Source organism: Scyliorhinus canicula, chromosome 21 (assembly GCF_902713615.1).
Source record: "Scyliorhinus canicula chromosome 21, sScyCan1.1, whole genome shotgun sequence".
NCBI lineage: Eukaryota > Metazoa > Chordata > Chondrichthyes > Carcharhiniformes > Scyliorhinidae > Scyliorhinus > Scyliorhinus canicula.
This window is the reverse complement of record NC_052166.1, coordinates 63,477,980-63,622,158: the sequence shown is the minus strand read 5'-3', so window position 1 is coordinate 63,622,158 and position 144,179 is coordinate 63,477,980. Positions and strand designations below refer to the sequence as shown.

At 45.9% G+C, this 144,179-nt stretch overlaps 3 protein-coding genes across 4 annotated transcripts in view; 2 read left to right on the top strand and 1 right to left on the bottom strand.

The window, feature by feature from the left end:
- LOC119955610 (torsin-1A-like) overlaps positions 1–15,990 on the top strand; it is a 16,814-nt gene extending 824 nt beyond the window's left edge. The window contains 5 exon segments of the mRNA XM_038782007.1: positions 3,667–3,932; positions 11,045–11,203; positions 11,205–11,221; positions 13,173–13,300; positions 14,791–15,990. Of these exon segments, the coding sequence (XP_038637935.1) occupies positions 3,667–3,932; positions 11,045–11,203; positions 11,205–11,221; positions 13,173–13,300; positions 14,791–15,035 (815 nt within the window). The 3' untranslated portion in view covers positions 15,036–15,990.
- Positions 15,991–31,585: 15,595 nt separating this feature from the next.
- c21h9orf78 (chromosome 21 C9orf78 homolog) lies at positions 31,586–49,814 on the bottom strand. Its single transcript, XM_038781988.1, has 9 exons — positions 49,595–49,814; positions 47,588–47,647; positions 46,116–46,167; positions 43,492–43,562; positions 42,924–43,004; positions 41,259–41,456; positions 39,198–39,334; positions 36,543–36,641; positions 31,586–32,547 (listed from the first exon to the last, which is right to left on the bottom strand). The coding sequence occupies exons 1-9, from the start codon at positions 49,678–49,680 to the stop codon at positions 32,456–32,458; spliced, it is 876 nt and encodes a 291-aa protein (XP_038637916.1). The 5' UTR covers positions 49,681–49,814; the 3' UTR covers positions 31,586–32,455.
- A 2,058-nt stretch (positions 49,815–51,872) lies between these two features.
- usp20 (ubiquitin specific peptidase 20) lies at positions 51,873–123,293 on the top strand. Of its 2 annotated transcripts, XM_038781492.1 has the most exons (25): positions 51,876–52,070; positions 58,739–58,836; positions 70,241–70,294; positions 72,913–72,975; positions 75,558–75,689; positions 75,948–76,050; positions 76,858–76,927; positions 78,117–78,230; positions 80,230–80,308; positions 89,833–90,268; positions 92,634–92,771; positions 93,496–93,608; positions 94,379–94,551; positions 95,574–95,668; positions 97,507–97,540; positions 98,273–98,318; positions 101,375–101,555; positions 102,691–102,817; positions 106,956–107,125; positions 107,470–107,551; positions 109,239–109,347; positions 111,261–111,363; positions 112,603–112,671; positions 112,884–113,075; positions 117,731–123,293. In XM_038781492.1, exons 2-24 carry the CDS (start codon positions 58,756–58,758, stop codon positions 113,039–113,041), a joined length of 2,730 nt encoding a protein of 909 aa, XP_038637420.1. In that variant the 5' UTR covers positions 51,876–52,070; positions 58,739–58,755; the 3' UTR covers positions 113,042–113,075; positions 117,731–123,293. The 2 variants fall into 2 exon arrangements, 1 of the variants encoding a protein (XP_038637420.1); XR_005458460.1 differs by lacking the exons at positions 112,884–113,075; positions 117,731–123,293 and having other exon boundaries at positions 51,873–52,070; positions 109,239–109,376; positions 112,603–112,623.
- The last annotated feature ends 20,886 nt before the right edge of the window (positions 123,294–144,179 follow it).

Below are 144,179 nucleotides of genomic sequence, written 5' to 3'. Positions count from 1 at the left end.
GGGTTAGTGTCCAGGCTGGGGGGGGGGGGGGGTTGGGGTTAGTGTCCAGGCTGGGGGGGGGGGGGGGGTTGGGGTTAGTGTCCAGGCTTGGGGGGGGGGGGGGGTTGGGGTTAGTGTCCAGGCTGGGGTGGGGGGGGGGGGGGGTTGGGGTTAGTGTCCAGGCTGGGGGGGGGGGGGTTGGGGTTAGTGTCCAGGCTGGGGGGGGGGGGGGTTGGGGTTAGTGTCCAGGCTGGGGGGGGGGGGGGGGGGTTGGGGTTAGTGTCCAGGCTTGGGGGGGGGGGGGGGGTTGGGGTTAGTGTCCAGGCTGGGGTGGGGGGGGGGGGGGTTGGGGTTAGTGTCCAGGCTGGGGGGGGGGGGGGGGGGGGGTTGGGGTTAGTGTCCAGGCTGGGGGGGGGGGGGGTTGGGGTTAGTGTCCAGGCTGGGGGGGGGGGGGGGGGGGTTGGGGTTAGTGTCCAGGCTGGGGGGGGGGGGTTGGGGTTAGTGTCCAGGCTGGGGGGGGGGGGGGGGGTTGGGGTTAGTGTCCAGGCTGGGGGGGGGGGGGGGGGGGTTGGGGTTAGTGTCCAGGCTGGGGGGGGGGGGGGTTGGGGTTAGTGTCCAGGCTGGGGGGGGGGGGGGGTTGGGGTTAGTGTCCAGGCTGGGGGGGGGGTTGGGGTTAGTGTCCAGGCTGGGTGGGGGTTGGGGGGTGGGGGGGGTTGGGGTTAGTGTCCAGGCTGGGGGGGGGGGGGTTGGGGTTAGTGTCCAGGCTGGGGGGGGGGGGGGGTTGGGGTTAGTGTCCAGGCTGGGGGGGGGGGGGGTTGGGGTTAGTGTCCAGGGTGGGGGGGGGGGGGGTTGGGGTTAGTGTCCAGGCTGGGGGGGGGGGGGGTTGGGGTTAGTGTCCAGGCTGGGGGGGGGGGGGGGGGGGGGTTGGGGTTAGTGTCCAGGCTGGGGGGGGGGGGGGGTTGGGGTTAGTGTCCAGGCTGGGGGGGGGGGGGGGTTGGGGTTAGTGTCCAGGCTGGGGGGGGTTGGGGTTAGTGTCCAGGCTGGGGGGGGGGGGGGGGGTTGGGGTTAGTGTCCAGGCTGGGGGGGGGGGGGGGGTTGGGGTTAGTGTCCAGGCTTGGGGGGGGGGTGGGGGGGGGGGGTTGGGGTTAGTGTCCAGGCTGGGGGGGGGGTTGGGGTTAGTGTCCAGGCTGGGGGGGGTTGGGGTTAGTGTTCAGGCTGGGGGGGGGGTTGGGGTTAGTGTCCAGGCTGGGGGGGGGGGGGGGGTTGGGGTTAGTGTCCAGGCTTGGGGGGGGGGGGGGGGGGGTTGGTGTTAGTGTCCAGGCTGGGGGGGGGTTGGGGTTAGTGTCCAGGCTGGGGGGGGGGGGGGGGGGGTGGGGTTGGGGATAGTGTCCAGGCTTGGGGGGGGGGGGGGGGTTGGGGATAGTGTCCAGGCTGGGGGGGTTGGGGATAGTGTCCAGGCTGGGGGGGGGGGGGGGGGGTGGGTGGGTGTTGGGGTTAATGTCCAGGCTTGGGGGGGGGGGGGGGGGGTGTTGGGGTTAGTGTCCAGGCTGGGTGGGGTGGCGGTTCACTGACCAGCTTGATTTGGGAGGGGGGCTCACTCTCTGGGCTGGGGTGTCCACTGTCCAGGCTGGGAGTCACTGTCCGGGCTGTGGGGGTTCACTGTCCTGGTTGGGGTGTCCACTGTCCTGCCTGGTGGTGGGGGGGGGGGGGGGGGCGCACTGGCCGGGCTGGGGGTCACTATCTGGGCTGGGGGGGGTCACTGTTGAGACGGGGAGGGGCTTAGGGGGTTCCTTCTCTGCGCTGAATGGTGGGGGTGGAGAGTCCCTCTCTGGGCTGAGTGGCGGGGGTTCCCTCTCTGGGCTGAGTGGTGGGGGTGGGGGTTCCCTCTCTGGGCTGAGTCGTGGTGGCGGGGGAGTCTCTGGGCTGAGTGGTGGGGATGGAGGAGTCCCTCTCTCGGCTGAGTGGTGGTGGGGGGAGTCCCTCTCTGGGCTGAGTCATGGGGGCAGGGGAGTCTCTGGGCTGTGGTGGGAGGGGGGTTCCCTCTCTGGGCTGAGTGGTGGGAGGGGGGTTCCCTCTCTGGGCTGAGTGGTGGGAGGGGGGTTCCCTCTCTGGGCTGAGTGGTGGGAGGGGGGTTCCCTCTCTGGGCTGAGTGGTGGGAGGGGGGTTCCCTCTCTGGGCTGAGTGGTGGGAGGGGGGTTCCCTCTCTGGGCTGAGTGGTGGGAGGGGGGTTCCCTCTCTGGGCTGAGTGGTGGGAGGGGGGTTCCCTCTCTGGGCTGAGTGGTGGGAGGGGGGTTCCCTCTCTGGGCTGAGTGGTGGGAGGGGGGTTCCCTCTCTGGGCTGAGTGGTGGGAGGGGGGTTCCCTCTCTGGGCTGAGTGGTGGGAGGGGGGTTCCCTCTCTGGGCTGAGTGGTGGGGGGGGGGTCCCTCTCTGGGCTGAGGGGGGGGGGGTTCCCTCTCTGGGCTGAGTGGTGGGAGGGGGTTCCCTCTCTGGGCTGAGTGGTGGGAGGGGGGTTCCCTCTCTGGGCTGGGTGGTGGGAGGGGGGTTCCCTCTCTGGGCTGAGTGGTGGGAGGGGGGTTCCCTCTCTGGGCTGAGTGGTGGGAGGGGGGTTCCCTCTCTGGGCTGAGTGGTGGGAGGGGGGTTCCTTCTCTGGGCTGAGTGGTGGGGGCAGGGGAGTCTCTGGGCTGTGGTGGGGGGGGGGGGTGTTCCCTCTCTGGGCAGGTGGGGGTAGGGGAGTCCCTCTCTGGGCTGTGGTGGAGGAGTTCCCTCTCTGGGCTGAGTGGTGGGGGCGTGTTCCCTCTCTGGGCTGATGGTGGGGGTAGGGGAGTCCCTCTGTGGGCTGAGTGGTGGAGGGGTTCCCTCTCTGGGCTGAGTGGTGGGGGTTCCCTCTCTGGACTGATGGTGGGGGTAGGGGAGTCCCTCTGTGGGCTGAGTGGTGGAGGGGTTCCCTCTCTGGGCTGAGTGGTGGGGGCTGGGGAGTTCCCTCTCTGGGCTGTGTCGTGGGGATGGGGGAGTCCCTCTCTGGGCTGTGTCGTGGGGATGGGGGAGTCCTTCTCTGGGCTGTGTCGTGGGGATGGGGGAGTCCCTCTCTGGGCTGAGGGAGGAGGTCACTTTCCAGGCTGAAGAGAGTGTTGTCCATATATTGCAAGGTTATGGTGATAGCCCACATTCTTTACTGCTCTCAGCTTTCTGGAGCAGAGATGCTAAAGGGAAGATTTAATCCAAGTGTTAAATATTATGAAGGTTTTTGATATGGTACAAATGGAGAAGCTTTTTCCACTGACGGGATGGAAGGCAACCCCAGGGGACAGGGACACGTATTTAAGGCAATTGGCAGAAGAAGTAGGGGACGTGAGAATCTTTAACCCAGTGAGTTGTTATGATTTGGAATGCAGTGCCAGAAAGGGTGGTAGAAGCAGATTCAATAGTAACTTTCAAAAGGGATTTGGATCAATATTTGAACTGGGGATAAATTGCGGGGTTGTGGGGAAACCCCAAGAGAGTAAAGACTAATTGGATTGCTCTTTCAAGAGCAGACACAGGGACGACGGCCGAAGGAACTTCGGTGCTGTATGATTCTATTAACAGTTAAAATAGTTCCACTGATATGAATAATGATGGTGACACTGCCTTTAAAAGAATGCATTCGTTTGTGTGATGATCTGAATTTTGTTTCCTTTTTTTAACCAGGGTTGAACGTGGACTTGGAAGACAAACTGTTCGGACAACATATTGCCAAGCAAGTTGTTTTGAAGGCTGTCCGAGGTTTCTTGATGAATCCAAATCCCAAAAAGCCCCTAGCTTTGTCACTACACGGTTGGACTGGGACAGGCAAAAACCTAATTAGTAAAATAATCGCAGAAAGCATTTATCGAAAAGGACTGGAGAGTGACTATGTCCATCAGTTTGTCTCCACTTTGCATTTCCCACATCCCGAGTACCTCAGCCAATATAAGGTAATTTGCAGTTTGATTAAACTGATTAGTTTGTTTTATTTCAGCAGGATATGTTTTTCCTGCACTCTTGTTGAACACTTTAAAGTTTGCCATTGTTCTACATTGTTTGATAATATTGTTGCCTATTTTATTTTCGCAAGTTCTATTTCAAGCCCTCAAAATCCGCTTTTTTTCTAATCTATTAACATTTTCTTGGTTATACTTGTGTTCTTTGCTGTCATCATCTTAAAGCATATTGTATTATGGTCACTATTGCCCAGATGCTCCCCTACTTTTTCTTCTCTTATCTGCCCTGGCTCATTCCCATTGCTTGATCCAGTAGCAAATCTACGCTAGCACAGTGGTTAGCACTGTTGCTTCACAGCACCAAGGTCCCAGGTTCGATTCCCGGCTTGGGTCATGCGGAGTCTGCATGTTCTCTCTGTGTCTGCATGGGTCTCCTCCGGGTACTTCGGTTTCCTCCCATAAGTCCCAAAAGAATTGCTGTTAGGTAATTTGGACATTCTGAATTCTCCCTCCGTGTACCCAAACAGGCGCCAGAATCTGGCGACTAGGGGATTTTCACAGTAACTTCATTGCAGCGTTAATGCAAGTCTACTTGCGACAATAAATATTATTATTAAAATCTTTCCTTAAACCTCTTAGTATTCAATGGGACATGTTCAGTTGTGTGTTGCCCACTCTTAAAACACACAAATGGAATCAGTTAAGTGTTATGGGTATGTAGGAATGAGCCACAAGCTGAATTTTAATTGAAGGATTTGAGTGGGTTCTATATACTCACCCAGAGCTGTGGTGATAATCTAATTATGGGGGCTCCGATGATGCTGTATTCTGGAAAAGTGAAATGAAATGCTACCTAAACACCTGCTGAGCCCTGAGATAAATCAGTCCCATGATTTTTTTTTTACAATGGACAGTGTAAAGTTGACAACATTCTCATTGAAGAGTCAATGATCATGACATCATTATCGTATTTGTCACGTGAAGAGAATTAATCAAAAAGAACGTACAGTGCCAACACTTACCTGACCTACAAGCCACCGAATTCTATGGCGTTAGTCTTTTTAGGTGTAAAAGTTGCTCTGATCACGAGGAACTAATTAAGTGCTGTAAAGTGAGTCATCTTTATGCTGAAAAGAATGGTGTTTATTACGGTTATAGAATCATAAAATCTTAAAACACAGGCGATGGTCATACAGCCCATTCTGCCTGTGCCAGCTCCTTGGACTATCCAGTCGGTCTGGGTTCCTCTGTTTTTCTTCCCCCAAAAACCCTACAATTTGCTCCCCTCCTAATGTGTATCCAGCCTCGGTAATGCGAGTTAATATCCCACCATGGCAGTTTTAAGTATTTTATTTCAGTATTTAAAAATCTGGAAATAAATAACTGGGATCAGTAAAAGTGGCCATGAAGCAGCACGGTAGCACAAGTGGATAGCACTGTGGCTTCACAGCGCCAGGGTCCCAGGTTCGATTCCCCGCTGGGTCACTGTCTGTGCGGGAGTCTGCACGTTCTCCCCGTGTGTGCGTGGGTTTCCTCCGGGTGCTCCGGTTTCCTCCCACAGTCCAAAGACGTGCAGGTTAGGTGGATTGGCCATGATAAATTGCCCTTAGTGACCAAAAAGGTTAGGAGGGGTTATTGGGTTACGGGGGTAGGGTGGAAGTGAGGGCTTAAGTGGGCCAGTGCAGACTCGATGGGCCGAATGGCCTCCTTCTGCACTGTATGTTCTCTGGATACAAGCTGCCAGACTGATGTAAAAACCCAGCAGTCCCTTTAGCGGAGGAAACCTTCTCTACTTCCTGGTCCACACCACCAAGATTACTCTTAATGGCGCTTTCAATTTGCTGTGCAAGTTACTCTGCTTTATTTCCCAACCCCTCCGACTAGAGTGCTGGAATGAATAAACCGCCACTGATATTTCCAAATGACAGCATGAAATTTCTATTTCCGATTATGACGCTGATGTAGAATTATCCTGGGCTTGCGCCATATTAACTTACCTTTGGTACTGTTTGTAGACCCTAGAATTGCTTCCTTGATAAATGTGTGATCCAGCAGGTTGAGTCACTCATTCTAATTTGTCGCCATAGAAATGGCAGCAATAATAATGGGCACTGGGGCAGGAAGTAATGACACACAAAACACTAGTGGTATTCCACATGCAGTGTGCATTTGAGGTCCTACTTCTGTGGGAGTGGAAGCTTTGTATGCTGTTAATGCCTCTTTTCAGCAAAGCATTGAAATTCATCACTGTTGACTTCTGAAGCCGATTGAATTACATTTAGTAAGGTATCAGACATCATCCAGGACAAAGCAACCCACTTGCCTGATAGCCCCCCCCCCCACCTCCCACTAAGCATTCACTCCCTCCACCACCAGCACACTGGTAACAGTGTGTGCCATCTACAAAATGTGTGCTAAATCTGTATCGAGCCTTGGTTCAAGCATATTTAGAGCACTGCCTGCAGTTCTGGTTGACATATTATGAAAAGGGTGTGGAGGCATTGGAGAAGGTGCAGAGAATATTGACAAGGTTGATTCCAGAAATGTGCAGGTTTACATAGCAGAAAAGGAGCCAGAGGCTGGGTCTCTTCTCGCTTGATAAAAGGGGTGACCTAACGGAGGTCTCTAAAATTCTGAGAGGTTTTGATCAAGTGGATGCGGAGAGAATGTTTCCTCTTGTGGGGTAGATCAGAACAAGAAGGCGTCAATATAAGACAGTTGCCAAGAAATCCGACAGGGAATTCAGAACATATTTCTTTACTCAGAGAGTGGTGCATATGTGGAACTCGCTACAACAGGGAGTGGCTGAAGAGAATAGCGTTTAGGGAAGCTAAGAAAGCAAGTGAGAGAATTGATTTAGACGAGGAAAGACGGGAGGGGTGGAAATGGGTGGGGCATAAAGACTGGTTTGGACTGGTTGGGTAATGGTCTGTTTCTGTGCCCATATGCTATATAATCCTGTATAAAATGCACTGCAGCAACTGACCAAGGCTGTTGCAACAACACCATAATAGTCTGCCACCTTTAATGCCTCAAACGTGGGAACACCTCCACCTTCATGTTCTGCTCCAAATCACACATACGGACATGCAAAAGTGGGCCAAGCAGCCCCTGCATTCCGCATTCCCATCTACCTCTAGTAACCTTAAGGCTCTTGTTAGGCAAAAGAATCAATCTTCAGCAAGAACAGAGGATGCTGGCCGAACTCAGCAGGCCTGGCAGCATCTGCAAGGAGAGAAACAGAGTCCTTTTGGCTCTTCATCAGAACTGAAGGGAGGGAGCATGTGTCAGTTTTTTTTAAGTGTGGCTGTGAGAGATTGCAACAGAATGAAAAGACAAGTGGCCTGGAGAGGGAGGGGAGTTGCATTGAGGCAATACATGCATGGGATTTTTTTTTAAGGGGTTTAGGATGGAGGAGAAGGTACAAAATCTAAAGCTGCCGAACTCAACATTAGTCCCAAGGGCTGCAAGCTGCCCATCCGGAAGATCAGATGTTACAGCTTCTGTTGGGTTTCACTGGAGCCTTGCAGCAGGCCGAGGATGGACATGTGGGCTGCGTGTCAGGACCCCGAATTTACTTCCTGAACCTACCACTATATTCCAATTAAGCAAACTGATGTATATTAACTACCACTCATGAATGAAGTTAACAACCAGGATTTTACACGCTTTTATCTGGAGAGAATACCTTTCATGACCAAACAGCAACACCTCTGTACAGACTAGAGTTCTAGGACCGACTGACTCTTCAGAAATACCTGGCTCCTCCCATTAACCTCATCATCTGTACCCAAAGCATAAGGCATTATTTTGTCTTTTCTATTAGATGTCCCTTGACTTGATCAGCCAGGACCAAACACAATACCCGTCATAAAATATCTATACCCCATGGGTGCTTCAAACCCAACCAATAGTCCATTAGCTAGTTATCTGTAAACAATTAAATGGTTCTCAAAATCTATTAGCAGATCACTTCACCTGCAAATCAATAATTACCACAATTTTACGACTCCTTAATCACTTTTCTAGCAGTCCTATTGTTTGTATGCATCTTAATCCATGTTTTAATAAAATTAGTGCAAAACATTTAAAATATGACAGTTTCTTACAGTGGCAAGCAACAGGAAGGTTAGGGCCTTGCTTGTGGACAGAGCGAAGGTGCTCCGCAAAGTAGTCACCCTGTCTGCATTTAGTCTCCCCTGTCTGCATTTAGTCTCCCCTGTCTGCATTTAGTCTCCCCTGTCTGCATTTAGTCTCCCCTGTCTGCATTTAGTCTCCCCTGTCTGCATTTAGTCTCCCCTATGTAGACGAGACTCCATTGGGAGCAGTGAATACAATAAATCAAATTGAAGGAAGTGCAAGTGAAACATGGCTTATCCTGAAAGGAGTGTTTGAGGGTTTGCCTGCTGAGGAGGAAGGAGGTGAAGGGGCAGTAGTTACAAGGGAAGACGCCGTGGGGTCGAGAGTTAGGCATGAGGCAGGAATGTACCAGGGTGTCATGGAGGAAGTGGTCCCTGCGGAATGTTAACGGGTTTGAGGGGAAGATGTGTTTCATGGGAGCTTTGTGCTAGAGCTGGAAGAAATGGTGGAGGATTATCCTTTGAATGTGGAGGGTAGTGGGGTTGAACCCAGTTGTCACGACACCCTGGGGGGGGGGGGGGGGGGGGCAATTCCAGCCACACTTCACACTGAGTCGCAAAGCAATTGAAATCGACAATTAATTCTTGGAAAACACCTGAAGTCTTTGGCTGCTCAGTAACTAGTCACCAGGATTGTAAATTTAAACAATTTTTATTAATGACAATAACTATACTTAAATATGCAGCAAAAACAACTGATTAGCTATTATCTAATTCCTACCCCCTCCTCTTTAACTCACCCCACCCATTACACAAGCACAAGAAAGACATTCACAGGGGAAAGAGGGGTGTAAAGGAAAAATAATATGAAAAGTAAACCGATGAAAGTTTATGTTTCAGATGGACTTTTTTCAGTGCATCTTTTAGTCTAGGCCTTCAGATTTGACGCCTGGCTCGATTTTCCTGGTCATCCACTCTGGCTGTCAACATTTGTGGGCCTCTGCCAGCAATGTTACCTCTGCCTCCAGAGACGGGATCCGGTCGCTGCGGTCCGAGACCACACTATCCCCCTCCCGAACCGTCATGCTCTGCGACTCCATTCACTTATCTGCCCTCTTCAAGGCCCCACAAAGTGGAGCTAGTGCTGCCTCGATCGCCCAGGACAGGCTCTCTTGCCGTAGCTTCTTAAATTCTCCATTAACTGCTCCCCATAGGCAGTGGGGAGAGCGACGACACGGCAAACTCCACTATACGTTCCTTCACTGCGCCACAAGGGTCATCCAACTCTTGAGCAGGGGCTTTACTCCATTTCTGTTTGGTATTGTTACCCACCGACATTCCACCTCGGAGGAGAAACCAACAAGCTTCAATTTCTTTGAACTGTTTCCCACCAAAACACCTGCTAACCGGCCAAAACCTAAGCCTCCAAAGTGATGTGCAACCAATCTGCTCATGGCCACCACTGGAAGCCCTTCACCACTTTCTGAGGTAGAGTTCCAATGTCTCTCAAACCTCAGTGAAAAAAACTTTTCATCTCTGTCCTAAAAGGTTCACCCCTATTTTAAAACAATGTCCCCTAACTTTGGACTGGCCCACAGGAGGAAACATCCTTTCCACATTCACCTGGTCAAGACCATTCAGGATCTTATACACTTCAATCAAATCACCCACTCACTCTTCTAAACTCCAGTGGAAACAATCCCAGTCTGTCGAACGTGTCCCCATAAGACAACCTACCCATTCCAGGTATTAATCGAGTAAACCTCCTCTGAGCTGCCTCCGCTGCATTTAATAATAATCTGTATTAGTGTCACAAGTAGGCTTACATTAACACTGCAATGAGGGCAGCACGGTGGCCTAGTGGTTAGCACAGCGCTGAGGTCCCAAGTTCGATCCCGGCTCTGGGTCACTGTCCGTGTGGAGTTTGCACATTCTCCCTGTGTCTGCGTGGGTTTCGCTCCCACAACCCAAAGATGTGCAGAGTAGGTGGATTGGCCAGGTTAAATTGCCCCTTAATTGGAAAAAAAATAATTGGGTACTCTAAATTTATTTTAAAAAACACTGCAATGAAGTTACTGTGAAAATCCCCTAGTTGCCACATTCCGGCGCCTGTTCGGGTACACTGAAGGAGAATTCAGAATGTCCAATTCACCTAACAGCGCGTCTTTCAGGACTTGTGGGAGGAAACCGGAGCACCCGGAGGAAACCCACGCAGACACGAGGAGAACGTGCAGACTCCGCACAGGCAGTGAACCAAGATGGGAATCGAACCCAGTTCCCTGGCACGGTGAAACAACAGTGCTAAGCACTGAATTGCCATGCTGCCCTATTTACCCACTTTCTTTAATAAGGAGACCAAAACTGTACAGACTATTCAAGATGTGTTCTCCCAATGCCCTGGACAACTGAAGCATAACATCCACATCACCCTGATTTGGAACTACATCGTCATTCCTTCACTGCTCTTCAATGTTGGTCAAAGTCCTACATTGTGGGTGTACCTCCGGCAGACGGACTGTAGCATTTCAAGGAGGTGGCTCACCACCACCTTCTCAAGGGCAGTGACATCCACATCCCCTGAATGAATGGGAGAGTAAAATTAAACACCCAAAATAGCAATATGTTAAAGAATATAGGGATGTCTATATCTGTGCTGTGGAGCTAGAAGTAACACAAGCAAATGGACCAAACGGGTGGCCTCTTATGCTCATATTTCACTGTTGAATGTCAACTGTAACAATCACATGGTACCCTGTGTATGTTAGGAAATAGGTGTTGCACCCATAACTGCGCTCACCATAGCTGCCACTGATATTTTGTTTGTGCCACCCTGGGGCAACAGTGCTGTAATATCAATCGACCATGACTGGAGCCAACATGCTATCATGCCCGTGACACTGCGAGAAACAGAGTTGGGACTACGAATCGTCCGTGTTGGTCCAGGGGAAAATGGGATGGCGTGTAGGGAAGAGGAATGTAATTTCTGTGAATATGTATCTTTATACAGAAATAAATGCTTCCCCACAGGAACAGCTACAGAAATGGATTCGGGGTAATGTTACCCTGTGTGGCAGGTCCATGTTCATTTTTGATGAAATGGACAAAATGCAGGCAGGCCTTATTGACGCCATCAAGCCTTACTTGGACTACTATGATAACATTGATGGCGTGGTGTACCGGAAAGCCCCTATTCATCTTCCTGAGGTACATCTAGATTCATTGTGTCTATTTATTGTTCATCGTATGGACGCAGTCGGCCATAGATTTACAAAGAAAATGTAAGTGGGTAAGCCAGCCCACTTTAATGCAACAAGTATTACATGTCTTAAGGAAAGATTTGTTGGTGCACTCATGGTGCACTCATGCTGCAGAGGTTGCTACAGATGAAATTGAAAATAATCTGGGTGCGAAACACCCGCACAGCCATTTGTTGAGCACCAACCGACAAAGCAAATAAAAGGTCCAAGAATTGAACACCAAATTGAATTATAATTGTTCAAACCACACCTTGAGAGCTCTAACCTTTCGGCAGCCACATTTATATTGTGCTTTTTATAGTGTCGATGCCCCAGAGTGCTGTTTAGCCAATGAAGTATTTTTGATGTATAATTGCTGTTCTAATGTAAGAAACACAGCAGCCAATCTGCACACAGCAGCTTCCCACGAACAGCAATGCAATGATGGACTTGGTAATCTGTTTCATTGATGTTGATTGAGGGATGAATATTGAGCAGGACACTGGGGACAACTCCCCTTCTCTACGAGTGTCATGCGGTACTTTAGTCCCATAGAACCATAGGAAATAGAAGCAGGAGGAAGCCATGCGGCCCTTCGAGCCTGCTCCGCCATTCATTAGCATCATGGCTGATCATCAAATTCAATACGCTGATCCCGCCTTCCTCCCATATCCCTTGCTCCCTTTAGCCCCAAAAGCAATATATTTTTATAAAATTTAGAGTACCCAATTCATTTTTCCAATTAGGGGGCAATTTAGTGTGGCCAGGAGGCAGCACGGTGGCGCAGTGGGTTAGCCCTGCTGCCTCACGGCGCCGAGGTCCCAGGTTCGATCCCGGCCCTGGGTCGCGGTCCGTGTGGAGTTTGCACATTCTCCCCGTGCTTGCGTCGGTTTCGCCCCCACAACCCAGGGATGTGCAGGCTAGGTGGATTGGCCACGCTGAGTTGCCCCTTAATTGGAAAGGATGAATTGGGCACTGTAAATTTATTAAAAAAAAAAAAATTTAGTGTGGCCAATCCACCTACCACGTACATCTTTGGGTTGTGGGGGTGAGACCCACGCCGACACGAGGAGAATGTGCAAACTCCACATAAACAGTGACCCCGGGCTGGGATCGAACCCGGCGTTGTGAGGCAGCAGTGCTAACCATTACACCACCGTGCTGCCCCTCAAAACAAACATCTTAATTCCTTCTTGAGATTACACAACATTTTGGCCTGAAATACCTTTGTGGTGGTGAATTTCACAGTTTCACCATTCTCTGGGTGAAGAAATTTCTCCTCATCTCAGTCCTAAAAGGTTTACCCCTTATCCCCAAACTATGACCCCCTAGATCTGGACTCCCCCCACCAGTGGGAACATTGTTTCTGAACCTACCCTGTCTAATCCTGTTAGAATTTTATACATTTCTATGAGATCCTCTCTCACTCTTCCAAACTCCAATGAACATAAGCATAACCGATTTTGTCTCCTCATATGACAGTCCCGCCATCCCAGGAATCAGCCTAGTAAACCTTTGCTGTACTCTGTCCATAGCAAGAGCACCCTTCCTCAGATAAGGACACCAAAACTGCACACAATACTCCAGGTATGGCCTCACCAATGCCCGTGGAAAGGGCAGAGCAAGCTTGGGTTTAATGCCTCATCCAAAAGATGGCATCTCCGACAGTGCAGCGCTCCCTCAGTACCCTGCTGAAGCACTGGCCTAGTTGTTTGTGCTCATGTCTCTGGGGTCCAGTTGATGCGAACAATGGAGGAGAGATGCTAGGTGGTGTGTTTAACGCAAGACTGTATTGGGGGTGAGGAGGGGAAATGCACCATGGATGTAAACCACAAGAGGGTGTCATTTGCAACTTTGGTTCGTTACCTCCCCACAGTTTTGTGTTCGTCTTAAACTTTTTTTTTCCCCATCACGAACAGCAATGCAGGGGGAGAGAGAATAACTGAGATAACGCTGGACTTTTGGAAGAAAGGAAGCAAAAGGGAAGATATTCACTTAAAAGACCTTGAGAGCAAAGTATCCATTGGAGTCTTCAACAACAAAAAGAGTGAGTGTGTGTTTGCCACATTTTAGTTGGGTTAGAAATGGGCTGAGCTGGTTCATCATATCTCCTCCGCGCAATCTGATTATCAGGCACGTTTTGCTTACGTATGGCAAATGTGCTGTAACAAAAACAATTGTTGGAAATCTCAGTGTTAGAAAGAGTGCGTTGGATATTTCCAGAGTGCAAACTGTGCCAGCGTTCATCAGTTCACAGAACATTTTTGCCACTCTCTCCCGAATGCGCTGATGCTGTTCCACTGGGGCCAGTAGACGTTCAGTGTTTTGTTCAAGTGGCCTTTCCTCACGTAGGAATTTAGAGGGTGATAGTGAGGAGCTCCCTCAGCAAAGCCGGGTCCTCCCCCTGCATTGGGTACTGACCACTTGAGGGCGATTGGAAGTTGGCAAAATGGCCAATACCCTTATTCTCTTACGAACCTGGGCTCACTGAGACTGATCGCCAAGCTTGCGATGCTGTTTGGCTGACGACTAATTCAATGCAGGTTGCAAATGGAGTTTGGAAACTTTGTGATTTGCAAGGCCTATCAGATTGATCCAGGTAACTGATGCATTTATTTTTTTGAATAGGTGGATTCTGATGCATGAACCCCATTGCCATGTATCCACTGATCTCCATGACGAGGGTCTGTTTAAAAGATAGAGCTTCCCATTCCTCCCTTCAGATGGAGACTGGGGTGGGCACGATTTGTTGGTATCACCATGAACTTGAATCCACCCTGGCCAATTGGCCTCCCTTCTACCTCTTGACTGAGCAGAGACAGGCTGTCACTGTCAAGATTGTGTCGCCCTGGTGCATTATTAGTGAGGTGGGGTGATGTGGATTGACTTCCCCTCTCCTCCTTTGGAACATGTCTTAATAGTTGAGTTTGCGAGCTCCCTGCATCAACAAGAACTCGCATTTATATAGCATCTTTCATGTAACAAACTGTCCTGAGGCACTTCACTAGAACATCATTAATAAAATTTTACACCTAGCCAAGTAAAAATTATTAGTTCAGGTGACCAAAGGCTTATTACTGATCCAACTGTGGCCTTAAGTCCACTTTCCTACTGGCTGCCCATAACCCTTGTAAATCAAAATTCTTTTTAAGATTTTAAAATGAGCCTTAAAGCAGTTTAGGGATGAATTTCCAGAGCTTGGGTTTCTGAAGACGTAGTCTCCACTAGTGGAGCAATGAAAATCGAGGCGGGGGAGTGCGCAAGAGGATCGCGGAGATCACGGAGGGTTGTGGAGCTCGAGGAGGTTACTAAGATGGAGAGGAATGAGGCTATGGAGGCATTTAGAAAAATAAAATGCTGAGAATTTTAGAATTGAATCTTTGCCAGACCGAGAGCAGGGGTTGTAGCTGGAAGGTTGTAGGGGTGAGGATGAATGAAATTCGGTACAAAACTATAAGACTGAGTACTTTGCCTGCTGACAATCGGTGAATATTAAATCTAGGTAACCAATATTTGTCTGTTTTGTTTTTGGGATAGGTGGATTCTGGCACACCAGCCTCATTGACAAAAACCTGATCGACTACTTTGTCCCTTTCCTTCCCCTGGAGTACAAACACGTGAAGCTGTGCGTTAGGGAAGAACTGAAAATGCGGGGTTACGAGGATGACGAGCAGATCATGACCGAAATAGCTGACGAAATGACGTACTTTCCAGAGAATGAAAAGATCTATTCAGACAAAGGCTGTAAAACGGTGGCCACCAAATTGGACTTTTACTTGTAGTGTGCATGTGTGTGGTTTTTTTTTTAAATTGGAAAATACTTTGCTTTTCTACACTGGACACTTTTTTTTATATGTAGATATATAAAAGTAATTAAAATTGAAGGGGGCCACTGGGGGCTGCGTTTGATGAAATTTACAATCTGCTTGGCTCGACGGAGCAGATGAAGCCTGCAGCCATTTCCACCCAATCCAGGTTTGCCACAGGTTGTTCTTGGGATGATATCAAGCTGCTATTTACGAATCGGGAATGCCACAATTTGTTTACACAGTGGTGAAGTAATTGGTTGAAAATTATAATGAGGCATCGTTGATCAAGCCGGTGCAAAATCAGACACTCTGCTGTTGTGAAAATGTAACCTCTTGAGTAAATTTCCTTATTTTGTGCACCTTGCTCTTTAAATCTGTTAGCGTATTGTGACTTTGTACCTGAATTCCCCAGGACCGACGGTGCGCCGAGGTAGATTTTATTTTCTGTCATTGCCCTAATGTCCCAGCTGGGCCTTGGATATGCAGTTTCTCACTCTTTGCAGTGGACAATGCAGATCCAGGGAAAAGCTTGTTCAAAACTAACAGTTCCTGAATGACATTTTCCGATTTTCCTTTTTGCCTTCCACAAAACATCCGAGGGAGCCTTTGTCTGAACACTTTTACAGATCGAAACGTAAATATAGAATTTTATGTGTTTTTTAATCGGATCTAATTAAAATGGTGGCACTCCTCATGAAAAGGGTGAATCTTGTGTCTTTTCAACAGTTGCCTTTTGCTGTACAAAATATCTCGGGCAGAGGCCAGGGCGGCCTCAGTGCTATGTTGTAGTGTCCCCGCTATGTGAATAACAATAGGAAGTGAAATACATATTATGTATTAAAACTTTTTATACATGTGACCTTTTTAACAAAACTTTTCACTGTTAACAGGATTTTATTTTTTTAAATTAAATTCTAAGATGTGAAAACGGGTTCTTTCTCCTGATTAGTTTTAACTCTGGAAATTTTTGAGATTTGTATTCAGGAGGGGGCAAATGTTAAAGATGAAATTCAGTAGGTCAGTTAAAGGACCCCCATATCAGCTGAAAGATAAACCAGGCGTAGGTATTAAAGCCCATTCACATTCCAGATCAGCTGGTGTATTCATAGAATCCCTACAGTGCAGAAGGAGAATCGAGACTGCACCGACCGTTTGAAACACCACCCTGCCCTATCCCTGCAACCCCAACTAATCTTTCAACACTTGGGGGCAATTTAGCACGGTCAATCCACCTAACTTGTACATCTTTGGACTGTGGGAGGAAACCGGAGCACCCGGAGGAAACCCACGCAGACACGGGGAGAACGTGCAGACTCCACGCAGTCAGCATTATCTCCTCTGATTCAGAAAGTCGGGGGCTCAAGATCCCGCTCCAGAAAGAAGGGATATAAAGGTCTCAGGATCACAGAAGAGGCCCTTTGGCCCATCAAGTTTTTACCGATGCATGAAAAACACCTTTCCCACCTACCTAATCCTATTTGCCAGCACTTGACCCATACCTTGAATGTTATGATGTGCCAGGTACAGGGCAGCACGGCGGCGCAGTGGTTAGCACCCAAAAACAACTTAAAAGAGGGTGGGGTGGGGGCGGCATGTGGTGCAGTGATTAGCACTGGGTCTGCGGCGCTGAGGACCCGGGTTCGAATCCCGGCCGCGGGTCACTGTCTGGAGTTTGCACGTTCCCCCTGTGTCTGGGTGGGTTTCACCCCCGCAACCCAAAGATGTGCAGGTTAGGTGGATTGGCCACGCTAAATTGCCCCTTAATTGGAAAAAACAATAATTGGGTACTCTAAATTTATATTTTAAAAAATAATGATGTGCCAAGTACTTTTTAAAGGTTATGAGGCAACCTGCCTCTACCACCCTCCCAGGCACTGCAGTCCAGACCATCACCACCCTCTGGGTAAAAAGGTTTTTCCTCAAATTCCCCCTAAACCTCCTGTCCCTCAGCTTGAACTCGTGTCCCCCCTCGTAACTGAACCTTCAACTAAGGGGAACAGCTGCTCCCTATCCCCCCTATTCATGCCCCTCATAATCTTGTACATCTCAATCAGGTCATCCCTCAGTCTTTGCTCCAGCGAAAACAACCCAAGCCTATCCAGCCTCTCTTCATAACTTAAATGTTCCATCCCAGGCAACATCCTGGTGAATCGCCTCTGCAGCCCCTCCAGTGCAATCACATCCTTCCTACAATGTGGCGACCAGAATTCGCACAGTACTCCAGCTGTCACCTCACCAAAGTTCTATACAACTCCAACATGACCTCCCTGCTTTTTAATCTGCCTCGATTGATAAAGGCCGTGTCCTATATGCCTTTTTGGTATATACCATCTGGAGTCACAAAAGCTGAAATTTCCTTCGCCCTTTCAGATAAAGGTACCTGCTAGTAACCTTTCAGTAAATCCAATTTGGAAATAAAAGCGGATTGTCCCACTTTCTCAATGTAATCCTCTAAATGTGGGATAGGATAAGAGTCCGTTCTTGTAACACCTTTCGATAGTCCACACACAACCGTTGGGTACCGTCTGGTTTAGGTACCATCACTATGGGTGAGCTCCATTGGCTGCAACCCACTTCAATTATGCCATTTTTAAGCATGCTCTCAATCTCTCCGTTAACCTGTGCCAATTTTAAAGGATTAAGTCTATATGGATGTTGTTTGATAGGAACAGCATTTCCCACATCTACATCATGTTTAGCCATTTTTGTACTTTCCAATTTATTTCTACAAACGTGCCCATGTGATATCAATAACTCTTTCAGGTCAGTTCGTTTTTCCTCTGGAAGGTAACTTAACGATTCATCCCAATTTTTAAGAGCATCCTCATTTTCCAATTTAATTTGAGGTATGTCAAATTCACAGTCATCTGAATTTGATTCGTCAATTTGAGTTAGAATCATTAAAACATCCTTTTTCTCTCCTTCCCTTTCAAAGTACCTTTTAAGCATATTCACATGACACACCCGGTGAGTCTTCCTTCTATCTGCTGTTTTTACCACATAATTCACCTCACTTAATTTCCTTTCAAATGGTCCACAAAACCTAGCTTTTAAAGGCTCACCTACCATTGTTAACAACACTAAAACTTTATCCCCACTGGCAAAACAACGAACTTTGGATTTCTTGTCCGCTACCCGTTTCATCACATTTTGTGCAACTTTCAAATGTTGTCCAACCAATTCACCTGCTCTATTTAATCGTTCCCTAAAATTTGACACGTAATCCAATAATGTAATTTCCGATTTCTCACCCACCAATTTTTCCTTAATCAATTTAAGTGGCCCTCTTACCTCATGACCAAACATAAGTTCGAAAGGACTAAATTTGGGCGGCTCATTAGGTGCATCCCTAATTGCAAACAATACGAATGGAATTCCTTTATCCCAATCCTCTGGATAATCTTGACAATTCACCCTCAACATTCTCTTTAATGTCTGATGCCACCTTTCTAATGCTCCCTGCGATTCCGGATGGTACGCAGTTGATTTAAATTGTTTTATTCCTAAGCTATCGATAACTTCTTTGAATAACTTTGAAGTAATATTTGATCCTTGATCCGATTGAATTTCTGTGGGTAGTCCATATCTAGTAAATGATTTAAGTAACTCCTCCACAATCCTTTTAGCTGTAGTATTACATACTGGAATGGCCTCTGGAAACCTAGTAGACACATCCATTATAGTCAAAAGATATTGATTCCCACTTTTTGTTTTAGGAAGCAGTTCTACACAATCAATAAGGACCCTCGTAAAAAGTTCCTCAAATGCAAGAATGGGTATTAATGGTGCTAGTTTTATCAGTGCTTGAGGTTTCCCTATCACTTGACATGTGTGACATGATTGACAAAATTTAACTACATCTTTATGTAGTCCAGGCCAATAAAAATGTTTCTGGGTTTTAGCTTGAGTTTTACTTATTCCCAAATGACCTCCCACTGGTACCTCATGTGCAACTCACAACACTTCCTTTCTATACCCTACCGGCAATACTACTTGATGAACCTCTGCCCACTTTTCATCCACCTGCATATGTACAGGTCTCCATTTTCTCATCAAGACATCACGTTTACGGTAATAACACTCTGGTATACTCTCAGATTCCTCTTCCGTATATGCTTTCTGATATATCCGTTTTATTTCTACATCTTTCTGTTGTAACTCCGCCAATTTTCCTGAACTAAAAATATCCGCCTCATCCTCCACCTGTTCTTGTTCTTTCTCAACCAACTGATCAAAAATCGTTTTTGATAATTGCACTTCAACTTCATCTTCACTCTTTGATTTCTTCTCTTGTCTTAACCTGTGACTTTGCCACCTTGTTACTACACAATCCGGAAAAATCCCAGGATATTCGTCCTTCAACCCTTCAGTTGTCTGATTTTCCACTGGCTGATCAATCACAGTAGGCATCACTCCCACCTGCGATCCAGCTATATCATTACCCAAAATAAACTGTATTCCTGGACAAGATAGATTATCTATTACTCCTACTACCACTTCATCACTCTTCACTGGACTTTCCAACCTTACCTTATATAATGGAACGCTACTCCTCTCACCCTGAATTCCACATATTACCACCTTTTCTGGCAACATTTTTCCCAAACTACATAATTCCTCATCTCTTACCATTAAAGATTGATTAGCCCCTGTATCTCTTAAAATGGTGACTTCTTTGCCTGCTCCTCCTGATACACATGAGTAAACTTTACCTACACAAGTAAATTCTTTAAAGACATCTGACATCTTCTTAACAATTACTTCTTGAACAGGCTGTACAATCATTTGCACCTCCTTCGCTTCCCTTGGCCTTTCCTTTACCACTTTAACAAATCCCACTGTCTTATGTCGTTTTGCCACATCAGCCTTCCCAGTGCTTTTCTTCAACCACAAACACTGTGACTTTATATGGCCTAGTTTATGACACTGAAAACATTTGAAACTTTTCATTTCTTTTCCACCCTCCTGGATTTCTTCTTTAATCTGAGGTACACTCTCTTTATTGTCTCCCATCAGATCACCTTTACCTTTACCACTTGAGTATTTCTCATGTCCCCAGTTTCTATCCCTCACCGGCAAAACTGATGTCGGAAACCAATCGTTGATTTATGAACTAATTCATAATCATCTGCCATTTCTGCTGCTAATTTTGCAGTTTTAACCCTCTGTTCTTCCACATGAGTTCTCACTACATCAGGAATTGAATTTTTAAACTCCTCCAAAAGTATAATTTCTCTGAGGGCTTCATACATTTGGTCTATTTCCAAAGCCCTTATCCACCTATCAAAATTACTCTGTTTGAGCTTTTCAAACTTCATGTATGTTTGACCAAATTCTTTCCTTAAATTTCTAAACCTTTGTCTGTAAGCTTCAGGCACTAGCTCATATGCACTTAAGATGGATTTCTTCACCTCCTCATACGTTCCAGATACCTCCTCCGGTAGTGATGCAAACACTTCACTAGCCCTACCTACCAGCTTTGTATCAGTATCAGTAATCGTATCAGTAATACCCACATGTCCTATGGCCATTGCATTTATTTAGCTACCTTCTCAAATGAAATGAAAAAGGCGTCTAACTCCTTCTCGTCAAACCTTGGCAATGCGTGGACATATTTAAATAGATCCCCACCACGTCTTCGACTATGACGCTCAGTCTCATTATCCTCATCCATCTCCTCCAACTGTACGTGTCCCTTTGCGTCTGCCAATTTTAACTGATTTTCATGTTTCAGAGCCATTTTCTGAAGTTCAAACTCTCTCTCTTTTTCCCTTTCCTCTCTATCTCGTTCTTTGTTTCTTTCTTCTCTCTCCTTTTATTTTTCCTCTCTATCTCTTTCTTTTTCTATCATTGCATATTCAAGCCGCTTTAATTCTTTTTCATGTTCAAGTTGCTTTAATTCTTTTTCATGTTCAAATTGCTTAATCTGCAACTGGAGCTTTGCCATATCTAATGAGTCAGAATGTATCACAGGCAAACGTAAAGCGCAGATACCGCGTTAAGTACCTCATCTTTTTGTATTTTGGTAGGCAGTGTTAACTGCAATGCTTTTGCCAAACCTAACAGTCTGTTTTTAGTCTCTGTCAGTAAGGTATCACATGTTACTGTGTCCACCCCCAAAAACATCTGAGCCTCCGAAAGAGCCATTGTTCACAACACTCTCCCCACTTAAACTAAAATACCACACCGGAAAAGCAACAATCCTTCACTGTCTTTAAGTTCACAAAAGCCAATCCAATAGATAGACTTTTATCCCCCTCGAGCCCCCAATTGTTATGGGAAAGGTGTTTTCAGAACCCCAAAATGTATCATGGAGTTCAATCAACCCTCACCTTTAATGGATTGTTGCTTTTGAAGCACACGGCTTGATCCCCAGGTGTAGTATTACAATTATGGACACGTGGTTTTTAAAACAAAACAATGTTTATTCCATGAACTCAAATTAACCTTTTAAATAAACATTGGATCTTTTAACAACCCTTACTTCAATGATAACCCCAAAAATAATACAATGACTACCCAATCCTGCAAACTGTTCCTTTACACAACACCCCACCAATGTCCTCTGGCTCCACCCACAGATTGCCCCCTTGGTTCCTAATAGGCCCTACACTTTGGTTATCCTCTTCCCATTGATATCCTTATTGAATATCTTGGGATTTTCCCAACTTTTATCCTCTTTGCTCTCCTAATTGCTTTCTTAAGCTCCATCCTGTACTTTCTGTACTCCATTGATACCTTCGCTGATTTGTTCCCCTTGTACATGCAAAAAGCCTCTCTTTTTCTTCTCATTGTATCCTGAATATCTCTCGTCATCCATGGTCCTCTGGGCTATTACTCTTTCCTATTACCCGAGAGGGAACATGTTGGGCCTGTACCCGCCCCATTTCCTCTTTGAACCCCCCCCCCCCCCCCCCCCACCCTCCCAACCCACACTATTCTTCTGCAGATCTCCGCACAAGTAACTCTTTCCAGTCTACCTTGGCCAGATCCTGCCTTATTTTATTAAAATCCATTATCTCCCAATCCAAAACCTTTTTTTTTGCAACTCGTCTATTTGCCTATAACAAGCTTAAATTGTGCCGTATTCTGGTTGCTGTCACTAAAATGCTCCCAACCATCTGTCTGGCTTCATTCCCCAGAATTAGGTCCAGCGCTGCACCATCCTTTGTTGGACGCTCTACATGCTCATTTAAAAAATTCTCCTGCATACATTTTAAGAATGCCACTCTATCTGAGCCCTTAAACACCATGACGATCCCAATTAATATCGGGAAAGTTGAAATTACCTAATATAGTTAGCCTAATATTATTTTTACACACCTCTGCGAATTGCGCACATATTTGCTCCTCTGACTATCGAGGGATCTATAATAAAAACCCGTAATGTGGCTGTCCGATTTTTATTCCTAAACTCTATTCACAAAGCTTAATTTGATGCCCCTGCAAGATATAATCTCTCCTTACTGCAGTAAAACTGACTTCTTAAGTATTAATGCCTTGCCTCCTCGTCTTTTAACCCCTCCCTCTGTCTTACCTGAAGATTCTATATCCCAGGATGTTGAGCTGTCAATCCTGCCCCTCCCTCAACTATGTCTCTGTGAGACATACTATATCACAATTCGACATGGCAATCTCATCCTTAACTCATCCGTTTTACCTGTAATACTCCTGACATTGAAGTAGATGCCATCCAGCCTTGTCTTTCTCCCTTTAAATTTATTAGCGCTGATTCCCTCTGATTGATTTTCTGTGTTCTGCTGTGTCCCTAATCTGCTAACGGTCTGTTTCCCCTCCCCTGCCGAATTAGTTTAAACTCCTCCCAACAGTTCGAGTAAAACCACTGGCAAGGATGTTAATCCTGCTGTGGTTCAGATGTGGACCCTCCCACTTGTGCAGGTCGCACTTTCCCCTGAAACGGTCTTAGTGGTCCATAAATTTGAAACCCTCCCTCCTGCACCTCTTAAGTCACACATTCATCTGCGCTATTCTCCTATTTCTGTACTCGCCAGCACATGGTACTGGGCGTAATACAGAGATTGCAACCTGAGAGGTCCTGATTTTTAGTCTGCTGCCCAACTCCCTGAATTCTTGATGCAAGACCTCATTCCTCTTTCTACCTATGTCATTGGTACTAACGTGTACCATGATCTCTGCCTTATCACCCTCCCCCTTCAGGATGCCCTGCAGCTGGTCAGTGACATCCCGGGCTCTGACACCATCCTGGAGTCACATTGATGGCTACGGTAGTGCCTATCTGTTCCCTTGACTATAGAATATCCTATTAGTATTGCTCTTCCGCTCTTTCCTGCCTCCTGTACAGACAGGCTGCTTGTGGCTCTGTCCGCACTCACTGGAGGAACCAGCCTCCAAAATGGAATCCCAATTTATGAGCGGGACCCCAGGGGACTCCTGAACTACTTGCCTGTTTCTCTTGGATTACCTGGTGATCACCCACTTCCTTTCTTCCTCGAGCCCCTTCAGCTGTGATGTGGCCAACTCTCTGAACGTGCTATCCACAATGTTCTCAGATTCGCAGCTGCCCCACAGTGTCTCCAGTCACCGTTCCAGCTCTGAAACCCGAGTTTCTAGGACCTGCACCTGGACACGCTTCCTGCACACGTGCTGGTCCCAGGGGCTGCAAATGTTCCCGGATTCCCACGTAGAGCAAGAGGAGCAAACCACGGCTTTAATTGAAACTTTAATTGAAAAAGTTAAACTGGAAACCCGACAAAGAAAACTATAGAACATTATTTGCCACTGCCTGGTCAGCTGGGGGCTGGTGGGGAGATTTAACAGACGATGACTGCTTTTCAAGTTCTGGTGAGTGAGAGTGGGTTGGCTCAGTTGGCTAGATTGCTCGAGTGTGATGCAGAATGACGCCAACGGCGTCTGGTTCAATGCCTACACCGGCTGAGATAGTTCATGGAGGCCTTCCTCCTCGCCTTGCCCTGTGCTTGTGGAGTAGTGTCGCTCAACGCCAGAATTGTGTTCCGTAATTGGCCGGAGAATCGGGGGCAACAGCGCTTTCTCGATGTTCTGCCCCGTCCAAAGCGGTATACCTGGAGAGTATGCTGCGCATCGTATCGATGGCCTCAGAGGCCCCCTCCCCCCCGATGCTCCGTCCCCGATCGGCTGTGTTCCTGACGGTGTCGGTCGCCTGTGTTCTCATCCGTTGTGAACTCAGCATGACGGCTGCGGGCTCAGTCCATCGGCGCCAGTCAGGGGAAGGCCGATACGTGGGCAGGGGGGACTTTGCCAGGGCCTGGGGACACTGTTGGGGGGTGGTCTCCCCCAATGTCTTACCCCAGAGAGCGGTCGGCCTGTGGAATTCATTACCAACAGGAAGTAGTTGAAGACCAAACTTGTATGTTTTCAAGAAGCAGTTAGATATAGCACTTGGGGAGAAGGGGATCAAAGGATATGGGGGGTAAGTGGGATTAGACTATTAAGTTGGATGATCAGGCATGATCATAATGAATGGCAGAGTCGTCTCAAAGAGGCGAATGACCTCCTCCTGTTCCTATTTTCTATGTTTCAATGTAATGCTGACCATGTAACTATTAGCTTGTCATAAAAACCTATCTGTTTCACAAATGTCCTTTAGGGAAGGAAATATTCCACCCTTATTGAGTCTGGCCTACAGACTCTTAGCTGCCCTTTGAAATGGTCGAGCAAGGCACTGAGTGAGAAGAAGGTGGCAAAGTGAGCGACGGCCATTAATTATAATATATTAATAATAATCTTTACTGTCACAAGCAGGTTTCCATTAACGCTGCAATGACGTTACTGTGAAAATCCTCTAGTCGCCACATTCCGGGGCCTGTTCGGGTACACAGAGGGAGAATTCAGAATATCCCATTCAACTAACCGCACGTCTTTCAGGGCCTGTGGGAGGAAACTGGAGCACCCGGAGGAAACCCAGGCAGACATGGGGAGAACGTGCAGATTCGGCACAGACAAGTGACCCAAGCCGGGAATCGAACCTGGGACCCTGGAGCTGTGAAGCAACAGTGCTAACCACCGTGCTACATCATTGCCGGCTTTGTCAGAGATATCCACATTCCACAAATGAATAAAGGATAAGGTATAGCAGAATTTTAGGACAGTAGTTGGTTAGCGCACTTTCTGAAGTCTGGGAGCAAAGCATTGAATGACATATGTGGGTGCCTAAAATCTGTATTTCTTTGTCTTTTTTTTAGCTCCCTTATAAAAGTAAGTTGGCCAATTTTTCAGTGGTGCTGATGGTTATCCCTTGTGATGATAGCTGGGTTCGTTGCGCGATTTACTGAACTCATGACCTGGGATAACCTGTTGGCACCACACATGCTTTCCCTCTCATAGTCATACAATGCTCCTACGCACCTTGTGAGGCAGCGCCCTGGGAGCAAAGGACCACCCAGCTGTTTTGGCTAGCTGAAATGTTTCAGGACATTAAATGAGGGAACACAACGTGGCCCCCAACCAAGATTTTTATTTTCTGTTTTAAATTGTGTTTTGCTGAGCTGTTGTGGATTGTCCTGTGGTGCAACGCTTTGGTTTCTTGAAGGAATCTTCCACCCTGTTCTCCACCTCAAGTATTTCTGCACAAAATACACTTCTTTGTCCAAGGAAGGAGGGGTGGGGACGTTCCCATGAGGTGCCTGTGGCTTCTTTATGGGGTTTGGCTTTCCTAGGTTAATTATGGAAAGGAAAAATGAAATTTTCTTGCCTCGCCTTGGCATCATAACTGTCTCCCCTGCTAGTCAATGCTGTCAATTCAACTTGTGTCTTTTTTCCTGTTTATGTACGTTTCTGCAGTCTCTTGTAAAATCAAAAAAAATGACTTGCGTTTATATAACTTCTTTCACAACCTCAAGATGGCTCAAAGTGCTTTGCAGCCAATGAAATACTTTTGATGTGTAGTCACTGTTGTAGGAAACATGGCAGGCAGTACCAGCACAGCAAGTTTCCCATCATAGAATCCCTACAGTGCAGAAAGAGGCCATTCGGCCCATCAAGTCTGCACCAACCCTTTGAAAGGTCACCCTACTTAGGCTCCAACCCCCTTGTAACCTCACCCTAAGGGCAATTTAGCATGCCCAATCCACCTAACCTGCACATCTTTGGACTGTGGGATGAAACCGGAGCAAACCCACGCAGAACATGCAAACTCCGCACAGTCACCGGAGGTGGGAATCGAACCCAGGACCCTGGTGTTGTGAGGCAGCAGTGTTAACCACTGTGCCACCTGTGATAGCGAGCAGATAATCCTTTTTCGTGATGTTGACCAAGGGATGGCGATGGGGATTACACCCCCTTCAAAATAGGGGTCTTGGGATCTTTTACATCCATCTGAGGGGGCAGATGTGGCCCCAGTTTTACACCTCATCCAAAAGAAATAGCACCATTGCTAGTCCAGCTCTTCCTTAGAACTGCACTGGAGTGTGTGTTCTCAAATCCTGCAGTGAACCGTGAGCACACAATCTTCTGTCTCTTGAGGTAAAAGTGCTCCCTATTGAGCTGATGACCTAGAACGACTTAAACATTTGATGTCTCCAATTAATTTTTTAAAATTAACTTGGGTTCAAAAGGGGTCCGATCATCATTTTGCTTCAGATAAGAGCCCTTGCCTTGTGTGCATTTTTAAAAAATGTTGTCACTTGTAAAAACAATTACAGAGTTTTACCATTCATTTATAATCCCATCCGGTAAATGGTAGGTAGCCAAAAACCCCAGGCAGCAGCATCTATGCAATGTTAATAACAATACCATTCTTAACAACTGGTGTACGGCCACTTTTGGAGGTTTTATAACATCTGCCAAAATGGTATGAAATTTACTGGATAATTTGAGTAACAGTCATGCAAGTTAAAATTAACCTCTAAAGGAAGACATTTTAAACATAACACATGTTTAAAATATAATTTAGGAACTTGTTTGTTTTAACACTGGAAGGAGAGACTTGGAAAAATAGCTGTGGTGCCCAGACCACACTGGCTGTGAGCATGGCGATTTGTTTTGAAGACACACAATGTTTCAAGAATTATACTTAGCTGTTTATTGAAAAGGCGGGGGAAAATAATAATCGTAATCTTTATTATTGTCACAAGTGGGCTTACATTAACACTGCAATGAAGTTACTGTGAAAATCCCCTAGTCGCCACATTCTGGCGCCTGTTCGGGTACATGGAGGGAGAATTCAGAATGTCCAATTCGCCCAACAAGCACGGTAGCATAGTGGTTGGCACAGTTGCTTCACAGCTCCAGTGTCCCAGGTTCGATTACCGACTTGAGTCACTGTCTGTGCGGAGTCTGCACAATCTTCCCGTGGATGCGTGGGTTTCCTCCGGGTCGTACCTGGGTCCCTGGCGCAGTGAAGCAACAGTGCTAACCACTGTGCTTTAAAAAAAACCCAGGGCTACATTTGGCATAGTGGTTAGCACTGGACTAAGGCGCTGAGGACCCGGGTTCGAATCCCGGCCCTGGGTCACTGTCCGTGTGGAGTATACACATTCTCCCCACGTCTGCGTGGGTCTCACCCCCACAACCCAAAGATGTGCTGGTTAGGTGGATTGGCCACGCTAAATTGCCCCTTAATTTAAAAAAACACCTAACAATGGAATTAAGTAGTCATGTTGAAGGTCATTTTGTACCAGCTTTTAAAAAAAAAAAAATTTGTTCAGAAGATGTGAGCCAAGGATAAAAGCAGTATTTGTTTTTCTTCAATCTTCCGTGGGATGTGGGCGACACTGGCAAAGCCAACATTTGATGCCCATCCCGAAATGCCCTTGAACTGAACATTTCAGAGGACAGTTACGAGAGAACCAGCGAGTCCAGAGTCACAGCAGGCTGGTCAGGGAAGGAATGGCAAGGTTTCCTTTCCTTAAAGGATACCAGTGAACCAGGCGGGTCTTTACGACGAGCAATGACAATTTCACACTCTCCATTACGGAGACTAGCTTTGTAGTCCAGATTTTTCAATTGAATTCAAATTCCACCAGCTGCTGTGGTGGGTTTTGGGAAGTAAAACATATTCCCCCAGAGCGTTAGCCTGGGCTTCTGGATTACTAGTCCAGTGACATTGTGACTGTGTCACCATCTCCCTCTTGTTGCCCATCCCTGATCACTGTCTATAAGATGGCGGTGAGCTGCTTTCTTGAGCCACTCCAATCCACACGATGCAACTGTAAGAGTTCTCCAGGTTTTTGATCCAGCAATGTGTGATGCGTAGCTGAAAAGCTGCCACATGCGTTAGGAAGACCTACTTGCCACACTAATCGATCTTGCGGACAATGTACCCTTTATACCATGGGCTAAGCCAAAATATTTTCCTGTTAAATCCCTGGACCCAACAACTAAATTCTCAACGGGTTTAAAAAAATATATATAATTGTTCATGAGATGCGGGCGTCGCAGGCAAGGCCGACCGTTATTGTCCATCCCGGAATGCCCCCTTAAAGCAGGGGTGTCAAACTCAAATACACCGTGGGCCAAAATTAAAAAATCGGGACAAGTCGAGGGCCGGACTGGTTCAATGTTTTTTTGAAAAACTTATTGAAATGAACTTATTGAACCTGGAACTAATAAAGCTTAGGTTATTGCCTATAAAAACAACATTAAATATTAAATAAATAAAAAAATTAGTTGCATTTATTTCTTATTGCTTTATCTGGAGCTTTTCCAGAGTAATTTCTAATGAAAACATTTTTCCACAGGCCAACACTTTGTGATTCACACTATACCTGAATAAACTCGGCATCAGCCATTATCTTTGGCCCGCGAGATAATATCTAATTACTTTTTTAAAAATTTACTCTGCACATTTTTGGGTTGTGGGGCGAAACCCACGCAGACACGGGGAGATGTGCAAACTCCACACGGACAGTGACCCAGAGCCGGGATCGAACCTGGGACCTCAGCGCCGTGAGGCGGTTGTGCTAACCACTAGGCCACCGTGCTGCCCTGCTGGGGCCAGCTTTAATAGTAATGAGATATTATTAGGGCAGCACGGTGGCCTAGTGGTTAGCACAACCGCGCTGGCGCTGAGGTCCTCGAGTTTGACATATATGCCTTAAGGTGACGGTGAGCTGCTTTCATGAACTGCTGCAGTGCACGTGGCAAGGGAACACCCGTGTGCTGTTACAAAGGGAGTACTTACAGCGACAGTGAAGGAATGATGCTCTAGTTCCAAGTCAGGATGGTGAGCGACTTGGGAGGGAAACCTGCAGATGGCGACTCCCCCATACTCCTCCTTCCAAGTGGTAGAGGTCGCTGGTTTGGAAGGGGCTGATGAGGTGGGTGACGCTAAGGTTACTTAGTTTTGATAATCCAAAGTGTTTCAGATGCAAATATTAAAAATGCGGATTATCAGTATTTGGTCCATTAAGTCCGTCCCACCAGAGTTGGCATTGTGTGCACATTGTTTGAATTGTCAGCATTGGCCATCCAATTAAACGTTCGAAACCTTCCACAGTAATGAGTTTTGAAACACCTTGGTTTACTAATCTGCCAACGCAGGCTGCATCATTAACCGAACTGTTAATGAACCTCACTGAGGCATTCCTCCTGACCCCAAAATCTTTGGTCTTCTGTTTGCTGGGAGTCAATGCAGCTTCGCTGGTTCATAACGAAAGCAGATACTTCAGCTCCATTTTGAAGACATTAAACAACACAGCATTATCCACGTTTGATGGGAAACAAATGTATTTATGGCTATAGTGGCTTTGGAAGTAATGTTAATTAGTTTTCAAATACAGACCGTTGCTCCGTTTACTTGCCATCTGTTACCTGTCTGCCTCTGTGAAACTTTGCAGGGAGAAAACCATCTGAGCTTAACTTACAAATTGTACAAACTATGAGAGGATAGGAATAGATTGGATGTTAGGCAGTTCTTTCGCCCAGAGAGTAGTTTGCCTCCAGAATATACGACTGGCTGGGCATGGAACATAGAACATAACAGCGCAGTACAGGCCCTTCGGCCCACGATGTTGCACCGTCCTGTGAAACCCTTCTAAAGTCCCTCTACACCAGTGCATCTCAAACTATCTGATGTGGCGTACCGGCAGTTTTTTTTTTCAATGTGCCAGGGACCGGTGAGCGAAAGAAGCCAATCCAGGATTACTGTCTCTTTCTTTTCTGGAAACACTCCAAGTACCGGCAGACGATGGCTCGCGTACCGGCACCGGTACACGTACCACACTTTGAGAAGCACTGCTCTACACTATTCCCTTATCGTCCATATGCCTATCCAATGACCATTTGAATGCATTTAGTGTTGGCGAGTCCACTATTGTTGCAGGCAGGGTATTCCATGCCCTTACTACTCTGAGTAAAGAACCTACCTCTGACATCTGTCCTATATCTATCTCCCCTCAATTTAAAGCTATGTCCCCTCGTGCTGGACGACATCATCCGAGGAAAAAGGCTCTCGATGTCCACCCTATCTAATCCTCTGATCATCTTGTATGCCTCAATTAAGTCCCCTCTTAACCTTCTTCCCTCTAACGAAAACAGCCTCAAGTCCTTCAGCCTTTCCTCATATGATCTTCCCTCCATACCAGGCAACATTCTTGTAAATCTCCTCTGTACCCTTTCCAATGCTTCCACATCTTTCCTATAATGTGGCGACCAGAACTGCACACAATACTCCAAATGCGGCCGCACCAGAGTTTTGTACAACTGCAACATGACCTCATGGCTCCGAAACTCAATTCCTCTACCAATAAAAGCTAACACACCGTACGCCTTCTTAACAACCCTCTCAACCTGGGTGGCAACTTTCAGGGATCTATGGACATGGACACCAAGATCTCTCTGCTCGTCCACGCTACCAAGAATCTTACCATTAGCCCAGTACTTGGACCTGGTCCTTACTGTGACAGAGATTACATCATGTCTGAAGGTGGTAATAGATAACACTTGGTTTGTGTAATCTCCTGGACAGGTTTCAGTTGTCTGGGATTGGGCGGGAGTGGGGGAAGAGGGTTTGGGGGTGAAAGTGGTGGTCAGAGAGGAATGTTAGAATGTTACTGAACATTTCATCCTGCACTGGCCCAGAGCTTTTATCGCCTGCCTTTTGTCACTCCCAGTAGATTGAATGTGTGATATAGCAAAGAGGGGGAAGAAGCTTTTATTCGTGATGGCCCAGCCATCTTGGTGTGGGGCATGCTTGGTGAGCCAACTAATCTTCCCCTGTGCCAGTTTCTTTAGTTCGCAAGCCAGAACACAACAAACCTTTTACTAGACTTATCTTGCAATCGACTGTCAGCTTTAAGCTTCCCATAAATACCTTCCTTCCTCTATATGCTAGATGAAGTCGTAAATAGCAGAGGATCTAACGTCATAGTTGGTTTTGCTCTGTGATCGCAATGTCAGGGTTCTTGAACTCTCTGCTGATGCAAGTGTAATGTGTGAGGCTCAGCCTCACACTTACTGATTTACCTTGCCCACTTTAAGCACCCTAGTGGAGTTTGAGAACTCTCCTATGGCACAGTACCAGCACCAATTAGACTGTCATGCAAAATAAACCAGGAAAACATTTATATTAAATCATTAAACAAGGATAAGAAATTTATTTTAGATACATTTACAGCACAAAGACATTTTTACACGTAAAACAAAATAATTATTTTGTTACATCAATCTATCTCTCTATCCTGAAATTAATTTACAGACAGAAATTGTAGCAAGTTGAGAGATTGCACGTCTTATTGAGCCAGTTTGGTAGATGAGTGAGCGAGTTAAAAGATTCAAGCCCAATTTCGGAAGATGAGATTACTTGCTTCTAGAACAGCAGTGTGTCGCTGTGCTTCATAACACTATACTGTATGAGACACAATGCGGTTTTTAAAATACCGTCACTGTCAGATTGACAAATTGGAGGATTAAAGCTACCTCAGCTCTGCAGTGGTGACAGTGGCCCTGGTTAATATTGTCATGAGCCACTGTCCTTTCCTCCAATTCAGCTATTTTTTTGCAGGATTCAGAAATGGAAATTCATATAAAGCACCACACCAGATGAACCAGAGTAGGACAGCTAGGATAAATTCACACCTCGCTTCCACGGTTCCCTCTTGCATAAAGATCTTTATGTTAAAATTAACAGTTGTAAATATCCGTGGCAGTCCGTGATCTGCCACAAAGCAATGGAAACAGTTGGAAGGCAGTGTGAAGCAGCGAACTTTTCTTTGGGTTTACACTGCGGTATAATATTAGACCAACCTTTTTGATCCTGCTCTGGCCGAACATTAGATAGAATGGTGTTAGTTCAGTTCGCAAAGTCTAATCGCTGTTCATTTCTACCTTTCCCATCCCCCGGAACAGTTTAAAAGTGATCAGTCTTTGTTTTTACATAGGGCGTTCAAGGTGCCGATATTCACATTGGGAAAAATACAAGGTAATCAAGCTGCCCGTCAGTACCTTCTGCTCATTTTCTTAAACTTTTCGTAATGGTAATCATCTGTGGCCTTTTCATTGGAAGGACGTTTGCGATTTGGAGGAGATTCTGCACAAAAGTAGAAAGAAAATTTATTTCTCAATAGGTTTGTTGCAGTAGCCCCTTTTAAAAGTAGAAAATAATTAGAATTTAAACAGAAAATACAGCTAGCCCCAGGATGGATCTTAAACGAAATGGAGTAGAACACTGACTTTTGAAGGAACCCCTCTCGACTTACTTCCCTGCGGCAAACCAACGTGTGTAGGAAAGCAATGAAGAGCACAGACGCCTGTATTAGAAAATGGTGGATGGGGTGTAGAACAGCAAAGAACTTATATTTCCACTGGTAAGTGTTATACAAAGTTAATATTTAGCTATAATGATACCACCGCCTGTTTAACACGGAAACAGCTCAGTTTAGAATTACTCAATGGTTTACTCTTCTCGACATTTCAACTGATAATTCTCCTCTCTAATTGTCAGGTGGGGTCGGGGAAGAGGGAGGTGGATGAGAGGATTGATGAAATTGCAAAACGATCTTAAACAGCGAAGGAGAAAGGAGGGCCTGGGTCGATATGATAGTAACCTGAAGGAGGGGTACGGGCAGAGGTCAGCATACCAACAAGTCTTAAAGATAACAAAATGCCTTGGGATCAGAAAAGATTTAGTTAGTGATAAAATACCTACTAAAAATAAAACATACGCGATGAAAAAAAATAACATTAAATTGCCTATGTTGGCATGTACAGAGGATTAGCAATAAGGTGTGCGAGAAAGAAATACCATTAGGTCATAAAAGGCAGGATGGGCACATTATCCAAATTTTCTGTACACAAAAACAAGAAATATCACCATTTCAGCTCTGGGGGAATGATGTGTTGGTCATTAGAGACCCGGTTACAAGTTGTGAACAAAATATTTCAGGCTAGAGGATCTTTCGACACAGCAGGGAAATTGGGAAAGAAGAACAGTACATCAGTACAGTACAGGAAGAAGCATTTCAGTAAGAATGATCAGGCAGCGGGAACATCTCGGGTAGAAGGAACAGTGAAGGTTGACAGGAGATTGCCTGCAGATGTTTTTGAAGCCTAGAAAGGGACATTGCACCAGAGATTTAGTGATCACTAACAAATCGCAATTAATTAACAATCTGGTGGTAAGGGAATATGTTACAAAATGACCCTTGTGTGATTAAATTTGATTTTAAGATTTGAAAGTGAGAAGGGGAAGTCACTAACAATGTTTTTTAAAATTCTTTTCCTATTCAGCGGCAATTCAGGGTGGCCAATCTACCTACCCTGCACATCTTTTGGGTTGTGGGGATGAAACCCAGGCAGACACAGGGAGAATGTGCAAACTCCACATGGGCAGTGACCCAGGACTGGGATCAAACCTGGGTCCTCGGCGGTGTGAGGCAGCAGTGCTAACAACTGCATCACCGTGCTGCCCTGGGCATGTCACTAACAAAGCTTCAAATTCACTTAAAGAAAACGTCAAAGACATGAAAAATAAATTGACTGCATTACACTGGGCTGAGTCATGAATTGGTAAGCCACCAGTCAAACAGTGGGAAGTATGCAAAATGTTAGGAATTATACAGAACCTCCGCTTACACCGAAAAATGCAAACGATCCACTCCCGATGGTTAAGCAACCACGGTGAACATAAAAGGTAAGAGGCTGCATCAAGCTATAAGAAAAGGCTTCCTCGATCACTACAAGAAATGCAATGGACTGAGACAGTAATAAAAACCAACAAGGAAAGCATCAAGAGGTGCTAAAATGGAATATAAAAGGGATTGCAAAGCTGCAGAGAAATGTGGATCAAGTAAAGACAGATGTTGGTGAGATCATTTTTAATAATTTTTCAAAAGTTTGTTCGATTCAGGAATGGTACATTGGGGTCGCAAAACTGCAACGATCACTCAATTTATTTAAGGCAGGAAAGCACAGACCATCAGTTCAACAGCAAGTGGAGAGGTGACTGGAATCTATCTTCATAGGGACAGAGGACTGAATACCAGAGTTAACATCGATCTGTGACACACAGCATGTCGGACTAAACTAGTTAAATTTTCCAAGATCATTAGCATGGATAGGAGCGGACGATGGATGTCGTCCATGTGGGCTTATAGAAAGCCTTTGATAAGATTAACAGAAAAAGTGAATTGGAGCTGACCTCAACATGTGTTGAGAGGCAGCAGGCAGAGTAGGGATATAGGTAGTGATAAATGGTGTTCCCAGGAATCTGGTGGGATATTGACTTTTCACCATATAAATGACATGGGTGAAGGAATAGTGTTATATGTCCAAGTTAAAGGCACCATAAGTTATGCTGATGGAGTAGCAAGTTTCAAAGGGGCATTGGCAGATAAAATGAGTAGGCAAAACTGTGGCAAATGGAGGTTAATCCTGAACTGAGAGGTTGTCCACTTTGGATTCAAGAATTACAAATAGGTTTTTTCCCCCCTTAATAGTGAGTAATGAGGAACAATAATAATAATCTTTATTAGTGTCACAAGTAGGGTACATTAACACTGCAATGAAGTTGCGGAGCAGCAAAGGGGTTTAGGTGTTGAGGAACACAAATTGCTGAAAGTTAATGCACAGGTACAAGCATTCAAAAAGGCTGATGGTATGTTGGATTTCACCTGGAAAAGGTTGGAATATAAAGGGAAAGAAAAGTGATACTTCTGTTGTAACGATTTGGGCAGATCCCATCTGGATTACGATGTTTAGTTTTTGGCACGGTACATTGGGAAGGATGAATTACCCTCGGAGGAGTACAGCCCAAATGATACAGTATTCAAAGGATTAAGTTATGAAGACGGGTCGCATTTGGCTTGCTTTCAGAAAATTGAGGGGTGATGTAATGGAGTTGTTTAAATTGATAAAGGAGTTCAATATGGAGAAGCTATTTCCTTTGGTGGGGAGAATCTGGAACAAAGGGGTATAATCTTAAACAAGAGCTCAACCATTTAGGAGTGAAATCAGGAACTACTTTTTCCACACAAAAGGATTGTCAGAAATCTGATCAGCAGTTGCTGGGTTAATTGAAACTTTCACAATCGAGATTGATATCTGTGGAACTCGGCCGCAGAAATCTGTGGCGGCCAAATCACTGAGTGCCTTTAAGACAGAGATAGATAGGTTCTTGATTAATAAGGGGATCAGGGGAGAAGGCAGGAGAATGGGGATGAGAAACATATCAGCGGAGCAGACTCAATGGGCCGAGTGGCCTAATTCTGCTCCTATGTCTTATGGACTCCTTCTGTCCTTCGCTGCTAACGCTACTCTATACACAGCTGCGGGAAGGTGCGCAAGGCCGGAGTCGGCCACCATGTGCTCAGAGTTTTCTTCTGTAGAAGCAACTGCACTTTCCGTGTGGCTTGGCCTGGACATTCAGGCTCAGATTTAGAACAAAAACAGAAAATACTAGACAATCTCAGCAGGTCTGACAGCATCCGTGGAGAGAGGAGACAGCTAATGTTTCCAGTCTGGATGACTCTTTATCAAAGCTCAGATTTGTGATGAATTATCAATGGTTTGGATAACCACTACCCTCCGAATGAACAACTTACACTTATATCGCACCTTTAAAGTAATGAAACGTCCCACAATGCTTCTCAGGAGCGTTATGAAGCAAAATTAGGCATCGTACCACATAAAGCGATATTAGAACAGATGGGCAAAAACATTGTTCATGGGGAAGGCTTTGAGGGCATCTTAAAGAAACAAAGAGAGGTTGAGAGTCAGAGGTTAGGGAGTGAATTCCAGAGCTTATGACCTTGGCAGCTGAAGGGAGGGCTACCAATAGTGCAATTAATGTTCGAGGATGTTCAAATTAAGATTAGTTTAACACAGACATCCTGGAGAGTTCAAGGGCTGGAGGGGATCGCAGAGATAGTGGAGAAGTTGCTTGACCGGGTACAGTGAATTAAGTGGAAGCGAAATTAAAATGCCACACATTTTAATCTGCAAACAGCAGTTTGAGTTTGTAAATCACTGTTACTGGTCCATTACATTCTCAGGGTTGGCAATAAAATGCTGACATTATGTACTTACGTTCAGGTTCTGGTTTATCGGTGTCTCCCACTCTCAGGGGCCGTGGTTTGGGTTCCTCTTTGTTGCGTTTTGCTGGTGCGTGCAATTCCTCCCGGTAAACTGCAACAGAGAACACGAGGCAATGGGAAAAGCATACCAAAGATCCTGCGGGAAAGGAGCTCAAACCCGTCTGAACTATTTCAAATCATATCTTTAAAAACAACCTCACTTTATGAGAAAAGGTACGCAGGATAAATAATTAAGGACAATTTTTTTTTCAGTAAAGAAAATCATCTCACAGCCCAAGTTGTGCTCCCTGACTAGCAAGCCCCGCACAGTTAAAGGTTGTATCTCGAGAGTCATTCATATTAGAAAGGAGGATTGTTGCATAGATACAAGACATGAACCGCAAGCCAAAATGGATTGTCTCAGCATTTAAAATAAGCGTAGTGGCACGATCTGGTCAGAAGGATTCCCCCCCCCACCCCGCCGATACATTCATGGGTCCCGAGCACCATCATTTATTGCCCTTGAACTGAGTGGCTTTCTATGCCATTTCAGAGGGCATTTAAGAGTCACCTACATTGCTGTGGGTCTGGAGACACGTACAGGCCAGATCAGGTAAGGATGAAGGATTTCCCTGGCATTTATGAACCTGATGGATTTTTACAACAGTCAACAATGGTTTCATGGTCATCATTAGACTTTAATGGGATTTAATTAGATTTGTATTGGGTCCAAATTTCACCACCTCCTGTGCTGGGATTCAAACCTGGAGCTTTACCCTGGGTCTCAGAATTATTAGTCCTGTGATAATACTTCTACACCTCCCCCAAAGTATAGCAGCACCAAGTGATTGGTTCTGAAGTGCAGCAGCCATTATAGATACAAGACAGCAGCCATTTTAAAGTTGGATCCCACACATCGTAATAAATGACCAGTTGAATTATTTATTTATTTACATTTTAGTATTGAGAGAGGAATGTTGACGAGGACAATCAATGGCTTCCTTGCCTTATAAGTGGTACAATGAGTTATTTGGCATCCTGTGGAACCTTGCTGCCTCCCATCTTTCTGGAAAAAAGGCGAAGGGGTGAACTAATAGAGGTCTTTAAAATTCTGAAAGGTTTTGGTAGAAAGGATAGACAGAGAATGTTTCATCTTGTGGGGGAAGAGCAGAACCAGAGGCCGTCAATATAGTCACCAAGAAACCCAATAGGGAATTCAGAAGGATCTTCTTCACGTAAAGAGTGGTAAGAATGTGGAACTCACTACCACTGGGAGTGGTTGAAGAGAATAATTAGAAGAGGAATCTAGATAAGGATGAGGGAGGACAGAATGGTTTGGAGGGTAGGTCTTATGAGGAAAGGTTGAGGGAACAAGGGCTTTTCTCTTTGGAACGGAGGAGGATGAGAGGCGACTTAATAGAGGTTTATAAGATGATGAGGGGGATAGATAGAGTGGATGTTCAGGGACTATTTCCTCAGGTGGATGTAGCTGTTACAAGGGGGCATAATTATAAGGTTCAGGGTGGGAGATATAGGAGGGATGTCCGAGGTAGGTTCTTTACTCAGAGTGATTAGGGTGTGGAATGGACTGCCTGCTGTGATAGTGGAGTCAGACACTTTAGGAATTTTCAAGCGGTTATTGGATAGGCACATGGAGCACACCAGAATGACAGGGAGTGGGATAGCTTGATCTTGGTTTCGGACAAAGCTCGGCACAACATTGAGGGCCAAAGGGCCTGTTCTGTGCTGTTCTATGCAATAGAGGGTTACAATATAGTTAAATGAGAAATGACGTGAGGAGGCTTCAGTGCAGGATAAATACTATCATGAACTGGTTGGGATGAATGGCCTGTTTCTGTGCTATGTAATTCTATGCAGTGTCTCATTTGACGAACTATGCCTCTGATAATGCAGCACTACTCCGCACTGGAGTGCCAAACTAAGAATGTGGAGGTAAATTCTGCAGCATGGATTGAGCGCATAGCACTCCCACTGCTGAGACAGAAAATCCAACAACTGCAACTTGACAGCACTGAGCAATAAATCTGCAATTTACTTTTAGTTACATGTCATAGCCAACCATTAATGAATTGAATTCCCAATGTCGTCCCTTCCGTCGTGCGCATCAAACCAGCGAACACGGCAATGGCGATTAGCAGAGGCTTGGAGCACATATCTGGATTTGGCTCCTTTCAATGGAGCTCCACAATAAATTCATCAATATATACCCTCTTCGCCCCCTTCTCAAGACTCCCGTTTCTTTGAGATGCGAATGACAATATGTCTCCTTGTTCTTGGAAAGGAAAAAGCTTGTTCCCGAAGGAATGCTACCGAGTGCTGGAAGCCGTGGTACAAACCTGCCGTTGGTTATCACCACCTGCTTCACACTGCCCCCGCCGTGCCACTTTTGTCACCCTGCCACGCCGCAGAAGTTTTGCCACCCTGCCGCTGCGCCACTTGTGCCACCCTGCCAGCCACACCATCAGAGGACCTATCCATCACTCTTTTCCTTCCACTTCCTGTGATTCCGCACTTTATTCAAAACTGCTGTTTTTGTTTTGTTTTAGATCCAAATTGAAACTGCCTTGGCCAGCCATACACAAGGAAAACCAGGCCATCAAACTGCAGCCTTGATAAAGATCAATCGCAGAGATGCGTCAATACTTACACCGGTTGTGTTGAACATAATTGACCGCGATGTTGGTGGGTACGAAAGAAGTACCATTGTCTTTCTTTTTGTTGCGCTGTTCTGCCAGCAGCAGGGCTTTTGCTTCTTCAGTGCTGATAATATTCTTTATTTTTGCACTTAAAGTTAAAAAAATAAGCGCAGTTAGTATGAGGAAAAATAACAAGTTGTGGTCAGTGGAAGCAAATTGAGTGGTTAGTTTCAATTGGGAACTTGATGATTACTTGAAGTGGAAACACCTGTGGAGCTTTGGTCAAATTGAACAATTGGCTATATGGCCTTTCTGTGCCATTCTACACTATAAAGTTGACGTAGGCAGAAACAAACTTTTTTGGTTACTTGATGTCCTTTCTCTCTTGAAAATAGAAGACTGGAGGACGATTTGATATTCATGTTGAAGATTACAGGAGGAAGCAAATTCAATTTCTTTTCTCCGCAGAATACAAAATTCAGGACTGTGGGCTCGCATTTTCAAATTGAGGGTGACAAAAAACAAGTGGGAAATTCAGCCACACATGTTTCTGTGAAACGGTGATAAATGCATGGAATCAGACAATCAACAAGGGTGCTAGAAAAGGAACTGCATGACAGGTTCCTGTAGAAAAACAGAATTCAGAGTTATTAAGATGTGGACAATGCCAAGATGATCATGTGGGCAGTTGGATGGACAGGGTAGCTGAACCAGGCACCTAACCTTGTCCGAGAACAGGGCTTTGTTACTATGGAACCGAAAGTGGATAAAGAGTTTCAATGATCTAATGGCAGTCTATTGGAATACCAATAGCAGTGAAGTCTGAATGCTAAATCCAGAATAAGTATTGACTCCCGCTAGGTAGGCACTTACAGCAAAGACCGTCTATTTACTCAACCTCAACAAAACAGAACTCACGACCCAAACTACGACAACGTCTCTCGTTCACATCTCCAGTAAAATGCAGCGATGGCTATACAGTAGTCCCCCGTTATACCGCGCTCCGCAATACCGCGGTTCGCGATATACCGCGGGGGGGCTTATGGACCCCAACTGTCAGTTGTGTCAATTTCAGCGGCTGGCTCACTTTGATCCGGAGAGGGAAGCTGCTCTCTCACTGAAACAATCAGCCGGCCGCTGGAATTGACACTGCCAGCTGCTCTCTCCCTCCAATCCAACTTTTAAATTTTAATGTTTCTGATTGGAGGGAGAGAGCAGCCGGCAGTGTCAATTTCAGCGGCCGGCTGATTGTTTCAGTGAGAGAGCAGCTTCCCTCTCCGGATCAAAGTGAGCCGGCCGCTGAAATTGACACTGCCGGCTGCTCTCTCCCTCCAATCCAAGTTGTTAAAAATGCAGCAGTGCTTGTTTTAATTAGATCCACGATGGGGGTTTTAAATTTATTTAAAAATCTATGCATGCGATTCCCATTGTGAGTCTATGGGGGTCCGACCTCTCCCCTCGCCCCCCGTAGACTCACAATGGGAAGCGCATGCATAGATTTTAAAATAAATTTAAAACCCCCATCGTGGATATCCGCGGCTCGGATGCAACGCGGGTGGCTGTCTTGGACCCCAACACCCGCGTTATAAAGGGGGACTACTGTATTAAACAAGGTAGTTGCCGTACACAAATTCTGGGTCTGGATCAAAATCACGGAACGCTCTTCCTAACAGCGCTGTGGAAAGTATCCGCATCAGATGGACTTTCAGCAGTTCAAAAAGGTGGCAGATTAACACCTTCTCAAAAGGCAATTGGAGATGGGCAATAAATAATGATGTTGCCATTGGCACCCACATCCCATTAACAAATTATTTTTTAAAATTGCAGTCACTTACAGCAGGTGTGATGGGAATCAGCTCCGCACTCGCCACGCTTTGAGGAGTCACCATATACAGCCTATTAAATTTTTACTAATACACAATAAACAAATTCTGTAGCGAGTGATATGGACCCTGCAGATAAAATGTGTTCTAAAACTGGAAGCATAAGTAGATTTTTCAGTGGTGCAGTCCCGCATATACTTCAGTTTCTTCAACTGGTCTTACAGTAGATTTAAAAGAATAAACACTTACTCAATGCCCAGATCCACCTCCGGAATGCCACTGAGCATCTGATTGGATAACATTTCCTCTGTGCGCTTGGCAGACGAAACATTGATATTGTCGGGCAGCTCGTAGAGTTGGTCCTCTGGGTTTTTAACCTTTGCCTTCTGCTCCTCGTTCTCCAGGATTCCTTTCCTCCTCTTCAGTTCTGTCTCGATGTACTTCATCCTGACACAGAACAATGGGTTACTCTCCAATACAGAGGTGAATGCAGGCACTTACTAAACAGAGTAACGCGTCATAATAGGTCAACAGCTTGCAGGTTCCTCAATGCCTTATGTTACAGGTTCTGATGGGACGCAAGGAGGAAATTAGTTTCCTCCATCTGCCATAGACCTTCCATAAACGCAAGGAGACAAAAATATCTGCCCATCTTATTTTTAATGCGGTGTAGGATGGCAAGGCTTTGGAGAACATACAGATATTTACTAGAGCAGTACCAGGGATGAAAGATATCAGTGATACTGGGAGATAGAGGGAAGCTGGAATTTGGCGAAAAATGGATAACGGGAGATTTAATAGAGGCGTTCAAAATTACAATAGACTTCACCGAGTAAATAAAAATAAACTGTCAGTAACCAGAGGACACAAAGGGGAGTTGAGAATTTTTATAACGTAACAAATTGAGAGCTAGGGTGCCCTGGCTAAAAAGAGTGTTGGAAGCAGATTCCATAGCAACTTTCAAACAGGAACTGGATAAATAATTGGGAAAGATGTGCCGGGCTATGGGGAAAACAGCAGAGGGTGGAAGTGATTGGATATATCTCAAAGAGTTGACACGGACACAATGGACCAAATTGTCTCCTCTGATCGTAATAAGAATAAGGAGATCATTTTCCCAAAGTCTTCTTTTTTGGTTTGACCGTTTCGCCCTTAACCCTTTGCCTCTCCCAAAAGTATTGTGCAAGAGTCGACAGGACGAGTGGTCATTTGCGATGATGTTTCGTAAAAAGCTCTGAACAACATATAAGCACTTTGACTGGATTAATCCAACTGGCAAGCAGTCTTATTCCTGCAGAAAAAGCTATATACAAAATGAATTAATATCCAATCAGACTGGAACCTAACATGCAAAAAACTATTGAGGAATCAAAGTTCACTTCGACCAAGAGCTGCTGCACCCAAACACGCCGAATAACAGTACTACAGAACTAAAATTTTGCAGATGTCGGAAATCTAAAGCACAAACACAGAAAGTGCGAGGAACACTCAGCAGATCTGGCAACATCTGGGCAGACTGAAACAGTTAATGTTTCAGGCCGCCGACCTTTCGTCAGAAGCTTCTGACCAAAGATCACTGACCTGAAACAGGAACCGGTTCTCTCTCACCTGTTGAGTGTTTTCCCGGTGTTTTCCCCTTTTACTCCAAATACGGAGTTGGAACATTTCCATTTTTACGGAAACAGATGAGCCACGAGCTAGAGAGGAGCTCTGGAGATTCAGGGTGACCATACTCGACCCAGAGGCGAGGTTATCTGCCCGGCACGTGTGTGAGCATGAGGGTGGTGACTTGCACAGCGAGACAACACATGCATGGCAAATTTGATGCTGTGCGCACTGGTACAGTAAAACCAGGAGAAAACAAAAAGCTCATTCTCCCTTCTCAGAGCAGTGCGACGCAAGGTCAAGACTTACATGTCGGCATCTTCATCACGCCGATTTGTCTCCACTGAAAATGATGTACCCAGGTTCAAGTCCGTGTCTTCCTCTTCAATCCTGGAAGGAAAGAAAAGATGTTCAATTCTCCAACCAGCCAACCCTTGCTTTCAGTTGGTGGAAGAGCGAGGGAGGAAAATCTCAAGGTACGTAATTTTGTTTCGGATGCATTTCAAGCATGTAATCAATATAAAATTTTGTCAGTCATTCTATTCCCCACAATTTGCATTCCCCTCAATCTCCTTTCTCATATGGGTCAGTGGCAGACAAGCAAAAAAAGAAACCGGATAAGAAACCTAACACGTTCTTTAACGCCACAGAAACAAGAGGGATCCTCGTAGATTAAACGTCACAAACGTATACAGCTATATGGCTGCCATTTTGCATTCTTGAAAGCATAAATTCTGCTTTGAGTAAGCCTAAGGGAGAGCTCACGTAAAGTGCTGGCATGGGCACCAGTGGCCTATTTCTGTGCTGTCAAATTCGACTACGTAATGAAATTAACGGATAATTGGTAAATTTTTTGCCTTTTTTTAAGATTCCCCACCTCTCGCGTTTTTTGTCCTTTATGAGCTTCATGTCAATCATCCCGCCAGTCTTCAGTTTAAAAGGGTCATCCTGCGCACAACAAATATATTGTAGCTTTTAAGTACATTATGAACAAAAACAATATCTTGTACATTTTTCACAGATAGATAAATTAACAATGCTCCTTAAAGATCAGTACTGATTTTAAAAGTAGACAAGTAAATTTCCCAGCTCAGTGACACATTGTTCCAATCACACAGCCACTCAATAATGTGCATTTCTACAGTGCTGCTCTTCAGAAGTCCATCTGAAGCGCTTTATAAGGAGATGGTTTTGCACTGGAGGGAATGGAAATAAATAGAGGGGAACTAAACGGTGGAATAAGTTTTGAGGGATTTCAAAGTAAAAGAGTTTGAAAAAGGCAAAGGAGCTTTAAGAAAATGATCTACAGTTTTTACACCCTATAGTCATCCATCTGCAGCTCAATAAAAAACCTCATGAGCGTCCGTTAAACTTCAGGCTCACTTTCCCCCAGCTGTCCAGGCATCTAAGCATGAAGATGTATTAATAGCGGGGGTGAAGTGCAACCCTGAGTGAACCCCCCCTCCCAAATACTTCAGCTATACATAGAACATAGAACAGTACAGCACAGAACAGGCCCTTCGGCCCTCGATGTTGTGCCGAGCAATGATCGCCCTACTTAAACCCATATACCCGTAACCCAACAATCCCCCCATTAACCTTACACTACGGGCAATTTTAGCATCGCCAATCCACCTAACAGGCCTGACCAATACCACTGGACCAACTACAGTAAACAAGAGTGCCAGTTTCAAAATACTTATCTCTCAAAAGCCCCACATCTGCTTCTGATCTGAAGTTACTTCAGCACATAAATAACAGGGGGCTCCATGAGCCTCACCGTTACTTTGATGGTAAATTATGACCTAATTACTTTATTAAAAAATTAGAATTGGATAAATAATTGAAGTGAGGATTTTCAGGGGTCATTGAAAGAGCTGTTAGAGGCAGAATGGGTCACCTTCTGTGGTGAATGATTCTTTGATAATACAGGAGGCATTGTGGTGTAGCACCTTTGATCATAGAATCACTACAATGCAGAAGGAGGCTATTCGGCCCACTGCGTCTGCACTGCCCCTTCGAATGAGTACTCTGCCCATTTATGTGTGCCCACCCACCCTATCTCCTTAATCCCATAATCAAACTTGCACATCCCTGGACAATAAGGGGCAATTTATCATGGTCAATCCACCCAACCTGCACATCGTTGGACTGTGGGAGGAAATCCAGGCAGACACGGCGAGAAAGTGCAAACCCCACACGGACAGCGACGCATGGCCGGAATTGAACCGGGGTCCCCGGTGCTGTAAGGCAGCAGTGCTAACCACTGTGCCACACATTGATGGCAATGACTAGGCCATTAGTGTGGGCAGCACGGTAGCATAATGGTTAGCACAGTTGCTTCACATCTCCATGGTCCCAGGTTCGAGTCTCGGCTTGGGTAACTGTCTGTGCGGAGTCTGCATGTTTTCCTCGTGTGTGCATGGGTTTCCTCCGGCAGCTCCGGTTCCTCCCACAGTCCAAAGATATGCTGGTTAGGTGGATTGGCCATACTAAACTTTCCCTTCGTGTCCAAAAAATGTGAAGTTGGACTTGCTGGGTTACGGGGACAGGGTAGATACTTGGGCTTCAGTAGGGTGCTCTTTGTAAGGGCCGGTGCAGACTCGATGGGCCAATTGGCCTTCTACTGCACTGTAAATTCTATGATTAGTCATGTTAGGCTCTAGTATTAGGTGATGGCCCACATTCTGAATACAAATCGCTCTCGACCTCTTCTTGTCAGATGGCTTATCCAACAAGCCATACTGAACGAGCAGTAATTTCCTCCAATTAAATATTGGGAAGACGGAAGCTGTTGCTTACAATCCCTGCTATCAACTTCTTTCCCCACCAACCGGCTCCGTTCGTCTCCCTGGCAACTGTCCTGAGGCTGAATCGGATGGTTTTTGACCCCAAGTTGGCTTCCCGCCACACACCCACATCACTAATACCGCCAATTTCCACCTCAGTAACAATGCTGACTTTGTCCCTGCCTCAGCTCGTCTTCAGCTGCCTCTAGGCTTGACTATTCCGATGTGCTCCCAAGGTGCATCTTCATAGATTTGAGGCCATCCAAAACTCCGCTGCCTATGTCCTTAATTCACTCATCCATTACCCCTGTATTCACACACCTATACTTGGTCCCGATTCATCAATGCTTGGTTTTCAAATCTCTCCATGGTCTGGGTGCTGCCTTTCTCTGTAATCTCCTCCACGTCCACAACCCTCTGCAGTATCTGCATTTATCTCATTCTGGCCCCTTGATCACCCTATATTTTAATTGTTCCTCCATCAGTCTTCAGCTCTAAACCTCTCTGCACCTTTCATCCTCCAAAACGCTCCTGTAAAATCTACCACTTTAGGCTTTCTGCCCTAATATTCTGTGTAGCTCGCCGTCAAGCTTTGCTGTATGACGCTCATGTGTAGGGTCTTGGGGGTGTTTTATTAAAGGCACGCCTTTGAAATATAGATTGTTGCTGTTGCTGCACTGAAATTCACACATTATGACATGAAGCAACTTACCACAGTTGATGTTTCTTCCGGTACTTGCTCTCCAACCAGCAAGGCGGCAGCACTGTAACAAGCAACAGAATGAGAAGTCACTAAAGGTATTTTGATTTTGCTTAATGCTTCCTTCTGATGACACAGTGGAGACTCACTGCCTGCGTTGGCATCACTGAACTTCTTAAATCTTGCTTTCTGAATTATCAACCCGAAGCTCTTAGAAAGTTATTCTTCAATTTAAAAACTCACCTGTTGCAATTTTAAGTCGCACCACAGCTCTTTTATCTAATACTGATTGCTACCCTTTGATTCTTTTAGAACAATGACATTTGAACAGGTAGGTCATTTAATATCCCGCGTATTTTGTTTTTAATTAATTCATGGAATGCAAGCATTGCTGGCTGGACTAACATTACATAGGAGCAGGAGTAGTCCATTCAGCCTCTCGAGCCTGTCCCGTCATCTAATGAGATTAGGGCTGATCTGTGGCCGAACTCCATATACCTGCCTTTGGCCCATATCCCTGAATATCTTTGCTTAACAAAAGTCTGTCTGGGTCAGATTTAAATTTAACAACTGCTCTAGCTTCAACTACTGTTTCTGGGAGAGTTCCAAACCTCATTCAAGTGAAAATTTAGTAACATTCCCTGGTTTATTTTATAAATTGTAAAAGTCTCTTGCTCCCTTTTGAAATATATCTCTTGCTCCCTTTTGAAATATAACAGCTGAAAAAGCCAAGTTCCTATCTATCTCTTAATGCAAATTTCTAAATATAACCTAGTTACTTATAAATCTACCTCCCCGTGGCCTAATTATAAATGCATGTGGTCAGCACCGTTACCTCTTTTATTTCTCCCAGACAAGTTGTCTCTACTATACCTTCCCCAGCTTAATTAACGCATGCACGCACAAACTTAAAATATTTGGTCCTCTCAAAATATGGCTATTTACTTTGGATTTTAGTCACCTCTCCAATCCTCATTATGTGTAACGTGAACACATTATGGTCATTGGTACTCAAACTCTCACACAGCTTTGTGTTCAGCCCAGAAAGGAACTCTGTAGGCACTAATGCAACATGCCAATGTGACTCTTCCGAGAGATATTTTCCCCCACCACTTTAAAGACTGTGGTTCACAGATGCACGGAGGTATGCAATGTGCACATGCCAAATCATTATGCACTGTTCACCTGTTACTTTGATAGAAAATGTCAGAGGCAGTTTCTTTACTCAGAGAGTAGTAGGGGTGTGGAACGCCCTGCCTGCAACAGTAGTAGACTCGCCAAATTTAAGGGCATTTAAGTGGTCACTGGATAGACATATGGATGAAAATGGAATAGTGTAGGCCAGATAGGCTTCAGATGATTTCACGGGTCAGCGCAACATCGAGGGCCGAAGCGCCCGTACTGCGCTGTAATGTTCTATGTTCTAAAATATTCGATGGTAGGTACAGATCCTGCCCATTCGCTGCCATGCGAATTGCACCTACCTCACTCCATTTTGTCTTCTCCGCAGACTCTGAATTTCCTTCAGTTCATCTACTTTCGACCTTCGAAAAGAAGATTACAATTGGTGATTTGGGGAGAAAAAAGCTTCTTACACAGCAACTTCAGAAAATGAGAATATAAGATATTTATTGCGTTTGTATGTCTAACAACAAACTGGCAAGCCCAAGGTGGTGTCCTTGAATTTAACTTGGGATATCAGATAAGGTCCAGAGGGTGGAATGAAATAAATAACTGAGTTGATATAACCTGACTGCTTGTTAAATTTCTAGCAACGAGTCAATTACAAAACAGTGGGGGTAATCACCTGGTCACACTGAGGGGGACACTGACTGACTGATGGGAGCTGGATTCATTCGTAGCCTTACTGTACTGTATCAACACAACACAAAAAAAAATCAAAATTCTTCATAACATCAGTGTTGCCACTAGAGGACACTATAACCATATGTCAAAACAGCATATAAACAACTTTTGCTTCACATTGCTGACTTGAAGGAGCAGTCCTCTAGCACCCTGACCTAAATTAGAATTACCTAATAAACACACTTAATCCGTCCCCTCCTGTTAATGCTTATTTAGGCCTATTATATATTTTGAGGCTTTTTGTGTGGGGGGGGGGGGGGGGGGGGGGGGGGGGGACACCTCCATAACTCCAAACCCACATCAATGTGGTTACCTGCCACCCTGAAATAGCCCCCCCAACTCACTGTCAGATCAAATTAGCAACTATGGATAAGTATAAATGTCAGCAAGTTCACAAAGAATTAATTATTGCTGCAATATCTTGGAAAGCAATCTGGAGGAAGGAGAATAAAATGTACTAAACATGTGATGCAGTTGCCAATGGATTCATTCAGAGCACATTTAGGACTTTAGTTGCCAACCATACCTCAGTTGGGAGGACTCTCGCACTGGGTCAGGTCATGGGTTCAAGTCTCAAGTTGAATCACGAGCACAAATATCCAGGCTGGCATTGCAGTGCAATACTGAGGGAGTGCTGCGCTGCTGGAGGTGTTGTCACTCCAATGAGATGTTAAACCGAGACCCCATCTCCCTGCTTGGGCGGACATGAAATATCCCATGCCACTATTTCAAGGGGGGGGGGGGGGGGGGGGGCGGGTGGAGTTGACCTTGGTTGGCAAACAAAACACAGCAAATCTTGGAAATCTGAAACACAAATAAAGTGCTAAAAACACTCCGTTCCACTGCCCATGGCGCCAGAGACCCGAGTTCAATTCCGGCCTCGGGTGACAGCGAGTGCGGAGATTGCACATTCTCCCCGTGTGTGCGTGGGTTTCCTCCGGGTGCTCCGGCTTCCTCCCACAGTCCAAAGATGTGCAGGTTAGGTGGATTGGTCAGGTAGATAATAAATTGCCCTTCGGGGGGGGTGAAAAGTGCTATATAAATGCAGTCTGTCCGGGCTGCTTCAAGGCCGGGGCGGGCTGCCCTCAGGTCAGGGTGGATGTGCTGCTTCGGGCCGGGGCCTGCCTGCCCTCTCTCAGGCCGGGGCCTGCCTGCCTGCCCTCTCTCAGGCCGGGGCCTGCCTGCCTGCCCGCCCTCTCTCAGGCCGGGGCCTGCCTGCCTGCCCTCTCTCAGGCCGGGGCCTGCCTGCCTGCCCTCTCTCAGGCCGGGGCCTGCCTGCCTGCCCTCTCTCAGGCCGGGGCCTGCCTGCCTGCCCTCTCTCAGGCCGGGGCCTGCCTGCCTGCCCTCTCTCAGGCCGGGGCCTGCCTGCCTGCCCTCTCTCAGGCCGGGGCCTGCCTGCCTGCCCTCTCTCAGGCCGGGGCCTGCCTGCCTGCCCTCTCTCAGGCCGGGGCCTGCCTGCCTGCCCTCTCTCAGGCCGGGGCCTGCCTGCCTGCCCTCTCTCAGGCCGGGGCCTGCCTGGCTGCCCTCTCTCAGGCCGGGGCCTGCCTGCCCTCTCTCAGGCCGGGGCCTGCCTGCCCTCTCTCAGGCCGGGGCCTACCCTAACTGCTGAGGCCCTCGGCTCTCACCTGACCTCCACCACCCTCTGTTCGTCCTCTTCATCCTCCTCGGACTCCTCCTCTCGCCTCCTCCGGTAACTCTTCCCCGCCGGCATCCCGCCGCCCCTTCCGAGCACAAACCAGCCCGCCAACAAAACCTGGGCTCGGCTCCGGGTTTGGCTGCGCACTGACTGCGAGTGGCGGGGGGGAAGATTCTGGAAGACGGTCCGGAGGGAGCTTCCGGTCCCAACGGCGGCTTCCGGTCGCCTTTGGACTACATGTCCCACAATGCAGCAGGGCCCAGATCACATGATCCGCCACCTCCTCCCGAGTGTTGCAATTCACACACGGGCCGTGCAACACAGGGCCTCACAGTATAATAATCTTTCTATTTTTTTCTCCGTTTTAAACAAACACAGCTTTATTGTATATCAAAAGTTAAACAATCAAGCGCCAACTACTTACAAAGAAGAATGCATAAAATCAGTTTTATTTCTCCTCAAGAGTTCCCTTATTTTATGAAATCCTGATGTCTCATGCACTTTTCCCGTGAGCAACTCAAAGCCCTCCAGAATTCACTTTTATTCTCTTCAGTGTTGCAGCTATCCACCATATCAATAATAATCTTTATTTGTATCACAAGTAGGCTTATATTAACACTGCAATGACGTTACTGTGACAATCCCCTGGTCACACTGCAGCACCTGTTTGGGTACACTGAGAGAATTCTGAATGTCCAATTCATCTAACAGCACGTATTTTGGGACTTGTGGGAGGAAACCGGACAGTGACCCAAGCTGGGAATCGGACCCGGATCCCTGGTGCAGTGAAGCAACGGTGCTAACCACTGTGCTACCTTACCTCCGACCTCCCTGCTTTTTATCTGTGGCACCACTTCTCCCCTTCCTCCTTCACTCGGTTACCAGGTTTCCCCCCTTTCTTGGGGAAACGAAATGCAGGTTGATAGGGTGCTTCCTCTGTCAAACCATGGCAGCTGGTGTAATTTAACATCCAATTAATGTGGGATTAAAGCTAGTCCCAGTAATGCTGACCATGAAGGTATCATTGAGTGTCTGGTTCACTTCTTTAGCGAAAGGAATCTGTCATTCTTATCAGAGCCACAGTAATGTGGTTGACTCAAACTGCCATCTGTAATGGCCCAGCTTGACAGTTAGTTCAAGGGAATGGTTTTGTCAGTGATGCCCACATCACTGTGGGGACAGTGTAGTGGCACAGTCGTTAGCACTGCTGCCTCAACAGCACTAGGGACCCGGATTAAATTCCAGCCTTGGTGACTGCGTGCAGTTTGCACTTTCTCCCCATGTCTGCGTGGGTTTCCTCTGGGTGCTATGGTTTCCTCCCAGTCCAAAAATGTGCAGATTAGATAGATTGGTCTTGTTAAAATTGCCCCCCCCCTTTAGTGTGCAGGGATGTGCAGGTGGGGGGTTACAGTGATAGGTTGGGGCCTAGCTGAAGTGCTCTCTCAGGGGGTCAGCGCAGACTCATTCGACCCCTTTGTGCATTGTAGAGATTCAATGGTTTTATTCCATAAACAAATAAAGGGGGGGGGGACCATCAGTGAGCATGTTGAATTGTAAAGCAGGCTGGAAGGGCTAAATGGTCTTTCTCCTGTTTCTTGTGTTCTTATTGTCCAACATCTCTACTGAATATCCCCTTCATCTTCTCTGCTATAAAGAGAAAATCCCACTTAGGTCACTGCCATTGTAATTAAATGTTCTCTAAGTTTATGTGTGCACAGGGCCGGTTTTAAGCCTATTTGACCAATTTCATCAAATTGGGCCCCGCAGAGTTACCGTTTGAAGCCTTTTCTGTATTCTAAGAGGAACTATAGGGTAGTTTTTACTTTTGGGGAATGCACTGCATTACCGTCGACAAATCCTTCAGCCCTGCGCCGCCAAATCCTTCCGCCCGGGTAAGTAAGTTTCAAAATTTTAGTATATCAAGCATTTAATGTTTTTTTTTGGTTAAAGACGAGCATACTACACAAAATATAAACATACATAAATTTTTACTTTTGTAGAGTAGGGGCCCCGCCATCACTTTTCTAATTAGGCCCGCAATTCCTAGCACCGGCCCTGTGTGTGCAGTAGGATTTGTTTCTAAAGGCAGTGGTACAGATACTGTTGGCTCTGTATCATTCTGGACCAGCAGTCAAGAAGTTGGCGCACGCGCGGTGTGTACCAACAGGCGCGGGGCGGGGCCCCGGGACATCATAGCAACCGCTGCGGTCCAACGGCATCCGGGTAACTCGGCGGGAAACTACAATCCCCAGGGGGCTCCGCGGCAGCCAGTGTGGGCTGGAGGCCGTACGATATCCGGGCAACCCGCCTGGAACTACAATCCCCAGAGTGCTCTGCGCGACGTCCCAATTCCCAAAATGTCGGCCGGGTGGTTTGTGCTCCGTTAAAGGAAAATACGAGAGGCGGAGGCAAAGGGAGCCCGCCGGGAGGGGGGAAACCGGCCTGCGCCCAGGCCCCGCTCGGAGGTTCGTGTCGGGTCCTGCATCCGTTTTCAAAAATGACGGGAATTATTTTTCAAAGCTGCTGAGCGGTGCTTTGTGTTGGATTTAACTATCAGCCCTGGACGGGCGGGGGGGGGGGGGGAGGAGAGGATTATGGGGGGGGGGGGGAGAGGAGAGGATATGGGGGGGGGGGGGGGGAGGAGGATATGGGGGGGGGGGGGGAGAGGATATGGGGGGGGGGGGGGGGGGAGAGGATATGGGGGGGGGGAGGAGAGGATATGGGGGAGGAGAGGATATGGGGGGGGGGAGGAGAGGATTATGGGGGGGGGGAGGAGAGGATATGGGGGGGGGGAGGAGAGGATATGGGGGGGGGGAGGAGAGGATATGGGGGGGGGGGGGAGGAGAGGATATGGGGGGGGGGGGGGGGGAGATATGGGGGGGGGGGAGGAGAGGATATGGGGGGGGGGAGGAGAGGATTATATGGGGGGGGGGAGAGGATATATGGGGGGGGGAGAGGATATATGGGGGGGGGAGAGGAGAGGATATATGGGGGGGGAGAGGAGAGGATATATGGGGGGGGAGGAGGAGGATATAGGGGGGGGGGAGGAGGCGAGGATATATGGGGGGGGAGAGGAGAGGATTAGGGGGGGGGGGGAGAGGATATATGGGGGGGGGGGAGAGGAGAGGATATATGGGGGGGGGGAGGAGAGGATATATGGGGGGGGGAGAGGAGAGGATATATGGGGGGGGGAGGAGAGGATATATGGGGGGGGAGGAGAGGATATATGGGGGGGGGGGGAGAGGAGAGGATATATGGGGGGGGGAGAGGAGAGGATATAGGGGGGGGGAGAGGGATATATGGGGGGGGAGGAGAGGATATGGGGGGGGGGAGGAGAGGATATATGGGGGGGGAGGAGAGGATATATGGGGGGGGGGAGAGGAGAGGATATATGGGGGGAGGAGAGGATATATGGGGGGGGGAGGAGAGGATATGGGGGGGGAGAGGATATAGGGGGGGGGAGAGGAGAGGATATATGGGGGTGGGGGGGGAGAGGAGAGGATATATGGGGGGGGAGGAGAGGATATGGGGGGGGAGAAGAGGATATATGGGGGGGTGGGGTGGGAGAGGATATATGGGGGGGGGGGGAGAGGAGAGGATATATGGGGGGGGGAGGAGAGGATATATGGGGGGGGGAGGAGGAGGTATATGGGGGGGGGGAGGAGAGGATATATGGGGGGGAGGAGAGGATATATGGGGGGGGAGGAGAGGATATATGGGGGGGGGGGAGGATATATGGGGGGGGGGGAGAGGATATTGGGGGGGGGGGGAGAGGATATATGGGGGGGGAGAGGAGAGGATATATGAGGGGGGGGGAGAGGAGAGGATATATGGGGGGGGGAGGAGAGGATATATGGGGGGGAGGCGGGATATATGGGGGGGAGAGGATGCGGATATCTGGGGGGGGGAGGAGAGGATATATGGGGGGGGAGGAGAGGATATATGGGGGGGAGAGGAGAGGAGATTATGGGGGGGAGAGGGGAGGAGAGGATCTATGGGGGGGGGAGGAGAGAGTAATATGGGGGGGGGAGGAGAGGAATATGGGGGGGGGAGAGGAGAGAGGATATATGGGGGGGGGAGAGGAGAGGTATATGGGGGGGGGGAGAGGATATAGGGAGGGAGAGGATGGGGAGGATATATGGGGGGAGGAAGAGCGATATATGGGGGGGAGCGGAGAGGATACTTATCGGGGGGGGATGAGGATATATGGGGGGGGAGAGGAGAGGATATATGGGGGTGGGGGGGGAAGAGGAGGAGGATATATGGGGGGGGAGGAGAGGATATGGGGGGGGGGGAGAGGATTATATGGGGGGGGAGGGGAGGATATATGGGGGGGGAGGAGAGGATATATGGGGGGGGAGGAGAGGATATATGGGGGGGGGAGGAGGAGGATATATGGGGGTGGGGGGGGGAGAGGATATATGGGGGGGGAGGAGAGGATATATGGGGGGGGGAGGAGAGGATATATGGGGGGGGGGGAGGAGAGGATATATGGGGGGGGAGGAGAGGATATATGGGGGGGGGGGGAGGAGGATATATGGGGGGGGGGAGGAGAGGATATATGGGGGGGGAGGAGAGGATATATGGGGGGGGAGGAGAGGATATATGGGGGGGGGAGGAGGATATATGGGGGGGGAGGAGAGGATATATGGGGGTGGGGGGGGAGAGGATATATGGGTGGGGTGGAGGAGAGGATATATGGGGGGGGGGAGGAGAGGATAAATGGGGGGGAGGAGAGGATATATGGGGGGGGGAGGAGAGGATATATGGGGGGGGAGGAGAGGATATTTGGGGGGGGGGGGAGGAGAGGAGGATATATGGGGGGGAGGAGAGGAGGATATATGGGGGGGAGGAGAGGATATATGGGGGGGGGAGGAGAGGATGGGGGGGGAGGAGGAGGAGTGGATGGGGGGAGGAGGAGGAGGAGTGGATGGGAGGGGAGGAGGAGGAGAGGAGGAGAGGATGGGGGGGGCGGGAGGAGGATGGAAGGGGGAGAGGAGGAGGAGAGGATGGAAGGGGGAGAGGAGGAGGAGAGGATGGAAGGGGGAGAGGAGGAGAGGATGGAAGGGGGAGAGGAGGAGAGGATGGAAGGGGGAGAGGAGGAGAGGATGGAAGGGGGAGAGGAGGAGAGGATGGAAGGGGGAGAGGAGGAGAGGATGGAAGGGGAGGAGGAGAGGAGAGGATGGGGAGGAGGAGAGGAGAGGATGGATGGGGGGGAGGGAGAGGTTGGGGGGGGAGGGAGGATGGGGGGAGGGAGGATGGGGGAGGGAGGATGGGGGGTAAGGAGGAGGAGGATGGGGGCTAAGGAGGAGGAGGATGGGGGGAAGGAGGAGGAGGATGGGGGGAAGGAGGAGGAGGATGGGGGGAAGGAGGAGGAGGATGGGGGAGAAGGAGGAGGAGGATGGGGGGAAGGAGGAGGAGGATGGGGGGAAGGAGGAGGAGGATGGGGGGAAGGAGGAGGAGGATGGGGGGAAGGAGGAGGAGGATGGGGGGGAGAGGAGGAGGAGGATGGGGGGGAGAGGAGAGGATGGGGGGGAGAAGGAGGAGAGGATAGGGGGGGAGGAGGATGGGAGGGGGGGAACGGAGGAGAGGATGGGGGAGGAGGAGGAGGATGGGGGGGGGAGGAGGAGAGGATGGGGGGGAGAAGGAGGAGAGGATAGGGGGGGAGGAGAGGATGGGGGGGAGGAGGATGGGAAGGGGGAACGGAGGAGAGGATGGGGGGGAGGAAGGAGGATGTGGGGGGAGGAGGAGAGGATGTGGGGGAAGGAGGAGAGGATGGGTGGGGGGGAAGGAGGAGAGGATGATGGGGGGGAAGGAGGAGAGGATGATGGGGGGGAAGGAGGAGAGGATATTGGGGGGGGGAGGAGGAGAGGATGTGGGGGCGGGGAGGAGGAGAGGATGTGGGGGCGGGGAGGAGGAGAGGATGTGGGGGCGGGGAGGAGGAGAGGATGTGTGGGCGGGGAGGAGAGGAGAGGATGTTGGGGGGGGAAAGAGGAGAGGATGTTAGGAGAGAGGTGGTGGTGGGGGGGAGGAGGAGGAGAGGTGGTGGTAGGGGTTGGGGAGGAGGAAGCGAGGTCGTGGTGGGGGGAGGGGGAGGAGGCGAGGTCGTGGTGGGGGGGAGGAGGAGGAAAGGTGGTGGTGGGGAGGAGAGGTTAAGTGTGGGGTTAAATACTTTCTGTCCCTGTCTGCGAGTGTTGGGGATTTGTGTCTGTCATAGAGGGGGACGCGACTCTGGGAGGGGGAATGTTTGTGTATGTCTGGGAGGGATGGGCGAGTGTGTGTGTGTCTCTGTCATGGAGGGTGGTGTATGTGCGTGTCTCTGCTGGGGGGGGGGGAGAGTTGGCGTGTGTGCCTGCCTGGGAGGTGGGGGCGTGTGTGGCTGCCTGGGAGGTGGGGGCGTGTGTGGCTGCCTGGGAGGTGGGGGCGTGTGTGGCTGTCTGGGAGGTGGGGGCGTGTGTGCCTGCCTGGGAGTTGGGGGGGCATGTGTGCCTGCCTGGGAGTTGGGGTGCGTGTGTGCCTGGCTGGGAGGTGGGGGCGTGTGTGCCTGCCATGGGAGGTGGGGGTGTGTGTGCCTGCCTGGAAGGTGGGGGCGTGTGCGCCTGGCTGGGAGGTGGGGGTGTGTGCGCCTGGCTGGGAGGTGGAGACGTGTGCGCCTGGCTGGGAGGTGGGGGCGTGTGCGCCTGGCTGGGAGGTGGGGGCGTGTGCGCCTGGCTGGGAGGTGGGGGCGTGTGCGCCTGGCTGGGAGGTGGGGGCGTGTGCGCCTGGCTGGAGGTGGGGGCGTGTGCGCCTGGCTGGGAGGTGGGGGCGTGTGCGCCTGGCTGGGAGGTGGGGGCGTGTGCGCGCCTGGCTGGGAGGTGGGGGGCGTGTGCGTGCCTGGCTGGGAGGTGGGGGCGTGTGCGCGCCTGGCTGGGAGGTGGGGGCGTGTGCGCCTGGCTGGGAGGTGGGGGCGTGTGCGCCTGGCTGGGAGGTGGAGACGTGTGCGCCTGGCTGGGAGGTGGGGGCGTGTGCGCCTGGCTGGGAGGTGGGGGCGTGTGCGCCTGGCTGGGAGGTGGGGACGTGTGCGCCTGGCTGGGAGGTGGGGGCGTGTGCGCCTGGCTGGGAGGTGGGGGCGTGTGCGCCTGGCTGGGAGGTGGGGGCGTGTGCGCGCATGGCTGGGAGGTGGGGGGCGTGTGGAGCGCCTGGCTGGGAGGTGGGGGCGGTGTGCGTGCCTGGCTGGGAGGTGGGGGCGTGTGCGCCTGGCTGGGAGGTGGGGGGTGTGTGCGCCTGGCTGGGAGGTGGGGGCGTGTGCGCGCCTGGCTGGGAGGTGGGGGACGTGTGCGCGCCTGGCTGGGAGGTGGGGGCGTTTGTGCGCGCCTGGTGGGAGGTGGGGGCGTGGTGCGCGCATGGCTGGGAGGTGGGGTGTCGTGCGCGCCTGGCTGGGAGGTGGGGGCGTGTGCGCGCCTGGCTGGGAGGTGGGGGCGTGTGCGCGCCTGGCTGGGAGGTGGGGGCGTGTTCGTGCGCGCCTGGCTGGGAGGTGGGGGCGTGTGCGCGCCTGGCTGGGAGGTGGGGGCGTGTGCGCCTGGCTGGGAGGTGGGGGCGTGTGCGCCTGGCTGGGAGGTGGGGGTGTGTGCGCGCGCCTGGCTGGGAGGTGGGGGCGTGTGCGCGCCTGGCTGGGAGGTGGGGGAAAGAGAAACAGAAGTTAACTTTTCAGGTTCAGCACCTCTTTTCTGAACACCTGAAATGTTAACTATTCTTACTCCTCCCCCACATGGCACCGGAGCAGCTGAATGTTTCCAGCATTTTAAAAATTTTCGACGTTAAATATGCAGCACTCACCCATTCCAGCTTTCTGTTAGGCTTCCATGTGGTTGGGGTGGAGAAGCTGTTCAGAATGAATATTAACTGGGTTGGTTTTGAAGGAAATGAATCCACTGTGAGGGGGGGGGGGACCTGTGCTGAATTGTACCTTCTCTTGGGTATACAACCAAAGATCCCTCCGTGAGCCCATGACAGCCCAACCAGGGCTCGTTCTGGGTTGATTTTCTTTTGGGTTAAAGAGAATTGTTTCATATAAGCAAATTCAATCGCCATCGATTGTGGTTCTTGCACAGCCAAATGAAGTCAGCTAGGGAACAGGTTCTTCGAAGCTCTTGTGCAACATTATGTCTGCTCACTGCTCTTGGATTTAAGCTAAAATTATCCCTATCTAAGATGAGACCAAGCAATACATTCATAAAGATGAATCTTTCCATGTTACAAGGTTGATTGAAAGTTGCCATCAAATGTATTCAATATTTCCCTGAGTCTGTCTCTAAAGGGGCTGTTTAGCACAGGGCTAAATTGCTGGCTTTGAAAGCAGGCCAGCAGCACAGTTCGATTCCCGTAACAGCCTCCCCGGACAGGTGCCAGAATGTGGCGACTAGGGGCTTGTCACAGTAACAATTTGAAGCCTACTCGTGACAATAAGTGATTTTCATTTCATTTTTTCATTTCAATTAATCCAGTAGGTTGCTGAGCCTTTGCTCAGTCCCAAGTCTATACCAGACAAGTTGACTTCATTCTGAGCTACAACATGGGTGTTGGGTCTGTGTGCTGTGGATCAGAGACAGCAAAAAATCAGCCATGGTTGCTGTTCTTGACCACTATCACATGGCACATGCTGGGGTGCATATATATGTGGAAATTGCACGGTGCCTGGATTTGACTTGTAATGCCGCCTTGTAAAGTCCCACATAAGAGATTAGTGTGTAAAGTTAAAGCAAAGATTAGGGCCTTTTTCTAAATGACATGTGGGGGTATCACGGGAATCGGATCTAGATGAGGGAACGAAATGCAATATCTCCAAATTTGCAGATTACCCACAGCTGAGTGGGAGAGTGAGCTGTGAGAAGAATGCAAAAATTGATTTGGGAAGTTCAGTGATTGAACAAATTCATGGTGTTTGGGTTAACTGATCAGGAGATCGGTCATATTCTGAACCTTTCCTCTAGCCCATGCAGCCTCCTTTATGTGTTAATAAGAACTGTCTTTAATATGCTAGCTGAAGTCGATGACAGATTAATTCACTTTTGTGCCTACTATCTAATAATAATATTGGGACAGCCTATAAATCGATGTAACGGTTTAATCTTAATAGTTGCAATTCTTGTTACAGTGCTAAAGTTTGGGAAGATGTCGAATGCTGCTGATATCTGCCCTCATCTGGATTCAATAGGAGAGATCACTAAAGAGGAGTTGTTGCAAAAATCAAAGGTAAAAGATTGCTGATATTGATTGAGTAGTGAAGCAAATACTCCATAAAGGCGGCGCAGCCTGAAACGCTACTGAAGCATTTTATAATCAGTGTCTGTGCTAGATAATACCTGCACTGCCCTGTTAGCAGTAATTGTGTTATTAATGTTCCTTCCTTGTCATATCTTTGGCTCAGTTCTGCACTTTCTCCTCCAAGGCAGAAGATTTTGGATTGAAGATCCACTCCAGACATTAAGCACTAATCTACTGCACTGGTACTTGGAGCGAGTGCTGCCCAGAGTTGCTGTCTCCTGGATAAGACATTAACCCATCTGGTGTAAAAGATTCCATGGCATGATAGCGCAGTAGTTAGCACTGTTGCTTCACAGCGCCAGGGACCCAGATTCGATTCCCACTTGCGCCACTGTCTGTGAGGAGTCTGCACGTTCTCCCTGTGTCTTTGTGGGTTTCCTCCGGGTCCTCCAGTTTTCTTCCACAGTCCAAAGATGTGGAGGTTCGTTGGATTGACCATGTTAAAATGCCCTTTGTGTCCAGGAAAGATTTGGAAGGGTTACTGGGTTATGGGGATAGGGTGGAGGCATGGGCTTAGGTAGGGTGCCTTTCCCAAGAGTAGGTGCAGAATGGTATCCTTCTGCACTGTAAGTTCTATGTTCTGAAGAGTAAAGTAGAAATGTATGGAGCAAGGAATATACGTCTATACAATAATGATCACTCATTCACTCAGAATATTTGGACTGTCTGTGTGGAGTCTGCACATTTTTCCCCGTGTGTGTGTGGATTTCCTCCCGGTGCTCTGGTTTCCTCCCACAGTCCAAAGATGTGCAGGTTTGGTGGATTGACCATGCTAAATTGCCCTTGGGTTAGATGGGGTTACTGGGTTATGGGGATAGAGTTAAGTACGATGCTCTTTTAAAGAGTCGGTGCAGACTTGATGAGCCGAATGGCCTCCTTCTGCACTGTAAATTCTATGAAGATTCTGTTCCCTGTGGCATAAATACCTCTATTTTTGTGGAATAGCAAATCCTGTGGCACACTGCGTTCAACTTCACTTGAGGTCTATAAACGGAAGAGGAATGCAGGTCATCTTGTTGCAAACCCTCCGGTCAACAGATACATTTGAGACCTGGCTTACCATATAGTGGGTGATGAAAGGAAGATTAAATGACAAAGGTTTCATGGTGCAAAGCCAAAAGGGAACGGTAAAGGCAAGAGTACATCAAGAGGAGATGTGAATGACTGGTCCTAAATAGCTACAATCCAAAATCAAAACAAAGGAAATGAGAGAGAAACAAAAGGCCAAACCAAAGAGAAACAAAAGAAAACGGTGATCGAGGTTACTGCCTAAAATTGTTAAACTCAATATTGAGTCCAGGAGGCTGTAAAGTGTCTGGTTAAATGTTGAGGCGCTGTTACTCAAGCTTGCATTGACATTCATTGGAACACTGCAGCAGGTCAAGGATGGAGAGGTCAGACTGGAAGTAACGTGGGGAGTTAAAATGACTAAGTGGCAGGAAACCAGAATGGTTGCACTTGCGAACTGAATGGAGGTATCGAGTTGTTCTTCACACCTGGAAGGAAGAAAAGGTTTTTTTTTTGCTTAAGCGGCGGGTGAGGTGAAGGATGAAAAGAGAAGTGCTGGCCTGGACAGTATTGAGATAGTGAGTCACTGCTGCTGTGCAGGGAAAGGTTGCGGGTGTACAATAACCGCAGCATAGAATTACCCTGTTCGGCATTCAGTTGGAAAATTGTGATCTGTAAGTCAATTTAATTTTTCTGCCTTTGTTGCAAATCTCTTGTGACCCTTGTCTCTAACAAATGTATTCAGCTCGATTTTGATTGTACCAGTCACCGCAGCTTTTCGGATGTATTCTGGATTTTCGCTCCCCGTTTGGTGAAAACGTGCTTTCTGATTTCACTCTTAAATGGCCCAGCTCGAATTTTAAGATTAAGCTGCCTTGTTCTGGATTCCTCCACTGGATGAAATAGTTTCCCTTAATTGTTCAATGTTCCATTTGCCTTTTTGATTACTTTTTGTACCTGTGTGATTTGTGAACATGCATGCTGAAATCCCTTTACTCCTGCACAACCGTCAGTCTCTCACCATGAAGCTTCTTCTCTGATTGGGTACCTTCATTCTTCCCCACTAGAATCCTTCGTGCACAGTTTAATTCCCTTACATATGTCCCTTTATATCTTCCTTTCCATGCAACTTGCTGTGCCTCTTACCGTTATTTGTAAATTTGCATGTACAATCTGCGTTATAGGATAAATATATATCCAAATGTAACCCACAACCTCTACCAGCTACATGGAAATGCCGGCTCCCCACCCAAGCCACATCTGACTTGGAACCGTATCCCCTTTCCTTCATTGTCACTGGTTCAAAATCGTGGAACTCCCTTCCTAACAACACTGTGGGTGTGCCTACACCATATGGGCTGCAGCACTTCAAGAAGGGGGCTCACCGGCTTCACAAGGGCAATTGGAGGTGAACAAGCCAGCAAAACCCAAATCTTGTGGGAGAACAAGTAAGAAATGCAGAGGCCTCAGCCCAGATCCCTGGGAGGTGGGGACTGTCAAATTATTTCCAAGATAATTTTACTTGAATTTTCACTCTTCTTTGAGCATACATCATGTTTTACGGAGAGCTTGGTAATTCAACTGAGCCAATCAGACCTAATTTTTAAGCAAATTTTGACCTTTCCTCTTGCACTGCCGAAGGGCAGATCGGCCAGCAGCAAGCCTCAGTTTTTTAATATGCAGGAGTAATTTAAATTAGTTACTACTTCAGGATTTAAGTAGTTAATGCATGTTTAATTATATTTTAAAAGCATTGTAACTGCATTCACAAACTGCATTCTCAAGGAGGTAACGTTGTTTACTCCAAAAGCAGACCTGCTAAAGCAGATAAAGCACACTATTTAAAGTTCAGAAAATTTTCAATAGGCAGCAAAGGAAACAATTAAAAGTATTAATTCTTATTTGTTCTGTGCCTGCCACTGACCCATCCCCTCACTTCATGCATGTAAGCACAATCGTGCAGGCCCCAAAACCGACAGATACTTATGAAAGTATGGACTTGGTCTTGTGCAGAGCCGCAGCTGTTTCTTGGGTGGTTACTAAAAATACGTACTACTTTATCATGTTACATTACCCCACTGTGAATTTGTCAAAACTCTTGAGTTTGGTGAGTCAGTAATAAATACTTGCCATAGAAGATCGTCCAATCAGCAGGAATTGTTCCTGCAGCAACCCGTACCACATTTCTCTTCCTCATCAGGTAGCAACCAAGTGTATAAATAATTTTTTGAAAAGTTTTGTTTGGTTATCTTTTCATCCAATGGAGTGGGAAAGGTTTTAAACTGCAAACACTGGAGGATTTGCATTGCATTCCACAGATGAATGAATTGCGTACCCAGCCTTGTTTCCTCTTCGATGGATGGAAAATTCCATAATTTAACTTCAGAATTTCAGTGAGCAATTTCCTGTGTAACCGCTCTCTCTCTCTCTCTCTCTCTCGCTCTCTCTCTCTCTCTCTCTCTCCCCCTCCCCCCCCCCCCCCCCCCCCCCCCCCCCCCCCCCTCCTCCTCCTCCTCCTCCCGGTTGTTAGGGCATGATAAAATCATGACAGTGCAGCTTTAGTGTTATCTGGACACACGCATGGTCCCCATTTGATGCAGGGAGCAGTACGCCCTGCATGTCATGTACAAGGTTTCATGCATCATAGAATGCTGTGACGACTGGAAGACTTTTAAAGAATATTCGGTTCTAAGTATTGGGCAATTTAAGGGTTAACAGCCCGAGGTGAGTGCGTGTTTGCCTGCAATGGTGGTGCTTCTAAAAACAAATAGTTCTGTTTTTCAGGACCTGCGTGTTTTTAAGCTGCCAGAAGGTGACATTGACAAAGGAATGTGTTTTTCAGTCTAGGCTAATAGACTGTGGTTTGACTGGGTAAGCCCCTGGGGAGTTGGTGCTTTGCAGCCTGCAGAGAGCATTTGTTTCTCAGCCTGGGGAGGTGAGGTCATTGCTGGGTGGAACCAAGGAATGTGGATGGATGGATTTGTTTACTGTCACGTGTACCGAGGTGCAATGAAAAGTATTTTTCTGCGAGCAGCTCAAATAGATAATTTAGTACATGAAAATAAAATAAAAAGAAAATACATAATAATGCAACACAAGGTACACAATGTAAATACATGGACACCTGCATTGGGTGAAACATGCAGTAATATTAATCAGGTCAGTCCATAAGAGGGTCGTTTAGGAGTCTGGTAACAGTGGGGAAGAAGAGAGCTAGTTTTGAGGAGTCTACAATTCTATAGTAAGATAGATTGAGATCTGTAGGTTTCTTTTCTTGTTTAATGGGAAATTGGATAGTGTTTTTAATTAAATCGTAGTGATTTAAGGTGTAAATTGTAGCTGTTCTTTTCGAGTGTGAAGTAACAATGTTTAATATTGTAGTCATAATAAAGCTTTGTTTTAAGAATAACCAGACCCTATTTCTTCATGCAATCACCCCTTGAGCTGTTCGTTCTTTCGACACAGTCTTTCAAATAAGCTAAAATATTGGAGTTTGGGCCCAATATCTTAGCCACTGTTGGGTCTGGTCTGGGATGGTAATAATGCACAGCACGGAGATGATCTGCTCTACCCGATTGGTGTTTATGCTCCACGTGAGCATTCTCTCACCTCTCCTTCTCGCCCTATTCTAACATTCCTTTGTCACTCCAGTGTTTAACCAGCATCCCCTTAAATGATTCCATGGTATTTGTGTGAACCACTTGTGGTCATGCTAAATATTCCCTAGGGAAAGACATTTTTCCTGAATTTCCTATTGGATTAATTAGCGACCATGTTATATTTTTAATTTTTGTGCATCCTCCAAAGGAGCGTTGAACATGCAACCAGTGATGTATGTCAATCCCTCTTTCGCATTCTATTTTGTGAAGATAGTTGATGGTATTTACCCAAAGCACCTTATTTATTTCTTCCAAAACTGATTTGCGTCCCTCTCTGCCCATCCCTTTGCATTCCTGACTTGAATACACTGAAAAATGTATCCTTTGCTGTTGCTTGCATCAAGGAGACAAAAGTAGGCACTGCCAGCACCCACCCACTGTGTACTGAGAAATTGTTGGTGCACTCTGAAGGGCAGATGAAATGAAAATCGCTTATTGTCACGAGTAGGCTTCAATGAAGTTACTGTGAAAAGCTCCTAGTCGCCACATTCCGGCGTCCTGTCCGGGGAGGCTGGTACGGGAATCGAACCGTGCTGCTGGCCTGCTTGAAAAGCCAGCGATTTAGCCCAGTGAGCTAAACCAGCCCCTAGATATATTTGAGAGTGAAAATCATTAGCATTAGAGATTATATTATGGACAATGAGTTACTGGTAAATTAATATTATGACTTTCCTCTGACCTGTTTAAAATATTCTTCGATCTATTACCAGTTCTAAATTGCCTTCATGTAACCATGTACGCAAACCTATTTCGTTTCTATCGGGAAGTGCCAGACTTTCCTCGCTTGTGAATAAAGAATCCAATTTATTTTCTATTTCCGTTCTTCCCAGTGCAATAAGCTGTCTGTGAAGCGTTTCTCCAGCACACTGGCACAGGCCAATGCAAACAATACTGCTATTATATCAGCCAAACATGGCTTAGTGATAGCACAAAAGCAAATATCTGCAGTTACTGGAAATCTAAAATACAAACCGAAAAGGCTGGGAATACTCAGCGGGTCAGACAGCATCTGTGGGGAGAGGAACAGTTAATGGTTAACTCTGTTTCTCTCTTCCCAGATGCTGCCTGACTAATAGTATCTCCAGCCTTTTCTGTTTTTATTTTAGGTTTCCAGGATCTGTAGTGTTTCGCTTTTGTGCTATCATTTTCAGGGCTGCTTTTTATATAATTTAAAGTTCTTACAACCCCATCCCAACTGTGGAACCGGTAGTGTGGACAATAAAGAATGTTATCCAGAAAATTGTTTACTTATCTGGGCTGGTTACTTATTGTTACTGCATCTTACAACAGCGTGATTTAACACTTTGATACAACGCTGTGAGTTTCAAAGAATTAGCTTAATCTTTTAAAAATATATATTTTTTCACTCCATTCCCTTGAATTTAATAGAGCTCATCAGAAGGCTGTGGCCGACTGCCGAACTACAGCGGTCTCACTCTCATTGTGACTAAATACATTGAAAAGCACAGGTCTAGGTCAGGTTCCCTGAAAGTTCAAAGTTAATGAAGGTTGGGTGCGGGGTAGGGAGGGGGAAGATGTAATAAATAAGGTGGAGGACGACACAAACTTACAAAAAATATATAACCAGGCTTGAAGAATGGGCAAATCAAAAGTGAATTAGATTCAATATAGCAATTGTGAGGTGGTTAATTTTGGTAGAAATGTTGGTGAGCAGTTACTCCTTGTAAACAAGTAAATGGGGTAGAGGAACCAACGATTCAATAGCTGTAGTAACAAATATGGACATAAAACATGCCAAGTATTGGAGTCGTTTATGGGGCGACACTATATAAAACCATGGACATAATAAAAGAATTATCTGAAACCATGTTTGTACCACAGTTTTGGTCATATGTGCAGTTCTGGTCTGCACTGCAAAAAGGTTATTGAAGCAATTAAAGTGCAGAAATCATCTGCAAGAATTACTAGAATTGAGATCACGTAAAATTTGAGCGCGCTGCGACTCACTTATCTGCAAAAGAGAAGATCTTGAAAATTATCGAGAGTTTCACCAGCATAGATGTGATGTAACTGTTGGTGAGTCCCAAATTAGGGAATATCAATCAAAGGTACTCGCTGAGCAATCTAATGAAGCATCAAAGACAACATCTACAGTGGGGAAAATGTGGAACTCCCTGCAACCTGGTGTTGATGCAAGTAGCATTGATACAAATATGAGGAAGAGAGAGAAATGGAGACAGGGTGGTAGAGATTAGCAATTGGGTGGGGGGGTCCCAAAACTAGTGAGGACCAAGAAACCACCACACTCGTTCTCGCACTCAAAAACCCGCAGAAAGTGAGGCTAAGACATATTTGCTGCAGTCTGCAGCCAGAAGTGTCGAGTGGATGATCCATCTCCGCCTCCTCCAGAGGTCTCCATCACAGATGCCAGTCTTCAGCCAATTCAATTCATGACAGGTGATATCAAGAAAAGCTTTAAGGCACTGGCTACTGCACAGGCTATCGGCCCTGACAATATTCTGGCAATAATATTGAAGACTTAGTGGGTGGTGGGGGAGGGGTCGGCATGGTTACGCATGGAGGCGGCTTCATGTTAGGGCACTAGTTTGGGGGTGCCTCTACCGTTCCCGTTGGCACGGTATTCCACCAGTCCAGTGGTGGTGGCGGCCCTGAGAGTTTGGGGCCAGTGGTTTGGGCCCCAATCTGTGATAATCACCGGTTTGCCCCAGGGAGTATGGACAGGGGGTTCCGGGTATGGGGTAGAGCGGGGATTGAGAGGATGGGGGATATGTTTATCAAGGGGAGTGGGTAGGAGCAGGGAGCGTCTCAGATATTTACAAGGAACTTATGGAGTCAGAGGAGACGCAGACCGAGGAGCTGAAACACAAGTGGGAGGTGAGATAGAGGATGGTCTGTGGGCGGGCGCGTTGAGTCGAGTCAAACATGTCGAGTCGAGTCAACATGTGCCAGGCTCAGCCTGATACAATTTAAGGTTGTTTACCGGGCTCACATGACAGTGGCCTGGATGAGCAGATTCTTTGGAGTTGAGGACAGATGCAAAAATGTGCGTGAGGACCAGCGAACCATGTCCACGTGTTTTGGACATGTCCAAAACTGAGGGGATTTTGGCAGGGGTTTGCGGACGTCATGGCCACGGTGTTAAGGACAAGGGTGGCGCTGAGTCCAGAGGTGGCGATTTTTGGGGTGTCAGAAGACCCGGGCATCCAGGAGGAGAAAGAGGCAGACGTTCTGGCCTTTGCTTCCCTGGTAGCCCGGAGACGGATACTATTAGCTTGGAGGGACTCGAAGCCCCAAAGTCGGAGACCTGGCTGTCGGACATGGCTACCTTTCTCTGGAGAAAATCAAGTTCGCCTTGAGAGGGTCAATGTTAGGGTTCGCCCGGAGGTGGCAACCGTTCATCGACTTCTTTGCGGGAAATTAATTGTCAGGAGACCCGGCCGGAGGGGGAGGGGGGGCGACTCTGGCATCTACTCAGCTATGTGGAAAATTGCCAGGTATGTCCTGTACGCACATAACAGGGCAAATCCAACCAGGCCAATTCCCACTCCATCAGTATGCTCTCAATCATCAGTGAAGTGGTGGAAGGGGTGATCAGCACTGCAATCAAGCGGCACTTGCATAGAAATAACCAGCTCACTGATGCTTAGCTTGGGTTCCACCAGGACCACTCAGCTCCTGACCTAATTACAGCCATGGTTCAAACATGGACTGAATAGCTGAATGCCAGAAGTGAGGTGATTGTGCCTGCCCTTAACGTCAAGGCAGCATTTGACAGTGTGTGGCATCAAGAGTTCATGGGAACGGAGAGAACTATTTCCGCCAGTTGGAGTCATTCCTGGCACAAAGGGAGAAGTTGTGGTGGTTGGAGATCTCCGCCCTGTTCCATCTCTGCTCCCAGACACCACTGCAGGACTTCCTCGGGAGTGTCCTCGGACCAAGCTGCTTCAATGACCTTCCTTTCATAAGGGCACAAGTGGGAATATTCTGTGATGATTGCGCCATGTCCAGCACCATTCACGATTCCTCAGATATTGAAGCGGTCCACGTCAAATTGTAACGAGCTGGATAATTTCCAAGCGTGGATCGACAAGTATTTGCGCCACACAGTGTCCGGCAGTGACCATCTCCAATAAGAGAGAATCTAACCATCGCCCCTTGACATTCAATGGCATTAACATCAATGGATTCCCCCACTATCAACATCTTGGGGATTAGAATTAACTTGAAACTGGACGAGTCATTAAATACTGCGGCTACGAAACCATCCGAGAGGCTTGGAATCCTGCGGCGAGTAATTTTCCACCTGTCTTGCCAAAGCCTGTCCGCAGCCTACAAGGCACAATATGGAGTGTGATGGAATACTCTCACATGCCTGAACAGCACTCTAGGAGCTTGACACCATCCCGTACAAAGCAACCCATTTGATTGGCATCTCTTCCACAAATATTTACTCCCTCCATCACTGAACAACGGCAGCAGTGTGTACCATCTGCAAAATGTGCTGCGGGGACTCCGCATGGCTTCAAAGGCAGCACCTTCTAAACCCACAACCACTACCATCTAAAAGGACAAGAGCAGCAAATGCATGGGAACGGCAGCACCTGAAGTTCCTCCCAAGTCACTCACCATCCTGACTTGAAACTATATCTGCTGTTCTTCACTGTCGCTGGGTCAGATCCTGGAACTCGCTCCCTAAAAACACTCTGGGTGTGCATGCACCACATGGACTGCAGTGATTTGTGAAGCCACCTCACCACCACCTTCTAAAGGACAATTCGAGATGGACAACGAATGCTGGCACAGCCAATGAAGTCCACACCCCTTGAATGAATTTTTAAAATCCTTTATCTTGTTTAAGGACCAACTTTGCTTCTGGCTATTTTTAATTGAACAAATTGCCAAGTTGAAAAAGGGATCTGTACAAACACACCAATTCTTGGCTCATGGGACAGTGTAACACAATGCCATAATTTGGTTTGAATTTCATTGAGGAATTGGGCATGAGCATTCTGAATAATTAGATTGCAATGAGCGCATGTGGGGTTCAGATTACTTTACTTCTGATCGGGTCACTGATGGGTGTACTGCAATGCTCTTGCATTAATTCTATGAATGAGTGGAACTCAAGTGGTGCCCACTTGATTGGCATCCCATCCACTGCCTTCAACACTTAACCACCACTGTGCACAGTGGCAGCGGCGTGTGTCATTGACCAGATGCACTGCAGCAATATGCCAACCTTTTGGCAGCAACTCCCAACCCAAAAACCTCTTCCACTGTAAGGGCAGTGAGCGCCTGGCACAAAGGAAGAAGTTGTGGTGGTTGGAGATCTCCGCCCAGTTCCATCTCTGCTCCCGGACTGCAGGACTTCCTCGGGGGAGTGCAAGCTGCTCTCCAGGTCTCTCTCATCATCCTAACTTAGAAGTATATCAGTGTTGCTTCACTGTTTCTGGGTCAAAATCGTTGAACTCCTTCGCTAACAGTGCTTTGGCAATCTGTTCACCATGCACTTCCACTCTCAAGGTCAGCCTGCCTGTTGCTTGTGTATGTTCACACGGAGTTTGAGTTTCCGATGTGACACGTTGAATCCCCATGTTAACCTGTTCTCAGGACTGTCCCTTAGAACCCGCTTGTGCCTTGCTGACGGCTTTCTGTGTCATTACTTCTGATAAATGTCTCCTGGAATGGGGGGGTGGGGAGAGAGGAGAGAAATGGAGGGGATTGGTGGTGGGTGGGGGGGGGGGGGGGGGGGGGGGGGAAAGAAGAAGAGAGAGAGAGAGAGAGAGGGGGGGCTGGTGGAGAGATGTCCGGCTGAAGATTCACCTAGGGCAGCAAATACCCTTGGGTCGATCCTGATGTTATTTGTCTCCTATCAACCTAGGTGCAGACACTGAATGATTCCTTGAGCCTCCACCCTCCTGCTTGATTTCCAACACTATTCACAGCCATAATAATAAAAGCAAAATATTTTGGACGTTGGAAATCTCAAATAAAAATAGAAAATACTGTGGGCAAATTGTGATGAGAGAAACAGTTAATGTTTTGAGTCCACAAGACGCTTCCGAGCAAGGTCCTGAACACCCCTGACAGCCTCGTGTGACAGGACTGCAGACCTTTGACCTTGTGGAATGTCGTGTGTCCATGGCATGCTGCTTCTATTGTTTAGCATACATGTAGCCCTGAGTTGTAGCTCCACCAGGTTGGCACCTCATCTTAAAGAATGCCTGATGCTGCTCCTGACATGCACTCCTACGCTCTTCATGGAACCAGGGTGGGGGTTGCCTGGCTTGATGGTAATAGTATAAAGAATCCAATTTACCCAGGATAGTGCCATACCCAACAACTGAGAATGTTCTAAATGTGACAGCAGGACTGTGCAATGGTGTCATGGAGGGATGCATCTACAGCAGGCAGATTGGTGAAGGCCAGGTCAAGTAGGTGTTACCCTCGTTGGTTCTCATCAACTGTGGCATTCGCAATCTGGCAGATGTGTCCTTCAGGACTCTTGACAGCTTGATCAGTAGTGGTACTGTCAAGCCATCTTGGTGATAGGCAATGAAATCTCCCACCGAGAGTACATCTTGATATCCTTGGATTCTTCCCGGTCAAGTTCTTGTAAGGTTGTAGCTTGAATGAAACCATTTGAGATAATTCAACTAAAGTCTGTTTTTGTTTTTCCTCAGGGAACATGCCAATCCTGTGGTGTTGGTGGACCAAATCTATGGGCTTGCCTTCAGGTGAGGAGTGGTTTCTACTGCATAATATATTTCTGTGCTTACAAATTTGATTTATTGTATAAATATGGAACCAAACTTAAGACATAGGAGCAGAATTAGGACATTCGGCCCATTGAGACTGCTCCGCCATTCAATCATGATTTGTTTCTCATCCCTATTCTGCTGCTGTGTTCCCATAACCCCTGATTAATCAAGAACCTATCTATCTGACGGGTATACTTTTCACCCCAGTGAGTCTTGGTTCAGATATTAGAACCTTATGCAAGTCTAAAGGTTAGGCACCTACTGCTTGTTCTTGAACGGGTCCAATATACATATTTTTGCTGCCAGGACTTAAAAGGTGCAACATCTGAGTATCTTGGAAATCCCTAATGCTTTGGTTTAAAAAAAAATAATAAAATTGCTTCGGGCAGAATTTGAACTGATTAATGACGGCACTCTTTCAGACAATATGACATTTAACATAAGTATATTGAAATTTATACTGTGCAATATCAAGGCAAGGGAATTGCCTTGATATTGATATCCCCCCAAGGCAAGAGGGCAGGGGAGTGATGTAAGTGTAGTACTTGGTAAGTGTAGTACTTGGTAAGTGTAGTACTTGGTAAGTGTAGTACTTGGTAAGTGTAGTACTTGGTAAGTGTAGTACTTGGTAAGTGTAGTACTTGGTAAGTGTAGTACTTGGTAAGTGTAGTACTTGGTAAGTGTAGTACTTGGTAAGTGTAGTACTTGGTAAGTGTAGTACTTGGTAAGTGTAGTACTTGGTAAGTGTAGTACTTGGTGATTTTGGGAACACACAAAATGGGACTGTGCATTGTTGTATGTCAAACCTCGGACATTTCAACCGTTTTATTCAGGTGCCTTTATTTGTGAGATGAGCAGAGGACAGATACAAGTTTATGATTCAATCAAATTTATTATTAAACACTAACGCAGTCACCCTTCTTAAATTAACCCAAAATTATACCAAATGATCCCAAGAAACTTCATACTACCGAGCTGATGGCACAGTCGAGCTGCAGGTCCAGTTCTCTAGAGTCTCAAGTCCTCGGGGCCTTCGTCCACGAAGGTAGGTCTCGCATACTACCCCCCTCCGTCTTTGATCGGTCATCCAGTCTTCTCTGCTACCTCTGCGAGCCTTCGCTGGGGATGGTCCTGGTAGTCGATCTTTATACCCCCTCTACTTGCCTTGCCAGGAAGTTCTCTGGCCCTCGGCCAATGTGGTTTTGGGGTGGAGGTCGCAACGCCCAATGGTATTGCCGAGTGCAACTCTGTAGGATACCAAAAACCCAACCCCAGAGGTCCATTCCTGCGTGCACTGTCCGCACATATAACCATATCCCATATAAGGTGATTTAAGTGTCAGAAAATCTCTCTCATCTGGGCAATCCAAAACAGTCGACCCATATGAATAGGACCGATTATCTCCTGATGGGTGGTTGACAGGACGGGTCCGGACATGTCCTGGCAGATGCCCATGATCAGTGTATTCAAACTTAGCAATGTTCGAATTTCCAGCAGACCTGTCCTGGAGCTGACTGATTTGATTTTAAATGTCCAATTTGAATTATGTCCAGTTTTATACCTGGCCCAAAATTCATGCTGCTGTCCATTTTACCACAGCATTTACACTTCCTTGTCGGGCACTGATGAATAAGACATTGGCTCAAGACCATTATTGCTGCTGGGAGCACTTTCTGATCAGTGCTGTGAAGTTTGGACAGGTGGAGACCAGGCACTTGCACAAACGGTTGAAGAATTGAAGATAATCTCATTACTCAATTCTCTATCAAAAGTACTTAATTAGCTTCGGCTGCAAAGTGTTTTGGGATGTCCTAAAGCCCTGATGCAAATCTTTTTGAATGGCCTCCTTCTGCATTGTATCTTCTATGTTCACCTCTCTGGCTGCCACAAGAAGAATGTTGATAAAAATTTGTGAGCAGTTGGTTTCCCAATTTCAGTTACAGGTCTCTACATAGAAAAATGTTACAAAAATATTAGTTGGAATTGTGTAAGTAATTCATGCAAACTGTTGTGCTAATCTCCCTGGGGTAACACGGACTGCAACTGGATGCAGTTGTACTTGAAAGTAGACTCCAAACTGTGACGTTAGTTCAATTCGCTTTATTGAACTTGTTAAGCAGTGCACACAGTTTGCTGTGGGTTTGACACTCTACTAATCTAAGCGTGCTTACTATAACTAACTAGACCAGACTAGCTCTGAGCCACGTGTAGAAGGTGCTAACTGATATATACACCCTGACTGTCACTGCAGTTGTCACCAGTGGAAAGAGGCAAAGTGTTGATGCCTTGTGTGTTTTATAGTGGGAAGCCACCTTCTAGTGTTCTGCCTGGTGATTGGTTGTGTTCTGTCCTGTGTTTTGATTGGCTGTACTGGGTGTCTGTCACTGCCTGTCTGTATCTCATCATGTGCATGAGTGCATATCATGACACAAGCTAGCATTAAAAATAAGTATATGCTGGAAAATTACAAATTTCAGGGAGCTCAAAGAAAATGTAACTGATTTCAGATTTTTTTTTTTGTTTTTCAAACCATTTTACTGATTCTATTGAGGCAAAATATTGCTTATTGTCTGTTATCTCCTTCTTTCAAACAGAGTGGCTGCTCCTATGTAGGATGTGGGGAATCGTATGTCGATCACAGCACACTACATTCTCAGGTAATTGATATCTTAAAGGGGAGGGCGGAGCAAATTGCATTCTCCTAGTCCTTCAGCAAGAAGGCAGGGGATAGATAATACTGCAGACTTCTTCATAAATTATGACCGCGTTGCTCCCAGTTCTGCTGCTTAATTTGAGCGCTGGGCATCCATGGAACTAGATTTGACGAGAAGCAGGCTGCTTCCTGTCCCAACAGACCAGTCTTTTATTTAATTTCCCACCCTCAAAATTACAAGCGATGCGATTTTCAGTGTTCTTATCAGGGTGCTTCACTCGCTGAGGTTTGAGCTTCTACAATGCTCGTTGCAGGCTTCCATTATTGGAGACAATGATCTTTCAATGCAAAAGTTAGGTTGTAAGAATTTTCTTCAATAGAGTTAATCAAGGTTACTTCTCATTGTATGCTTGGTGTTTAACAGTCCAGTTGCCTTATTAGATATTTAATTCTCAGACATAATTTGTTTGTGTTGGACCTTTGTCTATAATTAATGTAATTCTTGTTTTCTGTGTCCAATACTACTTACAAGGATGCTCTGAGCTTTCAAAGATTACTAAGAAAAGGGATCTAAAGCCCCAGGAAATGAAAATACAAACCTAGCTAGAAATGAGCTTCTGAAGGGGAATTTGAAAGAATCTGGGGGGGTGGGGGGTTTGTTTCTTGAAAGTGTGGTGTATAAGGGTGGCACTGTGATGAAGTGGTCAGCACTGCTGCCTCACAGCGCCGAGGACCCGGGTCACTGTCCGTGTGAAGTTTGCACATTCTCCCCGTGTCTGCGTGGGTCTCTGTCCCACATCCCAACGGTGTGCAGGGCATGTGGATTGGCCGCGCTAAATTGCTCCTTAATTGGAAAAAAAATTATTGCGTACTCTAAATTTACATTTCTTAAAAAAAAGAGTGCTGTGTATATTTTCCAGATTGATTAGCAAAGTATCTTTCTTGCAATTTTCATTTTTGTACTATGAGGAACAATGCTAATATGTACGTATTGTTATGGCATGGTTGCAGGTAAATGCTGAGCTTGAAACAGCTGTCAAATATATTGAGAGTTTCTGAAATCAGGAAATTATGTCCCCAACTGCTTGTGATGATTTTATAGTAAAGTAACATTTATCAAAAAAAATTAAGAAAAGAAAATTACATTTAAACCCAAATGTACTGGGGCTGGTTTAACACAGGGCTAAATCGCTGGCTTTGAAAGCGGACCAAGGCAGGCCAGCAGCACGGTTCAATTCCCGTACCAGCCTCCCCAAACAGGCGCCGGAATGTGGCGGCTAGGGGCTTTTCACAGTAACTTCATTTGAAGCCTACTTGTGACAATAAGCGATTTCCATTTCATTTCATTTCAAATAGCTTCACACAGTAAATGGATCTTTTGGAACTGTTTTAAAGTACTTAATTTAAACTACCCTTTGGGCCAACCCTCCCCTTTTTCTGTTTAGCAGCAATACTTTTAGATTTTTAAATCTATAGAATTCCAGTAATTCTTACCACACTGCGCCCACTTTCTCTTGGGGTATCCTCCTGGGGCTGATAGCAGCTGGTTCTCCAGGTCTGGCCTTGTTCACACTAAGCAGCTACCCCCTCGCATAAACTTCAGTATTTCCTTCCCTTTGATTTTTCTCTTGTCGCAACAAGTCTCTTCAGAAATGCTTTCTTCCCAGAATTGATTATACTCCATTCTTTAGCTCTTCAAAAGTAAACTTATCCTAGCTTTGCCGCCTTTACTTACACCTTATATCCCCCTTTGAAAGGTCCACATCCAAAACTACTCCGGTTGTTGTCGTATGGTTCTCCTGGTTCATTAAAACATCAAAGGCACTTCTTACTGTTGGTTTAGACTCTTGCAGTCACCCTGTCTCTTTCTCCAATTATCATACTTTTGCTTCACAGCACCCGGGTTTGATTCCAGCCTCGGGTGAGTTTGCACGTTCTCCCCGTGTCTGCGTGGGTTTCCTCCGGGTGCTCCGGTTTCTTCCACAGACAAAGATGTGCAGGTTAGGGTGGATTGGCCATGCTAAATAATTCCTTGGGTGTCCAGAGTTAGGTGGGCTTATGGGAATAGGACGGGGGCGTGGGCCTCTGTTAGGGTGCTCGTTCAGAGGGTCATACAGACTTGATGGGCCGAATGGCCGCCTTCTGTACTGTAGGGATTCTATGGATCATTACATCCCCCAACAGCCTGCCTTCTACTACGTAAATATGACAGTAATGGTATCCTTGGAACAAGTGGAATGTAGAACACTTCCATTTAAGTTTTGTTCTTTTTTTTCACTAAACCTTAGTTCAGTGGAAAGTAACATGAACAGGTTTCCATACAGGGGGAAGGAATTGTAATCACATTTTAAGCCTCTGCAATCAGTTTATTTGAGGGAAGCCAGAGGAATCAGTTTGACTTCAATAAAGTAACACTCTTGTCAAAAGTGATGAGAGAACTTGTATTCTAATAGGAGGGTTGGTATATTATGCTATAAAAGTATTTTGAAACCAAATTGTGACCTTTCGCCCCCTCTTGAGATCCCATCGCTTGCTATGCCAACCAGCTGAATTTTCCTTTTGTTCTTTTTTTTAAAAACACCGCAGGCTAAGAAGCATAACCTGACAGTGAACCTGACTACGTTCCGAGTGTGGTGTTACGCGTGTGAGAAGGAGGTTTTCCTGGAACAGCGGCCCGCTGCACCGAGTCCAGCCCTGTCCAGCAGATCAACAGAGCAGGTATTACACGGGGGCATTACTGCTGTTTGAAATATCAGATTTATTTATCCATTGTAGACTTTATTACTTGAGGGAATTTAACAATTTCACTCCGATGGATCGATGAAGGTGGCTGGGCATCACGGGCACGCAATCTTGATGTTCAGTTTATTGGTGTCATCTCTGCAACAACATTGGCGAACGTTTGTCAACCCATGGCTCTTGTAGGTTTATTTTTCTGGTTGAGAGCTTTGGAGTAATTCAGGATTTCCTTTTCAGGGTGCTGGCTCAACACTTGGCAACCATCCATTCAAAACTGTTCCCATTGCTGTTGCTGATGAGGGGGAATCGGAGTCTGAGGATGATGAGCTAAAACCAAGAGGTACGAGAAATGCAAGCTGTACAAAATGTGCCCGGAGCTAAACACATTCTGAGTTGATAAGAGGACGTTGATTAATATAAATCATTATGTTTGACCTTAACAGGAGAGAATTCAGTCTGATGGTGAAGCTAGTTTGTGTACAAGTACATAATCTTGGAGTGCCCCACCAGGGCTGTCACCTTTGTAATCTTTGTTCAAATTATTGTTTTATTAAACAGTATAATTAGGGGACCCCCTCAGAGGCTGCCATCCCTTCGCATTTATTGATTTTAAAATTTAATTTAGTAAAAATGCATACGGAACCATAGAATCCCTACAGTGCAGGAGGAGGCCATTCGGCCCATTGAGTCAGCACCAACCCTCTGAAAGAGCACCCTACCTAGACCCTATCCCCGTAACTGCACATAACCTGCGCATCTCTTCGACACAAAGGAGCAATTTTATCACGGTCAATCCACCTAACCTGTGCACCTTTGGACTCTGGGAGGAAACCGGAGCACCCGGAGGAACCCCACGCAGACAGGGGTTAGACTATGCAAACTCCACACAGACAGTCGCCCAAGGCCGGAATTGAACCTGGGTCCCTGGTGCTGTGAAGCAGCAGAGCTAGCCACTGTGCCACCGTGCCGCCACTGTAACAATACAGTACAATTTAACAATAAGGAGCTATCCCCTTAATTTAGTTTGTTGATTTGCAGATTGGTTAATTTGATTTAATTAACTCAAAAGCGTATAGTGTCTTGGACACCCCAGAAATTGTTTTCTGGAAGTTTGTCTGATTTGCTCTCTCTCCAATCTATCTGCTAGGGCTCACGGGGATGAAGAACATTGGAAATTCTTGCTACATGAATGCTGCACTACAGGCTTTGTCCAACTGGTAGGACAAATTGTTCACTGAGATTAGGTTGCTCATATAAAATTTGCTGGAAACTAAACCAATGCATCACCGATTCCTGGTGGGAGTTTGATCCAGACCTGGCCTTGCTTACTGAAAAGCTGGTGGGAGGGAAATAAATGTTCAATTTCCATTAGCTTCCTGATGTATAACACATTTATAGAGTAGGCTCTTAATGGAATGACTCCCAAAGAATCAAGCCACGTGGGATGATACAGCATTTGGCCCACCGTGCTTAGCTGGTTCTTCGATTTATTCTCCTGCCCTTTCATCATAAGCCCTGCAATTTCCTCCTTCCCCCTTCAAAGTATTTAATCAGTTCCCTTTTTTTGAAAGTTATTACTGAATCTTGAAACAATTCAAACAACACAAATATGAACTGATCATAGGAAATGAGGTAAAGGGTTTGTGAATTTGGGTCCAAACGAAGGATCACAGCATAATACGGGGCAGAAGAGGCCCTTTGACCCATCCAGTCTGAACTGAAGCATGCAAAGCACCTGACCTGTCTACCTCATCCCATTTGGCCAGCACTTGGCCCGTAGCCTTGAATGTTACGACGCGCCCAAGTGCTCATCCAGGTGCTTCTTAAAAGGATGTGAGGCAACCCGCCTCTACCAACCTCCCAAGATCGTTACCACCCTCGGGTTTGTAAAAAAAAAAAGGTTTTTCCTCCAATCCGCCATAAACCTCCCGCCCCTCACCTTGAACTTGTGTCCCCTCTTAACTGACCCTTCAACTAAGGGGAGCAGCTGCTCCCTATCCACCTTGTCCATGCCCCTCATGGCATGTCAAAGTATTCGTGCCCCCATTACCTGTTCTGAAATAAGGTAAGTGAACCCATCAATATCTACAAATGCAGGTGAAGGAGACCAGCCTGTTCATCTCCCTGTGCTAGTTGCCAATACTTCCCTGTGATTCATTGACTTCATGTAGTTAAAATGTTACAAATTGACTTCTGTGATTAAGACTTGGTTTTAGATTACTTTTTCAAACTGCAATGTGCTATATTAATAAACCCCCTAAACGCCTCCGAAGGTCTTTTGAGAATTTAAAAGCTGATCTCATTTAATCTGTATTCTGTTGGGCTGTAGCCATGGCACTTGCAGTAATGTATTAATTCAGTTATCCACCCACGGTTTTCTAAAGTGTAACCACTTTTCTGTTGCAGCCCACCACTCACCCAGTTCTTCTTGGAGTGTGTAGGTTTGGTTCGTACAGACAAAAAGCCAGCTCTTTGCAAAAGCTACCAGAAACTTATCTCTGAACTTTGGCACAAAAAACGGTATGTCCCACTATAATAAATGTTAATGTAGCTTTGCAACGGTTACAGTGCTTAAATGTTACTTCTAGATTATAACGGTGAGCAAATTGTGTGTTGGTTGGATTCAGTGAAGGACATCATCAGAATCGGTAATGAATATCAAATGTTCTAAACCATGGGGTGGCACAGTAGCACAGTGGTTGGCACAGTTGCTTCACAGCTTCAGGGTCCCAGGTTCGAATCCCGGCTTGAGTCACTGTCTGTGCGGAGTCTGCACGTTCCCCCCCTGTCTGCGTGGGTTTCCTCCAGGTGCTCCGGTTTCCTCCCACAGTCCAAAGACTTGCGGGTTAGTTGGATTGGCCATGCTAAATTGCCCTTTGTGTCCAAAAAAGGTTAGATGGAGCTACTGGGTTACGGGGATAGGATGGAGGTGTAGGCTTAGGGTGCTCTTTCCAAGGACCGGTGCAGACCCGATGGGCCGAATGGCCTCCTGCACTGTAAATTCTATGAAATCATGATGTCGCTCTTTGGTATGCGAATATAGCAGTTTTGTTCTTTCTAGATTGCATAGGCAACTTCATTAATTTAAACAAATCTCACCTGGTTGCTTTGACGACCAGTACATGCATGCAACAAACAAACGGGTTATTTGCTGATGCTCATCCAATTTAATCTATTTTTAAAGCCTTGCAAGGAATTTTTGACATATGGCACAGCACACCCTGGAGTTGTGAATAATATTACAAGCTGTTAATGTGAAGTTCTGCCAATTTACATAGTCACCTGTAGCCCAAGTATTGTAACGCAAGTGTTCAAAGATCTGACGGTTGCTCTTTGAAGAACGTGTATGCGGTTTGTTTCTTTCCTGTTCTGCAGTGAAATTTCTATTTTGGGTTCTTTTAGCCCTCAAACTTGGGCTCAAATCTAAAAGAAGAAAATATCTGTTTTGGCTGGCAAGGTTCCTTCGTGAAATACATTTGAGCAGAATGAGCCGAGTTCCCAGCTGACGTGTCCACACCACGCAACTACTGCCCATAACCCAGTTTTAATTGGCATCGAGCCAGCACACTCTGTTCAGGCATATCGTCCATGTGAGAATTTCTGTTATCAAAGCAGGCCTCTTCTGCAGTTGAAAACATTATTGGAGCAGTGTTCGGGTGCTTTTATTGAAACTTGTGCTGCGCATAACCCAAGAATGTAGGAACAATGTAGAAATGTTCCTGAAGTGGGCAATGCTCTGTTTTCTGCAGTTGACCCTTTAATGAACAGGAGCTGAAAATGTGGCAAAGATGTCCATCGTGTAGGAGTTGGTTATTTCCTGCGCAAATCCTTTTATTGGCTTGTAGAATTTCACGGTGCAGAAGGTGGCATTCAGCTCAATGGATGCATGCCCAAATGGGGATGGAATGTTTTTTTGTGTTTTTAAAAAAAAAAATAAAAAAATTTGTGTACCCAATTTATTTTTTCCCAATTAAGGGGCAATTTAACGTGGCCTAATCCGCCTAGCTTGCACATCTTTTGGGTTGTAGGGGCGAAACCCATGCAAACACGGGGATAATGGGGAAACTCGACACGGACAGTAACCCAGAGCCGGGATCGAACCTGGGACCTCAGTGCCGTGAGGCAGCAGTGCTAACCACTGCGCCACCGTGCTGCCCCTGGGATAGAATGTTTTACTTTGCATTTGCCGAATATGTTTTGCCTAAATAACTCACCAAATCTAGAACGACAGTCACCGATTTTTTTTCTCTCCTTCCTGTTCTGCACCTTGATTATTCTCATCCACCAACAACAATCCAGCTAAACACTCGGCTGAAATTGGAGGGGGGAGAAAATAAAGCCATCTGATTCGGGTGTAAATCTAAATGCTTGGTTCCCACATTTTTAATGTGAGGACCAGAGAGAAAAGTCTCAAGAGACTTGACAGCTGTATTGCAGAGGGTCTGATGAGACTTGATTGTATCAAAATAGGATTTACTGATCCTGTTCTCACTGCAATTAATTTCTCTTTCTTGTGCAGTCCAAGCTATGTTGTTCCCACGAGCCTGGCCCACGGCATTAAGTTGATTAATCCTATGTTTCGAGGTTACGCACAACAGGTAAGGCAGGAGAGGCAATGTGTCTGAGAAGGAAATAGGCTTGTGTGTATATTTTGTGTAACTTTTGGATCTAACGGGGTGTGCTTACATATGAACATACAAATTAGGAGCATGAGAATGTCATTCAGCCCCTCGAGCTTGCTCCGTCATTTGGTAAGATCATGGTCTCTACCTTTTACCTCAATTGTCAATCAATAATAATCTTCATTGTCACAAATAGGCTTACATTAACACTGCAAAGAAGTTACTATGAAAATCCCCTTGTCGCCACATTCCGGCACCCGTTCGGGTACACGGAGGGAGAATTCTGAATGTCCAATTTACCTCGCAGCCTGTCTTTCGGGACTTGTGGGAGGAAACCGGAGGAAACCCAGCAGACATGGGGAGAACATGCAGACTCCGCACAGACAAGTGACCCAAGCTGGGAATCGAACCTGAGACCCTGGCACTGTGAGACAACAGTGCTAACCACTGTGCCACCATGCCGCCCAAAGGATCTCCTTTGTCATTCAAGAATCTCCTTTTGTCAATCACAAATCTATCTAACTCTTTCCAATATCCCAGCCTTCCCAGCTCTCTGGAGATGAAAATTGCACCACCCTTAGAAAATAATCTCTCCTCATCTCCATCTTATTTTTAAACTGTGTCCCCCAGTTCTGTTCTCTCGCACAAGGGGTAACATCCTTTCAGCATCCACCGTGTCAAGTCCTCTCAGGATCTTGTATATTTGAATAAGGTCGTTCTCCTAAACGCCTACGGATGTAGGCCTAACTTTCCTTGTAAGACATCCCATGAGTCAGTCGAGGGAACCGTACGATTTCTAGTGCAGTTACATCCACCCTTCAAAAGGGAGACTCAAACTCTACTCCCAAATGTGGCCTCACCAACACCCTGTACAGATGCAGCAGAAGTGTCCTATTTTCCATTCCCCTTACAAAGTGCCTTCAGGGCAAGTGAGTGTTGCACAAAGCCAATGCCTCCATCCATCCCTCTAACACCGACTCCATATGCTGTGTTTGCCGCCAATGCTGCATATGCACAGTCATCAGTGGCCCTGGAATTGAAAATACTACGGTGCTGGCAGCACCAAATTAACACTTTAAACAATGCCCTCTATCCACAGATCGTCATGCCTCGAATCCTAATTTTCTTCACAAATCTAGAATGGTCCTTATAATTGCATCTTAGCTTTAATGGGGAATGCCAATCTCCACAAACTCGGCCAACGATCATAGCCTTATAAGCTGAGACAGGTTGAAGTGAAGACCATACACTCGCAAAACCAAGGAGGTTGAGATGTAAAACCCTGAATCTCTTAAAACCAAGTGATTTGTTGCCATTTTGGTGAGGCATGGTCAATGAAATAAACTATCATCATTCAGGAGGGGGGGGATATCTGTGTGTGCATTGACTGGTCCCCATGCACAGAAGTGCTGTCGGTGGTCATCTTACATTGGCAGGTGTTAGTAAATTTGCCATCAGTTATGAAAATTGAGACTTGGCCTAATGTCACACACGAGATGATATCAACCCAGACTGTAAGCCATTTAAAAAAAAAACTTGCTGACCACTATCTGTTGAAGCAATGGGAGAATCCACGCCCCCCTTGCAATAAACAGCAGTGTCTCATTTGCCTTCCTAATTGCTTGCTGTACCTACATACTAATGTTTTGCAATTCATGTACGAGGGCACCCAAATCACTGTACCTTAAAGCTGTGCAGTCTCTCCCCCTTTAAACAGTTTGCTACTTTTCTATTCTTCCTGCAAAAGTGGGCAAGTTTGTATTTTCCTACATTATAGCTGCCAAATTGTTGCCCACTCACTTAGCCTGTATATATTTAGGGAATGGCGAGTATTTTGTGGTGTCTTCTCCAGGCACGGGGGTGTTCCATTCCGAATGGTGACATCTCATTTTAGGTATCTGGGGGTGCGGGGATTGGGCGCGGCTTCGTAAGCTCAATTTCACGAGCTTGGTTTGGCCCTTCTGAACTTACTAGTACTGGGCGAGAAGGTGCGGAGCTGGAGTAAGGAGACCGTGCGGATGGAGGCGGGTTCATGCAAGGGTCGGGGTTGTGGTTGCTGGCAACGGCACTGTTACCGTTTGCCTCAAGGAAGTATTCGGGGAGTCCTGTGGTAGTAACCACGCTGAAGATTTGGAGGCAATTTCGGTTGAGAACAGATTCAAGGATGATTCCGATAAGAGGGAACTTTGGGTTTGAGCCAGGGATGGGAGGTGAGAGGGGTGAAGGAGATGAAGGATTTGTTTTTGGAGAGACGGTTTGCAAGCTTGGAGGAGTCGGGGGTGAGGTTTGGGCTCCAGCGTGAGGACTTCAGATACATGCAGGTGCGAAACTTCACGAGAAAGGTCTTCCCGAACTTTCCGGTGGCACCGCCCTCTCTTGCTGGAGGAGGTGCTGTGGGGCTGGAGGGCGGGTCATTTCGGTGATTTATGTTAGGATCATGAAGGAGGCTAAGGGATCCACGGAAGTGTTTAACGCCAAGTGGGAGGAGGAGCTGGGGAAGGTGTTGGAGGAGCGATGATGGTGCGAGGTGCTGCGGAGGGTTAAAGCCTCAACCTCGTGCAGGAGGCTGGGGTTGATTCAATTAAAAGTTGTGTACAGGGCATACTTTAAAAAAAAATAATAATTTAAGAGTACACAATTCATTTTTTCCAATTAAGGGGCAATTTAGCATGGCCAATCCACCTACCCTGCACATCGTTTGTGTTGTGGGGGTGAGACCCATGCAGACACGGGGAGAATGTGCAAACTGCAGGCGGATAGTGACCCGTGAGGCAGCAGTGCTAACCCACTGCGCCAATGTGCTTTGATAGAGGCAGATGAGTGGTTCCACCAGAGATGGGGTTTGTTTATTTTACACTTTGGAGATCTTGTCGCTGTAAAGGGAAGGGGGGGGGAGACATTGTGCCAGGTTTGTGTTTATTCTTTATAAAAATGTTAAAATATTGAAAGTTTGAATAAAAATATATAGTTTTTAAATGTAACCTGCCCATAACCCTTTGCAGACTCTTCACAACTTGCACTCCTACCCATCTTTGTGGCATCAGCAAATTTAGCAACCCCATGCTCGGCCCTTGCATCTAAACCATTGATATAGATTGTGAATAGTTGAGGCACCAGCAGTAATTCCTGTGGCATTCCACTTTAACCCTTGCCCATCTGAAAATGAGCCATTTATCCCTATTCTCCATTTCCTGTTAGCTAACCAATATTCTACCTATGATGATTTGTTACCTCTAGTAAATAAAACAGGATTTGGTTTTGATTGGTCATCAATTTTGGTGCTTGAAGTTGCTTTCTGTGTGTGTTTTCTCCTTGAAAACCATAGTGAACGTTATATGAGGGTACAATAGAAACTAAATTGGATAATTGCTGTTTTCCCAGGCGGATGAAATGTAGCACCTGTTGACTGCAAAGGTCTGTGTAATTCAAGTAGCCTTTGCTGCATTATTGTAAGATTTTATCCTTTGGGTCTCAACCCAATTTCTAGTGGGTAAGTCCCCTGCTAACACCTCTAATAATAGTTTCTAGTATTTTCCCGATAACAGATGTGCTTTAGGCACCCAGCTCAGTACATGGATTGAGAGAAGCCATAACGCTTTCAACATACAGCCTGGAGAATTTGATCTAACGTGTTGTTGAATTGGGATCAAGTGGAATTGGGATCAGAAGCTTCGGGTGGATGATCTAAAACCTTATCAAATACCGACATTGGGAAACATTTTTTAAAAAAAAATTATGAGAATGGAGGGCAGAGTTAATGGTCTGAAGCTGTTAAAAGTCCAGAAGGCTTTATCGTGCCTGATCAGAAGATGAGGTGCTATTCCTCCAATTTGCGCTGGGCTTTACTGGAACATTGCAGCAGGCCAAGGACAGGCATGTGGTCATCGGGGCAAGATGGTGATACGATGGCAAGCGGCAGAAAGGTTTGGGTCATTCTTGCCGACTGAACGAAGGTGCCTTACAAAGTGATCACAACTTGTGGGGGTGGAGTTGCAGTGAATAATTAGCAGTTAATGTGCCAACTTTCCTTTACTACTGATCACAGTTATGTTGACGACAAAATTATGTTTGTTTTGCTTTAAATCTGTTTAATGTGTGCTTTTCAAGCTGGAAAATAAAAAACGTGCGCTGCTGAAAATTTAGAAATGTGTAAAATTGGAAAGCCATTTCAGGACATCTTATTTTAAAAAAAAAAAAGATTTGGATTGAACTGCGGAATATGACCTATTCTAGCAAATATATGGGTTCTACCTCTGTTCGAAACCTCGGTTGAATGTTGCAAACCTAGCAGTGTCCATGCAGGTGGGCATCAGATACAGATCCTTTTTTTAAAACTATTTTTATTCTCCTTTTTCACATTTTCTGCCAAATTTACACCCACCAACAACAATCAGTAACAAATATGTCAACGCCCATATCAATAACAACAATCTCATCCTCCCACCAAATCCCAAACATTAGCCCGCATGTTCACATAAACAAATGACAAAAAGGAATCAGGAATCCCCCATAATCACCATCAATACACACCGACCCCACTCCCCCCAACTAATGTTCAATGTTATCCAGTTCTTGAAAGTGCATAATGAATAATGCCCATGAATTGTAGAACCCTCCATCCTTCCCCTCAGTTCAAAATTCACCTTCTCAAGAGTCAAGAATTCCAACAGGTCCCCCCCGCCACGCCAGGGCACAGGGTGGAGAGGCTGCTCACCAACCCATCAGGATCCGCCTTCGGGCGATCAACGAGACGAAGGCTACAACATCGGCCTCCGCACCCGTTTCCAACCCTGGCTGGTCCGACACCCCGAATATGGCCTCCTGGGGGCCCGGGTCCAGTTTCACGTGCACCACTTTAGAGATTACCCTAAACACCTCCTTCCGATAATCCTCCAGCTTTGGACAGGACCAAAACACATGAACGTGATTAGCAGGGGGCCCCCCACAACATTCACACACACCTTCTACTCCTTTAAAGAATCGGCTCATCCTCACCCTCGTGAGGTGTGCTCTATATACCACCTTCAGCTGTATCAGCCCCAACCTCGCGCACAAGATGGAGGTGTTCACTCTCCGGTGTGCCTCACACCAGCACCCCTCCTCCATATTCTCTCCCAACTCTTCCTCCACTTTGCTTTGATCCCTTCCAGCGGTGCCTTCTCCTCTTCCAAAATAGCTCCGTAAACCGCCGACACTATCCCCTTCTCCAGTCCCCCTGTCGTCATCACCTCCTTCAGAAATGTGGAGGCCGGCTCCACCGGGAAGCTCTGTTCTCCTTTCTTGCAAAATCTTGAACCTGCATGTACCTAAACATTTCTGCCTGCTCCAGCCCGTACTTTGTTTCCAGCTCCTTCAATCCTGCAAACCGGCCCCTAAGAATCAAATCTTTTAGTATCTTAATCCCCTTCTCCCCCCATTTCCGAAAAATTTCCATCCCACTTCCCTGGCTCAAATCTGTGGTTCCCCCGAATCGGCATTTCCCTTGACCCAGCCCACAACCCGAAGTGTTGGCGAAACTGCCTCCAAATTCTCAATGAAGCCATTATTACTGAACTCCCTGAGTATTTCCCCGGGGCCTGCGGGAGCGGCGTTGTTGCTAATGCTTTCAAACCCGACCCCCTGCAAGATACAGATCCTTATTAAATAACAGTTCTGTGGCCATAGGATAGATTCTGATAAGAAAAGTCCTTTGGTCCATTTTTCTCTCTGGAATATTAACACCCTTTCTCTATAGAATCCAATAATTTCTGTTCGACAAATCCAGTAGCTATGCCTCAGTTGCCCTTTCTGGCATCCTATTGCAGGTACTGATCCACTCTTTTTAAATAATAACCCTCCAATCTCTCTGACATTTATTTTAAAACCTGCCCTTCACCTGAAGCTTGTTCCTTTAGCATACATATCTGAAAAGACCCCATCTGTGAAGGATATAAATGCTGGTTATTGCCCGGAATCTGCATAAATGATCATTATAGCGGGCTGTTTGGCGACCAGCCAAAAGGTACATTATAATGAAGCATGTGTTATAGCGAGAGTGCCTCTGATTACACGGCGCCTAACATGCTGATAGCTAGCACTCTACACAGGGAGTAAACAGTTCTTGTACCGTTCCTTTGTATTGCACAGTCAAAGAAGCCTATCTGATAACTTGTTCCACAAGGGACGATAATCATCAGGAGCTGTAGCTTTGCTCATCTCTTTCCACATTGTAGCTCAAAATACCCCAAAGAATTATTTCTTCTAGCTGATGTTCACCATCAACCGTCTGTTTTTAAATTCAGCAGCTTGTCTTTCCTATGAACAAGTGGCCATTGTTTCAAACTATTAGCATTGCATGCTATGAGTGTTGCATTGACCTAGTACGATGACCGTAACAATAGACCTAGCCCTCAACTCTGCTTGCCCTGGGCTGGCATGTGAAGTAAAGCTGCCAGTGGTTGCTGTTTGTCATTATTGGAAGGGGTGGAGAAATGCTATTGCACGCGCAGCTAGTACCATGGTAGAATAACTTGTACACTTTCCTGGAGCTCAATGAAACCTGTGGATATGGAGGATGAAAGCAGATTTATTAGTTGCTTTGAGCTGTGGAAAGCAAAACTAAGAGAAAAGTTTGAGAGAACAGTATTTCAGGTAATACTTAAGCTCAGTTTCAGTAAATAATGCTGCTTTGTTGCAATAGTCTTTTTGATTTGTTGAACCAATTTATAGTGGACTGAATAACACTTCCAGTCTTAAGTTTTCCATCTGGTACATAAGATTCTCCATGGCTTCAGGTTCCTATATTCTTGTGATTATCCCAGTCTAATGAGAATCATGATAATACCTGCCCTGTCATAATATACACCAGTATATCATGGTGCAGACACACACAGGGACCAATCAATATGTACAAACATCGCAGCCAATCACCAGTTAGAATACACACACTATAAAGGCAGAGGGCACCACGGTTCCCACTCATTCTGGGTGCTGCCTCTGAGTGTAACAGGAACTTATTCAGCCCAGCACAGACTCACAACACGTGCTGAGAGAATCAACTGGTTCGGACAAGGCTTAGGTCTCTAGTTCAAGTTAGCATCATTTAGACCCACAGTCATCGTGTGTTAGTTAGAAGTAGTTAATAAAATTGAGTTGAACCTTCATCAGTGTTGGAAGTGTCTGTTCATCTCTCAAGTCTACACTAGCCAAAAATTCATGCCCTTTCAAGTTGTCTTTGTCCTAATTATAGGTCGATATTTATTTTGTGTGATCTTGCTCTCTGAGGTACCGTGCATTTAAAAAGGGAGCTTGTAGCTGTAGGAATTTCTTTGTCCATGTTACTAGCAACTTCCAACTGAAAATGCGCAATATTTGACGCAAGTGGGAGATAAGAAGGGTGCCGAGAGAAGAGGGCAATAAAATTAGTTTAGGATTACGAGGGGAAAGAATTAATGGGAACCTGAGGAGCAACATTTTTACACAGAGGATGGTACGTATGTGGAATGAGCTGCCGGAGGAAGTGGTTGAGGCAGGGGCATTGACAACATTTAAAAGGCATTTGTACTGATACATGGATAGGAAAGGTTTAGGATATGGGCCAAATGCAGGCAAATGGGGTCAGCGAGATGGACCTTTTGGTTGGCATGGACCAGTTTGGGCTGAAGGGCCTGTCTGCGTGCTACAGCTATGATTCTATGATTCTCTTGAGGATTGATCTGGCTCACGCACAGTGACCATTTTCCTCTTCCTCTGCAAAGTATTGGGGCAGATCCTTTGTTAGCTCTGTAAACAGGAATGCAAGATCATCCCAAAACCAGAGGGCAAGGCAGAAAATAGGTTTATAAATACATTTTTCAGAAATGCCAGCGAGAACTTACGGGTTGTGATCAGCAAGAATGGATCTGCGACAAGGAATGAAAACCGGCTATAATAAATGAAAAAGTTGGAATGTTGGCTAAGAATCAAGTTGTAAAAACAATAAAATAAGGGCAGTGCAAAGATATGGATAATGTGCATATCTAAAATTGACCTTTTTTTGAAGTGGCGTCATCATTGTAATGTAGAAAACGCAGCAGCCAGAATTACAGATGGTGAGAAAATAAAAACAAAAGTCTCATAGTGACTAGATAGTCTGTTTTGTTTTTGGCATTGTTGGCTAACTAACAAATGCTAGTCAAGTCAAATAGAGAGATCTACCCTGCCCTCCCTCAAAATAATGCATATGGGTTTTTCTATTCGCCTGGGAGGACGGACTAGACCTTGGTTTAATGTCTCAAAGACAGCTCTCGCAGTGCAGCACTTACTCTTTTTTTTTAATATAATTTTTATTGGAATTTTTTACCGAAAATATAAAACGTAACGACAAACATGAAATGCAACAAAATAACCCATAATAACTGTAACACCCCCAGACCGTATCGACGCATGTATCCCATCCCCCACCCCCCCAACCCCAATGAACAACAGAAGAACTTAAAAATAAATTTAAATTAAATAAACAAACATAGTCATCGTCCGCCCCCCCCAGCCCCCCCCCCCCCCCCCGGGTTGCTGCTGCTACTGTCCCCGTACCCTATCGTTGAGCCAGAAAGTCGAGAAAAGGTTGCCACCGCCTAAAGAACCCTTGTACCGACCCTCTCAGGGCGAATTTGATCTTCTCTAGCTTAATGAAACCCGCCATGTCATTGATCCAGGTCTCCACGCTTGGGGGCCTCACATCCTTCCATTGTAGCAAGATCCTTCGCCGGGCTACTAGGGACGCAAAGGCCAGCACACCGGCCTCTTGCGCCTCCTGCACTCCCGGCTCCACCCCAGCCCCAAAAATCGCGAGTCCCCATCCTGGCTTGACCCTTGATCCCACCACCCTCGACACCGTCCTCGCCACCCCCTTCCAGAACTCCTCCAGTGGCCGGGCATGCCCAGAACATATGGGCATGGTTCGCTGGACTCCCCGAGCACCTGACACACCTGTCTTCACCCCCAAAGAACCTACTCATCCTCATGCCAGTCATGTGGGCCTGGTGCAGCACCTTGAACACTTACTCATTACTATACTGGAGTGTCAACATAAAAAGAACCACTTGCAGCCATAAAACACCTTTCATGATCCCAGGATGTCCCAATGCACTTTTCAACCATTAAAGTGCTTTTTGAGGCGATGTAGGAAATGAGATTGAACAACTGGGCATACCCAGTCTATAGCACTCCATAAGATAGCCATCAGCACATAAAATAGACATACTGTGTGATTGAAGAGCTAAAATTGTTCGGGTCTAGAAGCGGCACAGTACGAGTGTGTCCTTAATTGAAGTGCTGCGTTACTAGCATTCTTCCACCAGGGACCCCTCTTGTCCTGGATCGTTGTTGGAGCATTGCAGGGCTGCCAATTCATACTGCTAGTTTCATATGGATCATTGGGTTTTGTCTAAACGTCCTTGGCTAATAAGCCTACCGAATTGTCATCCACTGGTTAACAGATAATTATGCCATTCACCTGCTGTCACGCCTTTGATTTGTTGCAGGACACGCAGGAATTCCTCCGCTGCTTGATGGATCAGCTCCACGAAGAACTGAAGGAGCCCTTGTCGGAACGGGACTCTGATTCCTCGAGTGACACGGATGAAAAGCGAGATGGTGACAGGAGCCCCTCGGAGGATGAGTTCCTGTCTTGTGACTCTGGCGCGAGCAGCGACAAAGGGGAAGGGGAGAACAGGAGCAGGTGTGCTGCTGAGAAGCAGATAGAGACCGAACTGCTGATCCAGGATGAATGCGGAAAAGGAATTTCAGAAAAGGAGAGGCAGAAGGACAGAAAGTTTTCATGTGGGCACCACAGGCTAGGGTCAGTGGATCCAATTGATGAAGATGCAGATGTGGACACATCTTTGAGTTCTGGAGATGCTGGAGGCTCAGGAGATGCTAGAGCTTCTGTGGCTTCCAATGGTACTTGTCGGACACCAGGTGCAGTATTTAATTTCCCTTTTTAAAATATATTCTTGGACTTTATGCTGTGTGCAGATAATTAATTTGTGCCTACTCTGAATCTCGTGCCTCTCTGAGTTGAAATTGCCCCGCGGTATTTTGGTACTGTACTGCTCGATGCTGTTATTTCAGAACTAGATTTTGACAAAGCTTTTTATAATGTGTACCATTCCTCCTTTGGTGCTATAAGACACGTGGTGTGAAAAGCAGGGTGATATGCCATGTTCGGAGTTAAGTCAGGGGTTTGAATTCTGAGATTTCAGCTGCAGGACTTGGAATTGAAACCCAGCCTCAGCTAATGGGAATAAAGTTTTCTCTTCCCTGATAGTTTTATAGGTGAGCGAAAAGAACCAGGTACCTTGCCATGAAGCACGCTGATGTTATTTGCGAGGGCCCTTGGGAGGGGCTACGGGGATAGGGTGGAAGTGAGGGCTTAAATGGGCTGGTGCAGACTCAGTGGGCCGAATGGCCTCCTTCTGCACTGTACTATGTGCTAGAGAAGACAAATACACGCCAGGAAAGTGGGATGGAAATTTTCGAAGATGGGAGGGGAAAGGAATTAGAACATTAAAAGGTTTATTTCTTGGGGGTCGTTTGCGGGATTGAAGGAGCTGGGAGCAAAGTATGGGCTGGAGCAGTGGGCAATATTAAGATACATGCAGGTTCGAGACTTTGCCAGAAAGGAGATACAGGGCTTCCCGGTGAAGCCGGCTTCCACATTGCTGGAGGAGGTGCTGACGACAGGGGGACTGGAGAAGGGGGTAGTATTGGCAGTTTACGGGCTATTTTGGAGGAGGAGAAGGAACCACTGGAAGGGATCAAGGCAAAATGGGAGGAAGAGTTTGGAGAGGGTATGGAGGAGGGGTTCTGGTGTGAGGTGCTCCGGAGGGTGAACGCCTCCACCTCGTGTGCGAGGTTGGGGCTGATACAGCTGACGGTGGTGTATAAGAGCGTGCCTTACAAGGGCGAGGATGAGCCGGCTCTTTAAGGCGGTAGAAGATGTGAGTGAACGCTGCAGGAGAGGTCCCGTGAACTACGTTCCTATGTTTTGGTCCTATCCAAAGCTGGAGGATTACTGGAAGGAGGTGTTTAGGGTAATCTCTAAATTGCTGCTCGTGAAACTGGACCCGGGCCCCCGGGAGGCCACCCCGGGGTGTCGGACCAGCCGGGGTTGTAACGAGTGCAGAGGCGGATGTTGTAGCCTTCGCCACATTGATCGTCCGAAGGTGGGTCCTGTTAGGGTGGCGATCAACCTCTCCACCCTGGCGTGGCGGGGGGACCTGCTGGAATTCTTAACGCTTTAAACGTTCAAATTTGAACTGAGGGGAAGGATGGAGGGGTTCTACAATTCACGGGCGTTATTCATTATGCAATTTCCAGAATTTGATCACATCGAACATTAGGGGGGCTGGGGGCTGGGAGGGTTGGGGGCAGGGGGACTGTATGCATTAATGGTGACTATGGGTGATTCCTGATTCCTTTTTGTCATTTGTTTATGTCAGCATGCGGGCTAATGTTTGGGGTTTGATGGGCGGATGGGATCGTTGTTATTGATATGGGGATTGACATTACATTTATTACTGATTGTTTATTGTTGGGTATAAATTTGAGAGAAATGTGAAAAAGGAGGAGAATAAAAAATATTTTTTTAAAAATGTATTCTTGCAATAAGGTGTCTGAATATTAATTACCAAACACCATTTATACAGAACGTACCCCTTGTTACAAAATCTGCGATACCTGAACTCTGATTTCCCCTGTTCCCCAAACAACATCCAAGTAACCAGCTGTAATTACTACACGATGCAGGGAGGATACTCAAATCTGGGGACCGTCTTTTTCCTGGCCCGGCGAAGATATTTTAAAACTGCTGTTACGCAGATTTTTTGCACTGCCCTGGCTCTTAAGAACTAGAAGCTTGTTTGCTGTAAACCTGGCCTTCAGGCTGGGTGGCTGGAACCTGTCTGTCTTTCGGAGATGCTAGATGTCAACTGCCTCTCCTGGGTTCTCGGGGGCTGGGCATTTATACCATTGTTGATCTTTGATTATGCCGCCTTTATATTTGGGTGCCTGACCCCATCAACTCCCTTGACTACATTAACGTATGTATATCTCATGGACCTTCCCAAGCGTCTATGATCTGTTTCTCCTTAAACTATTCGCATATGCTTATTATCTAAACTCATTACCAGGGGAAATGCATACCAGTTGAGGCCCTTCCGTCTACTGCTGTCTCCCGGCAGGTTCATTACAACTTCCCAACCCACAATGTGTTATGCCCAGCAGCCTGGTTTGGAGGCTATAATGATACAATCTGTTTTAGATTCCTGTTTATCTCTCGCAGAACCTGACAATGATGTAAACATGCGCTGCACGTCACGGTCCTGCAGCCCCATCCACCAGGAAATGCATTCCAATTTGTCCAGCAGCCCACCTCGGGCAAGTCCAATGCGGGCTGTATCGTCGTTTTCATTCAAAAAAGGTAACCTTTCTCTCCAGTAGTTTAAAAGGTGGTCATTTTCATTTGGGGCTTTTCTATAGGCTGAATTTTTAAATGTGAAGTTCGAAAGTCTTTGTTCTTTGTCTCGTGCGGTTATTATAACAATCATTTTTTTAAAAATGAGTTCCTTTGCAATTCAAATTGATGTTTCTAACCAGAGTGCTTAAAACATTCTTTAGTAACTTTTTTTTAATAAATTTAGATTACCCAATTATTTTTTCCAATTAAGGGGCAATTTAGCGTGGCCAATCCACCTACTCTACACATTTTTGGATTGTGGGGGCGAAACCCACGCAGACACGGGGAGAATATGCAAACTCCACACGGACAGTGACCCAGAGCCGGGATCGAACCTGGGACCTCAGCGCCGTGAGGCGGTTGTGCTAACCACTAGGCCACCGTGCTGCCCGCTTTAGTAACTTAATGGTAGCACATTTTGGCCAAATGAGGATCTGGCATGAGCACAATCTTGTTGACGGAGCGATGAAGCTCTGTAGTCTTATTAAAAAAAAACCATGACCATTTAATTCGTAACCGCAAATAATTTTATCCAACTGCTATCGGCTTTGCATACCTCATCAGCTTGTGGTCTATCAATTCTGTTGTTTTCTATAAAATAATGATTTATTAATATGGGATTTTAATTGCACTGCATATATTACCTGCAGAATGTAATTCCATTCTCTTTTTTTTTTTCTTCACTCAGCCCAGCTTCTGTTATCTGCCAAAAAGAGAAAGCAGGCCAAGTATCGCAGTGTAATTTCTGATATCTTTGATGGGTCGATATTGAGCCTAGTCCAGTGTCTCACCTGCGATAGAGTAAGCTTGACTCTAGTTTTTAAAGAGTAACATGGCACAGGGTCCTGCGACTGTCCAGAGCAGTTGACGTGCATTTCACTTTGCTTGATCTGTAACCTATGCTTGCTAAATGGAATCCCTCATTGGAGATTTTGTGAGTTTTAAGTGAAACTTTATCTTGATGGGATTATCTTGTTGGAAGCAGAATTGCCAAGTTTTATGGTTTTCCCAGCTGAGGGGCAGATGCACAGCTACACAAGAATATCCGACGGTTAATGAGATATGCTGCCGTGTCATTAGCTTTGTGAGGCAACTTGATTGAAACCTGTAAGATCCTGAGGGGTCTTGACAGGGTGGATGTTGAAAGAATGTTTCCTTTTGTCAGCGAATCTAGAACCAGGGGTCACTTTAAATAAGGGATCGCCCATTTAGAACTATGGCATTTTTTTAACTCTGAGGGTCATGAGAGAGTCTCTGGAACTCTCTTCCTGGAAAGGTGGTGGAAGCAGAGTCTTTGACTATTTTGACGGCAGAGATCGGTAGATTCTTGGCCAGCAAGGGGGTGATAGGTCATCGGGGGTAAGCGGAATGCCGGTTTGAGGTTAAAATCAGATCAATCATGATCTTATTGAAGGGCATGGCAGGCCCGAGGGGCTGAATGGCCTACTCCTGCTCCACATTCGTATGAAGTAACTGATAATTGCACAGTACACCAAGCCAGCAATTTTGGATTCCAATTTAAGCCTCTAGTTTCGTGTGTTAACATTCTTGTTTCTATCCTACTATTGCAGATTTCTTCCACAGTGGAAACGTTTCAGGATTTGTCATTGCCAATTCCTGGGAAGGAGGACCTGGCAAAGTTACATGCATCCATCCACCAAAACCTACCAGTGAAACCTGGCACCTGTACTGATGCCTACACAACTCAGGGATGGGTAGCATTTATTATGGATTATATAAGAAGGTAAATTGTGTTTGCAAAACGTGCTGGATCCTGCATGGCCTCAACATGTATCTTTGGTCCCTCCAAGCTGTGTATCGTTTTCGTGCACGTTATTATAAATTTGCACTTCGTACAATGGAATTATTTGCATTTTGAGTGTTTAGTTATTTTCCAAGATCATATGTTAAATTTCTTCTAGATCAAACTTTTTTTGTATGTAACTTGTGTTGCTTTGGTACATTTTTTGTTAAACTTGTCGTTCCTTTGTATATATTATTTTTAAAACATAAAATTGACATCAATGAATAGATTTTTTTTTGATGAATGCCCTTGATTGGGGAGATGAGCACTGAGCAGAAGATGGGCATTCCTTCATGAGGGCAAAGAGAAAGTAAATGGTGTTGTGAGGGGTTATCCCGGCCACATTTGTGCAGCTCACTTGCAACCTTCATCTCTGCATGACGGCCATGTCAGCTTATTTGGATGTTTTGTCTGTTCCTCCACTTTTGTGTCTTTGTCAACAGATACATAGAGCAATCAAAACTCCATGCCATTGACTTCCATAAAGGGCCCCCTCCAAATGTAGAGTCACTGTAACGTTCCTCCCTGCAACCTCTCCTCACTGCAATCCTTTCATTGAGTTCAATTTGCTGAATCAGCACAAGTGGCCTCACTACGTTCCCTGCAGAATAGATTTTGCCCCCCCCCCCCCCCCCCCCCCATTCAGAGTTGCAAATAACCAAGTGCTTGAAATTGTGTTAAATATCAAGGGATTAAACTGGTATCAGGAAAAAAGCGGAATTTTCAAGTCACAAGCTGAAACCTGATTTAATATTTTCAATCTTCTATATTTCAAGTGTAAATTTAACTGGGTTTTTGTTTTCTGACCTTGTTTTAATTCTGTTGTAATGGTCACTCGTGTTTTACTTCGTTACTTTCTGCTCAAAACCTATACTTTTCCTCCTGGTTGTAACTCTTGACTTCAAGTCGAAACTAAATACTCATTTTGACTGACCGTGGATCTTATCCAATTCTCGTTGCAGGTTTGTCGTGTCCTGCATCCCGAGCTGGTTCTGGGGTCCTGTAGTGACTTTAGAAGATTGTTTAGCTGCCTTTTTTGCTGCTGATGAGCTGAAAGGCGAGTTCAGTGAGATTTATTCTGTACTGTTTGCTTTTCATAGAAATACATAGAAGTTACAACGTGGAAACAGGCCATTCAGCCCAACCAGTCCATGTCGGCATTTACCCTCCACGTGAGCATATAGTTCTTATCACATTTACCCACCTTGTTTTCATCCCCATTTTCCTCCATTCGCCTCTCCAGTTTCATTTTGTTCTAGTTTCTGCCTCAGCTGCTAACCCCAGCAGTGAATTCCACAGCCTTAGAACCCTCGGTGTGAAGAAATTTCTCCTGCACTATATCCCCTATCCTCTATCTACAACACTTCACGACATAAGCAAGCATTGTTTGGTTAGCACTTGGAATTTAGTTTCCCCCCTTGTACACTGATGCCTGCATTTAAGCAGGCGCCATAGATAGCACGTTCAAAAAGGAGCAGGGGAGAGTTTTATCCTGGTCAAGGCCAATACTTAACCCTCTGCCAACGTTACTGAAAACTGATTATTTGATCATTATCACATTTGCTGTTTGTGGGAGCTTGCTGTGCACAAATTGGCTGGGATGTTTCCTAAATTCCAGCACTTGCGACACTTCAAAAGTACTTAATTGGCTGTGAAGCGCCTTGGAACATTGCGAAAGGTGCTATATAAATGCAACTTGTTTTTCGTTGATCTTCGGTTTAAAAGGAAGACGTCAATTGACTATTTTCAGGCCTTTTTAATAATGCAGTTGCAGTTTTCAACTGCTGACTAATAACCTGTCTGGAAAGCAGGACCAGTTGAAATAAAGTCCCAGGAGGCACTTACACAAGAACCAGGAACCATCTGGCCCTTCGAGCCTGCTCTGCCATTCAATGAGATCATGGCTGATCTTTTATAGACTTTCCCTCCCGAACACCATAACCCTTTATTCCTTTACTCTTCAAAAACTATCTATCTTTATCTTGAAAACGTTTAATGAAGGAGCCTCAACTGCTTCACTGGGCAGGGAATTCCATAGATTCACAACCCTTTGGGTGAAGAAGTTCCTCCTAAACTCAGTCCTAAATTTACTTCGCCTTATTTTGAGGCTATGTCCCCTAGTTCTGCTTTTACCCGCCAGTGGAAACAACCTGCCCGCATCTATCCTGTCTATTCCCTTCATAATTTTATATGTTTCTATAAGATCCCCCGCATCCTTCTAAATTCCAATGAGTACAGTCCCAATCTACTCAACCTCTCCTCATAATCCAACCCCCTCAACTCTGGGATTAACCTAGTGAATCTCCTCTGCACACCCTCCAGTGCCAGTCCGTCCTTTCTCGGGTAAGGAGACCAAATCTGAACGCAATACTCCAGGTGTGGCCTCACTAACACCTTATACAGTTGCAGCATAACCTCCCTAGTCTTAAACTCCATCCCTCTAGCAATGAATCTGTTGCACCTGTAAACCAACTTTTTGCGGCTCATGCACTAGGACAACCAGGACCCTCTACATAACAGTATGTTTAAATATTTTATAATTTAAATAATAAGCCCTTTTGCTGTTATTCCTACCAAAATGGTTAACCTCACATTGTCAACATTGTAGTCCATCTGCCCTCCACGTGCTCATATTGTTCTCATCACATTTCCCCACCTTGTTCTCAAATCTCCAACTATCCCAGGGGTATGAGAGCCAGGTGAGTAAATGTGATGAGAACTATATGCTCACCTGGAGGGGAGATGCCTTCTGGGGCTTCTTGTGTTTCACATCTGTCCTGCTTTCCCGACAGGATTTTTAGTCAGCAGTTAGGAACTATAATTTGAGTTTTTAAAAAGTCTTCAAGTAACAAATTTTAATGGATGCCCTCAAATCGTGTTTTTATTTTTTTGCAGGTGACAACATGTACAGTTGTGAGCGATGTAAGAAGTAAGTTGGAAAATACGAACCTGCATTTCTTAGAGCTGTGTTTCCGCTAGGTCATTGGTTCACTTCGATTGGGGGGCAACTGGTATATCGGATAATTAATGAATCAATCTGACCTCATGCATGTTGCACATTATCATATGTATATGTTCTAGCGTCCAAGCCTTGTGCACTGTTTTATGATGAGATGATAATTTGAGGCCATGTCTCCGATGAAAATGAGCAACGGCATTATTTTAAGAGCGGGGAAAAGAGTGCAATAAAACTAGAAAATACGAATAATGCTCTGTCTAGTAGCATCAGAGCAGCATGAAATTAAAGTTTCAGGTCAATGACCTCTCGTCAAAGCTCAGGAGTAGGTGGTGGGAGAAAGTGCTTCCAGATTTCTAGGTATTCCGTCACACTGGGGGGGGGGGGGGGGGGGAAATGTTGTTGACTGACTTCTATGTCAATCTTTTATGTTCTCTCTGATGCATAACCTACGGATAATCACAGACTGAAGTAAAACAGAAACCGAATTGAACGGTTTATACTAGCCTGCCTCCTCCTCCTCGCAACTGTCTCCTCTTATTCTGTTTCATGTAACTGTCCACAAAGTCAGAGTTGATGGGTTTTGAGGGCAATTTTAATGCTTTGGCACTGTTTACATTGGTACAATCCACATTTTATGTTTGCAATGTGAGCGCCGTGTTGCATTGTTTTAAGATAACCAATCTTGTGTGTTTCCCTTTTAAGGTTAAGGAATGGAGTAAAGTACTGCAAGGTCCTTAAACTTCCGGAGGTAGGTGGCAAACATCCAACCTGACACAATTGTCCTTATCTAGTCTATTAACCAGCTGCTGGTGAAGTCGTTTCTTTTTTAAAAATATATATGCAAACCTCTCTATAATAAGTTGACATATCCTAATTGGAAGCCTTATTATGTAAAATAGTGAAGTTGCTGTTTCCATTTATTAAGCTGCAAAAAAAAAATCAAAGCACAGAAAGTGGCTTCATGTTCTATTTTGAACAAGCAGGCTTGCCACGAGAATAAACACTGCATGAAATGGTTTGAATACATTTTGTGCTTTTGTCTTTTGGCATGAACAAACAAGTTCCTATTACCGTTCCATCCTCAAACCAGATTTTGTCACCCAAGCCAATAGTTCAATGGTAAAATTAAGTTATCTGAATGGAATTTCATATGCAGGCTGATGTGTTCCAGTTCTGCAGTGCAGTTGTATAGTTCAACAGAAGGAAACTAAATTCAGTGGTGAGGCATGATTCAATGGATTTCTCCGTTGAATACCTCAGCAACTTGTTACGACTGGTCCCTGGGTGAAGAACCCCAATTTGTTATCCTCCGGGATCTAGGCGCGAGCCACAATTTATGATTCTGGACGGAGTACCCCCAAAATGGTTATAATCGCGGGGGAGGAGGAATGAGCTGGCTCCTCGTCTTTATTCAAACCCCCTCGGTTGATCACAGCGAGGCTGATTTTTAAAAGGATCCCATCCCTTGTGAATACCTTTCGCCAGACCAGATATATTTGTGTTTTAAAAATTTTGAACATATTTAATCAGATTTTCTTGAGTTAAAGAAAGAGTGAGTTTATTACTAAAATGCAAGAAAAATAGTAAAATCTCAAGCACATACACGCAGATTAGAAATGATAAGTGAGTCCCAGAATAAAAGTTTTTTTAAAATATATACAAGTCAGTCATTGACTTTTCCACAAGCAGCGGATGGTGAAAAGTTGCAGCTGTTAAGTTGCATGGCTCTGATAGCTTTGACTCCGAGTTGATTAGTTGGTTTTGAGATTTCTGGTGCAGCAGTTTAGCTGAGGTGTCCTTTTTTTTGGGTGGAGATGGGGGGGAAGAAGATTTCTTTGAAATGTCCCTGTCTGAAAAAGAGTGTGACATTCTGTTGTTCAGACAGTCACTGAATTATATTCTCAGAATTTATACACTCAGCCATTTTTAGTTTTTATGGCCCTTTTCGAACCACCTTATTTAGAACTTCTGTGTTGAACTTCTTATTTAGAAGTTCAACACAATTTGGAGCTATCGTTATGATCTATATATGATTTTGGCAAGAATATTTTGTGTAATATGAAATTATAACTGTGTCCTTATGCACAAATTGTATGAAAATTTATCATTTCCCTTTTTTCCTTCCATACATTTGTGTTTGTAATTGATACCTTTATTTTTGCTGATAACATAATAGTAACACGTTTTGATCCTGTTTAGTAACCGTGCTTCCTTTAAAGAAATACTCAGCATGAGCCAGTTTTCAATTTAAACATTAAGTAAAAATATTGACCCTCTGTGACTGCATATTATCTGGCTATTTTAATTTTGGCTGCTTCTGAACCACCTTCCAATGAGCAAGAAAGACTCTGTGGCAATAGGTAGGAACCAGCAATTGTGGTTAGTTTTATTTTTAAATGGGTCAAGGATTAAATCCACTGTGGCTTGGCGGTCAGGTCAATTCTCATTCCTCTTGCTTGTTCACCCCATTCATTTTTTTTTGTGTCCACCTCTTCAGGCCGACCTGTGGCATTTCTGTGTAAGAGGGAAGACAGACACGAGCAGTTTCCATAAAACTGGGAACTTTGCAGCACTGGCACGTATCGACTTGTCTCGTGATATTGCGATGTAGTAGCTCCCCACCCCTTCCCCCATCTCGCCAAAGTGTCCCACTCGCATTTGAATTGTTTGCCCCAGCTCATCCAGTTTATATTGGGAGATTGTAACAGTTTGTTAATTTGCAGCAAACTGCTGTGGGGAAAGAGCAGGGAGATGGGATTAATTGGATAATGTTTTCGAAGAGCACAGTGGGCCAAATGGCCTCCCTCTGTGCTCCCATGATTCTATGAAGTGCTAAGTGCAGTAACTTAATCTAGGAACGGGATTGAAGGATTGATGGCATTAATTGTGTTCAGGTAATGGGCAGTAACTGGGGGTTCATCTGTTCCCCGATGTAGGAACAAAATTGGCATTTAGATTGGAGGTACGCCATATGTAATGTGTGTCTCTGTAAAATAAAAGCTTGTAAATGTATAAAGACTTCCAGTTCTATCCTTCACCACCACCTGGCTCTGAATTGTAAGGTATCATTAGCACCACGGACGACTGACTTGATTAAGGCCTTTTTATTTTGTTCCTTTTGTGAATAACTAACTATACCATTGTAGCAATTATATTGCTTTTATAAAAGTTGCATCCAGTACTGTGATGTAATTCCAGTAAATTTGCCAATGTCCTTGCTCTCAATCAGTTGATGTCTACGGGCTTTTCACAGTAACTTCTTTGCAGTGTTTATGCATGCCTACTTCTGACAATAAAGATTATTATTATTATTATAGGTAAAGGTTGCTTTAGATATTAGGTTGTAACAGATTAGGAGAGAGACTTTAGAAACTCGGCACACGGGGCGGTATGTGGCGCAGTGGATAGTACTGGGACTGCGGCGCTGAGGACCCGGGTTCGAATCCCGGCCCTGGGTCACTGTCCGTGTGGAGTTTGCACATTCTCCTCATGTCTGTGTGGGTTTCATCCCCACAACACAAAGATGTGCAGGTTAGGTGGATTGGTCACGCTAAATTGCCCCTTAATTGGAAAAACAAAAAATAATTGGGTACTCTAAATTTAACAAAAAAGAAACTCAGTACACAGTGTCATCTGGTGGCCAGATCCTGCAACTAACTACACTGTGGTATGACAAAGCTGACTGGGGAATTTTGACGGGGGAAAAAAAATCTCACCACAAGTGCGGTCTATGCAAGATTTGTAATCTGGATTTAGATAGCCAGCTCTAACTTTAACTTTAAACCCTTGTCTCCCCATTTCCAGATTCTTTGTGTTCACTTGAAGCGCTTTCGACATGAAGTGATGTACTCCTTTAAAGTAAATAGCCATGTATCTTTCCCACTCGAAGGTCTTGGCCTTCGACCCTTTCTTTCCAAGGAGAGTCCTTCTCAAATCACAAGCTACGATCTTTTATCTGTTATCTGTCATCATGGAACTGCAGGCAGTAAGTAAACAAGATATGATTCTTTGAAACAGATAAGGAGTGGCTCGCGGAGTCTTGTGTTCGGCAATGACTGCTCTTGATGTAAATGTTGTTGTTTTTTTAATTCTACCACTGAATTGTTCAAAAGGCCCAAGTTAGAAATAAAACTCCTGTAACCTGTGCCCCTTATTTTAAATTGCCATTGAAAAGCTCTAAATGAGCAATGTATAGTTTTGGCTTCTGCGAAAATAGTGTTTAATTCATTGTTCCACAAGCTATTTTGAATGTAAAGCGTGTTTCAGGAATATAGTCTATGACCTTTCATGAGCTGTCGAGAACAAGCGGAAAACATTTTCCAAAGAAGGGTGCAGTCACCTCCTCCTGTTAGTTTGAAGTCACAATCTGCTTTAAAAAAAAAAATTATAACTTCTGACTGTAAAACAATTATGTTTTTTCAATTTCGGTCTGAATGAAAGTAACTTGATGTGGACTCTTGTATGGTTTTCAATTTGTTTGAAAAACAAAAGTTGATCACTGGACTGAGCAATTGATGCTTTATGGCTATAGTGTGCAAGCTTTATTTTCTTCAAAGCCTGCATTGATACAGACTATGGAGCCTCGGTGCATGGACGCACGCAGATGCAAATTCTTGTTTTCCCGTTAGTTTTACTAATGATTTTTGGTGTTAATGATTTTTGGTGTTCTGATTTTAAGATTTATCCAACATTTGAAGCAGCAGCCTTAAGAGGAGCTCTTTCCCAACCTCCAGGCCCACCAAATTCGAGCACGATAAACCAGTGAGTAAGAAGCATACAGTCTACCCCTCTTAAAATTACCTCCTTTCAAATTGGTAATTGGAGATTTATTTTATTATGTACTAAATTTCCACTTTCCGCAAATTTCAAGTCATTTGGATGATGTAGCAGTCCCCCAAAAAGTAAAGTTTGAATTGTCAGGAGTAGACGAATTGAACAAAGTTGCCTGGCTTCCAGGGCCCGATTGAGATGGTTGGGAGGTCACGGCTTGGGCACTCCTGCTTTAAAGCTTTTAAGGGTCAAACACGGAATTTAGCCACAGTCAGATGCTTGTGACTCGGCACTTTTCAGTTTCTGTTGATTGCGTGATGCAACCTCCTACTAAACCGGTGTTTTTACAGGTGGTCACTACATAGCTTATTGCCAGAATGTAATTAATGGCCAGTGGTACGAGTTTGATGATCAGTATGTCACCGAGGTCCATGAGACGGTTGTACAGAATGCTGAGGCTTATGTACTTTTTTACAGGTGAGGAATACTTGAATGATTATGCCTAAAATATGCACTTAAAATCTAGCGATCTATGTGAGACATTTAAACCACCTGCCCCCTCAGGTGAGCGTAAAAAGATCCCATAGGACTATTTCAAAGATAGATAGGGGAATTCTCCCCCCTCCCCCTCCCCTCCCCGTGTCTTGGCCAATAATTATCCCTTGACCTACATCCCAAGAAACAGATGATCTGGTCAATCACATAGCCGAATGAGGGACCTCACTATGCACAAATTGGCTATTGCGTTTCCCACATCACAACAGTGACTATACTCAAAAGCGCTTAATTTTCTGTAAAGCTTTTTGGCACATTGTGATAGGTGCAACAAGGGGCGGCATGCGGAGCAGTGGTTAGCACTGGGACTACGGCGCTGAGGACCCGGGTTCGAATCCCGGCCCTGGGTCACTGCTCGTGTGGAGTTTGCACATTCTCCCCTTGTCTTCGTGGGTTTCACCCCCACAACCCAAAAATGTGTCGGTTAGGTGGATTGGCCACACTAAATTGCCCCTTGATTGGAAAGAAAAATAATTGGGTACTCTAAATTTATTTTGTTAAAAATGCCACATCAATTCGCATCTTTTTCTTTCTGGAAGCTTGATTTGTGTTTTGAATGCTATTCCATAAAATAGATCTCAATAGTGCAAGCATTAGTTGTCCAGATATAATCCCCGATGCAACTCAGCACCTGGTAGACACTAGGTAGTTGCATATGGAAGAATCGTGCTGATTTTTGACTCCGGACTTTAGCACTGCCAATTTTTCTTATTGACCTTGCATGCTGAGCACCGTTTTCTCTGCCAGGGTATTTAATTTATAATTGTACGCAACAATCATAATAACGTAAAGGATTCTCACTCCATTCTATTTCCTCAGCCCCACCAAGTTGTGAACTAAACCTACTAAGTATTTCCCATCAATAATATGAAAACTGGTTTTATTTCAAATTATAATTTCCATGATCAAAATTTGAATTGCTGCCTGCAAAATCCTAGAATCGCTACAGTGCAGGAGGAGGACTTTTGGCCCATCGAGTCTGCACCGATCCTACGAAAGGGCATCCTACTGAAGCCCATGCCCCCACCCTATCCCCATAACCCAGTCACTCCCACCTAACCGTCTGGACATGAAGGGGCAATTTAGCACGACAATCCACCTAACCAGCACATCTTTGGACTGTGGGAGGAAACCGGAGCACTGCCACCGTGCCACCATTTACAGAGTTGTATAAACTCTGCTCCTTTTATATATGTCCAGATAGGTTATTTTGTTATATATTTTTGTTTAATTTAGAGTCCACAATTAAATTTTTTTTTTCAATTAAGGAGCAATTTAGCCAATCCACCTAGCCTGCACATCTTTTTGGGTTGTGGGGGCGATACCCATGCAAACACGGGGAGAATGTGCAAACTCCACACGGACACGACCCAAATTCTGGATCGAACCTGGGACCTCGGTGCCGTGAGGCAGCAATGCTAACCACTGCGCCACCGCGTTGCTCCTTAATTTGTTATATTGATAATACAAATGGAGGACTGATTTTCAATCTAAATTTGTTGGTTTTCTGCATTCAGACTCTGCGATCTGTGAAGTTCTTGTCTCAGAGTGCCCCTTGGGATCATAGAATTATCATATCATAGAACAGCACAGAAGAGGCCATTCGGTCCTCGATGTTGTGCCGAGCATTGTCCGAAACCAAGATCAAGCTATCTTGTTCCTCTTGAGAAGACATTCAACCTCTTTTGTGAACCATGGTTCCCTGACAGGGACATACCTATCAAGGACACGCAGTATTTGTTCCTTGAACAAGCTCCACTTTTCATTTGTGCCTTTCCCTGACAGTTTCTGTTCCCATCTTACGCTCCCTAATTTTTGCCTAATCACATCATAATTACCCCTCCCCCAATTGTAAACCTTGCCCTGCCGTATGGCCCTATCCCTCTCCATTGCAATAGTGAAAGACACCAAATTGTGGTCACTAAGGTCATCCAGGAATAAAACTTCACCTTAAACAACTTTCAAATCGCGTCCCTCTCCCACCAACTTCACAAGTAGAGGATGGATTTAAAAACAGTGGCTCTCTCTCCCTCCACCCTCCCTTTGTCTCTCTCTCTCCAGTGTACAGGTTTAGGAACTTTTAATTCAAAAATTCAACAGTACATTACTGACCTTGAACCATTTCTTTGGTCACTGTTGCAATTACAGTGTGTTGCATGCACAGCAAGATCCCAGGAGGCTCTCTCTCCCCGTTTCCCTCATTCTCCCTCTTTTCCTACAGCTCTCCCTATTTCTCCCTACAACAGCCCAACACCCCCAGCCTCCCAGTTACACAATCTGAGCAACATCCACACTCACAAATATCACCATTATAAACCAGACTGGAACTGCAATGCTATGCTTTTTTCAAATTGCTTTATGAATGTCATAAGAGTAGTAGAATTAGGAGAGTCTCTGCCATTCAATCATTGGTGATAGATTTCTCAACCCCATTCTCCTGCCTTCTCCCCATAACCCTTGATCCCCTTATTACCGAACATAGAAAGATGACTCGGGAGCCAAATTATTAAATATTATGTATGGTCCTTGGGACCCAGCATTTGAGCCTTCTATCATGACGTCCATCCCAGAATTGCCATATTTTGGAGTACAGAAGCTTAATGTTGCTGGAGTGGATCAGCATGGGGTCTGGAGCTGGGAAAATGTGCTTTAGTCTTTCGAAATTGAACTGGAACAGCTTCGCTAACTTTTTAATACAAAACTGCTCTAGTTTCAGCTTCTAAGACTTTTTTTTGTTACGTGGAGACTGAAGCAAATGTTTTCTGAAATATATTTTATCAATCACGAAAGCGTTATTTCATTAGTCATGCAACAAAATGCGTGCTTATGGACTCTGAGAAAATTATAGGAGATTGAAATTAAATCTCCACGGCTGATGGAAGACATTTCTGAAAGGGAAGCAACATCGGGAAGATGCACTATTTTCTGTATATGTTTAGCATGTTGAATATTGAAAGGGTTGCCCTTCTTTGAGTTTTTGACTAAGGAGTCCCCCCTCCACACCTGAATGTATTAATTTCTACTGAAACATGGTTCCACAGTTCATTCTGTAACCTGGTGGGTTAACATTTAATTCTGCAAGGAGATAGTTGCCTCCATTCTGAACGTTTCCAAGTACTCTTTTGTACTACCCTCACAGGAGAGTTTGACATGACGAAAGTCAGCCAGAATGAATTGGTTTACTTCTGCCTGCACTCTAAATTATGTCCGGAAGAAGATATTAAATTAATTTCAAGTTTCGGTTTCCTGTGGCTAAATCTTGCGTGCTGTGTATAATCTATGTTAATTTGGATTTGCATAGAAAATAGGAGCAGGAGGAAGCCTTTTGGGCCTGCTCCACCATTCACTATGATCATGGTTGATCATCTAACTCAATAGCCAATCCCCCCCCCCCCCAATATCCTTTAGCCCCAAAATCTAAATCTAACTCCTTCTTGAAAAACATAACAATGCTTTGGCTTCAACTACTTTATGTGGTAGTAAATTCTGCGTTCTCTGGGTGAAGACATTTCTCCTCATCTCAGTCGTAAATGGTCCACCCTGTACCCTCAGATTGTGACCCCTGGTTCTGGATTCTCCATCGCTTCTACACTGTCTAGTCCTGTTAAAATTATATGGGTTTCTATGAGATCCCCCTCTTCCCCAACTCTTCTGATCTCCAACGAATATAATCCTCATGGACTCAATCTGTCATCATATTTCACTTGCTTTTTATATTTACCACATGGCTGTGTAGTTCATTTATTAGTTTTGGAAGTGATGTTGAAAACTTTTACTATTTAGAAAGTTATTTCTTGATTATACTGCTCCCCCCCCCCCACCCCCCCCCCCCCCCCCCCCACCCCCACACACCCACACACACACACACACACACACACTTTCTTCTGTTAGTTTTTTGCATTTTCTATTGTGCAGCCAAATACATCTGGATTCAGTAGTTTTCTGGAAAGCAGTAAAGTACTTTTTTTGTTCTTTGAGAAGTATCTGTGATTTGATACCGAGTTGTGCTCCTCTACCATTCTTTTCCTCAGCTACTTTATGTTTTGAACGTTTGTTGCAGGAAGAGCAGTGAAGAGGCAGTCCGTGAGAGACAGAAGGTTGTAGCTTTGGCCAACGCAAAGGAGCCGAGCCTCCTCCAGTTCTACATCTCCAGAGAGTGGCTAAACAAGTTCAACACCTTCACCGAACCGGGGCCAATCACCAACCACACCTTCCTCTGCGTACATGGAGGTCAGCACGTGAGATAAATGGAGGATCTAGCACCTGCATAAGTCTAGAATTTAGCAAGTCTGGAAGTGAAGGGCATCATCGTTCTTGAAAAGAAGAAATCCTTATAAATAAAGATCAGACATTCATAAATTGCAAGTATCTGTGTGTACTTGTGAGCATCGGAATGTTGTAGAGATAAGTTTACTTTCCTCGGGATGTGCTGTCCGAGACCTGTAAGATGGTCTCAAACGTGCTGAGCTCTGTCCCCCTGACACCGTTTCCATTGTGTGGATTGACTGCTGAGTGATTTTTGTGTTCTGTTTCAACATGACTGCAGGTAGCAATAATTTTTCTTCCTTTTACAGGCATTCCGCCAAATAGGTATCATTACATTGATGATCTGGTAGTGATTCTGCCCCAAAATGTATGGGAATATCTGTACAACAGGCAAGTGTGAAGATTCCTGAAAAATTATCATAAACTATTTTTCTTTTTTTTAGTATAAATTTAAAATGCCCAATCTTTTTTTTTCCCCAATTAAGGGGCAATTTAGCGTGGCCAATCCACACTTTTGAGTTGTGGGGGTGAGACCCACACAGACACGGGGAGAATGTGCAAACCCCACACGGACAGTGACCCGGGGGCGGGATCGAACCCGGGTCCTCGGTGCCGCGAGGCAGCAGTGCTAACTACTGTGCCACCATGCCGCCCTTAAATGTTTGTTTTTAAAGAAAAGAATGTTTTTTTTTAAATCAGTGTTCCGATGATATTTGATTTTCGACTTGAACAAAAAAAGCCAATTTTATCACTTGACCAAATCCAAAAGGAATAATTGGCAATTGGTTGTTGCGTTTGTTTTTGCCTTGATTGTGCTGATTTTGGGGAGGGTGAACAGAAGCCATCAACCACCTCTTGAGAGGAGAATGACAGAATGAGCTGTCTGCATGCTATGGGTGTCAGACATAATAATAATAATCTTTATTGTCGCAAGTAGGCTTGCATTGCAATCAAGTTACTGTGAAAAGCCCCTAGTCGCCACGTTCTGCCACCTGTTCGGGTACACAGAGGGAGAATTCAGAATGTCCAAATTACCTAATAGCACATCTTTTCGGGACTTGTGGGAGGAAACCGGAGCACCCAGAGGAAACCCATGCAGACTCGGGGAGAACTTGCAGACTCCGCACAGACAGTGACCCAGCCGGGAATCGAACCCGGGACTCTGGCGCTGTGAAGCCACAGTGCTAACCAGGGTAGAGGGGTCAATTATTACGGGGCATAAGATTAAGGTGCAAGGGGCAAGGTTTAGAGGAGATGTACGAGGCAAGTCTTTTTACACAAGAGGATAGTGGGTGCCTGGAACTCGCTGCCGGAGGAGGTGGTGGAAGCAGGGACGATAGTGACGTTTAAGGGGCATCTTGACAAATACATGACTAGGATGGGAATAGAGGGATACGGACCCCGGAAGTGTAGAAGATTTTATTTTCGACGGGCAGCATGGTCGGCACAGGCTTGGAGGACCGAAGGGCCTGTTCCTGTGCTGTACTTTTCTTCTTTGTTATACGCTCATTTGGTGGGTCGCATGTTTTGGGTAACCTAACGAGGTGAATATATTGGCCTTGAAAGAAGTCCAGTGATATAGCAAGGTGACCTCTGTGGTGATGGGACCCTGTCAAAATGAGAGTCTTGATAAACCTTGATCATATTCCATAGAGATTGGGGAGGTCAAGTTTGATGTGACAGAGGCGATTAAAATAATGAAAGGTAATGAAGAGGTTCGATTGGGAATGACTCATCTTTTCAGTTGTGAATTTTGAAAACGGTTTTTAAAACCAGAACTGCGCTGATTGAAAGAAAATCCCGGAAAAAAATGCTTCCCTTTTGGTGCGTGATATTTAGCACACGATCCCAGTCGATCACGAATGTTGATTCAATTAAGATAGTTAAAAATGACGCATACTTATTAGGCAACTAAGGATGGTGAGGGCTAAGGAGAAAGGTTGGAGAATCGTGATTAATAAGAGAAGAATTGTGCTGCTTAACAAAATAATGGCGCAGGCTCAATAAATCTGACACTCGCCAATCATCTAACAATGTTGCTGGAAGTTTCAATATTCTTGTCTTGTGATTGTGGCAGGTTTGGAGGTGGCCCTGCTGTGAACCATTTGTACATCTGTTCCATTTGCCAAGTAGAAATTGAGGCAATTGCTAAAAGGAGGAAAATGGAAGTTGACACTTTTATAAAGGTCAGCCATCACAGTGCATCACCCTAAAAGTAATTGTTTATTTTAGAATTGCTACGTAACTGTTACAGAAGTGGTTTGAGCTCTTGGAGAGTTAAATTCCTGTATCGGAAATGCCGGTTTTAAAATAAATTATTTCATGGGGTGTGGGCGTCACTAGCCAACTAGAGGTGCTGCCTTGAGCTGCTGAACTCCCATCTGGTGCAGGTACACCCACTCACAGTGCTGTTGCGAAGGAAGTTTCCAGTATTTTGAAATAGTGACCATGGAGGAAGAGTTACTAATACTTTTTCCAAAGTTCTAAAAAAAGTTTTACATTATCGCGTACAATGTATCGTGACAATGGGAATATTCTGCTCCCAGCCCCCCTCTGTGTCACTCTGGAAGTGGAGTATCCGCCTGGGTTACTTTCTCTGATTCCCTTCCCAACCATGAGCAATCTCCTGCCAGTGACACGGTGGAGATTGGTCGCTTACAAATTCTTGTGCGTAAATACAACTTTCATAACTCTGGAAGTTGATGCACCAACACACTAGTGAAAGGAACCTTAAACATTAGCCCATGGTGTTCAGGGTAAGATCTTGGCATGGATAGAGGATTGGCTGACTGGCAGAAGGCAGAGAGTGGGGATAAAGGGGTCTCTTTCAGAATGGCAGCCGGTGACTAGTGGTGTGCCTCAGGGGTCGGTGGTGGGACCACAACTTTTCACTATATGCATTAACGATCTGGAAAAAGGAACTGAAGGCACTGTTGCTAGGTTTGCAGATGATTAAAAGGTATGTAGAGGGACGGGTAGTAATGAAGAAACAGGGGGGCTGCAGAAGGACCTGGACAGGCTAGGAGAGTGGGCAAAGAAGTGGCAAATCATATGGAATACAATGCGGGAAAAGTGAGAGGTTATGCATTTTGAAAGGAGGAATGGAGGCATAGACTATTTTCTAAATATGGAAATGCTTGGGAAATCAGAAGCACAAAGGGACTTGGGAGCCCTTGTTCACGATTCTCCTAAGGTTAATGTGCAGGTTCAGTCAGCAGTTAGGAAGGCAAATGCAGTGTCAGCATTCATGTTGAGAAGGCTAGAAGGCAAGAGTAGGGATGTACTTCCGAGGCTGTAGAAGGCTCTGGTCAGACCCCTTTTGGAGTATTGTGAGCAGTTTTGGGCCACATATCTAACAATGGATGTGCTGGCCTTGGGAAGGGTCCAGAGGAGGGTCACAAGAATAATCCCTGGAATGAAGAGCTTGTTGTATGAGGACTCTGGGTCTGTACTCGTTGGAGTTTAGAAGGATGAGGGGGGCTCTTATTGAAATTTACAGGATACTGCGAGGCCTGGATAGAGTGGACATGGAGAGTTTGTTCCCACTTGTAGGAAAAACTTGAACCAGAAGGCACAACCTCCGACTAAAGGGACGATCCTTTAAAACAGAGATGAGGAGGAATTTCTTCGGCCAGAGGATGGTGAATCTGTGGAGCTCTTTGCCGCAGAAGGCTGTGGAGGCTAAATCACTGAGTGTCTTTAAGACAGAGATAGATAGGTTCTTAATTAATAAGGGGATCAGGGGTTATGGGGAGAAGGCAGGAGAATGGGGATGAGAAAATATCAGCCATGATTGAATGACGGAGCAGACTTGATGGGCCGAGTGGCCGAATTCTGCTCCTATGTCTTATGGTCTTAAGTTGAAACCAAGGAGGGAGTGCACCACTTAACAACAAACAGCTGAGATGCTTTCGAGCAGTTAATGAAGAGCATGCTATTCCAAATTAATCACCGTGTGATGGGCCATTGATCTCAATTCAGCTAGTGTTAAAATACTTGATTCCTTGGGCTTATAAACTAAATACATGCAAATACCATCCAATGGGTAGGAAACAAAATTCTTGTGACACCCCCTCCTTGTTATCTTCCTTCCATCCAGCTAAACAAAGCGTTCCAGGCTGAGGAGTCTCCCAGTGTTATTTACTGCATAAGTATGCAATGGTTCCGTGAGTGGGAAGGTTTCGTCAAAGGCAAAGATAATGGTAAGAAACGATGGGTAGGGAATGTTCCTGTCAAAAACATTTTTTTCTCTGAACTCCAGTAGTTCAGGGTAATCGTTGGGATTGAAGTTGAAACTTGGCACATTTTTTTATCGCGACTCTTAAATATCACCATTGTACATTTGAGAACTGTGACTTTAAAATCAGTAAGATGTCTAAAGTCATCTTGAGCGTTGTGCACATTTGTAGGCACACAGGAATTCCTGGATGGAAAAGATCAAGGTCCATCAAGTTCCTCCTCCATCATATTGCAGATGCCGGAAATCTGAAATAAAAACACACCATACTGGGAATACCCAACAGTTCTTGCAGCATCTGTGGAGCGAGAACGAAAGTAAACATTCCAGGATGATGCCCTTTAAAGATCATTAACCTGAAATGTTAACTCTGTTCTCTCACCACAGATGGTGTCAGACCTGTTGGGTAGTTATTGTCAGCATTTCTGTTTCTATTTCGTCTCCTGCCATCCTGGTCGTTGGGTGATACAACAGCAAAATGGGGCTGTTGACAAATTATGGCAATCTATATAATCTTTATTATTGTCACAAGTAGGCTTGCGTCAACACTGCAATGAAGTTACTGTGTAAAGCCCTGAGTTGCCACACTCCGGCGCCTGTTCGGGTACAGAGGGAGAATTCAGAATGTTCAAATTACCTAATAGCATGTCTTTCGGGACCTGTGGGAAGAAACCGGAGCACCCGGAGGAAACCCATGCAGACACAGGGAGAACCTGCAGACACCTCACAGTCAGTGACCCAAGCCGGGAATCCAAGGCAGGACCCTGGCGCTGTGAAGCAACAGTGCTAACCACTGTGCCACCCAAAAACAGCCCCATGATGTTTTGTTGTGAACGTAAATAGCCTATAATCCTGTAACGTTTAAATGTTACTGTATCAGAGATGATCACAAAAATGTTGAAGATTGCTTGATTTTTATTTTGCCCCCCACCCCCAAAAACGTGGAGCGAGTGAGGGAGGTTGAGCGTTTCTGAAAACACGGAATTGCCAGATGGGGGGTTTGGAGTTGGCCAGAGTATAATCATACATGACTACTGGATGGGGCTGTCTTGATAGCCCGAATGGCCTTTTTCTAATTGGGGACATTGGTTTTGTTGCTTTGAGCTATTTAATCTCCTGAAGTGAGAGGGGCTGAAATGTATCTGTGTGAATATGGCTAAGAGAACCTCTCCTGAATATGTATAATTTTCTTCTCTTCTCCCAGAACCTCCAGGTCCGATTGACAACAGCAAAATTGCTGTCATTAAAAGTGGCCATGTCCAACTTAAACAAGGTATGAATTTGGAGTTTGACGAGGGAAAAAAGTTCAAAGCATGTTCAATTGGTATGAGCATCTCATCTCCAAATAAGTACACTCTGGATCAAAAGGGGGCGATATTGTCAGTGATAGAGACTGAAACTAGTGGTTGATATAAACCTGTGGTGGTGAGCAAAATTCCCTTGCCAAGTTTCTGCTCACATTTGTTGACTTGGTTCTGTCACTAGGTGCAGATTATGGGCAGATATCTGAGGAAACGTGGAACTATCTGTTTACCATCTATAGTGGGGGACCGGAAATTGCCATGCGCCAGAATATTGTTCAAACCGACTTGGACAGTCCACAGGGGGAGCGGAAAATAGAAGCGGAAACCAGAGCCATGTGACCACAGATGAGCCAAAAGTAAAATTGGTTGAAAGGTATGTTTGTGTCGAAGGAAACAAAATGTTATTGATTCACTCAAGAGGCGAGACTTTTAGATGGAATTAAGATATCATCAGTCAATGATCTAATCAATAGCAGAACAGGATACTTAAGTGGAGAGTTCTCAAACAAGACTTCACACGCAGGGAAATATCAGGGCAGATGACCTCCGAGCTTGGTGAAAGAAGGAGTAATTTGAAGGAGGAGAGAACAGAATTAGGGAGGGAGTTCCTGACCCTACATAGCCACCCACGGTGCAGTTATTAAAATCAGGAATAATAAAATAATCTTTATTAGTGTCAAAAGTAGGCTTACATTAGCACTGCAATGAAGTTCCTGTGAAAATCCCGAGTCGGCACATTCCGGCGCCTGTTCAGGTGCACAGAGGGAGAATTCAGAATGTCCAATTCGCCTAAAGGCACGTCTGTCGGGGCTTGTGGGTGGAAACCGGAGGAAACCTAGACATGGGGAGAATGTGCAGACTCCGCACAGAGACCCAAGCCGGGAATCAAACCCATGTCCCTGTGCTGTGAAGCAACAGTGCTGACCACTGTGCTACTGTGCTGCCATGAACAAAGAGACCAGGATTGTTGTAGTACAGAGATCGGAAGCTAGTAGTTGCTGGGGAATTTACGGAGATCAAGAGAGACAATGTTATGAAAGGGATTTGAGAATAAGGAAGAGCGTTTTAAAAGGGAGATGTTCCCAAACCGGAAGCCGATAGAGGCCAGTGAGCAAAGGGTGACGGATGAAAGGCACTTGCTGCAAATTAGGATACGGGCAGTTGTGTTTTGGATAAGTAGAATTTAGGGAAGATAGTGGGTTGGTATTGTCAATGGACTAGCAATCCAGAGATCCATGATATTATTCTGGGGACTGTGGTTTGAATCCTGCCATGACCAGATGATGAAATTTGAATTGAATAACAATGTGGAATTAAATTCTGGTGATGAACATGAAACCATTGTTGACCATTGGTTTTCAAAAGAAAGCATCTGATTCACTGATGTCCTTTTAAGGAAGCAAATCTATAGTCCTTACCTGGTCTGGCCTATGTGTAATTCCAGACCTACATATAATAATAATCTTTATTGTCACAAGTAGTCTTACATTAACTCTGCAATGAAGTTACTGTGAAAAGCTCCTAGTCGCCATATTCTCTTGCCCGTTCGGGTACATTGAGGGAGAATTCGGAATGTCCAAATTACCTAACAGCACGTCTTTCAGGACTTTGTGGGAAGAAACCCACACAGGCACGGGGAGAACGTGCAGACTCCGCACAGACAGTGACCCAAGCCGGAATCGAACCTGGGCCCCTGGAGCTGTGAAGCAACAGTGCTAATCACTGTGCTGCCGTGCCGCCTGTAACAGCAATCTGCTGAACAACTGCCACTTAATCCAAGGACAATTTGGAATTGACAACGTATTTCGGCCTTGTAACACCCTCATCCCACAAAGAGTAAAGAAAAAGAATATTGATTGGGGTAAAAGATGGAGGCTGGCCAAGAGAACAATTATATAATCAAGTTCAGCGATGGCTAAAACAGTCCCCATTGACTTCACTCGTGTCATTAAGATGTGAACAAGTTCTCGATGGATACTTTGTCTCTGTCTTCACCTAAGGAGAGGGTTGATGCAGATGTTCTAGTTGGATAATGCAGATGTTCTAGTTGAAGAGTGTGAAATATTATATGCGATAAGCATAGAGAGAGGAAGTACTAGAGGGACTGGCATCGTTGAAGGTGGATAAATAACCAGGCCAGGGTATTGGGCGGTGGGGAGGGTTAGTTCGTCTAACTAACTTAATAACATTTTCTGAGGAAGAAACCAGGAGGATTGATGAGGTTAGTGCAGTGAATAGGCAGCACGGTAGCATTGTGGATAGCACAATTGCTTCACAGCTCCAGGGTCCCAGGTTTGATTCCGGCTTGGGTCACTGTCTGTGCGGAGTCTGCACATCCTCCCCGTGTGTGCGTGGGTTTCCTCCGGGTGCTCCTGTTTCCTCCCACAGTCCAAAGATGTGCAGGTTAGCTGGATTGGCCATGCTAAATTGCCCTTAGTGTCCAAAATTGCCCTTAGTGTTGGGTGGGGTTACTGGGTTATGGGGATAAGGTGGAGGTGTTGACCTTGGGTAGGGTGCTCTTTCCAAGAGCCGGTGCAGATTCGATGGGCCGAATGGCCTCCTGCACTGTAAATTCTATGATATCTATGAATGTTGTCTTCATGGATTTCAATAAAGCATTTGACAAGGTCCCACATGATAGATTGGTCAGAAAAGTGAAATCTCATGGGATACAGGGGAAGGTATCCGGTTGTATCCAAAATTGGCCCAGTGACCAGTGACAGTCTGTGCGGAGTCTGCACGTCCTCCCCGTGTGTGCGTGGGTTTCCTCCGGGTGCTCCGGTTTCCTCCCACAGTCCAAAGATGTGCGGGTTAGGTGGATTGGCCATGCTAAATTGCCCGTAGTGTCCTAAAAAGTAAGGTTAAGGGGGGGGTTGTTGGGGGTATAGGGTGGATACGTGGGTTTGAGTATGGTGATCATGGCTCGGCACAACATCGAGGGCCGAAGGGCCTGTTCTGTGCTGTACTGTTCTATGTTCTATGACCCGGGGGGGGGGGGGGGGGGGGGGGGGGGGGGGGACATTCCTATGGGGAGCCACAGGGCACAGTCCTAACCCTTGCTGCTTGTTGTAAATATTAATGATTTACACTTAAATGAGGGAGGCATGATTGGGAAATTTGCAGATGACACAAAAATTAGACATAGAGTTGACAGTGAAGAGGATAGCTGTCGGTTCCAGAATTCAATCAATGGTTTGCTTGAGTTAGCAGAGAAGGGACAAGTGAAATTCAATCCGGAAAAGTTTGCGTTAATGCATTTGGATGGCAAACAAAATCGGGGAATACTCAATAAACAGGAAAATAAGTTTGAGATGTTGGAATGCATGCCTACAGGTCCTTGAATGTGGCAGGCCAGGTGGACAAGGTGTTAAGAAAGCATATGGAATGCTTATCTTTATTGGGCAAGATATTGATTACAAAAGCAGGAATGTAATGATGGGAACTGTATAAAGCAGCGGTTAGGCCACTGGAGTGTTGTGTACTGTTCTGGTGACCACATTACAGGAAGGACATAATTGCCATGAAGAGAGTACAGTGAGTTACAAGAATGTTGTCGGAGTTTGAAAATTGCAGCTACGTGGAGAGATTGGGTAGGCTTTCCTTAGAACTGAGGAGGCTAAGGAGTGACCTAATTGAGGGTGGAGAAGAGCCAGCGTACATAGATTTAAGGTGATTGGTAGAAGGATTAGAGGAGACATGAGGACAAATGTTTTTACCCAGAGCGTGGTGGGTGTTGTGAATTCACTGCCTGAATTGGTGGTTGAGGCTTAAACACTCAATTCATTTTAAAACCTGTACATGAAGCGCAGTAAAGTGGGATTAAAATGAGTGGATGGTTTCCTTTTTTTTGACCGGCGCTGACACGATGGGCTGAATGGCCTCTTTCTGCACTATAAACTTTATATGGTAGGAGATTCATGAACCAGATGGGTCTTTATGACAATTAATAGTTTCATGTTCGCCATTACTGAGAGTGGTTTTCAATTCCAGATTTTAATTAGTTGAATTTAAATTCCATCAGCTGTCGTTGTGGCATTTGAACCCATGCCTCTGAGCATGAGCCTGGACCTCCAGGATTACTAGTCCCAGCTGGTCTCCACCAGTGTTTATGCTTCTCGTGAGTCCCACCTGAGTTCATCGTGTAACCCTAAAATCAATGAAAGAGAATTGTGGAAATACTCAATTGATCAGGCAGTACTTGTGCCGAGAAAAACAGTTGACATCTGGGGTTGATATTTTATAATAATTGCATATTGTCACAAGTAGGCTTCAATGAAGTTACTGTGAAAAGCCCCTAGTCGCCACATTCCGTCGCCTGTTCGGGGAGGCTGGTACGGGAATTGAACCCGCGCTGCTGGCCTTGTTCTGCATTGCAAGCCCACTGTGCTAAACCAGCCCCAGATATTTTTGGGTTGTAGATCAGGGAAGCAGGACGTTGCTCCCCGTGCTTTACACCATTGGTCTTGACATTATCAGGCACCAATTCTATTTTTCCAATTAAGGGGCAATTTAGCGTGGCCAGTCCACCTAGCCTGCACATCTTTGGGTTGTGGGGGTAAGTCCCACGCAGACACGGGGAGAATGTGCAAACTCCACACGGACAGTGACCCAGGGCCGGGATCAAACCTGGGTCCTCGGTGCCGTGAGGCAGCAGTGCTAACCCACTGCCATCATGCCGCCCCCATCAGGCTCCAGTTTAACACAGATGCTGTTTGACCTGCTGGGAATTTGCACATCTTCTGTGTTTGTTTATTTTTAGGAATACAATTTTTCACTTTTGTTCGACCAACTTTATCTGTGTAACGTTCTATTCCTATCTCCCTCGTGCACTTGTCCAACTTCCCTTTGAGCTATTCACCCCAACAACTTCCAGTGAAAGCAGTTTCCACATTCTAACCACTCCCCGGATAAAGAAGTTGAGGATTGAAATATAAAATTGAGGTGAACAGCATGGAATTGCTGATGCCGTTGTTTAAGCAGCATTGATAACAATGAGACTTATTAAGGATGAATCTCTTTGTTTTGCAGGCTATGATCCTGACATCAAGGATGTGAGCACCTGTATTGTTTACACCTGTGATGAATCTACATGAGCACTTTGTAATTTAACTGTAGAAATTGTCTTTTTTTAAAAACTATTTTATTTCTTCCTGACTAAATGTACGGCTAGGACAAAAGTGCGTTGCATAATAGATTGTATAGTAGTGCGTTATGGAAACACTATAATGCTGTACTTGCATATGTCTGACTGTATTTCATCTAAGTAGAGTCTACATTTTTTTTTTGTCTTTCCGATGTGTATCTGTAAAACACACGCAAGTTGGTCTGCCAAGCAGGTCTGTCATATACCTAAACTGCAGCTGCGATTCAGGCCTGGCACTCGTGCTGCACAGCTGAAATGGTCTTGAGCCCAAGAACTAAAGTAACCTTCACAAAGGAGACTTTTGGAGAGAGAATTGCTCCCGTTGGTCTTGGTGGAAATTTTACAGTGGGGAGTACGTAAAGTTGGAAGCAGTAGCTGACTCGTTTCTCAATGCGACAATGCAAATCGTGCCTGTTGGAGTCCGAGATATTGCCTGTTAAATGTCGCCTGGGCACGCTGGCCGACGCTGTTGCAAATGTTGCTCGTTTTCCAGTGTAATCTGTGCAGCAGGTGCTGCATATGTGCAAACATCATTTTTATGTCGTTCCCTTGATCGTTATTATTCACCCTTTGTGTGCATCATTTCCTAATTTTGGGGTGGTGCGCGGGGGGTGGGGGGGGGGGTCAGGTAGGTTTTTCAAATGCCACCTTGCAGGTAAGCTTGTTCCGATGTTGCATTTAATGCAAGCTCTTGAGTGTGGTTTAAAGGGCCTGGGCTTGGCCAGATGACCCAGAGAAGGTGAGGAATTTTTCTGTAGCGGGAACTCGCCATTTTAATCTGCCGTGCCTCTGGCGCCATCGTTTTTGTGTCAAAAGTTTAACGGTGCGGGGAAATAACCCTTGATTTTAAATTTTACCTTCATAAAACTACCTGAAGGAACTATGCAGAGGAGTGAGTAATCCACAGAAGCAACAATATCTGCAGTGAGCATTAATCTTGAGGACAGAATCCAGAATGTGAGGGAGGACCCACGTCAGGTTAAATTGATAGAAAACTGTAATAATCCAGTTCATCCCTGCATAGGACATTTTTGAATCAAGATTTCTATGGCTGGGATCAGAAACTTGAGGAAGAGGAGCAAGAGAAGGCTGTCCAATATGATTGCAGCCAATCCCGCCTCAATTCCACCTTGTCCTGTTATCCCCAAATCCCTTAACTGCCTTGGTACCCAAAAATCTATTGAACTGTCTTGAAGATGTTCAGTGACTGAGCATCGTGATAGAGGATTGCAAAGATGACAGCCCAGAACTGTGATGAAAAATTTCTTCACGGGAGGGTTGTGAATCCTTTGAATTCTCTCTTTCTTGTGGGGATTGAGAGAAAGGGGAGTTGAGGGAGGAGGTTAGCCATGATATTGAATAGTAATGATGTGGAGATGCCGGCGTTGGACTGGGGTGAGCACAGTAAGATTGAATAGTAAAACAGCTCAAGGGCCTCTGATCTACTCCTCGACAAATTGGCATATTTAAACAAATCTTACACAAATCGGCTGTGTGGTCTCCCCTTGATACCGTTACTTAATTAACTGACAATTCACACATTAATTTCCTGCTAGACCAAATTATTTTGCTTAATTCAAATTACTGGATGATTCGTTTAAATAATAAAACTGGTTGGCTAAATTCTGGAAGCTAGTGAGTGTCACGAGCAGTCATTCTATAATGGTGTACAGACAGTTACCCCTTAAATGGACCACAACCTCGTGTTGCAAACGGTTCAAGGTTTTACCCATTAATTCATCAACCATATTTAAAATGTTGAATGCCAGAGTTATGGGAAAAGTGTAGTGAGTATTTAAACATTTCTTTAGCTGTGGTAAATCTGACCATCCTTGAGTAAATAAAATATTAGCGAGCTTCTTTCTCTTAGCTGGAAGACCTGAACTTTTTTTTCTCAATTTTTGAGTTTGGCATTTTGTTGTGCATGACCCAAACTAATCCTCCCTCTGTCTGTCAAAAGATATTTGGGTTGAAGTGAAATGTATGTTTCTGCCCTCTGCAGGCCGCCCAGATCTGTCTTCATACCACCTTCCCTGACACAAAAAATTAGGTCCTGGATCTTTAAAAGCAAGTGAATTTTCTATCCAGGCAGTTCAGTATAACGTACTGGGTACATAGTTGATGAGCACAGAAATGTTTTGCCTAACAGGATAGTTGCAGTATTTTTTATTAACAATCTGTAAAAGTTGATTTTAATCACACATTCCTTTTGAATAGCTTGGAATTTTGTACGTTGTACTTTTGTCAATTTCGGTTTGGTGTCTGATGTTAGCCCTGTTTTGCTGTATGAAGTTTGTTGCCAACTTTTCTGCATGCTCGGAATGGAGCACAAGAATTATTTATTTTAATTTTGTACAGAAGGGACGAAGATGACTATCGTGGGGGTGCGGGGTGCAGTGAGGGGGGATGTAAATGTTTCTACAGAAAGTATATCAGCATGTCTACGAATCTGCAGCGTAGGAAAATGCGAAAGCGATCTTGGGCCTCAGGTGAATTGCAGTATTAAGTGGTGAATTACCTGGCCCACCTCCATTGACCTCTGCCTGGCCACCAACTGCTCACTGATCACTGCCCCCTGCAGCAGACTCCACATTTTAACCTTAAACTGAATTACTGCACCACAGTTTAATTATCAAATGATTTTTCATGAGTAACCATTTCCCCCAAACAACAAAAGGAAAATATGATCCTGTAATTTCCCTCAACGTAACTTTGTAAAGACATTTGCTTTTGACAGGCAATTTATAAATCGAGTGAGATGTTTTGCTAATAATGTAGTTCAGATATTCGTCCTGATGTAGCTTGATCCATGATTTAAAGATTCCGGTATCTTGGTAGCATCTGTGTTGAGTGTAACTTAATCAATGTGACAAAAGCAGTGAACTTCACACCTGTTTTTGGTTTGGAAGGTGAGGCTTCAAGAAGGGCAGAAGAAGTTGGAAGTCGACCAAAGATTATATTTCAAAAATAAGTTTGTCAATAACAGATATCCCCGGGTATTGCCAACAGTAGGCATTTTTTACATTTATTCTTTAATGGGATATCACAGCCAGAATTTTCCCATTCCTAATTGCTCGGCGATTTCAACAAGCTGTGGGTTTGGCTCGCCTATAGGCCAGACCGGATAAGGACGGCAGATTTCTCTCCGCCCAAAAGGACGTGAGTGAACCAGATGGGTTTCTACAACAATCGATGATGGTTGTCATCGTCACTGAAACCAGCTGTCGATTCCAGATTTAAATTCCATCAGCAGCCTTGGTGGTATTTGAGCCCGTGTGACATTACCGCTGCGCCACCATCTCAGTTACATTTGCAAGAGACCCTGAAACGAGTGAATAGCGCTGTTTTTGGGTCAGCTGAAACCTTTCCAAGAGTCACACCGGCGTGGGTGTTAAGCTGCAGGCGCCATTAAACTGAGGCATGCTGTATGCAAGACTTGCAACATGTCGGAGCAGTGGAGGTTCGGCAAACATGAGACCTGTCAGTGCACGTGTGGCAGAGAGGGGAACTGGATACCAAGACTTTAATTCAAGCTCATCTAAGAGCTCCCATATCCAAACAGCCAGTGCAAAACCTCCGAAGATTGATTTCTTTTTATTTATTTTTTTGCAATTTGATATGGAATCGGGGGGGGGGGGGGGGGGGAAAGAATATGGAGGTGAATTAGCCATGATGCTTTTTTAAAAAATATTCTTTTTCACATTTTTAGAATACACTGACAAAGAGCAGTGCCAGAGAGCATGGTCGCAGTAACAACAGTGGGTTGATTGACTGACTGCCCCCTGCATTAATATTTCGATACTTCTGTAAACACAGCACAATATTGCCAGTTGTACCATACTTGGTGTAAGCGCAGTTGTCCACGTATATCTTGTATTTTTAGGCTGGTGTACGCACTGATTTAGGCAAACTGCGCCCAGGTCTACTGCCAGATTGATATTCATTTCAGTGCGGTTTCTTCAGGAATAATTTCCATTGGTTAAGCTTTGTTTTTATTGCACGCACATTTTAAACTATTTGTAAGGAAAGAATGTTGCGCAAATTATTTTTGTAACCGAACGCTTGTTGAAATCCTCCAGAATTTTTGTTCTAAAACATACTTCCAACAATGCCGGTCGTCCATGTTTAAAAATCTAATTGAGGTGGTAAAGGGATTTTTGTCAGAGGGGTAGGCACTGGAAATTAATTTTCTCTGCTGCTGAACACAGAACAAGAGGTCACAATCGTTTAAAATCCAGTTCGATCATTCCGAGTGAAATCAGGAAACATTTTTTTCCGCAGACAGGATAAAGAAAATTTGGAACTTTCCCAAAATGGATCGTGAACGCTGGGTCAATTGATTCCTTTTCAAGAGTGAGATCAGTTTTTTTTAAAGTTGAGGGAGGCAGTTGCGTTTGGAGCACAGGTAAGTGGAATTGAGGAACAGACCAGGCACAGGCTGATTGGAAGGTGCCCAAGTGACTGAATGGCTGTTCCTATATTCCAAATCACCAGTGTCATATAGCAGATCAGGACTGGATAGTGGAGGGTCCATCACCTATAATTGAATGGGTCTTGACCCTCAAGAGGTCTGATTTAGCTGGTTAGTGGCATATTGCCACAACTAGTGGATTTGCATTGAAAAGTGCTTGCAGGAGCATTTACCAGGCGTCAGTCGCTCCCCTTGGGACTTGAATATTCCTGGGTTCAAGGTTAACCTTATCTATTGAAAATGAAATGAAAATCACTTATTGTCACGAGTAGGCTTCAATGAAGTTACTGTGAAAAGCCCCTAGTCGCCACATTCCTTCGCCTGTTCGGGAAGGCTGTTACGGGAATCGAACCGTGCTGCTGGCCTGCCTTGGTCTGCTTTCAAAGCCAGCGATTTAGCCCAGTGTGCTGAACAGCCCCTGCATGCTACGTAGAAAGCCAAAATCTACCCCATGTTGTGTCTAGAATTGAGAGTTGGGGGCGATTGGTGTCCCACAATCAAAATCTTCCCTAATCTCCCCTTTTTTCAGGATGCCTCTGTTAACTAATGGACTTTTGCCTTTATATAGTTCCCCCCTCAGTTTTGAGATGTTATCAATGCGTATGACTAATTTTTACAAGTATGTTAAGAGGAAAAACACCATAAATTCTATATATGAGAACATGCTGTAATGCTGCACCTTGTTGCTAAGGTTTCAAAATGATCCAATTTTTGCTACTCTGGTATTAAGCTGGAATGTGAATCACTTGCGTTGGCCAAACTGCTGATTCAATGTCAAATAATGTGTTACCTTGACAGTTGTAAAGATGAGATTAATCTGCTGTAATCTTTATCTTATGTAGTGACTACAACTTGGACACTTAAATTATTCTCACAATTATACACTTAACGTGATGGAGTTTCATTATTGCTTCATAAGTAATGCGGAGCTGTTGAGTGCATAAGATACTTCAATAAAGTGAAATAAATGGTGTGAATAGTTTCTGTTGATTCCTTCATTCCATTGTACGGATTGAATTATTAATCACCATAACCAATTCTGGAGATTATGATGATTTAGTTATGTTTTTATGTACTTTTAAAGGTTTGTTCATTCATAGATTTTTTTTTTTATTCACAAACATTTGTGCAATCAGCCCAGAGCTGATTCGTCTGCTATAGGCACATGCTGGTGACAGGATTTTAATCTCTCTGCACTAAATACAGCCATTCTGTTTGACCCAGTGGAAAAATTCCACAGCTCATATTTTTGACGTTCCGTGTGATTTGTGGTGATCAGCAACATTGACAAATCTAGAGAACAAGATCTCCGGGAAATGAACAGTGCGGTGCGCGATTAACCTGCAATCTCTTGCACCACACGTAGCGAAATGAGTTACTCATCAAAAAGGCTGATTTTCCGAAACGCTTGGTTCAGTAACCACAAAGAACAGAAAAAAGTTCTTTTGAATGAGAAATGACGAGAAAAAAGATTTATCCATCATTATACAGCAAAGACTACCCTGCATGAATATCCAATTCACTATTGTAAAAACTCTCCTAAATTGTGTTGCCATCAAATAGCATAATGGTTTTGTAATACTTAAATATATTTATAAAAATACACTTGATGCCTCAGTTGCTGAAATCTTAGAAATGCATTTGGTGTAATGTATGGCTGGATCAGTGTGTTTGACTTGAGTATGGACCCTGCAGCTGATTGAGATTGGAACTCAGGTAATCACCCCTAATGTACAGCATCATGGAAATTCTCAGAAATCATCGACTACAATCCCTACAGTACAGAAGGAGACCATTCAGCCCATTGAGTCTGCACCGGCCCTCTGGAAGAGTACCCCACCCAGGCCCACTCCACCCTATCCCTGCAATCCCACCTAACTGTTGGACACTAAGGGGCAATTTAGCATAGCTAATTCACCTAACCTGCACACCGTTGGACTGTGGGAGGAAATCGGAGCCCCCGGAGGAAACCCACGCAGACATGGGGAGAACATGCAAACTCAACTCGGTCTTTGCAATGCGGGGCCAGCTCGCCTTTCTCACCCAGGTTTGAGCTTCACACGCATTGACTTGGGCAGTGGGGTTTTCTATAAGTTTGTATAGGGGATCCCACTGCATTGGCACATAGAACATGGAAAATTACAGCACAGAACAGGTCCTTCGGCCCACGATATGCTGAACCTTTGTCCTAGATGATCATAGAATTTACAGTGCAGAAGGAGGCCATTCGGCCCATCGAGCCCGCACCGGCTCCTGGAAAGAGCACCCCACCCAAGGTCAACACCTCCCCAGCAACCCCACCCAACACTAAGGGCAATCCACCATGGTCAATCCACCCAACCTGCACACCCCCGGACCGTGGGAAACCGGAGCACCCGGTAATTGCCCATTTGAGCAATTACAGCATGCTCCTATAGATTAGAAATGAGCATTCTGTTCAAATTTCCTTTTCCCTTTTGGAGGGTCACTATTTGGAGTTTGAACTTGGGCTTCTGTGAAACTTGTTTCTCAACATATGAAATTCTCACTTTCTTTTTAAGTGAGCAGTTCCTAAAAATCTGCCTTTCGCCACCACGTCATCTGAATCCAGTAACCAAAATTTGAACATTCGCTTGGCAAAAGCTGGCTGTCGATTGTGATATCAACAAGTTGATCATCGTGTAGTGTAGCATGTTTTCACTTTGGGCCTCCTTGCCTCACCCCCATAAATTAATTTGAGTAAGGGAGAATATGAATCTCTTTATGAGGTAAAGGTTTTGAAGGTCATTTTCTAAATTTCAGTTTGGAGAAATAGGCAATCGAGATGTGCTGGATCATTTTCTATGACTTTCCAATTATCTCCAAATGTCTTAGTTGGAGAAAATCCAAATCACACCTGAACATTTTGTTTACCCATTACTGCTTTAGTACTTCCGCAATCTAAAAATCATCAAATGTAAAAAAAATATTTTTATTCAAATTTTTTATAGAATCATAGAATTTACAGTTCAGAAGGAGGCCATTCGGCCCATCGAGTCTGCACTGACCCTTGGAAAAGAGCACCCTACCTAAGCCCACATCTCCACTCCCATCTCCGTAACCCCACCTAATCTTTTTTGGACACTACGGGCAATTTAGAATGGTCAGTCCACCTAACCTCACCTTTGGACAATGGGTGGAAACCGTAGCACCCGGAGGAAACCCACGCAGACATGGGGAGAACGTGCAGACTCCGCACAGACAGTGACCCAAGCCAGGAATCTAACCTGGTACCCTGGTGCTGTGAAGCAAGTGTTCGAACCACTGTGCTACCACGCCACCCAGATTTCATGTTATGTAATGCAAAATAAAGCTGAATAAAACCACAATCAGTAAGAATGAACAACACCTCTTCCACAATAGCCCTCAATACCGGGGCCCCGCAAGGCTGCGGACTTAGCCCCCTACTCTACTCCCTGTACATACACGACTGCGTGGCAAAATTTGGTTCCAACTCCATCTACATGTTTGCTGACGATATGACCACAGTGGGCCGGATCTTGAATAACGACGAGTCAGAATACAGGAGGGAGATAGAGAACCGAGTGGAGTGGTGCAGCGACCACAATCTTTCCCTCAATCTTTCCCTACACTTCTTCAGGAAACTAAGGAAATTCTGCATATCCACATTAACCCTTACCAACAGATGCACCATAGAAAGCATCCTATCGGGCTGCATCACAGCCTGGTATGGCAACTGCTCGGCCCAGGACTGCAAGAAACTTCAGAGAGTCGTGAACACCGCCCAGTCCATCACACGAACCTGTCTCCCATCCATTGACTCCATCTGCACCTCCCGCTGCCTGAGGAAAGCGGGCAGCATAATCAAAGACCCCTCCCACCCGGCTTACTCACTCTTCCAACTTCCATCAGGCAGGAGCTCTCAGAAAAATACTTTTCACTGTACCTCGGTACACGTGACAAACAAATCCAATCCAACCCAAATACAAACCTTGCCTAACCCCTCACACAACCTTAACCAGCAACTAAGCGTGACTAACTCCTTTAAATAAACAAACGTCTGCCACCTTTGGTAAAATCCCTCAATTGCTCCCTCAGGGTGTCTGACTTTCTCGAGGTATAGGAAAAATGGTCAATTATTGTTAATTCTGTAAAAGAGAAAGCGACCTAACACTACAGGAAGTACATGCGAACCTGCTTATATTGATGCTTTGGGATAGTTGTCCAGTTCTTCAACAATTCTTCTGGCCCGGGCCTGTAAGGTAATCCTAAATATCCCTCCATTTCCCTTTTGAACAGAAAATCCTCAGCTGTTTCTCCCAGCAGACCAGCATGCAAGGTCGACACCTTTTGTGAAGTACAGCCATTCTTTTAAAACAAATCTGGCTCCAGTGTAGTACTGAGGGGTTGCTGCACAGTCGGTGAACCAAGTCACTGCCTGCCCCTCGGGTGGGCGTAAAAGATCCCCGGCACAAGTAATTAACCAAGAAGAGATTGAAATGGTTTATCTGTTGCTGAGAGGGAGGGGTGTAGAGGGCAGGTGGTGAGATGAATGATGGAGATGGGACTGTCAGGAAAGAAAGGGAGGTGGGGCGACAAGAGACTGCCACCCAGCGAAATTGAAGAGGAATGGGTGACAGACAGGGGATGGAGAACGGTGGTCAACTAGTATTGTGGCACCCCCAGGTAAAATGGGAGAAGCCAGGAGAAGAGGTATGAACACTTAATATTTGTCAGTGGGGTTTTTCATATTGTCAAACCAATTATGGTAAATGTTACTATCTCTGATCACTAGGTGGTGCAGTCAGTGTTTTTTGTTGCACGTTATTAGTAGCTCAATAATGCAGATAATTAAAATACAAAAGCCGAATACTGTGGACGCTGGAAATCTGAAATAAGAGCACAAAATGCCGAATGAGCTGGAAGCGTCTCTGGAGAGAAATATAAAAGTTAACGTTTCGGCTCTAAACCAGACCTGCGCGTTGATCCAGCATTTTTGGTTTTCATTTAATTAAATGTAGCAGTGTCCAAGTTATATTTGTGTGGACGATCCTGTCAAGTTTACCTAAAACAGGGGGCAGCATGGTGGTGCAGTGGTTAGCATTGCTGCCTCACGGCGCCGAAAATTTACCTAAAGTAGCCCCCAATCATTGGGCAGGCTGCATTAGATTGGTGAGTTAATCCAGAAAGGAGCAGATGGTGGCACGGTGGTTAGCACTGTTGCCTCACAGCACCAGGGACCCGGGTTCAATTCCGGCCTTGGGTGACTGTGTAGAGTTTGCACTTTCTCCCCGTGTTTCTTCCGGGTACCCCAGTTTCCTACCAAAGTTCAAAGATGTGCAGGTTAGGTAGATTGACTGTGCTAAATTGTCCCTTAGTGTCCAAAGGCTGGGGAATGGGTCTAGGTAGGTTTCTCTTTAAGAGGATCGGTTCAGACTCGAATGGCCTCCTGCACTGTAGGGGTTCGATGAATTCTTCCTGGTGTTTGGGATGGATTGTATGCATGTGACGGCGGCTATCTGATCTAGTTAAATGATTGGGCAGGCCCTTGCTACAAGTCCTTCTTGCAACAAAGAAAAGTGCAGCACAGGAACAGGCCCTTCGGCCCTCCAAGCCTGCGTCGACCATGCTGCCCGTCCTTTTACACTTCCGGGATCCGTATTCCTATCCTATTCTCTATTCCCATCCTATTCATGTATTTGTCAAGACCCTTAAACGTCACTATCGTCCCTGCTTCCACCACCTCCTCTGGCAGCGAGTTCCAGGCACCCACTACCCTCTGTGTAAAAAAACACTTCCCTCACACATCTCCTCTAAACTTTGTCCCTCCCACCTTAAGCCTATGTCCTACAGTAATTGACTCTTCCACACTGGGAAAACGCTTCTGACTATCCATTCTGTGCATGCCCCAGCCGATGAAGGTAAGCATGCTGTATGCCTTCTTGACTGCCTTCTCCACCTGTGTTGCCACTTTCAGTGACCTGTGGACTAGTACACCCAGATCCCTCTGCCTGTCAATACTCTTGAGGGTTCTGCCATTTACTGTATATTTCCTACCTGTATTAGACTTTCCAAAATGCATTACCGCACATTTGTCCGTATTAAACTCCATCTGCCATCTCTCCGCCCAAGTCTCAAACTGATCTATATCCTGCTGTATCCTTGTCAGCCCTCATCGCTAGCCACAGTACCACCAACCTTTGTGTCATCCACAAACTTATTGATCAGACCAGTTACGTTTTCCTCCCAAATCATTTATATATACTACAAACAGCAACGGTCCCAGCACTGATCCCCGCAGAACACCACGAGTCACAGCCCTCCATTCAGAAAAGCACCCTTCCATTGCTACCCTCTGTCTTCTATTATTGAGCCAGTTCTCTATCCACCTTGCCAGCTCACCTCTGATCCAGTGTGACTTCACTTTCTGTACCAATCTGCCACGAGGGACCTTGTCAGAAGCCTGACTGCAGTCCATGTAGACAACATCCACTTCCCTACCTTCAGCACAGTGGTTAGCACTGTTGCTTCACAGCGCCAGGGACCTGGGTTCGATTCCCGGCTTAGGTTACTGTCTGTGTGGAGTCTGCACGTTCTCCCCATATCTGCATAGGTTCCCTCCGGTTTCCTCCCACAAATCCCGAAAGACATGCTTGTTAGGTGAATTGGATATTCTCAATTCTCCCTCTGTACTCGAAAAAGTGCCGAGTGTGGCGACTGGGGGATTTTCACAGTAACTTCATTGCAGTAATCCTACTCGTGACACTAATAAAGATTATTACCAATCATCTTCGTCACTTCTTTGAAAAACTCTATTAAGTTAGTGAGACACTACCTCCCCTTCACAGAGCCCTAGCTGCGTCTCGCTAATACTTGCTTCCAAATGGGAGTAAATCTTGTCTCAAAGATATCCTGTCCAATAATTTCCCGACCGCTGACGTAAAACTCACCGGCCTGTAATTTCCTGGATTATCCTTGCTACACTTAAACAAAGGAACAATATTAGCTATTCTCTTAAAGCTTACTGGGACCTCACCTGTAGCCAGTGAGGATATAAAGATTGCTGTTAAAGACCCAGCAATTTCCTCCCTTGCCTCTGTTTTCTGCGCCACCGCGCCACAGCAAAAAACCGCACCGACCTCCTCAGAAGACAAACACGGGACACCACTGACAGAGTACCCTTCGTCGTCCAGTACTTTCCTGGGGCGGAGAAACTACGACATCTTCTTCGCAGCCTCCAACACATCATCAGCGAGGATGGACATCTTGCCAAGGTCATCCCCACACCCCCACTACTGGCCTTCAAACAACCGCGCAACCTCAAACAAACCATTGTTTGCAGCAAATTACCCAGCCTTCAGAACAGCAACCACAACACCACAAAACCCTGCCAGGGTAATCTCTGCAAGACATGCCAGATCATCGACATGGACACCACCATTACACGTGGAAACACCACCCACCAGGTACGCGGCGCATACTCGTGCGACTCGACCAATGTAGTCTACCTCATACGCTGCAGGAAAGGATGTCCCGAAGCGTGGTACATTGGCGAGACCATGCAGACACTGCGACAACGAATAAACGGGCATCGTGCGACTATCAACAGGCAGGACTGTTCCCTTCCAGTTGGGGAACACTTCAGCAGTCAAGGACATTCAGCCTCTGATCTCCGGGTCAGCATTCTACAAGGAGGCCTTCAGGAGACGCGACAACGCAAAATTGCTGAGCAAAAACTTATAGCTAAGTTCCGCACGCATGAATGCGGACTCAACCGGGATCTGGGATTCATGTCGCATTACATTCGGCCCCCACCAACAAGCCTGGACTTGCAGAGGCCTACCGACTGAACTGGCTTGGGACAATTCACACCTCTTTAACCTGGAGTTACCTCTCTCTCTGCATCTTTGATGATTTGATTGCCTGCAGGTGCTCGCATTCCGGGGCATCTCTGACTGTGTCTATATAAACATTTCTGGAACAAGCCTTTCCATTCACCTGAAGAAGGAGCCGTGCTCCGAAAGCTCGTGTTTGAAACAAACCTGTTGGTCTTTAACCTGGTGTTGTAAGACTTCTTACTCTGTTTTCTGGGGAAGACCCATCAGGCCCTGGGGACTTATCTAGCTTAATGCTTTTCAAAACACCCAACACCTCCTCTTTAATTCCAATGTGACCCAGACTATCTCTACACACCCTTCCCCAGATTCATCATCCACCAAGTCCTTTTCATTGGTGAATACTGATGCAAAGTATTCTTCTGCTCATTTCTTCTGGTTCCACGCATCGATTCCCTCCCCTGTCCTTGAGTTTGCCAACCCTTTCTCTGGCTACCCTCTTGCTCTTTATATATGTATAAAAAACCTTGAGATTTTCCTTTAATGCTGTTTGCCAATTACTTTTTGTGACCCCTTTTAGCCCTCCTGACTCCTTGCTTAAGTTCCTTCCTTATATTCCTCAAGGGCTTTGTCTGTTCCCAGCCTTCTAGCCCTTACAAATTGTAATGTACTTAGCACTGTGCCAAAAAATTAATACAATTTTTAGGGGACTTGAAGTCTAATGAATATGCCTAATGAATACAGTGGAGTTTGAACCATGTGTTTCCCATCCTGGGAGGGGGGAGCAGGGGAGAATTGAAGGTGACTCTTTCAGACTTGATTGAAATAGTTCCTGGTGATTGCTTAGCATGTCACTGAGAGCGCCACTGGAACAGATCATTAAAGGACCGTCAATTCTGGTTTTCCCTCTCCCCAGATACTGCCAGACCTGCTGAATTTAATCCCGCATTTTCTGTGTTGTCCTGGAGCAGATCAGTGTCCCCCCCATCAGTATCGGTTTGAAAAATGGCAGTATCAATGCAGAGTGAGGTACTGACCTGACTGTGACACAGTCGAAGCCAGGTACTTGGGCGGCATCGTGGCACAGTAGTGCGGCATGGCGGCACAGTGGGTTAGCACTGCTGCCTTACAGCGCCAGGGACCTGGGTTCGATTCCGACCTCGGGTGACTGTGTGGAGTTTGCACTTTCTCCCCGTGTCTGCGTGGGTTTCCTCCCGCAGTCCAAAGATGTGCAGGTTGGGTGGATTGACCATGCTAAATTGCCTCTTCGTGTCGAAAGGTTAAGTGGGGTTATGATGATAGGGTGGGGGAGTGGGCCTGGGTGGGGTGCTCTTTTGGTGGGTCGGTGCAGACTTGATGGGCCAAAAGGCCTCCTTCTGCAATGTAGGGATTAGAACATAGAACAGTACAGCACAGAACAGGCCCTTCGGCCCTCGATGTTGTGCCGAGCCATGATCACCCTACTCAAACCCACGTATCCACCCTATACCCGTAACCCAACAACCCCCCCTTAACCTTACTTTTTAGGACACTACGGGCAATTTAGCATGGCCAATCCACCTAACCCGCACATCTTTGGACTGTGGGAGGAAACCGGAGCACCCGGAGGAAACCCACGCACACACTGGGAGGACGTGCAGACTCCGCACAGACAGTGACCCAGCCGGGAATCGAACCTGGGACCCTGGAGCTGTGAAGCATTTATGCTAACCACCATGCTACCTTGCTGCCCATGGATTCTATGGTTCTTGTGAAATTCCATTCGGAGGCTTGTCCCAGTTAGCTTGGGTTTGGCACCAGGTGGCTGTTTACCCCAGTGCAATGTGAACCTGGGATTTAAACAAAAAAGCATTCATTCCTTTCTAAATATGCAGATCTCATGGTGGACAAACGCAAGGCAACTCTGTGACCGTGCCATGAGCTGTGCCCAGCTCACACTGTGATTTAAAAACGTGGATCCGATGGATCGCATTGCTCAACATGGGATCAATAGTTGATTACTTGCACGTATCAAACACCTAGTTCTGAGCATTCTGTGTAATTATGATAGTAACCATGACAAATGCATGCCACCAGTGTCATAATATACACCCAGGTATATGATGGTGCACAGACAGGCATTGATTGACACACAGGATGACCAATGAACACACAGAACACAGCAGCCAATCACCAGACAGGACACGACCACTATAAAGCCAGAGGGCCCTAGTTTTCCCGCTCTCTTGGGATGCAGCCTCTGAGACAGTCAGAGCCCATGAGCAACAACTAGAACATCCACCATGTGGTAGTAAGATAGTCTGGTCAGGTTGGCCTCAGGTCTCCAGTCAACTCAGCAGAGTGTCAACCCACAGTTGAAGTATGTATGATAGTTAAGAGTTCAATAAAATCGAGTTGCATTTCTTCAAGTGTTGGAAGCCTCTCGCTTTCACTCCTACAGTAAACGCAGTCCCCGCAGACCCAGCTTCCCCATCACATCAACCAGCAGTTATAAATTGCACATTTTTCTCGTCAAAAAACAGAAGCTGGTAGGTTATCTTTTGTATGTCAGTAATCGCATCTTAAATTTGAGTGGCAAACGTACGTTTGTTTCAGTCCATAAAAACACAACCTCTGCGTGCCACAGGGAAGTCACTAGCCTAAACCCCTGGGACTGGATGTGTTTAGTTGCTGAGAGAGACTGATAATGTGCTGAATCTATTTAGTGAAAACTGAAATGTGGACTTAAAAGTATATTCTTCACAAGAGGAAGTTGTGTGTGTGTGTGCTTGTGTTGAGGTCAGCCTGGGCAGGAGCTGACAAGATATATGAAACCCTAGAGAGAAAAATAGTCTCAAAGCTCAGGATGAGGAGGGTTAAGGTCGGCAGACCTGCTGAGCAGACCTTTGATGGAATTGATTTTTCACACGTTGAAAATGTGTTTAGACAGCAGAGTGTGTTATGAACACTGAATAAACAGGCACTGGAAATAAATCACCCATTATTTCCACAATGTAAAAAGTAGATCAAGCTAATGGTGCAAAGGGCTTGCCGATGTGTTGTTTCCATTCACTCTGAAAGTTTAGAACCGTTTGTTATTTGCAACGTGGATTGTTAATTTTCAGAAAGGGGAGGTGTGTGTGTATTGTGCCTTTACATTTGATACTATCAGATCAATATTTTCACGACTTAATGGGGATCGGGGAAAAAAACTACCTGTGTTAGTGATGTACCATCAATTGGACTCAAGACACGATTAGGATCCGAACTGTGGCTTTAATCAGCTAGTTGTTAGCCCGGTGGTCGACTACAGAGGAAGGCCGACCGCCGGGAACTCTGGGTACTTATACCCCGCCTCGGAGGGGGGGGGTCTACTTGCCTCTCGACCAATTGGTGAGCAGTCACATGACTAGTCCCAGCCAATCGGACGAGAGGCACATGACCAGCCAGAGCCAATGGGAAACCCATGCTCTGCACCAATGGCAGTGCTCAAATTCATACCACCACAGTTAGTTAAGTTCCAATTCTCTTGCCGCACAGTGGTGCACTAGGGCAGACCGTCATCTGGATCCATAGCCAGTAATTACCAGAACAGGTCCCTAATCTGTCACCAGCAATTTATAGCTTGAGCCGGTTTCGTGCAGTTGGCTGGATAGCTGGTTCGTGTTGCGGAGCAAGGGCAGCAGCGTGGGTTCAATCCCCCGCACCGGCTGAGGTTATTCATGACCTCCTCAACCGTACCCCTCGCCTGAGGTGCGGTGACCACCCCCCCCTCAAAGGGAAAATCAGCCTATGGTTATCTGGGATTATGGCAACTTTGTAGCTTGAGGTCATCACTCCGTGTCAAACATGGTTGACCAGGAGTCTCTCCCGCTGTTACCACCAGCCATTGGCGTGTTGGAAGGATTTTGCAGGCTGACACACCCAACCTGCTATCTCACAGCTCCAGGGTCCCAGGTTCGATTCCCGGCTTGGGTCACTGTCTGTGTGGAGTCTGCACGTTCTCCCCGTGTCCACGTGGGTTTCCTCCGGGTGCTCCGGTTTCCTCCCACAGTCCAAAGATGTGCAGTTTAGGTGGATTGGCCACGCTAAATTGCCCTTCGTGTCCAAAAAGGTTAGGTGGGGTTATGGGGATAGGGTGTAGGTGTAGGGTGCTCTTTCCAAGGGCCAGTGCAGACTCGATGGGCCAAATGGTCTCCTTCTGCACTGTAAATTCTGTGATTCTATGACCCTGTTTGACTGTGTTATAAATACACCTTCATCATCAAGTCCTGGGGCGGGACTCAAACCCACAGCTTCTGGCTCCGAGGCTTGGATGCTAGCATAGAATTCCAAGGTGCAAAAGGGGGCATTGGGCCCATCAAGCCTATACCGACCCTTTGAAAGAGCACCCTACCTAGGCTCTGTCCCCCCACCCTATCTCCATAACCTAACCTGCAAAGCACTGGACACTAAGGGGCAATGGACCATGGCCAATCCACCTAACTGCAAATCTTTGGACTGTGGGAGGAAGCCGGAGCGCCCGGAGGAAACCCACGCAGACTCGGGGAGAAAGTGCAAACTCCTCACAGACACCCGAGGCCGGAATTGAACCCGGGTCCCTGGCGCTGTGAGGCATCAGTGCTAACCACTGTGCCAACCACGCCGCACCACTGTGCAAGAAGGATTCCACTGTCAACCAAACCCTGGAACAGAAAGTTGGTAAAGGCGAGAGACAGCTAGAAGGATGATTAAATGGCCCTCGACATTGAAGTCCAATAGTGGAATCTCTTCACGCAAATGCGATTAAAAAGTGGTGACACATTTAAGTATCATCTGCAAGTTGTCTCATCAGCAATTGTTCAGTAATTTAACCCAGAGGGCACGGGTGCAAGGTAATTAACAAAATCACCAGAGACAGCAGGAGGAATTTTGCTTAACGCTGGGAGGTGGTGTGATCTACGATGCACTGACTGAGGCAGATTCAATAATAACTTTCAAAGGGAATCAGATAAATACTTGATGAGGAAAATAACTGGCAGCCAATGGTGAAAGAGCAAGGGCATGGAATTAATTGGATAGCTCCACCAAACAGCTGGCATGATGGGCTGAATAGTCTCTCTCTGTGCGGTAGCACAGCGGTGAACACTGTTGCTTCACAGTTCCAGGGTCCCAGGTTCGACTCGTGGCTTGGGTCACTGTCTGTGCAGAGTCTGCACGTTCTCCCCGTGTCCGCGTGGGTTTCTTCCGGGTGTTCCGGTTTCCTCCCACCGCCCAAAGGTGTGCAGGTTGTGGTGGTATGATTAACATAGCTGCCTGCCATTGGTGCAGAACACTGGCTTACCATTGGCCCTGGTCGGTCATGTGGCTCTCGACCGATTGGTTGAGACCAGTCATGTGACGGCTCCCCGATTGGTCGAGAGGCTGAGTTAACCCCGCCACCAGGGCGAGGTATAAATACCCAGTACGCCCGGCGGTCGTCCATTTACTGTAGTCGACCGCAAGGCTAACATCTAGCTTATTAAAGCCTAACTTTTGTACAGCAACTCGTCTCGCGTTCAATTGATGGTTCATCACAGGTTAGGTGGATTGGCCATGATAAATTGCCCCTTAGTATCCAAAAAGATCAGGTAGGGCTACGGGGATAGGGTGGAACTGTGGGCTTAAGTAGGGAGCTCTTTCCAACGGCTGGTGCAGACTCGATGGGCCGAATGGCCTCCTTCTGCACTGTAAACTCTATGATTAATCTAAAATGATCACAGGACAATTTGATGTGGTAATATCACCACTGTGCAGCCTCTTTTATAGTGGAACATATTAAACGCTCATTTCTTTCACAATGTTTGTGCTAAAGCACAAGCAAATTGAATTACAACTCCTGCTTCTTGGGAAAGCAAGGGTTGATTGTGTAAATTCCGAAATCAGGCTGTGAACTATTACCCTCAGGCAGATCATAATGCGACGTCAGGGTCAAGACGTCCTTAATAATCCTCAGGGTCCTCTTGCGCACTTTACAAATGGTAGCAGGTGTTTTCTATATGTTATGGAAGGGGTATGTTCCCCCCCCCCCCCCCCCCCCCCCAAACATTCTGAAAAACTTTTTTTAAATTCGGCCCGGCGCTTAGTTTGATGTCTCTTTGTAGTTCACTCCAGTGGCGCAATGAAATTGCGTTTTGTTCTGGCACAGTACGCACTGGTACTAACGGCTGCAAGTTGTTAACTTAGCACAGAACTTAATCACAGTCTGAATAAGCCTTGGTGTTCTGGTCTCCAGAGATCCTGTTTACACTTGGGTTGCTATTCATATATCTTTATCGCGACGTTGGAAATTTGGTATCCTTGCCTTATTCCCGACAAGCGCTTCAGCAACATGTCTCTCTTTCCAGCAATATATTTTCATTGCGCATTCAAATTAGTTGGCAGGTCAATGATCTAAAGACAGAGCAGGGTTACCAACTGTGATTAGATCTATTCCTGGAGGTTTCATCAAAGGGCGTGAATCCATTCCCCAGTCATTTGGTCATCAACGCATCCATTCTTGTGACATGTTGGAAAACGTATCGGGTGCATTTCGAAGGAAAATGTTCTAAGTGTCATTTTGGGAGCGATTGGCCGGGGTGGTTCTCGAAGGCCGGGTTATGCGTTCCCGGCTCGAATTTAAAGGCATTTAGTGCCAGAAATAAGTCTCCACGAGCTTCTCGCCATTACAGCCGCCTCAGCGTCTCACAGCTGACAAGGGGGAGCTGCTTTTAAACGCTCCTTCACCACTCACTCCCAGTCAAGACTCAAGCATGGCAGCGCGCGGACCTGCTCCTCGCTTTAGGATTGCTGACCAGGTCAGGCTCCTCGCCAGCGCAGATGCAAGACGGGGTCGGAGGGCCAGCAGCGGGACCTCCAATAGCGCCTGGGTGGCAGCGGCTGTCAGTTCGAGCAGCATGACCAGGAGGACCAGCGTCCAATGTCCAAAGGAAGAAGACGAATTACCTCCGACGAGCTGCAAGGGTACGTTACCACCTCTCTCCTGGCATCAGTTCCACCTGCCCCCCCCCCCCCCCCCCCCCCCCCCCCCCCTCAAATCACTGGCCGACAACTCGCACTCTCCCCACATCCAATCTTCATGCTTTCATCCGGGGTCCCTCAAGTCTCCCACGCCCTCCCCGCCTTTGCATGTCCCGCCTTCTCTCAGAGCGCCATCCAGCGAGCCAGTTGTGCTGGAGAACCTCGCTCTGCACACTTACACACGGCCACATCAGGAGCCCCTAGACACCAGCTAACATCAGGGAGACCGTGCTCAGGTGCCCTCCCCGATGCACACACTCACCCTTTGGCCCCAAGGACATCCCCAGAGCTGAAGTCCGGCTCTGGAGTGTTTGATTGTTGGCTGCCGCCTTTTTGGTGCTGACGCTTCTCGAGTTCAGGCAAACTGAGTCAGGCTTCAAGGTTTGATTGATTCAAAGTTTGAACATGGCACGCGTACAAGAATCCACTTGAGCATATTTTGTTTATTAAACAGTCAACAGTAAGAAAGATTTGAAAATCAGCCACATAACATTCCACTTATCACACTAACCATTAAACAGCGAGGAAACATCACTGCTCCAAACTGGCACCAACACAGCTCACCTTCACAAGAAAAAACAAACACAGGGTATCACCCCTCATAGAGCTTTCCAACAGAAACAGAGGACAAGCCAGAGAATGTGCTATCACAGGGATGTTCTCTGTTTTCTTTGTCTGGATGTCTTGAATGCAAAGTCTTGAACAAAGAACATCAAACTATGTGAATTAACAAAGCTGATTTATTAACACTACTTTAAACTAGATTTCAATGTATTCCTAAGTACAAGGTTGCTAAAATAAACTATGCTATAACTATCTCTACAGAACTCTCAAGTACACAAAATACTCTCTCTCACGCCTAAACACCTTCTCCCAGAACCGCGGATATATGTGAGAGCTCTTGATCACCATCTGGTGGTGAGATGTATTTACATAGAATCATAGAATTTACAGTGCAGAAGGAGGCCATTTGGCCCATTGAGTCTGCACTTGCCCCTGGAAAGAGCACCCTACCTAAGCCCACGCCTCCACCTTATCCCCGTAACCCATTAACCCCACCCAACCTTTTTGGACACAAAGGGCAATTTATCATGGCCAATCCACCTAACCTGCACATCTTTGGACTGTGGAAGGAAACCGTTGCACCCGGAGGAAACCCACGCACACACGGGGAGGATGTGCAGACTCCTCATAGATAGTGACCCAAGCCGGGATTCGAACTTGGGACCCGGGAGCTGTGAAGCAACTGTGCTAACCACTGTGAAATTGTTAACCCTTTATCTCCCATACAATATCCATCTTATTACAAGGATGTCCACAAATCCGTCACAGAAACGATCTGTTCATCCACGCATCAGTGCCACCCCATGTCCAAGAACCCCAGCTACACAGGCATCGGATCAATGTCATGCACCAGGTCCCGCAACATCCTCCCACCTCAAATCGGACGGCACCCCCGTCAGACCCACATGTCCTCCCGAGCCCAGTGCACCAGGTCCCAGGTAACCTAGAAAAAACATCCTTTCTTCCGGCCACAGTAAAATAATGAAACAATGACAGCAGCCTCCAGGCATTTGCAGCCACCAGCAGGAGCAAGCAGCAAACACAACCTGCAGCTGGGAAGTGCTCTCACAACCAGCAAGACAATTAGCAATTATTAGCAATTGGCTGCGAAGCTGGAGGCTGCTCACAGTCAAAGGGAGTTAAAGTGATCTTCAGCAATGAACCGAGAACAGGGCTCTGTCCTGGATGTTTTTGGTTGGACAGACAGGCAGCAGCTGTAGTTCCCTTGTTATAGGTATTTAAAGGTGATTTGAAGGCCTCACAGACAAAAAGTTCCTCTCTCCCGCCCCTCCCACCCCTCCTCACCCTCCCCCACCCTGAGCACTGGGGCAGCAGCAGCTCCAGTGCCCTTAAGCCAATGCTCGAAAATGGACATGGCCACTCACCTCCTCGGTTCCCCTCAGCAGCCATTGGGTCAGCCTCACATTTTTAAAAGGGAGTACTAAACGGCGCCCTGTGATTTCTCGCTGGGGAGCCGGTTAATTCCTGGGAGGCCGTTGCATTCGACTTCAATCTCGCTGATGAAATGGAAATTGATGCTAATTGGCGGTAATGATGTGCTCACCATATTTGGGGGTGGGGGGGAGAGGGGGGTGGGGAAATTAATTGTCCCGCGCCTTCCAATTATTGCAGAGGAGATAAGGGGTTGTTACTTTAAAATTAGACCTGTCCCGTTCACACAAAGGGCAGCGGATATCTGGAATTTTCTCACACAAACAGCTGCTGAGGTCAGAGAGAGGGAGGGGTGGGGGGGGGGGTTGTCAATTGAAAACAGCAAATCTGAAATGAACAGACTTTGGTTCCTAGAGGCTGTTAACGGGTCGCAGAGCCCGGGTTGAGTTAAGATGCATGCAAGGCTTGAGCGAATGATGAAAGAGGCTCGAGGGGTTCGATGGCCCCCTCCTGGTCCTATGTAACTGTTTTCAGCTAAATTTGATTTGTCTTGACAACGTTTTTTTAAAAATCTCTATTTTATACTGCCTTCAGTGATTGATTCTCTCTGAGATTCTCTTGGCTGCAGTACAGCCTTTGCTGAAATGAGCAATATTTTACAGTTGCTCTCATTAGTGGAGAAATAAGGGATAATATGGATTTTTTTGCCGAAAGAGATTAATTGCCCGGAGCCTTCTATTATTGCAGAGGAGTTAAGGAGTTGTAACTCTCCGAGGGCAGAATCTCATCAAAAAAGCTGCAAAGTGTCAGTTCAGTTGAGAAAAACGGTGCGACTCCGGCGGCGGGATTTTTCACGGAGTTTTGAAAATAAGTGAGTGGGCAAAGTGACGTACCGTCACTCTGGTCCTGGGGGTTTTCCCCACCCCCGACATTCATCGCCGGCAAAATCCCAAACTCCCCACTCCGACATGCATCGCCAGCATCTCCCCCCCCCCACCTCAATATCTGCTACCCCCCCCCCTTCTTTTTAGCAATGCTTTCTCTCAACTGCTTCCATCAACGTTTCACTTGCAGGTTTTACTTCTTCCCTCTTCAGAATTTATTTGTTTTCACAGTTGTTTTATTGATCAGTTCCCAGACTCTATTACTGTGGCACCAAACTTTTGATTTAGCTCTGAAGTCTGCTTCACAACTTTAAATCTGGTTGCTGCAGTGGAAGCTATGGATAGGGGTGGTAGAGGCTCCCATTATCTTTCCATCACTTGACCAGGAATCACTCCCACTCTTACCACCCTCCTATAATACTAGGAAGGTGAGTAATGCTTTTTAAAAAAGAAAGCACATTTAAACATAAAAGCTTGAAAAGGATCCGATTCACCCTTAGTCCATCTAAGTGGATTGTTGAAACCTTTGTCCCTTCTTCTCTGAGTCATTCCGGCAGTGTTGTATTTACAAACCGCCCTTTCGCTGAACTAACCACCGCTATTGAAACCGTTCATTGAAGCGGCTTTTGAGAGGACGGCATCAGTTGAAGCAGGGGGTGCAGATCTGTTGAAATGTCTTCAATTTAATCCTTCAGTTTTGTATCTGTTGTTTTCCATTCATTTCCTTATGTGAACCATTAAAACATTTCCCAGCATGTTGGAAACTATAACTGAGTGTAAACTCCACACAGACACCAAAACACACAGTTACTGCACAATTGGACGACCTAAACCTCAATGCAAAACCCAAGTGACTTAAGCAGTGGCTGCACGGGAATATCTGTGACTCTTGCCTGGGTTTATTCATTACCGCCTGGTTCTCTCTGCTGTATCAATAATGTCTGATCACAGATATGCCCGTTCAGCCACTCTCTGGTTCTCTCTGCTGTATCAATAATGTGTGGATCACAGATATGCCCGATCAGCCACTCTCTGGTTCTCTCTGCTGTATCAATAATGTGTGGATCACAGATATGCCCGATCAGCCACTCTCTGGTTCTCTCTGCTGTATCAATAATGTGTGGATCACAGATATGCCCGTTCAGCCACTCTCTGGTTCTCTCTGCTATATCAATAATGTGTGGATCACAGATATGCCCGATCAGCCACTCTCTGGTTCTCTCTGTTGTATCAATAATGTGTGGATCACAGATATGCCCGTTCAGCCACTCTCTGGTTCTCTCTGCAGTATCAGTCATGTGTGCGTGGTAGTGGCTGTTGCGTCTCCCCTCCTGTTTTGTGATTATTTTGTTTGTATTTCCTCAGTTCAACGTTGCCATTTAGGATGAAAAAGATGATGCCAAAGATGGCAGTTTGCTGCAGCTGTCCGCACATTTTGGGAAATGATCTATTCCTTCAGTTGACGTGCCGTCAGCGACTGAGGCCGGCATTTATTGCTCCTTCCCGAATTGCCTTTAACTGAGTAGCTTTTGTTATGGGCCAGGGTTTAGAGAACCTCAAAGTGTATTATGGAGATCACCTGACCCACAACTTTAAATAAATTTTGGTTATGGGGAGCACCCGGGCCTACTTTACATGTGTGGTGCAACAGAGCGTTAAAGTACTTTTAAATTAAGACAATGTTTATTTATGAAACCGATTAACACTTTATAAACCCACGGTAAACATCTTAACAACTATCAACACCAATAAATCCCCCAAAGAGTACAGTACACTATAAGTAACTCTTAATCTTTCCTTGCAACATCCATAAGACATAAAGAACCCTCTTTACAGAAAGACATCAGGTTTAACTTCACTACTGAGAACAGTTACCACTTTGAAATCACCAAATGAACATTCTTTAGCTTGCAGAGATTTGTACACATTTTGCTGCGACTGCAGTTTCTCCGGATCTAAACAAAACTAAACAGACCCTGTAGCTGCGAGCCCAAAGTGAAAGTAAAAGCAGACAGACAGCCCAGCTCCACCCACACTCTGACATCACTGATAAACACCCATTTCTTAAAGGTACATCCACTACAGCTATTTTTATAAACACCTATTTCTTAAAGGTACTCCCACATGACACTTCACAAAGCCATTTTGGAGAGTAAAGAGGCAACCACACCCTACCTACACTTCAGGGACTGCAGCGGTTCAAGAAGGCAGCTCACCATCACCTTCTCAACGGTTATTAGGGAAGGGCAATAAATGGTGGCTGATCCACATCTCATGAATTATTTTTTCTTTTTTTAAATCAGCCATCCATTTCCTGACAAGGAATATTTGGGTAGTATTGGAGTCGAATCGCCCACTCCACAAACGTGAGCACAAAATCTAGGCCGGCGCCCCAATAGCACTGAGGGAGTGCTGCACAGTTGAAGGTGCCACCTTGCAGATGCGATGTTGTGCCAACTCCCTGTCTGACCTTTGAGGAGCGCTTCATAAATCCCATGGCACTATTCGTAGAAAAGCAGCATAGTTCTCCCCAGTGTCCTGTCCAGTCCCTCAGCCAACATCACTAAAGCAGGTTCTCTGGTCACAATCAAATTGCTGTTGTGCGGGATGTTGCTGTGCTCAAACTGGCCCGAAGCATTTGCCACATTACAACAGTGGCTGCACTTCAGATGTGTTGCTTTGGCTGCAAACCACTTTGGGACCCGTTGAGTTAGTTAAAGGCGTTATAAGAAGGCAAGACGTTCCCTTTTCTGCACTGCCATTCAGGTGCTGGGGGGAGGGGGAGATTGGCAAGGGGTGATTCATCCTCGGAGTTTTCTAGCGACAATTTGGAGTGAAAGCGCCAGGCCTGGCACAGGGCCTTGCCCCATGGTGACACAATGTGCAGGCAAACCCCATGACTGTCAGGCCGGGTTCCAAACCCTCTGCCCTGTCAGCTGCTACGCTGAAGGCCATTTTATCTTTGCACTGAAAGATGAGCATACGTTTCACTTCCACTTGACATTAGATTTGTTCACATTTCCTTAATGTGCCCCGTGCCCACTGAATCATAGCAACAGTCACCCCAGAAAGTGTCTGACTCGTCATACAGAGCAGTTCTTCCAAAATGAATCACCTGGAAGATAATTCTTTGACAGAATCAGCATTGAGATTAGATTTAGATTTATTGTAACATGTACCGAGTTAAAGTGAAATTTTTTATTCTGCGTACAGTCCAAACAGATAGCTCCATACATGAAAATATAGAACATACGATAAATATATGAGGACACATATTTGGATTGGATTGGATTTGTTTATTGCCACGTGTACCGAGGTACAGTGAAAAGTATTTTTCTGCGAGCAGCTCAACAGATCGTTCAGTACATGGGAAGAAAAGGGAATTAAACAAAATTCAAGAAAATACAAGAAAATACAAAATAGGGCAACGCAAGATATAAAAGAGAGAGGTTAGTAATAATGTTAGCTTTGGAATTAATTTTTAAAAGATTAGTACGAGTATAAGTTAAGTAAAAAGTGGATCTGTTGGGGAGAGCTTCGACCCTCCGCTCCGAAATCGTGATAGGCTTGGGGGCGGAGTCTGGTAACAGCGGGGAAGAAACTGTTTTTGAATCTGTTAGTGTGTGTTCCCTTTTGTATCATTTACCTGATAGAAGAGGTTAAAAGAGAGAATACCCCGGGTGGGAGGGGTATTTGATTATGCTGCCCGCTTTCCCAAAGCAGCGGGAGGTGTACACAGAGTCAATGGGTGGGAGGCGGGCTGATGGACTGGGCTGTGTTCACAACTCTCTGTAGTTTCTTACGGTCTTGGGCCGAACAGATGCCATACCAGGCTGTGATGCAGCCAGATAGGATGTGTTCTGTGGTGCACCTGTAGAAATTGGTGAGTCGTTGTGGACATGCCAAGTTTCCTTAATTTCCTGACTAGACGCTGTTGTGCTTTTTGGTCGTGGCGTCGACGTGGGTGGACCAGGACAGGTTGTTGGTGATGAGGAATTCGACGCTGTCCACCACATTAGATTGGCCTGACTTCCTCTCGTAGCTATCTCACCAACTAGTAAATTAGAAATATTCATCCTTGTGCTAAACTCTCTCCTCATTTGGCCGCTCTGTCCCCTTGTCTGTTTGATCTCCTCCAGCCCTGCAACCCTCTGAAATCTGTGTTCTTCCAATTCTAGCCCCTTGTGTGTCC

Coding starts and splice junctions, on each gene's coding strand:
- c21h9orf78 (XM_038781988.1), bottom strand. CDS start 49,680: ATGCCGGCGGGGAAGAGTTACCGGAGGAGGCGAGAGGAGGAGTCCGAG. Junction 46,168..47,587: donor AGAAGACAAAATGGAGTGAG/GTAGGTGCAATT, acceptor TGCTTGTTACAG/TGCTGCCGCCTTGCTGGTTG. Junction 39,335..41,258: donor GAGGTGGATCTGGGCATTGA/GTAAGTGTTTAT, acceptor TTTAACTTTAAG/TGCAAAAATAAAGAATATTA.
- usp20 (XM_038781492.1), top strand. CDS start 58,756: ATGTCGAATGCTGCTGATATCTGCCCTCATCTGGATTCAATAGGAGAG. Junction 93,609..94,378: donor AGTGTCTCACCTGCGATAGA/GTAAGCTTGACT, acceptor CTACTATTGCAG/ATTTCTTCCACAGTGGAAAC. Junction 94,552..95,573: donor ATTATGGATTATATAAGAAG/GTAAATTGTGTT, acceptor TTCTCGTTGCAG/GTTTGTCGTGTCCTGCATCC.